General features: G+C 45.8%; 4 protein-coding genes and 1 non-coding gene across 15 annotated transcripts; 2 read left to right on the plus strand and 3 right to left on the minus strand.

Annotated features, from left to right (window-relative positions):
* Positions 1–13,558: 13,558 nt before the first annotated feature.
* Atp6v1e2 (ATPase H+ transporting V1 subunit E2) lies at positions 13,559–17,343 on the minus strand. Of its 8 annotated transcripts, none has more exons than XM_076559087.1 (3): positions 17,268–17,336; positions 15,266–15,413; positions 13,559–14,547 (listed from the first exon to the last, which is right to left on the minus strand). In XM_076559087.1, exons 2-3 carry the CDS (start codon positions 15,304–15,306, stop codon positions 13,767–13,769), a joined length of 822 nt encoding a protein of 273 aa, XP_076415202.1. In that variant the 5' UTR covers positions 15,307–15,413; positions 17,268–17,336; the 3' UTR covers positions 13,559–13,766. The 8 variants fall into 8 exon arrangements, with proteins under 8 accessions (XP_076415202.1, XP_042123267.2, XP_076415203.1 ...); XM_042267333.2 differs by having other exon boundaries at positions 15,113–15,413; positions 17,283–17,326; XM_076559088.1 differs by having other exon boundaries at positions 17,283–17,325.
* Positions 17,344–32,427: 15,084 nt separating this feature from the next.
* Positions 32,428–71,258, plus strand: Rhoq (ras homolog family member Q). The gene is made up of 5 exons (XM_006986492.4): positions 32,428–32,569; positions 33,113–33,171; positions 64,912–65,076; positions 65,364–65,459; positions 67,339–71,258. The coding sequence occupies exons 1-5, from the start codon at positions 32,428–32,430 to the stop codon at positions 67,492–67,494; spliced, it is 618 nt and encodes a 205-aa protein (XP_006986554.1). The 3' UTR covers positions 67,495–71,258.
* Pigf (phosphatidylinositol glycan anchor biosynthesis class F) lies at positions 67,690–96,719 on the minus strand. 4 transcript variants are annotated; one of them, XM_006986493.4, is made up of 6 exons: positions 96,569–96,717; positions 94,853–95,101; positions 92,696–92,787; positions 91,228–91,344; positions 80,485–80,593; positions 67,690–68,003 (listed from the first exon to the last, which is right to left on the minus strand). In XM_006986493.4, the coding sequence occupies exons 2-6, from the start codon at positions 95,078–95,080 to the stop codon at positions 67,890–67,892; spliced, it is 660 nt and encodes a 219-aa protein (XP_006986555.1). In that variant the 5' UTR covers positions 95,081–95,101; positions 96,569–96,717; the 3' UTR covers positions 67,690–67,889. The 4 variants fall into 4 exon arrangements, with proteins under 4 accessions (XP_006986555.1, XP_042122824.1, XP_076415205.1 ...); XM_042266890.2 differs by lacking the exon at positions 96,569–96,717 and adding an exon at positions 96,187–96,529; XM_076559090.1 differs by lacking the exon at positions 80,485–80,593 and having other exon boundaries at positions 96,569–96,719.
* Positions 96,720–96,776: 57 nt separating this feature from the next.
* Cript (CXXC repeat containing interactor of PDZ3 domain) lies at positions 96,777–105,081 on the plus strand. Its single transcript, XM_006986491.4, has 5 exons — positions 96,777–96,922; positions 99,397–99,462; positions 100,295–100,349; positions 103,567–103,670; positions 104,194–105,081. Exons 1-5 carry the CDS (start codon positions 96,907–96,909, stop codon positions 104,256–104,258), a joined length of 306 nt encoding a protein of 101 aa, XP_006986553.1. The 5' UTR covers positions 96,777–96,906; the 3' UTR covers positions 104,259–105,081.
* Positions 105,082–128,786: 23,705 nt separating this feature from the next.
* LOC121825246 (small nucleolar RNA SNORA40) lies at positions 128,787–128,918 on the minus strand. Its single transcript, XR_006067372.2, has one exon. It is a non-coding gene; the product is annotated as a small nucleolar RNA SNORA40 (small nucleolar RNA).
* Between the last annotated feature and the right edge of the window lie 9,264 nt (positions 128,919–138,182).

Here is a 138,182-nt window from a genome sequence, read left to right on the forward strand (position 1 = left end):
CTCTCGTGAAGCCATCTGAGCAGTATGCGGGTTCCAAATATAAACTTGACCTTCCAGGTCATTACGAAGTATGATTCACCAGGATAAGAGGCTAGAACACTGGTCTGTGTGTTCGTCCACTTCATGGTTGCAGTTGAACTGTTTTGTGGCACTCCATTCGTCAGCTTCTGCTGTGAGGCTATAAATGTAAGGAGCCAAGATCCTAAAAAGTGCTACATTTGAGAGAGAAATCTATCCCAGCTAGTCTTCCCAGTGAATCGGGGTGTGAGGTTTCCCAGGCTGTGAAACACAGATTTCAAAAACACAGTTCATAGATTCCTTGCTCCGGGCTAAACAGAAAGCTGCCTGCAACCTTGAAGTTTAATGATTTCTCTCAACTGGTCTCAGCTGAGCTGAGAGATTTGGGGATGTGAGATGCCGGCTGATAGGAGGTCTACGAGCTGGACTAAGAAATCCCATGTCTGTCCGGCTTTCTTGACTTTTCCTTTTTAAGATGTAACAATAGAGTCTACCTGACAGCCTAAGATGGCTAGGGACCTCTAAGAACAAGGCTTGGGCAGGCCACAGAGTACCAGCTCGTCACTTTTTCTTAAGTCAATTTCTGTGTCCATAAACCCAGAGGGCTTTAAGGCTGGTGCTACCAGGGATAGAGACGTGGCAGACACATGCTCTGGATGCTAAGTCACCATCTGCTCCAGGACTTCACACTGATATCAAAGTCATAAAATGTGTTTAAAAGCATCAGTCCACGTGCACATGCACACACACATTTGGTGCAGAGTTTCCCACCCATGTATGACAGACATGTGAGGCCGATGACGCTTTGCCAAGCATGTTTGGTGCAGGGGCAGAGGGCCGTCCTGTGCTTTGATTGTCTGTAGGATTGCTGACCCCTTTCTACTACTGGATGCCAGTAGCCAGCTCCTTGGCCTCAGCTGGGACAACTCAACTGTCCCCACACCCTGCCCTAGGCTCGCTTACAGTTTGAGAAGTTCAGTCTGCCCCCTCCAATGTTTTCTTTATAAGAGTTGCCGTGGTCAGGGTGTCTTTTCACAGCAACAGAAACCCTAACTCAGACAGAGACACACCCCACCCTGCCCCAAAGCTGTTTTGCATGGAATGACGAGAAGCAGTACTTCAAGAGCTGTGATAGTCAACCAGAAGTCTGGTGGGTCTGGAGAGGACAGACATGTGGACACCCAAATTACTCAAGGTCAGATTATGTGAGCTTGCTTTACCCAGCAGGGTTTCTTAAGAGGATGATTTGACCAGGGGTGTGGTTACCAGGTGTTTGGAAGGGTCTGCACTTGGCTGTATCTAGCAAGGGGGAGGTCTTTTGCCCTGCCCCTTGGCATTGCTATAAAAAGCCCTTTCGAACAAAGTTCTGGGCCGTTGGGGATTGACCCAGATCCTCCTGAAGGTCTCCTATGTTTCTGTCTTTCTTCTCATTGGCTAGGCCTATTATTCTACCTGATATTTTCTTATCCCTCTTTCCTCAAGAGTACCCAGGGTAAAGTGGGGGCAGGTCCCCCACAGTGACACCAGCAGCCAGGACACCTGGGGCTCAGAATGCTTTTCTACCCCCCAGGAAAAAAAGATCTTACTGTGGTAAGACCACCTTCCCTCCAGAAAGAGGGCACCTCCACTCCCACATACAGACTTTCAGAACCTATAAGAACTCCTCAGCCATCACGTTTCCTTCCTTCGTCTGCCAGCCCAGCTATGGGTCCCTGCAAACTAAGGTACCGAAGTGCTTGGCGATACACAGAGCTTTTCCAAAGGGTACACGTTTGGACCTGCATCATTTAATGAGACTCACATGAAAAGTCCTCAGCCTCCACAAGAGCCTTCTGACCTGTCTGAGACCGTGTGAGTAGAGGAGGACACTGCTCTTCTTCCTGTCTCCCCTTTATGACCCCCTTCCCCTAGCTCCTAAACACACTGCTCATCCTAAATTATAGCCTGATGCATCAACTTAGGGGGAAACAGCTGGACCAACAGAGTGACAATCTCAATCCTGGGGTGTGTGCTGAAAAAAGGAGGAGCAGACAGGACTGGACAACTCCAGTTATCCCCGGTTCACCGTTCTCATAGAAGGCGGGAGAATCTATTCCAATTGGTCAGCTGACAGGTTTTAATCATTTTTGTGAAATAACTCAGTTTAGAAAATTAAGCGAGGAACGTCACAAAAGTCCTTGCATTTCTTTGCAGTTACTTAGAAAACGTTTCTGAGCTCAACTCTTGTTACCAGTTTTTAAAAATCTACAGTAATACAGTTAATGATGACTCAACCTCTTAATAAGGGAAGTCGGGCGGTCGTGGCGCACGCCTTTAATCCCAGCACTCGGGAGGCAGAAGCAGGAGCATCTCTGTGAGTTCGAGGCCAGCCTGGTCTACAGAGTGAGATCCAGGAAAGGCGCAAAGCTACACAGAGAAACCCTGTCTCGCAAAACAAATAAAAATAAAACAAAAATTACCGAGTAGGGGGCCTGGAGATGTGGCTCAGTGGTTAGTGGTTAAGAGTTCAATGGTTAAGAGTTCAATGACTGCTTCCTCCCCGCCTCCGCCGCCAGGGCCGGAGTTCATTTCCCAGCACCTGTGTCAGCACAAGTGATACCAGCTCCAGCAGATGGGGCAACTGGAGTTCCCGGGGTACCCCTCCTCACCTGCATATACACCCCCAACACATGTAAAATTAAAAACAATTAAAAATCTTTTTAAAAGAAAGTAATATCCATGTACGGATACATGAACTAATTGACGTGAAAGAAAGCTCCGTCTACTTACACATGAGTTTCCAATTAGACTCTGTTTTTATTCGCTTACTAGCTATGAGTTTGAAATAGCACTTGCTTTGATTGTGAGCGAGTTATTATGATATGAAATCAGACCAAATGTTAACAAGAGTCTATGGGTAGGAGACGGAATCATTTTCATCAGTAATGTAGCCACTGATTAGCTTGCTGTCTGTGCTCATCCAAGCAACCCGAGACACACACACACACACACACACACACACACACACACACACACACACACGGAAATAGGAGGGAACTTGTGGGGAAAAGGGGTTCATTCAGTGGTTCAATGGGATTAGAGAGGGTGCTGCGGATATACATGATCAAATCTAAAACTGTCAAAAATATATTATAAAAATCATTTTTAAAATGACAAAAAGGAGTGTTTTAAACAAACTCATTTCCTATGAATACATACACAGGTATACAAAAATAGCTTTGCTGGAGAGAGCGAGGCTTTGGTAGGGGATACATGAGACTTCCATTCATAAAAATGTAAGCTAAAAATGAAAAGTAGAATGAAAATGTATGTTGAAGGAGAAAAAAAAATGAAATGGTTCCAACTTGTTCATGTATTTTTAAAAAGGGATGGTGGTGGGTAGCCAACCACTGTGGCATTGCATTTAGAAACATCTTTCAGAGTACTGTAACCATTTTATTTTAAAATGTCAATATTTGCAATATACCAGAAAGTGTATTCCATGTAACTATTTAAACTTGGGAAAAATATTTGAATGTGTGAACCTAAAAATGTACCAGAAGCTACATGAGTTTATTTTTTACAAAGTCTTAAGAAAAATGTTAGTGCTCACTCTCTCTCTGTCTCTTTCTCTCTCTGTCTCTGTCTCTCTCTGTCTCTCTGTCTCTCTCTCTCTCTCTCTCTGTCTCTCTCTCTCTCTGTCTCTCTCTCATTCTGTGTGTGTGGGGGGGGGTGGAAGGGTAGAGGGGCTTTGGAAGGCACATTTGCCTGCAATGGGATTGGCATTTGCATGCAACAGGAAGGTGTCTAGGATGCATGCAAATCTAGGGCTGTAAATGTTCCCTGGGTCTTTGCCAAACTGTCACAGGCACTGTAGAGGGAAGTGGAACTGTCATGGGCTCTGGGTAGGTGGCCAGGGAGGCTCTTTCACTTTAGGAATATTGTCCTTTGGTCTTTTGAGTCTGTTTATGTTGGTGTTTCTCTGAGAAATGCCCTTTCTGCCTGGCATATCCGGGTAATTCTGCTCTGCTGTTCTGCATTGTCCCATCCTAAATCTGCCCTTTCTTTCTCTCAGGAAGCTCCCGCACCCCAGGGGGGCCAGGCCTCAAAGGTCGAGGTGCGGGTGGGGGTCTCTAAAGCTGCCTGTCCTGTCCTCACTTCTTGGCTAGAACCTGAAGTTTTCTCCTTCTGTTTCCAAGCCTATTTCCTGGGCAATAAGATGCGGATAATCAGAGTGCAGGGAGAGGAAATGGGCAGATCTCCTGGCACAGAGGTTGGCCTGCAGTCGGAGCTGGGCATCCAGCTGCACGCAGCAAATAGTTGCTAATGAAGCAGAGAATTATCCTTTCCAGTCCATCAGAAAAGTCGGAACAGCTCCACCCTCTGCACTCAGGGGACCAAGAAGAGTTTCCAGGCCCGCAAGTCTCCTTTAAGTAAGTTGCCAACTTGGGGTGATGCAGCCAGCTTCCCGCCCCTCCTCCCACAGCTGCTGGGCCTGGCACAAGCCGGGAGCTATGAGGTCATGCTCACGCCACGTGACCGCTGCTGCATCTGTCAACCGTGATACAATTACTGAGACAGTCAGTCAGGGCGTTTATGACATTCAAACCTGCTCTTGCCTCCTCCTCCTCCCTCACACACGCTGGCCCCTTTCATAACCAAGGGACCGTCTCAAAAGTGCAGGAATCTGAAGTGTATGCCTTCCAGCGGGACAATTTCAAAAGAGGCAAGAGAAGGATGGAAAGAGCCAAGATTGTAGTTCCTGCTGTTGCAGCTTGAAAACCACGCTTGAGCCCTGATCTTAAAATCCATTCTGTTGAAACAATTTAGCATATGCTTTAGCAGTCTCTTAAAAATTATGATTCTCAAGGCCGGAGAGATGGCTCAGCGGTTAAGAGCACTGACTGTTCTTCCAGGGGACCCGAGTTCAGTTCCCTAGCACCTACATGGCAGCTCACAACAATCTGTAACTCCAAGATCTGACACCCCCACACAGACATAGACTCCAAGATCTGACACCCCTACACAGACATTGATACATGCATTTGAAATACCAATGCACATAAAATAAAACAAATAAATTATTTTAAAAAATTATGATACTTTTATCCAGGCAGTGGTACCAGAAGTCTGGAGGCAGAGGTAATCTGATCTCTATGAGTTCAAGGCCAGCCTGGGTTACAAAGCAAGTTCCAGGACAGCCAAGGCTACAGAGAAACCTTGTCTGGAAAAAAAAAAAAATTATGGTATCTTTAACTCACTTAACACAAGTCTAGGGTAGAAATAATTCACACTGGGGCAGAATTTTAGGTACCCCTAAATCACTGCTTTATTATTAAGATAAGCAAAATACAGGATGTCATTGGGTAAATTAAGGTATATAAAACAACACAGTACCAGGAAATCACTGGAAATGATGACCTCAGGACTGGAATAATGGCTTAGCAGTTAACAGCTTTGGGTGCTCTTCCAGTGGACCCTGACTTGATTCTCAGCACCCAGGATAGCTGACCACTGTAATTCCGGTTCCAGAGGATCTGACCCTCTCTTCTGGCATCTGGGAGTACCAGACACCCACGTAGTCCACATACATACATCAGGCAAAACACTCAAACACATAAAAGGTAAAACAAAAAAGTTATCTTCAAGAATGCTTCATGACATGGAACATGCATGAAAAAAATGGCAATGGCTAGTATTTATGGAACATTTATTGTAAGCCAGTTCTGATGAAGGCTTTCCATGGAATGATTCTTAAACCTTGAAGAGGCAAGTACTATAATTATCCCTCTAAAAGTGTGATTGGGAGAAGGAGGTTGCCCAAGGTTAACTAGATTACTAATGTATGAATACAGAGACTTAGAGTTTATCCATATATGGTTTAAAAAAAAAAAAAGCCAGCCAAAGAAACAAGAAACAGATTTTGGCCCTGAAACCTGAGCCAAAGAAACACACCCTGACCCTGAAACCAGAGCCAAGGAAATACACCCTGGCCCTGAAACCAGAGCCAAAGAAATATACCCTGGCCCTGAAACCAGAGCCAAAGAAACACATTCTACTACTAACCATCTCAGCACAAAAACCAACCAATCCCTGAGCACAAAATCTAGCCAATCGAGAAGCTTGTCCAAGCTCAGGGATTGAAATCTGACCAATTCCCACCCTGAAATTCTCCACCCTGGAAAAACTCTGCCCCTAAGAAGTCCTATCTGGGCTGGAGAGATGGCTCAGCAGAGGTCCTGAGTTCAATTCCCAGCACCCACCTGGCAGCTAACAACTGTCTGTAACTCCAAGATCTGACACACTCACACAGACATACATACAGGCAAAACACTAGTGTATATAAAAGAATAGTAAATAAAAATTAAAAAAAAAAGAAGCCCTATCTAAACCCTGCACTTACTTAGTTACGGCTGCCTTTTTCCACCATGGCAGAGGCAGCTGCGTGGCTGGCTTCTTCCTGCCCAATAAATAAATCTCTTGCATAAGGTTTGGGTGATGACTTTCTTTTGCCGGAGCAGAGAAGGAGGCTGGGCAGAGAAGAGCAGAGCAGGACTGGAACACCTTCCCTGGGGAATCTTTCCGCTGGTGGAGTGGTTACTCTCTGAGGACCTGAGCAGAACTGTAACAACTTCGCTGGGGAAACCCTCCCCTTCCGGGGCAGAGTTGTTACATTGGGGAAACCTGCTACATTTAGGAGGGCTTTGTATTAGTCCTTGGCTCCTGCCTGCCAGGATCTTTCCTATCTGAGCTGCAATGCTTACAATCCAAAGGATAAAGTGTCCAAGGCTGGATTTGAATCAAGTTCATATTAGTCTAGACTCCAACCTTCTAACCCTCATGCTCTTAACTGTTTACCACAATAGTAGTGAGTAAAATAGAGAAAACAATTTTAAATCTCATTATACCTTGCATATGCACCATCAGGCCAATGATGTGTGTGTATGCCCAAACACAGGAGCCCCTATACACATAGAGAAAGCGAATGGGGCTGGGTGTGGTCGCCCGTGCCTGTATTCCCAGCACGCTGGAAGCAGAGGCAGGAGCAGCAGGAGTTCCTCGATACACAGAGAGTTTGAGACCAACCTAAACTGCAAGAGACTCACTCTCTCTGTCTCGCTCTCAAAAAGCAGATCTCCATATTTTTAGTATGGCGTCTCTCAGTAGCACAATTAGACAAAACACTATACACAGGTCAATTTTACAACAACAAAAAAAAGTGTTAATCACACCAGTACTTACTGTAATGAAAGCTTAAATGTAGCTCAGCTGTCAATTACTCCTGGTTTCATTCAATTATGAAATGTTATTTTCAATAGTTTATGGACATTGAAAAGAAAATTACAATCCCATTATGTGAAATACCAGGGTGTGAAAAACCTGGATATAAAATAAGTAATTGTGCATAATATTTTAAAGATATTATTTTATTTTAATTCAGCAGGAAAGTGAGCACATTGTAACTTTAGAAGGATGGTCAAATTTTAAACTTCAAATACTAAACTTTCAAAGTTTCAAAACTTTTTAAATGTTCTGGACTTCCATCAGGTTTCTTTATTTCTTGTATAATGCAGTAATAAAAATAATTCCACAGAGTTAAGGTTCAGTATCAAAATTAGCATGGAACACATGGAGCTCTCTCCGGCTTTTTTTAGAGTGCTTTCTATTTTGTCTCATTTCACTGTCAAAACTCCCCAATGAAAGTAAGCTCCTCTTCCTCTCCCGCTTCATCAAAAGGAAAGTTAGGGCAGACAGAGTGAGTTACTGTGTCACACCAGCCAATGGCCTGCAAGTCTGCAACAGAACCTATGCCAGCTACCTCCCAGCCCAGTGCCCTGGCCTCTAATATCCGGATATCCTTTTGTAGAGGGATGCTGGAGAATACAAGCTGCTATTATGGAGACCCCCAAGATCCAAGATTCCAGTATGGGTTCTTTCCAGTGGGCGAGCCTGTGGGCAGGAAACATGCTCTATTCATACTCTCCTGGGACACCTAAGACCTGAAGCATCCTCCTGCTTCTCTCCTAACCCCTTAGATACATTGCAACCCTTGTCTCCCAAAGCAGACCTTCTGGGAACATGCCCTGCCCTTGGATGGAGGGAGAAGCCTGGGTCCCATCCTCAGCACAAAACAAAACACAATGACAACAAAGTACAACTTTATTTGGCGGGAGTGGAGGTTAAATCCTAATTAGGAGCACATCTTCATGAATGGGATAAGTGCTCTCCTAAAAGAGAGCCCGAGGGAGCTTGCTGATGCCTCTACCATGTGGAATCCCCATAAGAGTCCAGCTCTGACCTGTCAAAGGGTTCCTGGGGGGAGGAGTGAGGGATGAGGAAGTATTAGATAGAAATATTGACGGGGAGTTGATAAGAAAGAGACACAGGATAGCTTCGAAAGGGCCCTGGGTCAATACCCACTCACCTGGAGTTTAATCATGATGGGCTTTTTATACATCAGCAAGAGGAGAGGCAAAAGATTTCCCTCTCTCAAGGTCGAGGTATAAAGTACCAACAAGTGTAGACCCTTCAAAACACCTGTAACCACACCTTTGCCCAAATCATCCTAGTATGCAGCCCTGCTGGGTAAAGCAAGCTCAGACTTTCTGACCTTGAGTAAGGCCTTGCTGGGGAGCCTCTGTGGGCCCCCACAAGTCCTATAGAAGACAGCATCTTTGATGAGCAGCCACCCCGTACCAACTCTCTGGGACCTTGACCTCAACTTTCCAGCTTCCAGACTGTGAGAAACAGGTTTCTGATGCTCAGAAATGATCCTATGTAAGGTGTTCTGGGACAGACCGAGACAGGAGTGACACCTCACAGCCCCCTGGGCTGAGAGCACCTGCTCAGCCCCACCCCCACCCTCCACTAACCTGCTAAGGTGGCTGCTTCCTTTTTCTCCTGGGATTCCAAGGGACAGTGAGGAGTCATCCCCTCCCCCCGCCACACCCCGACTTGAGCAGGAGTTAGGGAAGATTTCTTGAGCTATAACTCTCTGACTTCTCCTGTCTGTGCCCTGACCATCTGTAATGGAAGGTTCTTTAAAGGCTCAGGGCCTTAATTGTCCTGTTCAGTGCAAAGGCCACTTAGTAACGACGCAATATGACACAATGTTTTCAGAACGCATGAATAAGAAGTCGGTTTGGTGTGAAATTTCACTAAGTAAAAAGCTGGGACTTGGAATCCAAAGAACCGAAGACAAAAATCTTCAAATACCTCCCACTGTTCTCCTCTTGCCAATTAAGGCCCACAGCATCTTCTGTCCCCTCTTTTCCTCCTCTCCCACCCTCCTATCTTCTTCTGTTTCTCCCCTCCCTCTCTTCCTTTCTTTTTCCCTTCTTTCCACAGAATTATCAGGACCCACTAGGAGACAGCCCTGAGCCAGGCGCTGTGGGCTGGGCCCACCTTTCTACCCTCTCTGTCCCGTAGGGTGCTGTCAGAACTCTGACATTGTACAGGGGTGACATTGTACGCCTTCTGGGCCCCTCCAGTTACTGTTCCTGTACAGACTGTTCCCTTGGGTCCTCGTGTGACTAAGCCCTGAGCTCAGCACACCCTGAGAGTGAAGAATGAAGGCTTTCCCAGGAACCCAGCTACCGCCAGGCACTTACCGCCGTAGCTGGCCTGCTGGCCGCCAAGGCTCTCATTCCCACACAGTGTGTTTTATAAAAATGAGGTGACAACTTCAGGCTTTTCCGGCTTGTTTTCAATCCCAGGAGTCGTAGCAGGTCAGGCCCTGGCTGGACTGCTTTCTTGCTCCTCAGGACTTCAGATTCAAGCAGACATGTGGCTCTTTGGGTGTCCTGGATTTCTGAGCCTCCTGTACACTTCAGGACAGGAGTCTGCGAGCATCCAGGATGAATCTAACGTCACCCTGCACAGGTTCATTGCCCGGTGATGAAAGAGTTCACATTCATCACTCTCAGGAGATGGCTGAGGATGTGAGCCAAGAGTCTTAAGGCCCGAATATTACTGCCTGGGGCCCCATTTCACTGTGTCTTCAGACAGAAGTACTCCACCTCCTTGTGAAAGAGGACCACCCTGTAGGACAAGCCCCGCGAGCTGTGAGCTTGCTCAGGAAAGCAAGGGTTTCTTTTACTGTACAACAGAGGCTAGGGGCGGTGATGGGAGGGAAACTGAGCTTCCTTTCCATCTGTCATTAGTGAGGGAGACTTCGGGGGTGGGATCTGAGTTGGAAGGAGTAAAGTGTAACTGGAGAAAGCATGGAAAAGGGGTAAAGAACGTGTCCCCAGGCAGTCGGGCAAGGGACCACAGTTGTTCTCCAGACGTGTGAGTAGGGCTACAATCTGGTGGCCCACTTCTAAGACCCCCCCTAAGACCTCAGGGTCAGCACCAGAGCCCCACGGTATTTTCATTGTTGCAGGTTTGGTCTCGCAGCTGTCTCTGGGACTGGCCGCCACATGACCAGAGCGTCCATGCCGTCTCTGTCTGCTGCTCTCCGGGAAGCTCGGAGTCAGAGCGATGTCGTCTACTTTCTTCCTCTGCCTGCTGACAGATCTAACCCTTGATGACGCACTCACGGGTACAACGAGGGGGAGGGGAGACAGGTGGTGAGGGTTCCTGTACCCCAGCTCCCCTCAGTGTGGGGAGTCTCCCCAGCATCCACGCCACTTTAAGCACAGCCGCTCTGCCTTGCCGCCAACAGCTTGCCTCACACCTCAGAAGGAAGTGCTAATGAGAAGAGCCTGGGGAAGGGCTGTGCCCGCTTGTGGGTTCTGGGGGGGGGGGTTGTTCCAAGAACACACCTTCTTCTGGGTAGAATGTGAGCACCTGCTAACCGCACGCCTAGGCAAGCATTTCTATAGCAAAGACCCTGGGGTAGGGCACACACCGCTGTCGACTCCACGGCAGGATGAGGCAGTCTGCCACCCACGCTGAGTTAGTCCTAGGGCCAAGCAGCAGATTCGAAAGCTGGAATATGCATTTCTCATGGCACCTGTGGAGGACACTGGTCAGGCACTCACCCCCCAGAGCACCCCAGTTTGTGCACACAAGCGCAAAGCAAGGCCCTGCTCATGGAAGGAAGAGGTGCAGAAGGCCCCAGATGCGTTCGGGTGAGAAGCAAGGCAGGAGTCTCCCTCAAGCTCAGCAGCTCTGTTACAGTCCTTTCTCCCAAGCGCAGCAGAGACAGACTTTCTTGTCAGGCTCTGATTCTGAAATACTGTGGAGATACCTCTTCCCAGACGCTTATGCCACATCCCTTTTTCTTTTTACAAACCAGAACAGGAGAGACCCAGGAGTTCTCTGCTGTGGGATGTCTTTCTGAATGCTGTGAATATGTGTTGCTCTGATTGGTTGATAAATAAAGCTATATTGGCCTATGCCAAGGCAGCTCAGAGGCAGGTGGGAAATCTAGGGGAGAGACAGGAAGAAGAAAGGCAGAGGTGGAGGAGATGCCATCCCACCATCCAGGGAGCAGCATGTAATGACACACACATAAAGCCATGGAACACGTGGAGACGTGTAGATTAATAGAAATGGGCTGAGTTTAGTTATAAGACCTAGCTAGCAAAATAATTGAGTCATAGGCCATGGCCATGCAATTTGTAATAATATGAGCCTCTCCATGTTTACTTGGGTCTGAGCTGCTGCAGGACCAGGCGGGACACAGGAAAACTTCTGACTACAGTCCCCTCTCCAGAATGTCCATTAATACTCACCCAGAGTCTCTGTGTCACCCAGCACCACATGCAAAAGTCACAGGCAGCAGGACTATGAAGAGATGACCCCTGTCTGGAAGGCAGTGTGTGGGAGACGAGGCAGGAGGGAACGTGGTACCAGGAAATAAAAGCCTCTCGTGTTGAGCCCTCGAGGGACATGGGGAGATGCCGGTGCTTGGTTGAACACCCCTTTTGGTTTGGCTGAAGGGACATGGTAACGGGGTATACGGGAACCATAGGGAGAGGGGGTGGGGATAAGGACAAGTCATGTGTGGCCTGGCAACTCTGTGAGGAGAATTTGGCAAATCATGGAGATGGGACTTAGGAGAAAGGAGATTCCAAGTGGCTTTTCTGAGTCTCAGTTCCAGCCCTCTCCCGAGGCCCTGTGAGATTTCTGCTCCTGGGTTCTGTGAATCACCCCAACTTACTAATAACCTGACCCCAGGCCTGTGTTTGAGTCCCATGAGGCTCCTGTTCAGTACACGGTCCTAACCAGACAGGGCATAGCATTGGCTCTGGAAAGTTGTTCCGAGTTTCTTCTGTCCCAAACCTTTTAACCAACGGCACGTACTCACAGATTAAACGAGAAAGCATACACACCCACACAGACCTAAATATGGAAATCGTGGGGTCCAGTGCAAAATACAAAGGCAGGACCCTTTATTTAAAGAGCAGCGGAAGTGTGATGGCATGGGAAGTGCTTTCTTTTTGCAATCTCTCCACTTTTCCTGTGTGTTTACTATTTAATGTCTTCCTAAACAAAGCAAAATCAGCACAGATTTTACTACTCACTTACAAGCATTTGCCTCATGTAGGTGGGTACGTGTACCATATATGTGCCTGGTGCCTGCCAAGGTCATAATGAATTGGATCCCCTGGAACCAGATTTAGAGGTGGATGGCTATGAGCCACCATGTGGGTGCTGGAAATGGACTGGGGTCCTCTGAAAGAGCAGCAAGTGCTCTTCACTAGTGAGCTGTATCTCCAGCCCCACTATTCATTTTACAGTATGTAATGATGCCCACGTGTAAACAAAAGGGACCACACTCCGCTTTTCTGTGCTTCTCCCAGAGTGTACCCCAAGCTCTCTGGGAGAGAGAGCCCAAATTCCCACAGGCATTCAGCTATCTGAGCGAGGACTCAGGCAGCTGTGGGGATTTTTTTGCAGATCACAGACGTGCCCTCAGAAGCTGCTGAGGAGCCTGCCTCAATCGATCCTTGGGCCCGGGAAGTTGGACAGCTGGTCTTCTTTCCCATCACCTCAAGAACGACACACTGCGCCTGAGCTGAGAGCAGAGATGTTCATTATCATTATGCTTGGCCCTGAACTCCATAGAGCGTGTCCACCCCACTCAGACACAGCATACGTACAAGGACAGAGAGGTGGCGGCGATGTTAGCTGGAAATGGAGAAGGCTGGGCCTTGGAGGCAGGCCAAGAATGAACTTCAGGAATACAGGTGAGCTTCTGAAATCAGTAGCATGCATAAGCCAAGGGTCCAAACCCATGGTACATGCCCCAGTCTCCCAATGCAGCTTCCTACACATCTCCAAAGATATCAAGAATTTCAAGGCATTGGCTACAGGGAGGTGAGATCATAGGTTCAGTTTCTGGTTGCCTGGGGCTTTTCTGAGCATGAGCCCACGGGAAGCTGTACCAGACACATCTATGATGTTGACCCTCATTCAATGCCATTATCACAAGTTACTAAAGCTGAAAGGAAGGAGAAAAAACACGCTTCATATTTGAATAAGCTTAGAGCCCGGGACTCATAGGTCAAAGGTGCAATTCATATCTCACCTAAGGCGAAGACATCTTCACTTCCTTCATCCCAGACTTCACAGTGCCACAGAAACTGTCATAAACACGGATGAATTAGAATTTGATTTCTGAGCATCATTTGGGCTTTATTCCAAAGTTAACGGTGTGCGATTCTTTTAGCCATTCAAAGCTAGGAATCAACACCCGAGCTTCCAAAGAGGAAGAAGCACAACACCTTCCCCCCCCCTGCCCCCCCCATTCTCGTTGTCCAAACAACTTAAGACTTTTCTGACTTTGCACTTCAACCCAAGCTTCTGTATCCAGAGCCTTATATAAAGAACTTTCTATTGACATTAACTCCAAACAAAGTCTTTCGTATCTCTGGCATCATTTCCAGGGCCGCGAGATTCAGTCGACTCTCCAGGGTATTGGAAACCTTTATTCTGTGATCGCCGCTGTAGACCTCCACCCCTCCAGCGGTATTCGATGGCAAATATATCTCTTGATCCACATAGACTTCTGAATGCTTTTGGCAGAGCATCACGTACTGAGGGATGGCTCTTTGCACTGCAGCCTCCACCAGGTGGAGGTCCTGCGGCCTGCAGCGGACGAGCATCACAGGCTCCAGAAGCCGGAGCAAGGACTGGAGCACAAGTTTATCCAGCAGCTCCTGATAGACACCTAGATCCGACACGGTTTTACCGAGTCTCTCCTTCGCCTCCCTAAGCAGCTCCAAGATGAGATCGTCTCGGGCTCTCAGGACTGTGAGCCGTGCCTGGTTCCTCATGGTGGAGAGCTGGATTTTTTTCTGCTGCTCTATCTGCTTCTCCTTCTTCTCATAATAATCCATGATCTTTAGTCTCTGGGTCTGCACGAGGCGGCCTTTCTCGATGTTGAACTCCTCCTCTGTCTTGGTATCTATCTCCTCTGCCTTTTCATTGGCTTCTTGCTCGATGAATGCCATCATGTGCTTGATCTGCTTCTGCACGTCGACGTCAGTCAGGGCCATGGCTGCTCTCAGAAAGTGGGGTGGAGCGAGAACCCGTGGGCCCTTTGGTGTCTTAGATTTAGGGCAGTTTCCAGGGTTTTGCTGGAGTTCCGCTTCCTCCCTGCAGAGTACGCAAAGGAGGAAAGGGGAAATCAGATGCTAAAGGGAAGGATCCTGGGGACCATCTCTATAGCCCTCAGTGTATAGGTAAGCAAACGCAAGTCCAGGGGTGGAAAGTGATATGTAAGAAGCCATTCACTCCCTAGTGACAGAGGCTTCACCCTCTTTCCATTCCTCTTCCATTCCATTGTCACACGAGAGCCGGAAGTTGGGGGCCATTCTAGTCCTGAATTCTCTGGGCAGTGATGGCTTAAGGCTCAGATGGAAAGTCCATGGAGTGGAAATACCAAATCAATACATAAAGAATGTCTCCACATGGGGCTGGAAAGATGGCTCAGCCATTAAGATCTGCGTTCAATTCCCAGCATTCACACGGTGGCTCACAAGGACCTGAAACTCTAGTCCTGGGGGATCTGATACCTTCTTATGGCTTCCTCAGGCACTGCACATATGTGGTACACAGACATATATGCAAGCAAAACACCCCCCACACACAAATTTTTTTAAGGTTACAAAAACCAAATCTACATTGAGGGATGGGAAAGACTGAAGAGAATCATGAGAACCTGGTAATTGTAGGATTCAATCCAGGAAGACTGTGCAGAGGCAGAAGGCCTCACAAAATCTCTAATGATATGAAGATTTAGAGTATGGCTAAGTGGATAAAGGCACTCCGGGGAGAGGCGTGGGGCTGAAGAGGCCGAAGGCTGTCTTTTCACCGGGAATGGCTTCCAAGCTTGTGCATACAGTTGAATCGCATCGAGGACCTATAAGAAATCCATTGTTGACAGTCTCGTTCCACCCCTACTGCTCATCCTACGCCTGTGGTCATCAAAACCTCTGCCAGTATCGTCCGGGGTCCGGGATCTGAAAAAGAGTGTTGGGCTAGATAGAGTGCTTGCCAAACAGTCCCAGTAAGCTGTGTTTGGTCCCCGGGCCCCACGTAAAGGCGGGAGCACAGACTGGACTCCACTCCTCTGACCCTGGGACCCACAGGTAGAAGGAAAAAAACAATTCTAGTAAGTCGTCCTTTGAACTCTACACCCATGCCCTGATATTCACATCATTTTAATGCACCACGGTGTGGGTACCACTACACTCACACTCATACACACATCCTCCTCCAATAATAACTGTAACAAAGAAGAGGAGGAGAAGGAGGAGGAGGAGAAAATCCTCAGACTGGGATATGCTTCCATGGTAAAGTTTTTGCCTGATGTGCACATGGCCCTGGGTCTTATCTAGCGCCACAGAAACAATGACAAAATAAAAATTAAAAATGCAAGAAAAAACAAAGTCCTACTAGGGCCATAAAATGCTATCCTCTGGGCATGATATGGCCGTGACATTCACGAGCTTACAACAGCTGTGGGTTGTTTGCATAGGACCCACAAAAGACTGAACCCATAAACATTCAATCATAGATGGATGAGGGGTTAGCGGGGTTCCCACCCAACCCAGGAAAGCTAATGGCAGTCTTGAGCTGCTGGAGGAGAGAAAGTCATGTTCTTCAGTAACATAGCCAGCCATGAGTGACTAAGGCTCCACGGCTCCCTGTCCATGTCCCCAGGACCCGGTTAAACCCAGTAGGTCACAAAACAAAACAAAACAAAAACCAAAAACCAAAACAAAACAAAACAAAAAAACCCCAAAAGACAAAGTATGGTGGAGATTTTGTAGGAGGAAAGGAAGCGTGGGAGAGGGGGAGGTGTGGGAGGAGAGTAAGGGATGGTGGGGGGGGGGTATGTGACCAGAATAGACTATATACACATGTGAACTTGTCTAAGAATAAATTAATTAAAAATAATAAAACTCTCAAAAAAAATCTCATCAAGCTCAGAAAAAAAGTCTGAAAAAAAAAATGAGAACATTTAAAAGAGACCACACAAAGAACTAAATAAACTTTAGAGCTAAAGAATAATTGAAGTAAGCCGGGTGGTGGTGGTGCACGCCTTTAATCCCAGCACTCGGGAGGCAGAGGCAGGTGGATCTCTGTGAGTTCGAGGCCAGCCTGGACTACCAAGTGAGTTCCAGGAAAGGCACAAAGCTACACAGAGAAACCCTGTCTCAAAAAAACAAAAACAAAAACAAAACAAAACAAAAAAAGAGAATAATTGAAGTAAAAAGATATGGAAGGCATAATCAGGACTGGTGAGATGCTCCGTGGGTAACGGTACCTGCCTCCAAGCCTGAACCCCGAGTGTGATCCCTGGGACCCACAGGTAGAAGGAAAAAAAAAAAAACAATCTAGTAAGTTGTCCTTTGAACTCTACACCCATGCCCTGATATTCACGTCATTTTAAATTTTTCAAAAAGGCTGGCTGTGGTGGCGCATGCCTCTAATCCCAGCACTTAGGAGGCAGAAGCAGACAGAGCTCTGTGACTCTGAGGCTAGCTTGGTCTAACAGCAAGTTCCAGGTCAGCCAGAGCTACATAGCAAGTTCCCATCTAAAATAACTTTTATCCAAAAAGAACATTATTGAACTTATCTCATGTTCTTTTGAAGTATGCTTTTGAAAACTAAGGCTTCTTTCGTCAATAGAGAAAAAAAAAAAAAAAACATTCCCTGCTCCTACATAAGACATGCTGATTCAATCAGTTGTAAAAGGGCTCCCCAAGTGACGCTGCTGGTCACCAGCTTTTGGAGCCACTATGGATGAAAGGCTAGGGAGTTTGAGATGTAGGACACCCCCGGGCATGTGTGTAGAGGTACAAACACACCAGGCGAGCCTTTACCAGTTCCCCGCCAGGAGCTGCCTTTGGTCTGGCGCCGTGAGTCTGACACAGAATGTGGAACTTGGAACACACACTGGAACCTGGCACTGTCATATCCTTCTGTACAGATGACCCTGGCCACCTGACCAAGCAGCTCCAATTTACAGCCACCACCACCCACCCCCCGCCCCGCCCCCCCTCCCTTAGGAAGGCTGGCCAGTTCTGCCAAGAAGAGTCTAAGAGAGGTTTCCTTGGCACTGAGGCTGAGACCGGGGCTCAAACTTGCACACTCAGAATCTCAATTAAGTGAGTACAGAGAGGGCCCCACTCTGGGGTGACATCTGTATAGACCCAAGCAGCGAGCTTATTAATTTACTAATGAAAACTAACGGCTGCCATGCTGGTGGGTGACAGCCTCTTTTCTTGAAGGCAAGTTGCCTGTGGAGCCAACTCTGAAGGCTGTTTAATGAGAAAGCAGACCCATCCAACGTCACCAGACCGTCTGGTGACAGCCACCCCTGTCACGGGGCTGCTGGGCTCCTTTTCACGATGGAGGTGCCTCTCTGTGCCCAGACAGTGCCAGTTTCCACCGTGCAGGCTCCCGGGTCGGGTGCCCAGCTCTGCACTGACCATGCATCTAATTTGCGGAAGCAGCTCAGGTCCCACACACACACACACCCCAGTTTCCTCATGGATATAATGGGAATATAACAGCATCCACATTGTGGGGCCATTCCTTAAATGAAAGAAGTGAAGACTGATCCCAGGCGTGGGCAGAGTCAGTCTTCCTGGATGGTAATTGTCATCAACACACGGCTGCTATGACCTCTTCTTCGATTTGGGTGTCACACTCCTCATCCCAGTCCCTTGTTGGGCGCGAAGGAGCTAAACCTGATTTGACTTTAATCGCTAGCCTTGCCTCTTTTTTTAAACTTAGTAGCCCCAGCTGGAGTTCAGAGATTCCTCTACCATTTCACAGTGCCCTCCCTCATCTGTAGTCCAGACACAGACACACCCTCGGGGGTGGTGGGCGACGTTCTGAATTCCAAGGTCCCAGGCTGGGGGTGGGAGTGGATCCTCTCCTGGCTCATTATCACCCGCCTCCAGCGGCTGCAGTCGGCCATTCTTGCGGCCCTCCCTGGGCACCAACTTCTACTGTGTTCATTAATGCTGGCCTTGGAAGCAGCTGCAGGGTGGGGCGGGCTGAAATTCGGGGCTGGAGCAAATGTGTCTGCAGGAACTCCGGTGTCCATGCCATGCGTCTGGCAGATGTAACTTCCCGCCTGCCTGGGATAGAGTTTGTCAGCTCACATGGGCCTGTGGTTTAAGCAAAACAACAAACCAAACTGAGAAAAATCTCATGTCTGCTCTTGCATAAAGGCCCAGAGTCCTTTATTTCTACTTCCCTGAAAGTAGCATTTGCCCTGCTGACATCTGGGGCTGGGGCAGCAGGCTGGGCCTCTAAGCCAGACGTACCTCCCGGCATCTACACCGTACTTAGCAACAGGGCATCTTTGCTGCTTCAAACCCCAAGCACACGAGCCCAGTTCCACTCAGCAACGCTTGTTCACGCTGTTCCCTCAAGTAAAATGTCCAGCTCGACAAAGTCCCACCCTTACCGTCAGACCCATTGGAGTCACACTCCTTCTTGGGCCTCGGGGCTCGTCACCCAGAGGACAACAATTCAGAGCTGGGCCCAGGGCCCTTGGCACTCCAGCAGAGGTAGGTACAGGTGGACACTCCTTCAGTGTGGGTGACTGGACTAAGGGCTTGGAGTCAGGAAAGAATGTTCCTTCTCTTTTTCTTCTGTCCTTCCTTCCTTCCTTCCTTCCTTCCTTCCTTCCTTCCTTCCTTCCTTCCTCCCTCCCTTCCTTCCTTTCTTTCTTTCCTTTTGTCTTCTTAGATTGTAAAATACAACATACATTCAGAAAAGTACACAGAACACAAAAGTACACAGAACACAATTAATGAATTGTAACTTGGGAGCCCTGGCCGCCAAGCAAACATTTGGTAACTACCTACCACCCAGGTCAAGAAAGGAAATGTCAAGGGCCAGTGAGATATCTCAGTGGGTAAAGGTGTGCCTGCCACCAAAGTCTGCTGATCTAAGTTCGGTCACGTGATTCACATGATAAAGAGAGAACAGATTCCCATAGGGTGTCCTCTGACCTCCAAACATGCGTCATGGCACACTCACACTAATACCCAACACCTCCACACAAAGTATAAGTTAGTTACTTTTTCAAAAAGGAGTGTTGCTCAGACCTCAGATGCCCCTCCTGTGACTGTGGATGGGATATTTTAGAGCTGGTGGTTTTGAATCTGTGGGTGTGGGAAAGGTCCTAGGAGGATGCATGAGCTTGAGAGTCTCTATTTCTTCAAGCTCTCACTTACATGGAAGCTGTGTGCATCCTAGAAAAGTGAGGAGTCCTGTCCCCAAGAGGAAGCCAAGCGTTGTCAGCCAGGACCCTTGCCCAGACCCTGAAGTAACCACCCTTCATTCAAGCTATGTCTGTAAGCATGCCTGAGGTCAGATGTGTGTGGTATGGTCTCGCTATCCCGTCAAAAGGGAAGTGACATCAGATTCGGGCCTCTAGACACTTAGGGATTGCCAAGCAACAAGAGGAAGGGGTTTTCCAGGGCTCGAAGCATGGGGCAACGTGGAGGGCCCAGGAAGTAGGTGGAGAGACTTAGGAAATCCTATGGGGGAGTTCAGAATTAATGTGTGAGAGGGCATCCCCTCTTCTGTCTCTCGGCAAATATTGGCTGAGCAGTGTATGAGGCACTGTGCAGGTACCACCAACAGAGAGAATAAGGCCGATGCCAGTCCTGGCTCCCAAGCCCTTGGTGTGATGGGAGACATGGTTTGGAAGCAGGAACTCACAAACCAGAGGGCTGGGCATCAGCAGTGTCAACACAGCTCCATGACTGGAGGGATCTAGCCCAAGCTCATGACAGGCTGTTATAGTGTACCGCCCTGCAGACAGTTCAGTCTTACAAGAGGGTGGTTTCAAATATCTGGGTGTTGACAATAAAGCACAGATAGGGAACCAAGGGGATGACGATAAATGGAAGGATGTGCAGACATTTAGGGACACTCGGACAAAACGCACTCTCAGGGAGATCCAGTACGGCGCCTTAACTTGGAGCAAGTCCTCTGGAAAAGAGGACGTCGGTAGAATTCACAATTGGGGAGGTATCCAAATTGATAGGAACGAGTCAAGACTTCACGGAGATCCAATTCTTAGCAGGGCCTTGAGCTGCCCGGAAAGGCCTCTGGCTCAGATGTAGGGAAAGGTACCTGCCACTCAAGGTGGAAGGGGGCAAAGCGGGGGGGGGGGGGGGGGGGGGAGGCAGAGATAAAGCGGCGGCAGGTTTCGGTTGAGCGACAGATCCTATGGCTTCCGAACAGGGTTGCAGCCTAACCTAACACTGGTCCAGAGAGATTCACCCAGTGGTGGGAGAGGCCGAAGAGACGAACTGACAATAAAGAAGGTGAGGCCTGGGATGAGAGACAGGGTGTCAGTAATGAAAGGGGAGGAGGGCCAGGAAGGCTATCAGGGTGTGACGCTTGGGTGCCACCCTCACAGGGCAGAGCAGCTGGGCCGGGGGTAAGGCTGTGAGATGACGGGGACGCTGCGCCGCGCTCTCAGGAGCCAGCTGGGGGAGGGCAAGGAAGAACAAAACACTCATTTGATCCAGAAGTAAAAGCCCACTCCTAGACAGAAAACCCAGGGCCAGAAAAGCATAGACTACTTCAGTGAGGACAATGAGGACCAGAGACTCCATCTCAGCAGCTAAGCAATTTCTGCTCCTGACTGCAGAATGGGAAACGCCTGTAGGGGTCTGGCAGAAAGGGGAAGAGAGCCGGACAAGGCGAGGGAACCTTTCTTCCAAAATCATTTACATTAAGGAGCCACAAGCTAGCCTCTTCTAGAACATCTGCAGGTCAGGCTTTTCAAAGCAGTACTTCAGAGAGGCTGGGTTCTCCCCGAGAGCAGCTTGCTTCAAATTAGCATAGCTTGGTTTCCAGGGACGTGTCCTCCACAAGAGAAGCCTTCCAGTTCTGTCCTTGCACCTCCCAGTGACACAACCCAATCAGCTTGAAAAAGTAAGGCATCTCCAGTATGCTGGGCTCTCCACTACACCCGAGGCTGCACCTTCACCAATGGCCGGCCTCTCCTGGCTTCTTCAGGGACTCCAACCCTGCCACATGGTGCCAAGCCTCAGTTTCCGCTGCAGCCGAGAGACTGCCCCTTCACCAGCCACCTCTCCTGGCACCTCAAGGACCGTGCCTCAACTTCCCCTCATGACCCCTTGAGTCATGAAACTTCCATGCCAACAATGCTGTCCTGCATGGGATATGTTTACACATCACCAACTTCATTTGCCAGCTTGAAATGTGGCCTTAGCCTGTCTGGACCATGGATTCTATGTCCTGACCCTGAGGAAACACTTCCCAAGTTTCACCTCAATGATGCTGGTCTCTTAACTCATAGCTGTTTTTTTCAGCCCTAGCTAACCAGCATTGATTGTCCCAGTAAAGCAAAGATTTCACTTTGGGGGTGCTGGTCTGTTGTTAACCAAGAGCCACAGATTCCCAATGCAAAATATCAACAGCCCTGAGAGTTGTTGCTTCCTTCTGAAATTTCACAAGCCAGGCATCCACCACCTGCATCGCCCTCAGCACTGTCTCCCATGTTCCCACAGAACAGCTCATTCAGCTCCAAGAGCTTGATGGCATTTCCAGGCCAAACTTACAGATACTTCCAGAATCCTCCCCTCAGCAACATGGCCAGGTGTATCATTGTAATAACCCACTCTCTGATGCCAACTTCTGTCCTAACTCACTTCCTATTGCTGCTATAAAACACCGACCAAAACCAACTCAGGGAGGAGAGGGTTTTTTTCCTCTTACAGCTTACAGTCTATCAGGAAGGGAAGTCAAAGCAGGACCCTGGACGCAGGGACTGAAGCGGAAGCCATGGAGGAGAGCTGCTCCATGGCTTGCCCAGCCTGCTTTCTCATACAGCCCAGGAGATGGGTTGTATACAATTCCACCTGTCCAGGGGATGGCGCCACCCACAGTGGGCTGAGCCATCCTACATTAACCATTAATCAAGAAAATGCTTAACAGATGTGACCATAGGCCAGGCTGATAGTGACATTTCTCAACTGAGATTGCCTCTTCTTGGATGACACTAGTTTGTGTCAAATTGACTAAAATTAACCAACATAGGGTCAGATGACCTGACTTTGACACAAAGAAGTCACATCTGTGAAAGAGGGATGCTGTTTACCCTCACGATGGAACTGAAAAGGCTAAAGCTGAGAAGGCTGAACAAGCTTTGGAAGTTTCTAGGTGAGTTTGTTATTACAAAGCGTAACTTCCCTGGCCTCACTTCCAAGGTCCTTCACCTCTGACCTTACATAGAACTGGACTCCACTAACCAGTGGAAGTGGACCTAGGTCTGAGATCCCAGGAAGCCTCCAGAGGACCAGACCTAAGGGTGAGGTGAGTGAGTAGCTCTGTGATATAGCTCCTCAGAGAGCGCTGTCTGTCTGTCCAGGATTCCAGCTGCAAGCTGAGAAGGAATACAAATGTTCAACCTCGGAGGCACACAACAGCCATGTTTGCTATTAGTCCTCAGCCTTAAGTGACATGTTCAGAGCATGCGCTGATAACCAAATTCACTCTCATCATGATAGTCCTGGTGTCCCCTCTTCAGAGGGACACAGCTCAAGCTCTGGCACAGGGCAAGTTCTGGTTTGCAAGGAAGAGAATGTAAATGTCTATCCGACCTTGTCCCTCACCATGTCCAGGGTCTCTTCAGGGACTCCTTCCTTTACCTTACTCATCCCAGTGCTTCCTATGGGAGCAGCAGGATGCAGCAATGTCATCATGGCGACTCGCTCCATACACTGCCAACACCCTTGGGTGTTCTCAACCCTTTGTCGGAATGAGAGATGGCCGACTGTGACGACAGAGGGGACACAATGGCCTGCTCTTGCTGGGCTCCCATGCAGCCTACGTTGCTGGGACACAGAGCTCCACAGGAAGTTAGAAAGTATGAGGTAGTTACATGGACTTGTCTGGAGGCCTCTGAGACTAGTCTACTCAAAGAGGTGACTGACTATAAGGCTGTTGTGATTCTAACTTATGCCCAAGTGAAAGATGAGACCAACCAGAGTGGTCCTGCCTTCTGGAACTGCGTCCCAACGCCCTCTGCTTAGCCAGGCATTAACCCTCCAGATACTGAAAAAGGAGGTCAGAGGGAGCCAGAGGAAGGCTTGGGATAGCTTTCCTGGGGGAACTCAAGGCAGAGAGTGTTTACCCAGCGAGACAAAACTATTTCAGTACCTTTAAACCTGTTTAGCCATAGAACATGGGATGTTAAAAGCTGTAAGTTAGCTCTGGAGCTATGGAAACTCCCGAAAGTCCCCATGCTTAGTTGAAATGTCTACAGAACAAGTGGTGTAGGACAAAAGTGTTTTTCTTCCCATACCTGGTACCACCTCTGCCCAGTGCTCTCTGCCCCATGGGACCAAGATACCTGGATGTGGCAGGAAAGTAGACAGGACCAAACAGAAGCTGGCACGCTCAGGGTTCTCTGCCGGGATGGTGGTGGGGCTGGTCATGGTCCTCGTTAGGCCTTTACTTATGTCTTAGGAAGCCAGAATCTCCTCTTTCCCCCATTCAAAGAACAAATAGTTTGCCTTTTAAAGTCCTGAAACACAAAGGTTCTCATGTCTACATCCCCATTTCCATGGACAGTTAGGCCTGGTTGCCATGGTATTCTTAGACATGATGTACTATTATTCCTAATATGATTTTGAAGGGCAAAGAACTTGTGGATGCAGCGGGTACTCTTATAAAAAGGTCTTGTGGGTTCATACACACCTCATCTTTTTCATTCTCTCTTTGCCCTCCTGTTCCCCCAGAGTATGCCATAATGAAGTGCCATCTTGGTAGCAGAGAGTGGGCCCTTTCCAGACATAGTGAAGTCTGCCAGTGTTTGGATCCTGAATTTCCCAAGCTAACTATATGAGCAGCGTGCTTCTGTTATTTATAAATTAGTCAATCTAACACATTTTAAAAATAAGAACAGGAATAGACTGATGGAGACAACCCTCAATAATACTATACCCATCTCGTGACCTTTTTATTGATGTGATAAAACACCATGACCAAGGCAGCTTGTGGAGGAGTTGACTTGGGGCTTATGGTTCCAAGGGTTAGAATTCACGATGGTGAGTGAAGGAGCAGAAGCTGAGAGCTGAGCTAAGTAGAGCACAGGGCATGAAGTGGAAGTATTTGAAGCCTCAGAGCCCACCCAGGTGATACACTATGGCCAACAAGGCCACGCCTCCTAATCCTTCTCAAACAACTCCATCAACTGGGGACCAAGTATCCAAACATATGAGCCTATGGGGCCATTCCCATTCAGACTGCCATAACACTAGTTAAGGCACAATGTAGGACATTTTACCACAATACACTGCTGCTTTTCTATTGGTGTGTTGTTATTCTTACTATTATTCTATTTCTACAGATGCTATGAACCATGCAAAAGCCTGTATTTTTGCTTTATATAGTCAATTATCTTCTAATTTTTTTAAGTGGCAAAGTGTCCTTTATTTGTCTACATATTGTTATCATTTCTGAACTCTTAATTTCATTGTATAGATCTGACGTTTCATCTGTTGTCAATACCTGAGGAACTTTCTTAAAATTTTTAGAGTGAGGATCTTATGGTTGAAAAAAATTCTTTAAGAGCCTAGAGAGACAGCTCAGGAGTGTAGGCATTGGCTGCTCTTCCAGAGGACCCATGTTCAATTCCCAGCACTCACAATTGTTTGTAACTCCAGTCCCAGGGAATCTGATGCCTGTTTCTGTCCCCCTTGGGCACCAGACATGCAAGTGGTGGTGCATGTAGGCAAAACACCCACATACATAGAAGAAATAAAGTAATTTTAATTATAAATATTTTTGATATCTGGAAAAAAACAAATTTCTTTTGTCTTCCATTTTGGAGGATAGTTTTGGCTGGATCTGGAATCTGAATTATGATGCTTTCTTTTCTTTCTTTTCAATACTATAAAGATTCCTGAAAAGACACTAAACTCTGGTTTGCATTATTTCAGACGGGAAGCCAGTTATTTCTACCACTTATTCCTATGTTTTCTGTTTTTTGTTCTCATTTTTTTTTCTTCTTTTTATTACTGATTTTCAGTAATTCCATTATGAAGTGGGGTTTTTAAAAACTTTTTTTCATAAAGGAAAACTTAATTGTGATGGCAGCTTACAGTTCAGAGGTTCAGTCCATTATCGTCATGACAGGGAGTGTGGATGTGGTGCTGGAGGAGTAGCTGAGAGTCCTACATCTTGCAGGCAACAGGAAGTTGACTGAGACACTGGGTGGAATCCTGAGCATAGGAATCCTCAAAGCCCACCCCATAGTGACACACTTCCTCCAACAAGGTCACACCCACTTCAACAAAGCCACACCTCCTAATAGGGTCAATCCCTATGAGATGATGGGGGTCAGTTACACTTAAACTACCACACAGTGGCTTTTTGCATTTGGTGCCAATTTCAAGTTCTTTGCACCAGGAAGATTGGTCTAGTACTGTTGCTCGCTATGGCAGAAGTGAGCACAGCTACGCTGCTTACACAAATGCAGCTGATGTAGTCTTCCACTCCTTTCTCAGGAGGTTGGGTTGCAAGCAACAGAAACGATGTCTGACCAAACAGAAAAGGCTTGGAGAATCTTAGGAGAATCATAAACCGCGTGCAGGGCTATGGAAGGGCTGGAGAAACTGGAAGATGGGAACGATGTCCGGCACACACCTGCCACTTCCGGCACCATTCCCGCCACCTCGCTTTCGACAACCCCTGTGCCACCTGCCACTTCTGAACCAGGAACTCACATCTACTCACATCATACCACATCTACAACCACTGCCTGCCCCGAGGTGCCGCTTCCCCGGTCAGAAACTGACTTACGTGCCCACCGTGAAGTTGAACTTCCAGAGAGCACGTGGCTCACATTTAACCCAAGTGTCACTAACTCGTAAATTTGGCAAGGACTGGATGGACATCTGCAATGCCTATCTTTAGGGTAAGCTCTTCTCTTCCCACTGAGACTCACACATTAGACCAGTGGTTCTCAACTTTCCTAATGCTGCAATCCTTTAATACAGTTCTTCATGTTGTGGTGACCCCCTCCCCCAGCCATAAAATGATTTCATTACTACTTCGTAACTGTCATTTTGCTACTGTGATGAATTGTAATAAAACTGTCTGATATGCAGCCCCACAGAGGTCACGACCCTCAGGTTGAGAACCAACAAGCCAGAAGATGCTCTACATTCAAAATGTGGTCCTGATGTTCACTGACCAAAGCATCTACCATGAAAGAACAGCCACAGATGAGTTTGGCTGGTAGGTATCATCGCTGCCACCTATACCTAAACAATCCATGTATCTGTCACTTCTGAACCAGGAACTCAATTACACCACTCAGTACTGACGCATGGGATAAAATACTGACTTCATTTCTCAGAGAAATCTGTAAGCCCACCCTTCTTTGAAGCTATGGAAGGGGGCAATTCCCAAATTATGTGAGTATTTCATTCCAGCAACCTCTGAGGACGTGTCCTCTCCTCCAGTCTAGCAAGGGGGTGGTGATACTGCCCGTCCCAATGGCTGCTCTCCTAAGGCCAGGGTATAGCGGAAGGCGGAATGTCGCAGAACATTACGGGTGGTAGGTACTTCAGCCTGAATCCTCAGTGTCTGGGGTATAATCCTGAATTTCTGGGAGGTACTGAACTGGAAAGGGGAATCTAGTTACATTCACTTGGAAATGAAAACCAAACGAGGCAATTTTATTAGATTTGGTTTTTATTATTCTAATCATTAAGGTCCAATGACTTTTAAGAACTCACTATAGTGTTTAAGCCATTAGTACCCCAGCTCAAAAATACCATGCAATGTCTGTTACCAAAGAAAGCCATGCAGACGGGAGGTGTAGCTAGGAAGGAGAAGCATAGGCATGGCATATGGCCGGATGGCATGAAGTCAGTAAGATCTGAGCGGCAGGCGAGTCCTCGGCAGTTACGTGGCTCAACGTGAACACAGGGATGTGTAAGAGAAAGCAGTGCCCTGAAGGACGATGATCATTTCACTTCCTTATTGATAACTTCTCAGAAGGAATTTCAGAGAGGGAGGAGAAACACACCAAGACTTGGAGACAACCCAATAGACTGGAATTGGCAACAGATCATGGATCGGAGATGGATTCATTTCATCGTCTTCCTCTGCACCTGACCCGACACAAACTTCAATTCTCCCTTTAAAACGATCATTTCCACTGTAGTGTTGGGAGACCTAGGAACTCCGGTGAGCAATAGCCCAGATGGAAGGGATGCCGCTGGCTGCCTCTCCAGCAGAGTCTCCCCAAAACTGCTGCCCATCACATAGGAAGCCCAGAATCTAGTCCAAACGAAGCTCATGCCTCAGTAGCAAGGGCTGATAGAGCCGATCAAAATGGTCCCAACCCCTTCTCACAACGATGGTTTTATGGATGAAGCCCAGGGGGTAGGCAAAAGCTACCCAACGTTTCACTACCAGGACTGGCTTAAGGATGAACTGAATTTATCCGATCAGGATAGTCCAAGGCTTTTAATTAGTGAGTCAAGGAAAATCTGCTGGCCAGAGCAGTAAATGGAAGACACAATCCCTCCCCATACTGTTACAAACCCCATGGATTTCTGTCATATGAACATTCTGGCACCTCCCTCTCTTCTTCATGTTCACGGCAATGCTTCATTCAATCTTTTTTAAAAATATTTATTTATTTATTATGTATACAATGTTCTGCCTGTATGCCAGAAGAAGGCACCATATCTCATAGACAGTTGTGAGCCACCATGTGGGTGCTGGAAATTGAACTCAGGACCTCTGGAAGAGCAGCAGCTAGTGCTCTTAACCTCTGAGCCATCTCTCCAGCCCACTTCATTCAGCCTTACATGATTTCTCCCCTCCTCCGTCTGTCTTGGTCTCCGATTCGCCAAACCCATGCTCTAGTCCCAGGGTGGTCTCAGATGACAGACCTGAATTGGTCGTTTTTCTTTGTCTACAGTCTGGGATGCATTGCCATGGAACGTACACCCAGTGGCAGGAGAGTGGAAGACATGTCCAACCTCAGCCCTGCCGCTTGGCTGTGTCACTGAGCAAGTGTCTAAATGTCTTTGCATATTCATACCTGAGCTTATAATGGGAACACTGGAAGAGTCGGAATTCCTTTGGTTACCAGTGGCTGAAAAGTAACTTCAGTTCATTAGGCACAAAGGAGGGCTGAATTAGCTCCGTTTGTCCATCTGAGGAGCCAGTAAGGCCTCGGGAACAATAGAATCCCGAACTTAAATGATCTACACGGGCTTTGCCTATGTGCACATTTGTGTGAATATGTGTGTGTGTGTGTGTGTGTGTGTGTGTGTGTGCATACTTGAGGGGCTTTGCCTGCATGCACATTTGTGCGAATGCATGTGTGCATACTTGAGGGCGGCACCTGCCCATCGTTGCTTCTCTCAGCTTTCTGGCTTTTATTTTCTTGCACTGACTAGTTCCTGAGTAGCCAACCGTGTTCAGATCCCCACAGGCCAGCTCTGCCGTGAAAGAGGAGAAAGTCCTGCTGTGAGCCCCAGACTCAAAAACTTCAGGAAATTTGTGTCTTGTCTTGCCTTGGCTTCGGTACCCATGTAGGGCTGGTCCTCGGGGGTCCGGGCAGGCTGTGTAAGAAGAGAGCGCTTCCTGTCAAGCCACACGATGACAGAAGATGAAATTACAAAGAATATTTGTCAGAAGCAAGCGGTGCTGTCCTAGGCAGGCCAACTAATAGCTGCTGTCTACAAGTCTTATCCTGCACAGTCATTTTAGAGATAAAATGAGATTATCTACATCACTGACCTCCAAGTACGCAGCACAACGCAGGTACCACACACAGCAGTGCTCAGCCAATCTCCTCCTCGTTCACTTTTAGGACTAGTGCTTTTAGGACCACCGTTCCCTAGACGGTGCCTTCATCTCTTGCTCTGTAGACAGAGATGAACCTCTCTGATGGTATGCGTCCCTGTGGGAATAAGGTTTGACAAACAAGAAGTATCATCAGCTCCTACACGCCACTAAGCCTGCCCTCTGTCCACCGCAGATGGCCGCCATCCCCAAGAAAATGTGGGCTGCTCTGCCTTGGCCAGGGCATGCCGTCTGCTTTTCCCAGGCCTTCCCCTATTAGCCTCAGGAGCCCCAGGCCAATGATACCACTTCCGCAAATCCCTCCTCGGTACACCCACAACCATGCGCTACCGCCTCCTCGCCCCTCCTAGAAGACTGTTCTTTCTCCTCTACCACAGTACTGATTACATTATATAGCAATTATCTGTTTGCACATCAGCTCCTTTCCGCCCCCCCCCCACCCCTAGTGAGGGTGGCTTGCCAGCTCCAAGTCCCCTGGCCAGGAAGAAAGCCTGGCTTCTAGGCAACCTCAATTCATGCTTGTTAAATGAAGTACTGATGAATCAATGAGGAGGAGGAAGGAAGGAGTAGAGGAAAAAGAGAAGGCCGCCTAGACAAGTTCACTGTTCCCACACAGACCTGTGTCTGTTTCAATGTTCACAATTCAAACAAAAGGGGGGGGGGGGAAGCGGAGGCCTATGGGATGCTTAGGAACAAAGTCTCTTCCTGTCCCCGAGTCCTTGACATTTGAGAACTGTTTTTGGTTTTGTTCACTTGGGCATTCTCTCTCTCTCTCTTTTTTTTTTTTTTTTTTTTTTTTTTTTGCCCATGGGAAATCGAGGGTCTTGCAGAGGTCTAATGATTCCAGTCTGAAGGGAGCAGGGTCTGACTAGCAGCATTCCCGATGACTCCCCCACCCCCTTTCCAATCCATATCCATACCAGGTGTGACCGTCCCGAGAGCTCTCATATTCTTGGCAGTCTGTTTGGCATTACTGTAGGCCAAGGGAATGAGGTCACTGTCGCCAATGAAATCACCACTGCATGATTCATCACACATCAGTTCCCAACTTTTGGAGTGTGCTCTGAGATTCCCAGAGCTTCCCACAGCCATCCAGAACCTGGGGTCCCTGGGTGATGAGCTCACGTTTTTTTTAGAGCAGAAAACTGAGGCCCAGAGAAGGGCAGGCACGCTGCTAACTTGTGGTGTTTGGACCAAATTCAGCTTTCCGGCAGAGCTGGCTCCCACAGATCCTCCTTTCAGAATACTAGCCTCTGCAAATGTGGCCTGAGCTAATGGTCTTTCAAGCTGCAAACCTTCCTCTCCTCCCCACCACCGGAAAGTGGCAAGATCTGACTTCAAGGCAATTGGTTGCCTTTCTTAGCCTTTGAGAATTTATGAAGTAATTTTGGATTTATCAATGCGGCAAATGCATGAAACTCCACTCAAATGCAATATATGTTCACAAGGAACTTTAAATTATACTCGAAATCTTCCCGGTTGAATTGAAATCGGTTGTAGATTTGAGTATTGGTCCCTGGGGATTGTGAAAATGAAATGGGGACATTATAGTAAACGTTTCCCCCAAATGCTCCTGAAGTCCTTCACCACCAGGAGTAACAAGGAAGCTTTTTTTGTAACCACTTCTCAGGTACCAGTTTCCTCACTCAAAACCCTAGGGCAGGGGTCCAAATGACCCCACGTACCTCTCAACACAGCAATTTCTACCACTGTGAATCAGTGTGTGGAAGTGATTTCCCTGTCAGCAAGCCGAGGATGGGGTGCAGTGCGGGGTCAGCGCACAAGGCGCCTTCGCCCCAGTGCCATAAGTTTGAAGCAGCCCTGGGCCACAGAATGGCCCTGGCCAGACAAGTGTTTCCGGACTTGCCAGACAGAGGCGCAGAGTTGGCCCTGGATCTCTGGCCAAATCTCAGAGAGCATGAGGACACATCCTATCTCAAGGATCACAACCGAATACTTTTGGAGAGACCTTTGGGAAAGCTTGCAAGCCTCGGACAATGTCGCCTCCAGGGGGAGCACAAATAACATTTGCGGTCTCCCGACGAGGGCTCGCCCCTTTGTGGCTGGTTGGGGGTGCAATATGCTGCATCTCTCTTAGTCACCAATTTCATAGAAAATGACTCAAGCTCGTGCTGCGAAAGGCGTGGGGTGTTGATGCTGAAGAACAAGCAATACGCCAGGAGTCCCAGTTTTCCAGCCCAGAGACCCACCATCCTTTCAGCCTCCGCGCGCCTTTCTAATTATTGTTATTAATTATTTTTATAACCCTCTTGGCCGCTGTTCCCGATTCCTAGTTGCGTGGAGCACTTGCAGGCCCATAGGATGGCTCCTGCCTTCCAGGCAGAATTTAAATAGATACATCTGTATCATTTTGCACAATTGCGTCACCGTTGAAGTCGTCGTGGTTCCCCCAAAGGCCTCCACGTCTCCTCCCGGCACTGGGGCCTGCAGACGCTTCCGGGCTCTGGCCGCACTTTCGCGAGGAGCCCTGGGCTCCTCCCGAGCGGCTGCCCGAGAGCCCCTCCCCCAGCCCCCCCCCCCCTCCGTCCTCCCGGCTCCCCGGCGCCTCCTCCACTGCCTCCGCGCCCGCCTCGCGGGGAGTCAGGCTAGGGTGAGCGGCAGGGCCCCCACGGCGGGCGCGGGTGCGAGCGCCGGGGCGCGGGACGCGCAGCACTCGGGAGCAGCCGGGACCGCCTTCCTCCCGGCCCAGGCGGGCGGGGGCCGGGGCGGTGCGGGGCGGGCAGAGCCGCCTGGCCCCTCCCCTCCGCCGCCCTCCCCAAAGTTGCCGACTCCCCTGGGGCCGGACAGTCTTATGATCCGGCGGATCCTCCTGGGGAGGCCGGGCCGGGGAGCGGGTTCGGGCGCCGAGCGGCGGGGCCAGCGGGCGAGCGCGGCGAGCCGGGCCAGGGCGGGGAGCCGGGCAGCGATCGAAGCGGCGGCGGCGGCGGCAGCGCCCCGGGCCCGCCGCACCTTCCCCTCCGGTGAGGGGAACCGCTGCATGGGGCCGGGGGGGCGGCCCTGCTGCGCCGAGCGGCGGCGACGGCGGACCCCCCAGGCGGGCTGGGGCTGAGCCCGGGGCCGGGGCGGGGGCTCCGGGGGGACCATGCCCCGAGGCCGGCCGACCGCAGCATGGCTCACGGGCCCGGCGCGCTGATGCTCAAGTGCGTGGTGGTCGGCGACGGGGCGGTGGGCAAGACGTGCCTGCTCATGAGCTATGCCAACGACGCCTTCCCCGAGGAGTACGTGCCCACTGTCTTCGACCACTACGCAGGTAAGCCTCTGTCCTGCTGACTAAGGGGCTGATCCCCGGCCGGGAACTTTGGAGCAACTTTGGCTGAGCCCCCCTGGCTGCCTCCCCTGAGCGTGCTCCCCTCCCCCGCCGCGCCCTCTGCCTGGCGGCCCCACCTCCCGAGACCGTGCCTCTGGTCACCCCTCGAAGCAACTTCCACCCCTTCCCTGTCTTCCCCTCGCCCCTTCTCCCACACTTCTCAGTCCCCTGAGCGCCCTCCTTGACCTTCCCACGGTCGCTTCCCTTTACTGCCCCAAGCCCCTGTGTGGAAGACGTTTAGGGACACTAGGGTAGACGTGGCTATGGGTCTTGGGAGAAGAGGGGTGGATAGCAGGGGTCCAAGATTCCACCTAGCTCTCACGCCGCTTGGCAGTGAGCTGGACACACAAAAAAGGGGGTGTTCTCTCCCAGGGGGCACCCACACGCCTGCCAGTGATTTGGGAAAGGAGGGTCCCGTGGGAAACGAAATTGCTCGACCTCAGGTCATTGTGAGTCTCTCCCCACCCCCCACTTCTGTCCTTGCAGTCAGCGTCACCGTGGGGGGCAAGCAGTACCTCCTGGGACTCTATGACACAGCTGGACAGGTGAGTGTCTTGGCCTCTGGCCGGTTCCTTTAACCCCCAACCTTTCGCCCATTCTGTGTGACCGTGAGGGGCCTTTAGACACTGAGGTGTCTAGGTGGGAGGGTGTGTCTTCCAGCGGCTCCTTCAGGATCAGGTTTTTTCTTAAGTCAGCAAATTAAGGAAACAAACCAAAAAGAAAACGCAGACCAGCGTGAGCCCCCGGGATGTGAAAGTTTTTGGACTGTTTGCGTTACGTGTGTTGCCTGGTGTGTGGGTCCCAACTCCTGTTGCAAAGTGGCGGCGGCCAATGGTGAAGCGCTCTTATTTTTAGTTGCTGATGACCAGGTCTCCCCCTCACAGCCTCTGTCTGGTCCCTCATTGGTGAGTGGTCTGCCTGCCCGAGGAGCCTGATTGGTGGGAAATGGCATCATCTAACATGATGGGAAGGCATTTGGTTCTGGTTATGTTTATTACAACATCATTGCACTCTGGGACTCCAGTCCCTGAAAACGTAATTTGTGGTGTTAGCAGAGGACCACAGGGAAAAAGGAAAGAAACGGCAACCATCAGCCACTCCCTGGGGTGCGGGGTGGCTAGGGTTAAGAGTTCAGCGTGAGTCTTGGAGGAAGAGCTTTCTTCCCCCTGGAGGGCCAGGTGACTGTTTTCTTTGGAGAGGTTATTGTGCAGAAAGGAACACTTCTCCCTTCGGCCTCTGGCGAGGGTTTGCAGACGAGCCAGGCTGTTCTCCTTGAAGGATTAAGGCGTTCTCTCTCTCTCCCTGACCCAGCTCTCCCGCCTGGCCAGACCCACTTTCTTTCCGCTGGGGCTAAGGCGATGAAGTTTTGCAGAATTCAGCTCTGCTGGTTGGCCTGAAGTCTCAGGGAGAAGTTTCTGTGTAGTGTGCAGACTTGAGGACCCTGAGGACATGTGAGCCAGTGAAGGACTAAGAGAAGCTCTGGGGCAGTCCTGCCATTGGGCTTCTTTATTTGTGAACAGGAGCTTTAAAAAAAAAGAAAGAAAGAGGGAAGGAAGGAAGGAAGGAAGGAAGGAAGGAAGGAAGGAAGGAAGGAAGGAAGGAAGGGAAAGAAAGACCATTGCAGATATTAATTATAAGCCAAATATGTGTTGTTTGTTTAGATTTGCCTTTCAGAATTGTATGTTCTCAAATTCTGTTGAAGTCTAGAAATATGGTTTTTTTTTTTGGGGGGGGGGGAATGGGGAGGGACTTGATGTGGCCCTGATTTCTAAACCGTTGTTGGAACATCTGAGGATGAGGAACTGCTGGCGGTTCAAAGGTCCAGAGGACACTCTCTGTCATCGAAGGTGCCCAGGCCAGTAGAGCCAGGTCTGATTCACAGATTTGGGGGCCTGGTTTGGTTCTTCCTTCAATGGCCCCCACCTTCACCAGTTATGAAAGGCAAAGAGTGGAACCCAGCCAGATACCACCAACTTGTTTGTTTGTTTTCCGAGACAGGGTTTCTCTGTGTAGTTTTGGAGCCTGTCCTGGAACTCACTCTGTAGACCAGGCTGGCCTCGAACTCACAGAGATCTGCCTGCCTCTGCTTCCCGAGTGCTGGAATTTAAGGCGTGTGCCACCACGGCCCGGCCCCACCAACTTTTAAGTTGTGCTCTTGAGAGATAAGAAGTTGACATTGGTTGAAAAGAGAGGTTTTTTTTGGGGGGGGGGTTCTAATTCAACTTTTCATGCTACCTCATTTCATTATTGCAATGATGGTGTGTTTTTAATCATGCACCTTGTTAAGCAGGATGTGTGAATGTCTGAAGTCTGTTAAGACAGAGGTCCAGTTACGATTTAACCATATGCCCATGTGTGTGCATCTCAGATCTTGCAGCTCACAAGAGCTTGCCGCTGAGATGAAGACCAATGCATCACTTCAATTTGAGGTCCTGGGACGTGTTGAGATGCCCCCGGGTCGGCCAGGTTGTTTGTGTGCATAGAGTATTACAGTCATTCTCTTGGTGGTAGTAGACAGGGTGGGGGTGGGGAGGATCTGTGCCACCTGATGGTAGGCAATGGTGGTTTTTCACCCACTGACTAATACTTTTGAATTGGGGTTAAAGTTATCGATAATTCACTCCATTGATAACAAGCTAATTTAGCCATTATCAGACAATGTAGTAGGGCCGTTGTATCATGCTAAGCATGGAGGGTGTATGTACAAAAGAAAACATTTAAGTTAGAGACCCGCCACTGCTGGTGTGAGTGTATGTAAGAGTCAGATCAAGTGATTGTTCATGCATCTTAGGTAGATTTCTGTATTGATTGTTAAGACTTTATATCTCCATGAATAGCTATCAGATTCCTTTTATGATACTAATAGTGGTAAAATAAATACATACACATACATGCATATACTTAACCTGTTGAGATTTTTTCAGCCAGATAGACAATCGAGGAGAGCCTGTGGGCTTCGGGACCAAAAAAAGGTCTTAGGTTCAGATTTCTACCTTGTGTGTAACTCCAGCTGAGTGATTTGCTTTCTCTGTAATAGTAAAATGTAGATAATTAGCATCTACAGTGCAGAGCTGTAGGCTGCCTTAAATTCATTAACCTTTGCAAAAACAGTTGGCATCCACAGTTCTTTGTATATAGTAGGCGTGCAAATGGTATTACAAGAAATCACTGTGCTCTGCTGTGGGCAGGGTAATGGGGGGGGGGGGTGGTCACAAGTAGAAGAGGACACATGTGTCATGCCTAAAGTCAATAGATTCTAGTAGAGGGCCGGATCTTAGCAGCCTTAGCCGATGTGTGGAGCCGGAGAAATCATTTCGGGTTCTGTGCAGCAGGTGAGAAGCAAGGGGCGTAGGTAGGTTTCTGTTGGATCTTTTTTTCCAGAGACAGAGGATGAGGAGGGAGATCATAGCCCTGGAAAGCACTTGCCTTCTCTCCAAACTGTTTGCTCATGTGTGGGGGTGCTTGGCATGCCTACCTAAAGAAATGCAGCAATGTCTCCCGCAGGTTGGCGCCTCTAGTCCACTTTTTACTCATGGCCTCCTTGAGACCCCAGTCAAGTCCAAAGCCATAAACATCATTTGCCCAGTTGACATATTAGGAGTCTACCAGTCAGGGGAGGGTGGTTAGGTGGTGACGTCACTTTGGCCTTCTTGAGCAGGCCGCTGTCTGCTTGACCTTTGCTGGGACTAGCAGAGAAGAAGGAGAGCACAAGAGTGTGCTGGACATCAGTCCCCACCACGTGCTTCGTCTAGGGACATCTCTCAGTGCTCCGCTCGCTCACAAGTATTGCCGCCAAAGGGAAATCCCCTGCCCTGCTTGGCTGCGCCCCAGGGTGGTCCTAGGACAGCTTGCCATTTTGACTGCCGAGGCACCTTCCTCTACCCTGGGGGCCTGAATTTCAGGGAGGTCTGGCTTTCTGCCTGTCTGTCCCTGTGGAACTTCTCCTTTTGTGCCTGGCTTTGGGCTGTCGGTGTAGACTCTGCATTAGCCCTCTGCCTGCCCTGGGAAGGGATTAGAAAGGTGAGGTTGTCCCCACTGCCTCTACTCTTGGGAATGGAAGGAAGCAGCGGGGAGCTTTCCCTCTGCCCAAATGAGCCAGTGGGGATCTGCTTGGCAGGGCTGCGCTCTAGCTCCGGGCTCCGGGCCTGATCTCTTAATCCTTGGCAGGAAGGCAGAACTTGGTGCTCTGAAGAGGGAAACACTGAAATCCAGTTTATCCCAGGTCACAGAGTGCCGACTCTCGGGAGGGTGTGTGGTGGGGTGAGTTTGGGATCCCTGAAGTTGTGGAGTCCGCCACTGTCCCTGTGTCCAAGTTCATATGTATGCTTTAGGTACATCGTTGCTATATCTGGCAACTTAGGCGTCCGAGTTCAGGGTTGCATACATGAGAGCTATAAATAACCTTACTCCAGTGCCCCCCCCCGCCTGGGGGGGGCAGCTTTTCAATGACAAATGAGATTTGCTTCACACTTGTCATAACCCAGCAGCTGTAGCTGGTCCCCCCCTCCCCCACTACCACCCGGGAGCTCTCTGGGTACCCAGGGAGGCACTTCCTCCAACAAAGGGAACATCGCTGAAGGCAGCAGACGCGAGGTCCCTCCTCTCTTCTGCATTTCATGGGGCAGCACCCAAGAACTAGCAATGATGGGAAGGGAAGGGCAAGGGTACTGCCAGCCAACATGTCTCGTGCCTCCCATCTTCAGGCAGGGCTTGTTCGCCGCACCTTCCCAGGTAGACTTTTCCCAGAGAGGAAACAGCAAGCGAGTGAGTGGATGGGAAGAGATACGTGAGTCAGGAAAAAAAGAAAAACCCAAAAAGCAACAAAGCACATTTTCTTCAGTGCAAGTGTGCATTGCCCAGAAGTAGGTAGGAAATGGTCACTCACCGCCCCCAGGCTTCAGGTTCCCTTAGCCCCACCCCACGTTCCATCCTTGAGGGAGTGGGGTGCGAGAGGAGCCTTGAGGAGGCTCTTTCTAGATAGGAGCTGCAACAGGTGAGATGTGGCACTGAGCATCTGGTTTCCCTTGGTAACCCACTGTAGATTTCTTGTCTGCATTTTGCTAACCTTTGTAGAAGCTATTTATATCCCAGGCTGCAGCTGTATTCACACAGGCATGGTGGTTTCCTCCTCCGTGTTGAGAAGGTAGGTGGCCTCTGTCCATTCATAAGTTGTTGCAGTTTAAAAGACAGTGTGCTGTCCTGTGGCGGACTGGTGGTCTGTTTCGGCTCCAGCTTGGGTTGGCAGGCAAGAACTTGGGGTGGGGGCAGTGCCTGATTGTGCCACAGATGTCCTTCAACCTTTCTGGGCCCTTTGATGGACTTCCAACATGGTTCTCCTGAGGTCTGGTGACATTTCCAGTCTTAACTAATGTTTCCTGACTGGTATGCTAAGCCTGAGTGCTATAGACACACCAAGATGCTGCCTTGTCAGCCTTGGGGAGCTGGGGGGAAGGGGGAGGGTCTCGGGGGGCTGAGCATGTATTGTTGTGTGTGCCGTGATAGGACCACAGAACTGTGTTTGGGGCGGGGGTTGCAGTCCTGGGGTTTGAACTTGTAGCCTCATGCCAAGGTCAGGGGCCTTTTGGAGAATTGGACTTTTGTGGTTTCATTGTGGAATTTGGGGTTTCGGGAAAGGAGAGCAAATGGCGAATCCTGGGGGCTCGCCGCGGGAGTGTCAGTTTCTGGCAAGGACACCCCTGTTGGCAGCAGCAGGTGCCCCCCAGGCCTCAGACACGGTAGTGATGCTGCAAAGCGGAGAAAGGCAGAGAAACCAGGCCAACAAACAAACAAACAAACAAACAAAACTACAAATGCAGCTTTAAAAAAAATCAACAATTTGTAACTGTGATAGGCTCGATTTCCTCTTACACCCTAGGGGGGTTGATTTTGCCCTAATTTGGCCTCCTTAGGTTGGGGAGTGGCTGTCTTCACCCTCAGCACTTTCCTGTTCCTCTTTCGGTGCCTGTTAGAGCTGCTCTACTCAGGAAAGCCTGCAGGTGGTAGGTGGCCAGCTGTCCCAGCCCTTCCCGGGCCGGCCCCAGGGAGTGGTCCGGGACCACCGCCTGTCATTGCCTCTGTGAATGCTTTGTACCCTCGCGAGCCCCAGGCTGGCAGGGTACTGTGTGTCCTCCTCCTCTACACCCCGGAGCCCAGCCCAGTGCCTCATGATGCTAGACATGTAGCAGGAATCTTAAAAGTTCTTATTAATAAAATCAAACTTGCGCCAGGTATTGGGGTGAACTGGAAGATCAGAGAACCAGAACAAGCCACAGCTACCTCACCTTGCCGGATCCTCAGCTGGTCTTGTTTCCTCAGACTGGAGGCCTCCGAGTCCTCATCCAGAATGGGTCTCAGCTGAACTGCTGCTCAAAAGCCTGAAGCTTAACCAGGCCAAATGCTTAACCAGGCCAAATGCATCTAGTTTCTGGTCCTCACGCCTTATATACCTTTCTGCTTTCTACCACCACTCCCTGGGATTAAAGGCTCGCCTTCTGGGATTAAAGGCGTGAGTCACCATGCTTGGCTGTATCCTTGAACAGATGGATCTCTGCCTCTGGAATGCTAGGATTAAAAGTGTGTGCTACCACTGCCTATCCTTTATGTTTAATATTGTGGCTGTCTGTCTCTGACCCCAGATAAGTTTTTTAGGGTGCACAATATTTTGGGGAACACAATACCACCACATAGCCACATAAATCTTTTGTTTTTGGTTTTTCGAGACAGGGATTCTCCGTGTAGTTTTGGTGGCTGTCCAAGATCTCGCTCTGTAAACCAGGCTGGCCTCGAACTCATAGAGATCTGCCTGGCTCTGCCTCCCGAGTGCTGGGATTAAAGGCGTGCGCTGCTGCTGCTGCTGCCACCGCCACCACCACCACCACCACCACCACCTGGCAGCACATAAATGTTAAAATGAGTTCGTTTTCATTTGGCTCTTCACTTGCTCAGCTAAAAGCTAACCTGTGGCTAAGAGCACCACGTCCAGCTCCTTCCCTGCCGATTCAGCTGTCACCTCTAAGAGGAGTGAAGCAGGCATATGGATGGGGCTTCAAGGCCTTTTGTTGTCGTGTGTGTCCCACCGTCCCGCCCCCCCCCCCCCCCCCCCCCCGTCTCCTTAATGGAAGGTAGTTTGGCGGTGGGAAAATGTGTTTTGGATTCTGCAGATGAACACCAAATGCTGTCTGTACTTTCGTGTGGCTGAGATCGGTCCACCAGCCAGCTCCTTTCCTTCTATATGGGTTGGGGAGATAGTTTTCACCTTGCAGGGTGGCCGTAAGGATTAGGGATTTCATATGTAGTTGCCCAACTCCAAGGAGTGCCACACCACCTTGGTGCTGGAGAAATCCATTTGGTGCCTGCTCTGTTCCAGCCTTCTGTGGGAGAAAAAGGAAGGTGGTGAGTGAGACCCTGGGACGTGCATTGTACAACGGGGAGATGTTGCAGGATCCTCTGTACAGTGAGGATGGCTGCTTTGGGATAGAGGGAGATGTAGGAGGCAGGAGAGTGCCACCATCCAGGGTGGACCCGTCTCATTGGGCTGTAGAGTCCTGGCCAGGCTCCGCCACTTCCCGCCAAGAAGCTTCACCTCTCCCAAGCTGATGTCCTCATCCGTACCATGGGGTTACCGGAGTACTGTCTGGTGGGGTTTGGGAGCCAAGTCAGATCTTCCTGGCTCCCAAAGGGATTTCCTCTCCTCTTGGGGTGGCCAGGTGGGGCTTGGGGCAAGCTTCGTGTTCAGCTTTCTTTTCCGGTGGTCACTCACCCATGCTCCTTGTCCCCCGCCCAGCCCGTGTGAGCACAGCAGCTCCGGTCTCTGTATCACTCAGTGCAAGCTGAGAAGCATGGCACTAAACGAGGCCGTGCAGTGGGGTGTGTGAGCGAAAGCTCGCGTCTTGGCAGGGGTGTGGGAAGCAGGAGAGGGAGGGCAGGTCTGGGAGGTGGTCCTACTTGTGTCTTTATGGGCCTGGGATCCCTGCTGTCGCTGTCGGCTTGGGGTGTAGGCTTGATAACTAAATTATGGACTCTCTCCCTCTTGATTGACAGCTTAGTAATTAGAGAGATATTAATCGGCTGCTTCGTCGCTTGTTGATTTCAGTAGAAAAGTTAGCGAGGAGGAGGCCTTTATTGTTGCTGTTTCTTTTGTGGTGACTGGCCAGGGAAGTGAGCCAGCTCTTCTCCAGATGCCCAGATATATGGAGTCAGGGTAGACTTGGGGGCTCAGCCTTGAGTGGTGTCTTCTTCCCACAGTGCAAGCTTGTGGCCTGCCTGTTTGCTTTCTCACCTCTGTGAGTCATGGAGGCGAGTGGTGTTTGCCTTGTTTTGCAGGGTCAAGAAGGTTACGTGGCTTGCTCTAGGCCATGTGGTTGTTAAAAATGAAAAGGCAAGTTTCCAGGGCAGGACTTGGGACTGCAAATCCTGGCATCTTTGTATTCGTTGACACTCATCAGCTTGCCCCTGAGCACGTGCCTTGTTCCAGGACCCCTGCTCCGTTGTGGACCACGCCATGCAAAGACTACGATCGCTTTTCTCGACAGAAGAGCTGGTAGGTCGGTTTCTGTAGGTGGGATGTCAGGCAGGTGCTGGAATGGCTCCAGCAGATGTTGTTCCTATGAACTTGAGATGGTTTTGTCTATTTGCCCACAAACCACGCTACTTCCTTAAAAGGGGCATGTCTGGGGTGGTGCTCATGAGTGGACGGAGCTTGGGGCCATTTTCCGTGTGTCCTGTGTTGAGTTGTTAGTGGACTTCCCTCAAGCCTGAGAGATAACATCCCTCTTGCCCCTTTCTGCTTCCTGTGCCCTGTTCTGCCCACTTGACTTGACCTGCGTTGGGGGAACTGCCCCACACTGGCCACTCAGGTCTCTCTTTTATCGTTTCGGAGTTTTCTTGCTTAGGGGAAGTTGCCTCTTCACAGATGTGCGTCTGGGCCTTGGGGTGTACCACGGTGGTAAAGAACTTGCCTATTGTGTGCACTGAAAAGAAATTGTCTCTTTCATCTAAACGTCCCCTAAATGCATCCCATGTCTTCATCTGCCACTCGCTGCCTCTCTCTATATAGTTTGCCTGCTTGGGCCATCCTCATTGCCCATGGGCTCCCAGATCCTCTAGCTCCTAGCTTTCCATGGTAGCTGGCTAGATGAGAGCATCCCTCTATAGCCAGCCAGTCCCTGAGCATCAAATCCGGGCTGGGGCCCATAATGGAAGTACAATGGGGTCTGTTTCTGGGGTTTCCGAGGAGGCCAGTGTCTGTTCTTCTAGTCAGAGCTTCCCAGGTGGACAAAACACCAGACTGGATTCCTCCATGTACTGGCTTCTCCAAGTGTGGTCCTTACATGGCCCGGGAACTTGGTAGGCATCTATCTCAAATCTTAGAATCTACCCCGGATCTCCTAAATCACAAGCTTGGGGAAATCACTGTCAGTCCAGGCTGGACAGGTGATTTCTGATGTCGGCCAACAAGTCAGAGCTGCAAGGATACCGTGAGTCCTGGCATCTCCTCTCAGCACGCTGCTTACCATCCCCCACCTTCCACCCTCTCCCAGTGTCCGGGGAGCATGACTGAACTGGGTGTTTAATTTGCTTCCCTCTCAAACGTTCCCCTGGCCTCCTTCCTCATTTTGAACATGTGTTGGGACTGTCCGCATTTGCTTAAGGAACGGAGCCCTCCCAGCCCGCCTCTGGACGCCAGAGAAAAAACGGAGGCAGGATATCACGGGGCAAACCTTGGCTCTGTGAGTATGCTGTCTGCCTTAGGGGTGTGCAAATAGTAGACTCCACCCGTGCTCCTTGATGAGGTCTATGTGCCAAGCCATGTTCGCCCCTGAACACTGAGTGGCTTGATAGGCCTGGTTTCTTTAGGTGGGGTTTGTTCGTGGTACCAGACCCTGTGTCCCATCAGGATGGTGGCTTGGATTTGTGCTGTCTTAGCTCCAGAGTAGTGGATGGGCTGTGGCGCCTTCTGGTCTTAAATCCCAGGCAGGTCGCCGGCTGGAGGCTGAGGAAGCGCTGTATTGCTCAGCCCCCACCTTGGCAATAGTGACTCTTTCCTTGGCTCACCTCAGTGTTCTATGAAGTGACCTCTCTCTCTATTCCTCTCTACCCCCTTCCTTTCAAATGCTATCTTTTTGTGTCCCTTAAAAAGGGACAAGAACAAAAACAAAAACAAAACCAACCACCTTGTTCCAGTGAAGAAGCACTGTCCTTCGAATAGCATCACGGTTAGGACTAGGAGTGAGCTGGCTCGGAGGAAACCCCTTGTAAGAGCTGCCACTGAGAGCATTTAATTCTGACTCTCCAGGTCAATTAAAGCGCCATTTGCTCCAGCTTAATTGCAAAAGGCTGTCCTCCCCAGCCAGCTGGGTCAGGGCTCGGCCACTCTTATTACCTGAAGGTGTTTCTGGACGCTTCCCTGGCCCTGAAAACCTGGGGATGGTGCTAGATGTAGGGAGAGGACAAAGGAGAGGCGGAGGAGGGAAGGAGATTTTTGTGTCCCCCCCCCCCCAGCACTGGGGACTCTGTCCAACAGGTGGAGTCAGTCAGGCCTCATCTAGAAATCTAAAGTCTGAGGGGGCTTGCTCGGCAGTCCCCTCCCATTTGAGGTCGACTTCTACCCCACTTTTGATTTTAACCTAGTAACTGACTGAGCTACAACCCGACCCTTGGCTTCCATCCTGGGTAGATCTTTCTTACTCATGAAGATGGTTGAAGTTCCTAAGTGGGGAAATATGCGTGACACAGCACTTTATACATGCTTTGGAAATCCCCGTGGGAACTAGGTGAGCGTTGGATCTCAGAGAATCTGTTAGTCAAGTTATTATGGAAAAAAACTGACTTTCATAAATAGCGCTGCCATTTGGAAGAGGATTCTGACCTGTCTAGACATTATCGAAGGCTTTAAAATCAGCTTGTAGGTGGTGGTTTTAATGCATTGCCCATGTAAGCACAATGGCAGTCATCACAGGGCTCAGGAGGAGACAGACTGCCGGGTCCGTTTGGAGACAATCCTGGCTGTGGGTTTGAACTGTTCTCCAGCGAGTCTAGACCCACAGAACTATGCCTTCTGTCAGGTGCCCCTCCGGAGTGACTGTGGAGATGAGGGGGACGTAGCAGAAATGCTGTATTGGTCAGGTGGGCCCAGACAATACAGCCTTCCCGCTACCACTTGGGTGACAGAGGAATCAGTAACCCGGCACGTGGGCAAGGCCATTCATGGGTGGATCAAGCTGGCGATGTGTATAGTTACTCTTGCTTTAATATTTAAGGCTGAGATGCTGTAAATCACAGAATGTTTTTATCACCTCCCCCGAGAAACTTCACCCCCATTTTTAGTCACTCCCATACTCCCTCCCCGCCAGGCTCTTTTCATTTGATGTCATGTTTTCCAAGGTTCATCTGCATTGCAGAAAGTGTTAATATTTCATTCCTTTATAGCTGGAATTTCTCTCTTTTAGTCTTTTTTTCCATGGCCATTCTCTAGGTTCTGGGGACCATATTTGGGGTGGGAAACAGAATGCAAAGTTCTGATGTCCTTTGACTCCTAAAAGAATGTGGCCCCAGGCCGGGCGGTGGTGGCGCACGCCTTTAATCCCAGCACTTGGGAGGCAGAGCCAGGCGGATCTCTGTGAGTTCGAGGCCAGCCTGGACTACCAAGTGAGTCCCAGGAGAGGCGCAAAGCTACACAGAGAAACCCTGTCTCGAAAAATCCAAAAAAAAAAAAAAAAAAAAAAAAAAAGAATGTGGCCCCTCTCCCGCTTCCTGTCCAGTATTCTTGTTCCTTCATGCTTAGTTCCTGGCCTCTCTCACCTCCATCCCTGCCCTAATTCCTTTATTCATCAAATGTATGACCAAATGAACCACAGATTAGGTAAGGAACAAAAACACCTATCCATTGGGTTTTCCCCTTTGTAGGAATGGTTTCTAGAACTGGGAAGAAATGTACACAGCTGACCAAAACACAAATAGAAAATGAAGATTCTGTAAAAATGGTGAAAGCATTATAAAGGTGTCCACCCAGAGTCTCTGCAGAGTCACCTCAACTCAGTCAGAAGTGGCTTTATTGGGAACAGTCATGGATGGTCAGGTCCGTGGGTCTGTATTGTCTGGTAAGAAACAAGAGTCTAAGTGAGATCACCAACAGGCATATGGTAGGAAACAGACAAAGATATAAACCAATAGGCCAGAGAAGGAGAGCAAGCAGCCAACCGAAACTCACTGTGCAAAGATATGCAAATAAAAAGATTAATCTATTGGATGGGATAAGATAGGAAAAATTGATACCCAAGAGACAGGAAAGTTAATATTCTATCAGGCATGGCCAACCTGGCCTGTGGGCTACATGTGCCCCAAGATCACTATGAATGTGGTCCAGAAAAAAATTATAAACTTATTTAAAACATTCTGAGATCTTTGTATGTGTGAGAGATTTTTGTTGAACTCAATCACAGGGTTCTGGAGTGTGAACTTTGTAGATGACAGTGTTGTGTTGGTACATCAAAAGGTTGGACACACCATGTATTTGGGAGTAAAAACTGCCCCAGCTAAGTCTGAGGATATTTGACAAAGCCTCTTGAATTTGCAGCGACCCATTTCTCTGAGTTTATAGTAAGAAAATGCCCAGAGTACATATAGACTTACATAAAATGGCATTCTTCACAGCATTACTTACGGCAGTGGCCAATTATAAACACATTGAAGAACAGTGAGAAGGCAGTTACAGTGTATATTAGGATAATAGCAGCCATTCAGAACTGCTTTCACAAAAATGTGAAGAAACGTAGAAAGCTAATGATGCATGCAGTGTGAAAAAGCATGAATTAAAACTATAAACAGCAATGAATACAGCTTCAAAAATATACACATGTATAATAAACAAGGGGAGGTTGTAACAAAACAGTCAAAGTGATTGGCTCTCAGTAGTGATACCGAATACTTTTAGAAATTTACCTCTTTATTCTGTCCCCCCCCCCTCAGTTTTTTTTGAAAGCCATTTTATTTATTTATTTATTTATTTATTTATTTATTTATTTATTTATTTATTTTTTGGTTTTTTTTCGAGACAGGGTTTCTCTGTGTAGCTTTGCGCCTTTCCTGGGACTCACTTGGTAGCCCAGGCTGGCCTCGAACTCACAGAGATCCGCCTAAAAGCCATTTTATTTTTATCAAAGTTTTAATGTAGATGGTTTAAGAGTCAGCAGTCCTGAGAGGGCCCGTTACGGAGAAACAAAAGCTCCCCCAATGCATCTCCTATAGCAAGGACATGTCCCCTCCCTTGGGATGTCCACTGTCTACTCCCAGCTGCTTAGGTCTTCCCTTCACACTACGATGCTCCAGCTCTCTGATGATGCCGTGATTCCCGGGGACCCTTTCCAGTGGCTGGTTCAGAGTTTGAGTCTCACCGGTGATGAGCGTTTGTTTGTGACTAGGTGGCCACAGCTGAGCCCTCTATGAAGGGTGCCACGCTCACTACCCCTCCTCTGTCCTGTGTTCCTGTAGAGTTGGGGATTGTTATTGGTGAAATTATTAAGGCCACGCCACGTAGTTAAAGGGGAGGTTTATTTAGTGGCGTAACTTACAAATGAAGGGATAGGTAGGTTGCAGGGTCTGGGAAAGACTCAGCGCAGTCCGGCGGTGTTCTCTGGAGAACTCTGCTCGGTCTACCTCTATCGTCCAGGGTCCAAAAAACAAGAGAGGGTGTCGCATCTGGATCTCAGGTCTTCACGGTCCTCTCTTAGCCCTGCCTTGTGGGCGTCATAGTTACTGAAGCCTCAATGGGGGTTGGAACTTCCAGACCAAAGCTGGAATGGCTACCCACTGCAGATTGCCTTCTTCCCTTGATTAGTTTTCACTGCATGCCTCCTGTTTCACCCTCAGCCTGCCCTCCCGTACAATCCCCGGCATTCTGTCAGCCTCTCCTTGGAAGCATCCCTGCTGAGCCTTCCAGTCACGCCTGGGTTCTCCCGTGCCTCTCACATGCTGCACACTTGGGATTTTTCTCCCTTAGTAAAATCCCCATCCGTGTTTAGGATTTCCTGGCTTCTCCTTTAGTTCCACGCTCTGATGGAGGGCGTAATCAGTTTCTCATGTGAAGCTTCCTGGCGGCACGTTTTTGGACACTGTGTAGCCCTGGCTGCCCTGGGACTCGCTTTGTAGACCAGGCTGGCCTTAAGGTTGGAGATCCGCCTGCCTCTGCCTCCCGAGTGCTGCAATTAAAGCCGTGTGCTGCCATCACCAGGCTTAATAGGTTGTTTTGTTTGTTTGTTTCTTTTAGACTTGATTGACGGCTTGAAAAATGATACACTTTTTTTTTCCTTCTTCCGAATTTCAAAGGCGTTGCTCTGCTCTCTTCTAGCTTCTGTTTTGCTTTATGAGTCTCATGCCAACTGGGTTCTTGATCTGTCTTCAGGAACCTGGCTCAGGAAACTTTCAGGACCTTCGATTTCACCCTCCTGAAATGCGTCCGCTGTCGGGTGGGCTCCAGCTGGCAACTGTACGCCTGCCGTCTAGAAATTTGTGGTTTGCTTCTGGGAAACTTTCTGGTTCATTTCTTTGATTTCTTCACTTCCTGTGATGCCGTGGCTGTTACCTAGATTTGATGGCCAGAGTTCCTGGAATGTCTTCTTCATTTTCTTACGTTCTATGCTCTGTACCATGCTGCCCTATTTTAGGGTTATTTCCTCAATTTTATTATTTACCACTATATCCCTATCTTGTTTTTTAAAATGTGATTCTATTTTTAATGTTCAGGGGCCTTTCTTGTTTTCTGGATATTACCACCCCACCCCCCAACCCACCCCAAATTGCTCTTCTAAGATTTTTTTTGTTCTTTGAGATAGGGTCTCATTATGTAGCCTGGCTGGCCTGAGCTCACCTAAGTGCTGGGGCTAAAGGTGTACGCCACCTCACCCAGCATTTGGTTGGTTTTTTTTTTTTTTTTTTTTTTTTTGATGAAATATCTTCTGTAATTTCTCTAAGGATGTTAATGATAATTTCTTTGAGGTTTTACTAACTGCAGTATATTGGTCTAGTTTATTATGTTTTTGATTTTTTATTATGCCTAATTTATCAATTAAACTTTATCATAGGTATGTGCGTATAGGAAGAATACAATATTTGTGAGGTTCGGTGGTGTCCACAGTTCCCGATGTCTGAGTCTTAGCCTGTGTGTCCTGCAGATACGGGAGGACTGTACTATATATAATGTAGTCTAAACACTGATGATGTACATCAGGGAGTGGCTCATTCTGGGGACTGTGGTATATGTACATCAGGCAGTGGCTGAGTCCTAGTGAAGGAAAGGTTTCTTCCATGGAGTCCCATGCCTGTGTTTCTACAGGGTGGTCGCTGTAGATATATCCTGGTCCTTTGGATGCATCCTGATTTCTTTTCTTTCTTTTTTAAAAAGATTTATTTATATATTATGTATACAATGTTTGGCCTGCAGGCCAGAAGAGGGCACCAGATCTCATTACAGATGGTTGTGAGCCACCATGTGGTTTCTGGGAATTGATCTCAAGACCTCTGGAAGAGCAGCCAGTGCTCTTAACCCCTGAGCCATCTTTCCAGGCTCGTGGACCTTGATTTCTTGTGTCTTTGTTCTTTAGAAGTTTTTGTCTCCGTATCTATCTGCTCACATCTCAACCCCTGCCACAAAGGAAGGTTAACTTGGCATCTCCACAGCTGCTTACTCATACTTAGTATGTGGGATCCATGAGGGGGCTGTTGAATTCAGCTCTCCCTGTAGGTCAGGGTTTCTCAACAAATACCATTGGTATGGGTTGGACTATTGTTCTTCATTGAGGAAGAGGCCATTTCATGGACCATAGGATGTGTCGAGCCACCCCGATATCTTCTCCATAGAGCTGGCAGTACATTCCTCTGCTTGTGTCAATCAAAACGCCACCAGACTTTGACACATGTTCCCTTGGGACCATGCCACCCATACTTCCCCCACTTCCAGTTGAAAACCATGATTTCACTGTCTAAACCTTTTCTTTGGGGAATTCTATAAAAATCAATAGTCTTTTTTATCTTCCCTCGTGGGCTAGGGTCATATTCCCCAGGAAAGAGAATTATCCGTTCTCCAGCCCAAGGGCTCATACAGGGTTGCTAATGTCCTGGGAAGCAGTTGGAAAAGGCACCTCGAGGGCCTCAATTTTAAACACATCCCCTCTGCCTCTTGCAAGGTTAAAGAGTTTGTCGTGGCAGAGAAGGGGTGCAGAAATTAAAGCATGCCTTCACCTTTGTCCTATATCTAGAAGAACACGCTGCTCCCGTCCTCACACCTTCAGCCCCCCCTCCCCCTGGGGCATGTCGCTATTACAGACAGCTGCTCCTGAGCCCCACTCTGTTGGCCCAGGAGCTACAGCCCTGGGCCTGCTAAGTTGGTTCGCTTTGTTCTTTTTGCCCCTAGACTCTAAAATTTTTGTGGCTGTTGTCTCCTTTCCTATTGGCTTTTTTTTTCCATGTGGCTGTATGCCTTAAAAAAAAAGAAAGAAAGAAAAGAAAAGAAAAAAATCACATTACATCTTCGAGGACTGGAGAGATACAAGATAAATGTATGTTCAGTCAGCTGGGCGCTAGCTGAAGCTGCCCCCCCCTTTATAATTAGAAACATAAATATGTTCCAGTATCGGCTCCTCAGTGCCTGCCTCAAGACACTGGGAGATGATTTTGTAAGACGCTTGCTCGGCGTTCAGGCTTTGGAGCAAAAGTTATTGAGTGTCTCAGAGGTTGTGTCCCTTAGGCCCTGAAACCACATCATGGCTTTTTCTTTCCACATGAGAACCCAGCTTTCTAGTGACCAGAATCTGTGTCCATCAAGGCCCAGCATCCCCCTCTCAGCAACTGGAATGTTGATGTCTTCCAGCTAAGACTTGAGCTCTGTACAGACCGTGACTTTCCAGTGAACACATTGTCGTGCAACCCCCAAATACTGCCTTTTCGGTCGCAGCTGAGTCACCCCAATTAGATTTGGGTACTTTCATGTTCCCCAGTCACCTTAGTCACTGGTACGACTGATGACTAATAAACCCAGATTTCCATTCATTCAGATCTCAGAATGTAGCCTTATCGCCAGTGGTTAGATGGCCTCCTGTAACCCCCTACATGAACTGTCTACAGTGTTGCTGGTATCGGAAGGCAGGGAAGAACACTTCTTGCCTTGGGTCAAGGGCAGACTGTTCTAGTTATAGAGTGACTATGGCCATGACCAAAATCAAGCTGGGGAGGAAAGGGTTTCTTTGGCTTACACTTCCACATCACTGTCCATCATTGAAGGAAGTCAGGCCAGGAACTCACACAAGGCAGGATCCTGGAGGCAGGAACGGATGCAGAAGCCATGGAGGGGTGCTGCTCACTGGCCGGCTCAACCTGCCTTCTTATAGAACTCAAGACCACCATCTCGGGGGCAGCCCCATCCACAATGCACTGGGCTCTCACACATCAATCACTAATTAAGAAAATGCCAGCCGGGCGGTGGTGGCGCACGCCTTTAATCCCAGCACTCGGGAGGCTGAGCCAGGAGGATCTCTGTGAGTTCGAGGCCAGCCTGGGCTACCAAGTGAGTTCCAGGAAAGGCGCAAAGCTACACAGAGAAACCCTGTCTCGAAAAACCAAAAAAAAAAAAAAAGAAAATGCCCTACAGGCTGTCCTGCACCCCGCGTTATGGAGGCATTTTTCTCAACTGAGGTGCCCTCCTCATAGATGGCTCTAGCTTGTGTCAGGCTGACGTAAAACTAGCCCACCCACAGACCTGAACTCCTCCTAGGTGGGGAGATGGCATGAGCCATGTGGGTTGGGGCGGAGAGGAGACACCCTTGGTGGAGGAAGTGTTCCAGGCTAAGAGAAAAGCACAGGAGGTGTGCAGAAGCGGCCGGGGTGGGTGGAAGGCCTGTGGAGCATCCTGTGTCCACTTTGGTCAGAATGAGCTCTTGAAACTTAGGTGGCCAGAGGAGCTTGAGGTCAGCTGTGGCAGGCCTGGAACATTCTGCTGAAGAGCCTGGTCTTTGTAAAGGGCCCCGTAAGGAGCTGGTGCTGCCTGGGTATCAGTGCCGTTAGAGGGGGCAACAGGACACATCCGGAGCTTTTCCCACATCGCCTCTTCTAAGGCCTCAGGAGGGGACAGATGTTTCTGTCTTCTGCTCTCTCGTGGCACAGAGCATCTTGTCATCCACCTACACCCGCATTCAAGGGTTCGAGGTCTTCTTTGGACCTGTGTCCTATTGCATCCCCACAGTGAACTGAAGTCTAACAAGTCCTTCCCTTTGCTCTTGTTTTCTCAGTGGATGAGAAGGTCTGCCACAGTGCTCAGTCAGTCAGATGCGTGCTGTACCAGCACGAGATCCCGAGTTTGGATCCCTGCACAGTCCATGAAATACTGAGTGGGACAGGGCATATCCGCAGTGCTGGTGCTGGAGAGGCAGAGTCCAGAGGCTTGCTGGGGCTTGCTGACGAACCAGCTTAGCCACATTGGTGAGCTCCAGGTTCAGAGACCCCTGTCTCAAAAAACAAGATGGAGAGCAACAGGAAGCTGCCTGACGTTGACCTCCGGCCTCTACACACATGTGCACCAGCACATACATGTATACTGCACACATCCATGCACTCTCACACAGGTGATGAGGACACGGAATAAACAAGGTGACACGTGTGGCTTCAGGTAGCCATGTCCTCAGCCCAGACCCTGCACTGTGGATCTGCTGTCCACTGTGTGGTGACTTCCTCTTGCTGCCACAGTTAAGCTTTCTTAAATAATCCAGTGGCTTGTTAACCGGGAGACTTCTACATTTCCATTTTCCTGGTAGCACACTGTACCGCCTTCATGATGGACTATGAGCTCTCAAGGGACTCGCTGGATGGGTATCCTGAGCCAGAACCTAAAGGCTCCTGTATAATTTGGCCAGGTCACACGATGTGGTCTTGAACTTGGATCCACCCCTGGGAACCCTTTGCTTCTGGGACAGTGTCACCACTGAGTCAGCCAGAGTTGGCCTGCTGTCTTCAGTGCCCTGGAGGTGGGGAGGAGGGATGACCTACGCAGATTGACACTGCCTCTGAGGTTGTATAACGATTGGCAGAATACCTGCCTGGCATGCATGAAGGCCTGGATTGTTGCAAACCTGTTCTCCCAACAATGGGGGAGGTGGAGGAGAGAAGGTCAGAAGTTCGGGGTCATCCGTAGCCACGCAGCACGTTTGAAGAGTTTGAGGACAGTCTGGCTACGTGAGACCATCTCCAAGAACAATACGCAGAGCACAGACGGTGTGTAAGCCACTTTACACGCCGAAGCTGTTTATCTGCTGCGTCTCTAATGGCTGCTGTAGGGCTGCGTCACCTTCGCCTCCGTCACGTCGGCGGCTCTCCGCCTGTGTTCACTCAGTGTCTCCCTGACTAGGTTCTTTCCAGTGGGAAATCCGGTCTGGACTGGCTGTGTGGGCGAGCATTCACACTGGTGCACATGTATGTGACAGAACCCCGAGGTCAGCCTCGGGTGGCATTCCTGAGCTAACACTGCCTTACTTCTGGGGATGGCCTCTCACTGACCTGGAGCTTATCAAGTCAGGCTAGTTTGGCTGACCGGGGAGAGATCTGCCCGCCTCTGCCTCTCCAGTGCTGAGATTACAAGCAGCACTACCCCCCCCCCCCTCGGCTTTTTAAAGTGGATTTTGGGGGTAGAGTCAGATTCCCATACCTGTACACAGAAGGACTTCACTGACTGACCTGGCTCCCTCGCCCCCAGGGCACATTTTTTGAGGTATATTGGTTTAGCCAATCATCTCCATGTGTTTTTCTCAAAGTTAGTTTTGCCCACAGTTCGTTCTCACACACACACACACACACACACACACACACACACACACACACACACTGAATGGAGACGCTGCCGGCGGGATGGCTATAGACTAGCGGCAGCCCCATGTGACAAGTGCCTCTCACACTTGAGCCTTTTAATCTCCCCCCCCCCCCCCCCCCCCCCCCCCCCCCCCCCCCGGCTTGCTGTGAGGATCTGTAGTAGTGTAGAGAAGGAAACAGGAAAGGTGACCTGCCAGAGACTGCGCAGCCCGGGAGCCCAGCTCAGGTTCAGAAGGTCAGTGACTCCACCCATGATGCATTGCAGGCAAACGCTCGCTGTTTAGAGGACTTCGTTTGGGCTCGAGCTCTGCCCGGCTGTTCAGGTATCACTGGACAAGCCGTGGGCTTCCTTGAGGCAGCAGCCCTTTGAATGGGGCTAATGGTGAAGCCCAGTGGGATGGCTGGGAGTTCTGTGGAAGCAAGAACCAGGTAGCCTTTCCACAGCCAGGACTGCAGGACTCCATGGGAATCCTCACAGGACATGGGCAGAGGCGAAGGAAAGTGAATCAGGATGGCAACGGGGCATATCACACCTGTGCCAGGAGGGTAAAGCCGTGCTCGAGAGTGTGGACATGCACATGGCAATCCTGGTCTCCCTGCCTCTGTCTCTTGAGGGCTGGGATCACAGGCATGGACACCTCGAATGCCTTTTGTGGCATTGGGGATCGAACCCAGGGCCTCTCCAATGCTAAGCAAGCACTGTGCCAACTGAGCTGTGGCCCCAGCACCTCCTGCATGCTTTAGGTGATCTCTAGGCCCCTTACAATGCCTAACACGACAGATGGTTACGTTCCTGTGTTATTAGGAGATAATGACGAGAAAAAGTCCTGGAGGTAGACACGGGTTCTGTGACTGAGTATTCACATACATAGAACCCGGCTTCCCCAAAAGACTCCCCAGCCTCCTTTAGAACTGAAGGGAAAGAGGGACATAGACAGGCTCTGACCCTTGCTGAGGACACCCTGGCCTAACTCCGTGAACTGCAGAGATTGGGCCCGCGGGTGGTAAATCCTTACATCTTGGGGAGAGTTATGGAAGGGGAGGTCGAGGGAACAGCAGGAGAGGCCAAGTGTACCTTGTGCTGTTTGGGTATTGCTTCATTCTGATTGGACAGCTTAGGTCATGTACCCAGGTAAGAACTGGGGACAGAGAGAACTTGCCACTTAGTTTAAATGGCCCTTCTCTAGCCAAGGGTAGGATCAGGTTCCCCGGGCCCATGTGTCTAAGTGGAAGAGGGTGGCCCTTGAACTGTATCAGGGCTCTGGAAAGAAGGAAAAGTACAAGGATGCTGGATCGGCAGCGTTCTCTGTATCTCCGCACCATAAATGTCAAGACGATGATAAAAGGTTGTGGCGGGAGCCGCAGCATGAACTTAAAATTCGGGGCGGGCGTATCTCAGTGTGAGGCTCCTGGGCACTCAGCAAGGTCACTGCTGAGTGAGTTGGAGCGAGCATCATTCAGCAGAGAAGTAGCCCTGGTCTCGGGCCAATCTGATTCCTCCTTAAAAGTGACAATAGCAAGGTAACAAATTAGCATCACTGGAGAGTTCAGACAGTTAATACCCGTTCTCCAGCTCCAGCTAGCACAGGGCAAAGCTACCTATGTATGACCTAGCTTCAGGCAACTTCCTGGTTTCCGCCTCCCACTAGCAGATACCTGATACCAGGCCTTGCAGACAGACCTGCCCTGAGGGAGTCCCGAGGGGGTCCAGAGAAGAGAAGAGGCACTACTGTGAGCTGTGCCAGAAACAGGAGTGAGCGGTGATGGGTCTGAATCCGGCATCCAGCTGAGATCTGTCAGATGAAATGATTTATAGACCAAAGCTTAGAAAGTGAGTAGGTGCTGCCCGGGTACAGGATTGTGGAGAGTGAAGGGAGGTGAACCTCCCGAGCAGTCGGTCGGTTGGAGATGTGTGCTTGGATCCCTGTGTGCCTTGGAGTAGCTGCTGAGGATTTCTGGGTTTCTAGCAGCTTGAGTGGGTAGCAGCTTCTTTTATTGAGGGGCCAAACTCCCAAGCTGCAGGCTTGAGAAGTGAATTTAGTTCAGGTTGTCAACTTGGTTCTGATTCAAGCCGAAGGGGCTGTGGGGTCCGGAAGTCTGTCTGGAGGAAGTCTGTCTGGAGGTACCTGTAAGAGGTCTTGAGTTCAGCACGGTCTACGCGAGCCTCCAGTTTCTTCCCTGATGTGTTGGCCCACCTCGGTTTCCTCTGCTCTCTAAAATCTTCCAGCCATCCTTCTAGAAGCACTGGTGAGAACCTGATGTCCAACCTGTCACCTAGCTCCAGTCTGCCTCCTGACTGGCTGAGGACTCCACCAGTGCTCGGGGGGCCAGCTTCTTCCCCTGGGTTCAGGCCACTGTCTTCATCCAGCCTGTCCTGTGTTCCTGTTCACTTGTGGAAAAGCCCGATTCTGTGATCCCCTGCCTCCAGGTTTAATGGCAGTCCATGGCTTCGATGGTTCAGGATGACACCCTGTCCAGCCCTCTGGCCCCCTGGCCTTTCCCAGGGCGTCAGCATCCCATCGTGCCTTGGGGCTGGCCCCTAAACCTGCTCCCAGACTGAGAGGTCTTTCCTTCTCTCCCTGTCAGAATCCATCTTCCTAGTTAAACCTTTCCTGGTTCCCAGGCCTTTCCCTTCCCAGCACCTCCCCTGTGGTTATTACCATTCTTGGGACAGTTTTTCCTGACTCAGTAAGTACCTCAACTTCATCAGACTCAGTCCCCTCCCCCCATGTACAACAAACGTTTCGTTTCTGCTTATGCTAAATGAAATCTATGGGTAATGTATCCTCCCTAGGCTCATAATTTTAAGTCAACCTTTAACAGTCCATGTATGTGGAGGCAGGATATGGGGAAAGTAATCCATCTTGAAATTATTTATTTCCACACTAAGTTCCTAGATTCCAAGGGTGGAATATTCCTGAATATAATAATTCCATAATGATGTACCTATAAAATTCCCATAAATGCAATAGTCACCAGAGTGACTGACATAATCATGTTTTTAATTGGCCATTTGGATGCTAAGAGCAGTATTGCCAGCAGCCTGTGACCTTCGGCAATGGTGTCACCTTGTGATGTTTCAATGCTTGGAACAATTGTCTCTCTCCCTCAGTGTGCCCTGAGATCACTTTTCTAGAAAATGTATTTAAACCACGCTAAAACAGAAGACAAAAGTAGATCATTTATGCTTATATATCCAACCATGCCAGGCCCTCGAGTCAGGTAGTTACAAAGCTGTTGCCATGTTTCTGAACGTCTATGCTCAGCAGTGTGGGGATAGCAATCTCGGAATGCCTGTAGAGGCCCCTTTCACTTGGACGATCCAAAGCAACTCCCAGTTTCCAGGGTGTCCTGCAGACAGATTTGTGCCGCCTAAGTGAAAGCCCCTTGTTAACCCCTCATTTTCTGCCTGAAGTGCAGGAGGGCAAGATTTTCACCTGCTTTTCACTAGTGTGTACACCACAGTCAGCACCTTGTTGCCAGACATACGCTGCAGTGAGCGAGCAAGCGAGCGTGTGCATGATCCCAACAACATGAAATTCCAGCCACAGACTCAGGCAAGACATGCTACACCCACGAGAGTGAGCTGGCATTTAACTCCTTTCCTGGTGCTCGAGGCCCGCTGACCTCTGTTTTAGTAAAAGCAACTTGTAATTATAGCTCCCGACAGTGTAGAATTTCAGCTCCCAAACCTCTCCAACCAGGGGAGTCACCTCACCCTGTACCAGAGACAGCGCTGGCCGAGAGGCCGTGGCTTGTCTTTTTTTGGAAAGTCGGGCTGGTCTGCTAGGAGAGCTCAAGCACTAATCCGGGCTCCCTCCTCTCAACATGTGTAGTGCTATATTTACTGTCTCTGCACGATGGGGAAATGAAGCGTGCTGGATGGAGGGCCATATTTAGCTGAGTCTCGATCCTCTGCCTTGTGGGGCCAGCTTAGATAAAACAGAACCCTGAGACTTGAGCCTTCTCCAGGAGAAGTCTTTTTCTAGGGCTACTCATGAGGTGGCGTGCTGGTTCAGTCCCCTCCTTTTAGAGAGAGGAGGTACTGGTCCATGAAGGCCCTCTCATTGCCCCAGCTCATCATGTACATTTCCTGTCCTGTTAGGCCAACGAAAACTGGTGTTATGATCAGCCAAGTGGCCACAAAGAATGTATCAGTGGAAAAGCCCACAATTTGGGTCTATAGCTCCAAAATAATTGATACATTAATAGAGGGACTGACTTGTTAAAACACACACACACACACACACACACACACACACACACACACACACACCCCAAAGAAGAGACACTGTCAAGTTGGAAAGCGAGCCTTCAAGTCCAATACTCCTTTGAGTAGAGCTAATCAGGCCTGTGACTTACAAATAGAATTTTACAACTAAAATGAAGACTGGAAAAAAAAATAGGAAGAGAAAAGGCCAAATATGCAAAAAGGTTCTGAAAAACAATCCCTTCTTAGGAATTTACAGTTCTCTAAAAGTGATTTCTCCTCCCCAGATTTCCTTTAGTTTAGCAGTAGTGAGAGGTAGTAGAAAGTAAGGAGTCAAACTCAGAAAACTCAACGGTGATGAGCTGTGAACCATATTTATCAATACAGTCTCCACCCACCGGGCAAGGGGACTCATCCCAGTTTCTTTGAAACTGGGGATCACAGCTGAGGTTATACATACCCCCAGCCAGCACTCCACCACTGAGCCATAACCCAGCCCTATTTTGTGTTTTGAATTATGCATATGCAGTAGAGAGTGGGATAGTATGTGCACATGAGGACAGGTGTCCACGGAGGACAGAGGCATCGTAGCCCCCTGGAGCCATTGTAAGCGGCCTGACATGGATCCTGGGAACTGAATGCAGGTCCTCTGAAAGAGTCGTGTGTGTTTTTAAGTACTGAGTCCTTTGGTGTATGGTGCTGGAGAATCTAACCTGGTACCTGTCCATGTTAGGCAGGTGCTTCCCCACTGATTAAGGTAAAAAAGAAAAAAATGCTATTTTCATTTGACAAAGTTAAATAAGAAACAAACTGGAAAGAGACAAGTTGGCTACACAGAGGAAATAAAGTTTTAGGAGCTATCGTTACCACAAAGGACTCTGGGATGTCTGTAAGATCGTGCTGGACTTAGGACGGCCCCTTTTCCTCCTCTTGAGTTACTCCGTCTGTGAGCCCCAGCCTGCTTGGCCTGGGTGTGTGCCCTTTTTGAGGGCTCGGGTGTCTCCAGAGGGCAGGGTGCCTATTTGGGGCTTCTCCTTGGAAACAGATGTTTCAGATAAAGAAGGCGACCGTGCGCGCGCGCGTTGGAAGCGACAGTTGCCGCTCCATGTGGAGCAGGGTCACAGTTGGCAGGGCATTCATGGGTGTCACACAGCTCGTCTCTCTCTGAGAATAATCAGCAGCTGTTCTGGACTTAGGAGACTGGGCTTGCCTGAAAGAATTAGTCCTCTGTGGCCCACTTCCCCTCATCCCAGACTGTCACAGAGGGGAGCTTGCAGACGCTGATAAGGGACTGTATCCTGGATGACTGGGGAGGGTGGTTTATCCCTACAGCATTTTTCTGGCCTTCTGAGCATTTGTCACTGACAACCTCCCATTTTACAGGGAAACTAAGTGTCCCAGAAATAAGAGGCTTGACCCGAGGCCACACCCCCTGGACCTGTTCAGACCTCTCCAGCTGTAAGGCCTGACTCCACTGCATTTCTGATATCTTCTCTTCTTGGTATCTCCTAATCACCACGTTGATACATACAACACTCTGACTTGTAATGGTGTGTCCATACACTTCTTTGTCTGCCTGGTCATGCACTTTCCAGAGCTAAGGATGTTTCACATCGAGTGGCACTCCCTGCCCATGCAGTCCTCCTTGGGGCTAATGTCGTGTGTTTCCGAAACAGCCTGTAGTTTATCCCGTCTCTATGGTGTATGGTGTTCAAAGCCCTAATGTCTTAGAAGGCACATTGTGGATTGCTCATTCATTTAACTTCATTGCCTGTTTTTTTTTTGTTTGTTTTTTAAGATTTATTTATTTGCTCTGCATCAGTGTTTTGCCTATATTTATGTCTGTATGAGGGTCGAACTGGAGTTACAGACAGGTGTGAGCTGCCATGTGGGTTCTGGGAATTGAACCCAGGTCCTTTGGAAGAGCAGCCAGGGCTCTTAACTGCTAAGCCATCTCTTCGGCCACCTCACTGCCTGATTTTTTTAACTTACATCTTTAATGAGAGAACTTTGTAAATGTTTCTAATACGTTTTATAAATTGGATTTTGAGCCTTACCCTTTCTTCAGGCCCTGGTTGATGACAGCACCATTCTGAGCACTTTGGGGGCTGTTTAATGGTGTTTCTTAGATCAAGTCTCTACCGCGATCTGTCCTATTGTTGTATATGATCATCTTTTTCTGTTTATGTCTTGAATATCCAGCTAACTTGTAAGCTCCAGGAGACAGTGAAGTCCTTTATTTGTGCATGTATCCTGAGGACATCCCCATGCAGTGTAACCTCAACAAATCTTTGCTAATGGCTTTGGAGTGGCCAGGGTGATGGAATATTCACTGGCAATACACAGCAGAGGCAGGTTGTCCCGTGTTGGTGGGTGATGAGAAATTTCCTATGGATATGTATTTTAAACAGACATCCAGAGACAAGCCAGATGGGAGGGAATGCCCAGGTCTGCAGGGAGGAAGCGAGGATTGTGCTGAAGAGGAAAGGCTGGTGTCTCTGCTGCTTGGGCCCTGTGTGGAGAGGCTCTGATAGGACCCGGACTTCAGTTCTCTCTGCTGCTCCTGAAGAGCCGATGTTTCCTCTGAGAACACATTTCTTCTCTTGTCTGGGATTCTTGTCGTGTGCTGAGTGTATGATCATTTCGACCAGTTCTGGTTTTCAATATCGTGAAACCTACTCCATAAGCTACATGGAGTTTTAAAAACTGGAGCCTCTGTAAGACAGCCAGTTGGTAGGAAGCTGAAGAATTAATTCCCTTAGCAGTCCCAAAGTCCTGTTGACAGAATTCAGTATTTTTATGTTGGCTAATTGTCCTTTAATACATGGAGCTGTGCGCCCAAGAATGTTCCAGTTAAATGTCTAAATGCCTATTTTAAAAATTAGAACTAAAATATATAATTGGTCTACTAATTAGGAGGACACAGGATTCTTGGTTGAGAAAGTCCTGACTTGGATAAATGGTCGTTTAAAAGTAAGGGCGCTTGTTCTGTACGTAACTCTCAAGGTGTTTGTGTTTACAGTATTTAGGGTGAGATGAAAGACTCTGCCAGCCCCCCCCCCCCGTGCCCTCCCTCTCAGACCCACCATTTCACGCTAAGTCTGTGTAAGCAGTGCAATGGGTAGAAGCCGCTTTGTGTGAGGCTGGGTACTGTGTGCACAAGGGATAACTTATTTTTCAATTTGCTCTCTATTATTAGCCTTCCAATTACTCAGACTGGATGAAAGCAAGAGAGATCTCTTTCTTAAAATAACTGCCAATTATTTAGCCCAAGATGGTAGGCAAGAGCAGTTCGTTTTAGGTAGTTTAGCATCATTTACTTCCAAGAAGGTCTGTACATGCTTTTTTTTTCCATTCTTTTTTTATAGATATAGCTCCCCGCATGTAATTATTCTAACAAAAACAAATTGCAGTTTAATAGATACCTAGAAAGGATCGATCTAATTTTCCTCCCGTATGTCCAGGTCTGTCACTAGGGAAAGTCAGACCTCTTTCATAAAAGCAGTCAGTGTTTGGATTAATGTGACTAAGCATTTCTAGAGAACTTCGAATCCAGCTACTTTAATTTTCTTTGCACAGCCCCCTAAAGAAAGAGTACAGAGTTCTGTTTCCATGATGAAGTAAACTTGGTTGAAAAAAACTTGGCAGTCTTTAAAAAAAAAATACAGATATTTGTTTGATGTTTCCAATAGTCTTAAGCTGGTTGCATTCCAAAGTGCCCAATTAGTACAGCGTTAACAAATCATTTTCCTTCTATTAATCAGAAAAGCATGTTGCCCTTGAGACCTTGGTTTGGGTTTTGATGAAAGCGTAGAAAATTTTATTTCTCGGGAAAGAAACTTCTCTGTAGCTGCCAGGCGATAAAGCCAGGAGCACAGGGCCCTGGGGACCTTGCAGGGATTGCTGAGGAACTGGAGAGTTGGCTTCCCCTGAGATACACCGAGTCCTTTCATGCACTAGGTGCGGGCGCCGAGCACTTCCGCCGCTTGGTCTTATTTATTCCGCCTCATCCTGGGGGATAATACCCATATTTTTTGCGTCTGTGAGAATTGGAAATCCAAGTGTGGGAGAAGAATGATTTTTAATGAGAACACCCCACCCTCCAGAGAAAGCTAAGCACAGGTTTGCCCAGCAGTTTCGAGTTGCTGGGTGGGATGCTCAAAGTGTGGGCTTCCTGTTCGATCGAGGCTGCAGTGTGAAAGACACTCAGGGCAACTGTTTAGACGACCTAACACTCAAGCGGACTTTCTAAAACAGGGTTTTGGAATTGGTTTTTTATTTATTTTATGTATATGAATTTTTGTCTCGTGTATGTTTGTGTACCCACATCTGTGTCTGGTACCCCCAGAGGTCTGTCAGAAGAGGGTGTCCAGTCCCCTGGAACTGGACAGATAGCTATGAGCTTCCATGTGGGTGTTGGGCATTGAACCTGGGGCCTCTGCAAGAGCAACAAGTGTTTTTAGCCCCAAGCCAGCTCTCCAGCACCCCCACATGTTGTATTATAAAATCAGAATTATTAATGCATACTAATTACCAATATCATGTTTTTCTGTGATGTATCCATACATTCATATTTATATTTTGGTTGTATCCACCCTCCCAACCACACGTTTTTACTCTCCTCTCTCCCCGGGCCCCTTACCCTTCCCTAGCAGTCCCTCCCTACCTTCCACAAATGAGAGAAAACATGTTGTCTTTCTCTGTCTGGCTGATTTTGCTTAACATAACAAACTTCCAGCTCTGTCCGTTTTCCTGCAAATGACATGATTTTGTTGAATGAAAGTCTGTCTCATATATATGCATGTTGCATTTTCCTCATCCATGTACCTTTTGATGGACAGCTAGCCTGATTCTGTAACTTGGCTGTCATGGGTAGTGCCACGGGGAACATGGGTAGACGTCTCCCCATTGCATGCTGACTCTGATTCTTTTGAGTGTATACTCTGGGGTTAGTGTACATGGCTCATGTGGTAGTTCAATTTGTGAGGCTCTGTGTGTGTGATTTAGGACTTCCTTGCCCTTTTTCTTAGTGGCTGTCCTAATTGACGTTCCCATCAACAGAGTGTAAGGTTCCTCCTCCCCAGTATGCTTAGCAGCATGGTTCTGTCCTTGCTGATAGCCATTTTCAGTGGGGTGGGGTGGGGTCTTAGTGTCGTTTTGTCTTCCTTTTCCTTGACTGCAGATGCTCGGCATTTTTTCTGGTGTTTCCTGGCCACCTGTTTGGCTTCTTTTTAGATAAGTGTATGATTGTATTATTGCTCACGTTACAGTTCTGGATTTTCTTTTTTTAGTCTCCAGGCTATAGCATGCTTCAGACCCACTCTGCTCACTGCCCCACGACTGATACCCCCCTTCCTCACCCTTTTAGGCCAGAATAGGAAAAGTAGTTCATGGAGTACACTGCACCAAGTTGTGTAGGAACCTGGCCTGATTGCTAAACACGGGGCACAGGTTTAGTGAAAAGCAAGGAGAAACCCCCTCCCCCATTGAAAAGTAAACATGAGGGGCAGGAGAGACGGCTGCCCAGTGAGGAGCGCTGGATGCTCTTGTAGAGCATCTCCATGGTGGCTCACAACCAGCTGTGACTCCAGCCCCGGGCACCGGAAGCTTCTTCTGACCTTGTGGGCACAGGTGTGTATGTGGTGCACACACACACACACACACACACACACACACACACACATACACACACACACATACATACACACATACACACACACATACACACATATATATATACACACATATGTATATATACATATATAGGCAAAATACCTGTACACATTAGATAGATAGATAGATAGATAGATAGATAGATAGATAGATAGATAGATAGATAAGTAAATAAATAAATAAAATAAAGAAGCATAAAGATTGTAGCAGTGTGGGGATGGCATTTCCCCATTGTCCTGGTCTGTCAACTCAGAAAGCTCCACTGCCTGTGGCTACAGAGTATATGCCCTTGGATGAGCCAGCGAGATGAAGAAAGCTGCCTGTAGAGTATATGTATATTGCCATTTGAAAGACTCACAGAAAAATAGAAGAGTTAACTTCCACAGACAAGGATTTAGATGTTACACATCAGCCCTTCGTGTCTGCAGGTTTCAGATCTAACTATAAGATTTTTAACCAGTGACGGATTGAAAACATTTGGGAGAAATAGATACATAATGTGCAGATCTTTATTCCTGCCATCATTCCCTGAGTGTCTAGGTTGGGGTTTCTATTGCTGCGATGAAACACCATGACCAAAAGCATCTTGAGGAGGAAAGGGCTTATTTCACCTTATGGTTCCACATCATAGTTCATCACTGAAGGAAGTCAGGACAGGAACTCAAGCAGGGCAGGAACCTGGAGGCAGGAGCTGGTGCAGAGGCCATGGAGGGGTGCTGCTTACTGGTTTACTTGTCATGGCTTGCTCAGTCTGCTTTCTTATAGAACCCAGGACCACCAGCCCAGGGATGGCACCATGGGCTGGGCCCTCCTCCATCCATCACTAATTAAGAAAATTCTTTACAGGCCTGCCTACAGCCCCATCTTCTGGAGGCATTTTCTTAACTGAGGCTTCCTCCTCTCCGGTGACCCCAGCTTGTGTCAGGTTGACATAAAACTAGCCAGGGCACTAAGAAATATAGTAAGGTGACTTTTATGATGCATTAGGCACTATAAGCAATGTGTCAGTGATTTAAAATGTACACGAAGGTGTATAGTGGTTACATATAAGTAACGGCACCATTTTATAGAAGAGACTTGGAGCATCTGCAGATTTGGTACCATGGGGTTTCAAACTAGTCACTCACAATTAGGGGAGAGCTGCTGGAATTGAAAGTTATAATGAGAAAAGTGTCAGATGGCATGAAAGGAAAATTCTTCAGTAGGGAAGTAATACTGCAGGAACTAAATGGACGGTCTTTTAAAATATCCTCTTAGTTCCACATTTATACTGTTCTAGTAGTAAAGTGGGTCCCTTAAGAAAGTAGTCTTCCTTCCAAAACCAGTTTCCATGAAACCAGATGAGTCCAGCCACGGCAGAAACAGAATCCCGATTCTACTCTCTTGTTAGAATGTAAGTAGAATTTAGTGTCACAGAAAATAGTCCATGCAAAATGAGATAGTCACTGCATTGTGTGGCAGAAACTAAAACACCTATGGGGAGGAGAGCCATGAAGTAGCTGTGTATCCCATGTAATAGTCCAGTGTCGTCAGGAAGAGCTGTGAAGTAGCTGTGTATCCCATGTAATAGTCCAGTGTAGTCAGGAAGAGCCATGAAGCAGCGGTGTAGCCCATGTAATATATTGTCCAGTGCATTTTGGTGTGGAGAGATTACCAGGCCGACTGGACAAGGTAGGTGCAGAGCAGAATGCATTGTTTGATCATGTGTGTGGCTTTGTGGATGCGTGCAGTTCCAGGTGTATACATGCAAAGAAAAAAACACTGGCAACTACCCAAGAAAACATCTGGGAGAGGGAAGTGGCAGGGGCTGTGACATAATTTTTGTCTTTAATATCCATGTGCCACATACACAAAGGGAATGGGAGGAGGGGGAGGACAAGAAGAGCAAAACTAAGAGTCTCGCTCGGCGAAGGTTCGTTAAGGCACTAAGAACGCTGCCCCACAGTCGAGCCCCGGTGGGAGGCCCAGCATCTTTACCATGACGATCCACCCTTACAGGTTCTTCGCCTTCTGTGCTTCTGTATGTGAATTGTGGTTTTAAGGATGAAGTCCGTGAAAGACCATGTTGGTCCGTACCTAGACTATTGTAATATTTGCCGTACAGATTCAGTGTGTGTTATTAGGTTAGAATTCTTAGCATTGAGCTCACCTTGGGTCTTTGTACATACTCCGCAGTGACAGCTTTAGGAATCACAATGTATCCTCCTATCTCTTCCCCTCCCACTCTGTGTGTGTGTGCGCGAGTGTGTGTGCGTGAGTATGTGTGTGTGGAGATGGGAATCTCACTCTGTAGCCCTAGAATTCCTCCCCTCCTTTCCTTAGCCTCCCAAATGCTGGAATTACTGGAGTGTGCCACCACACCCCTCTATTTTCTTAGTTTTTATTTGATTTGTTAATTTTTTTAAGAAAAGAAAAACAAAACCAAATGGAATCCTCTTATTTCCTGGAGAGAGACATTCCTGGATGTCCTTTTTGACCATGTGGCCTAATGTATTTATTGCTACTAACCCATAGACATGTAAGTGTAAATAACGACTTTCCTTTTCTTTGTCCACAGGAAGACTATGATCGTCTGAGGCCTTTATCTTACCCCATGACTGACGTCTTCCTCATATGCTTCTCTGTGGTAAATCCAGCCTCATTTCAAAACGTGAAAGAGGAGTGGGTCCCGGAACTGAAGGAATATGCACCAAATGTCCCCTTCTTACTAATAGGAACTCAGGTGGGTCCGCTTTGATTTTATTCATTTAAGAAGAAGCTCTCCAGCTAGTTTTGGGGGGTTGATCTCAGACAAAAGACCCTATGATTTAGCAAATGATTTAGCTTAATAAGTTTCAGGTGATAATTCCTCTCATTTTTACATAAAACTAATTCCCCAAAATTATATTAGTATCTTTAAAAATCTTGTTTCGCTTATTTTTTTAATATGTGGAGATTGAATGGGACTGTATGCACTGGTTTCTTTTAAATACATATTATTATAGGACATTATTGATCTTTCTTAATTAGATTGATCTCCGAGATGACCCCAAAACTCTAGCAAGACTGAATGACATGAAGGAAAAACCTGTCTGTGTGGAACAAGGGCAGAAGCTAGCAAAAGAGGTAATGAGACCCTGCTGGATTTCTCCCTGCCGGATTTCACACGCGTGTGAAGTAACATCGTTGTTTCCCAGGCACTGCCGGGTCCTCTCTCCCACTACCTCCCTTATCTCGGCACTGACACCATGAGGGACGCCTGTTTCCATGACGAGGGGGCATGGGGGGCTCTTAACTGTCAAGGAGACTTGCCTGAGATTTGGCGGTAAAAAAATGGCGGAGCTGGCCTTCCGGGCTACAGGTCTGTTTGCCTCTGCCATGCTTGCAACTGTGGTGCCTTTAAAGCCAGAAGCAGGTGCTGAGGCTTCACACCTTTCTTAATTATTGAAACATTTGTACTGTGCCAAAGTAGGCTCGGCTTTCGGTTACGACGCCTGCAGGTGCATCTGGAGTGACATTAGGTGACAGTTTAAATCTGTGGCTAAAGAGAAAATTATGGCTAGATTTCTAGAATACCTTTTAACTCATATTTTCCCTTATCCCAAAGCTAGATGTTTGTTTGTTTGTTTGTTTGTTTTCAAGTCAGGGTTTCTCTGTGTAGCCATGCCTATCCTGGAACTCGCTCTATAAACCAGGCTGGCCTCAAACCTCAGAGATCTGCCTGCCTCTGCCTCCCAAGTACTAGGATTAAAGGCATGTGCTACCGCTGCCAGGCCCAAAGCCAGGTTCTTTTCCTCTCCATCTGACTGTAAGATCATTGGAGTCTTCTAATTCTTCTTCCTCTTCCTCCCTCCTCTCCTCCACTGGCTTTAATAGTATTTTTTGTGTAAATACTATACCTAATAAGATCTTTTAAAATATACTATTGGGAGATAGAAAGAAGCAAGAGAACTTTCTGGAGGATAGCTTTTCCCAAAGTAAAGAGAAAGGATATCACCAACAAATCACTTCAGAAATTCCTTGCGTTTGATTTTATAATCTTGGGGAAAGAAGGAATTTCTAAATGCATAAAGGCAAAAGTTATAAATGCAGATAAGTTGACTGCATAAATACTGCTACCATATCGGATTCCAGAAATAAAAGCCAGGTTGATTTGTAGGGCATTAACATCTTAGTATGCAGGAACCCCTTGCATAAAATGGGTCCATCAGAAGAGGACATATAACCCAGCAGAAAAGTGGGCCAAGAGCATCCACCTAGTCACCAGGTCTGAAGAAGTGGACATGAGCTTCCACTCCAAGAAGAATGAATAGAAATTGTGCATCCTTACTTTCCAGGTGACAGTACTACAACACATTAAGTTCCTACCCTGCTCTTACGGAGATAACTTTTTTTTTTTTGAGGGAGAGAAACCAACTCTAGTAGCGAGCATAGAGCTAGAGTGCCAGAAGGTAATATGTAGTCTGAAGAGAACAGTAAGGGGCAGAGCAGCCAGGCCATCCTGAGAAACTGACTCGAGCATGATTAACGTCTACACAGGGACTAATCACATCTGTGCTCTTCCCACCTCTGCCTTCTTTACTGTGTCTTGGATATGCCAGCTGCCTCCCACACTGGTCTCTGGGTTTTGGCTCCTCGGGTTCCTCACTGTTCAACCTTCTCAGCTGAGGAGAAGGCTTCCCTGACGACCACCATCCTGGCATTTCCCTCTGCAGCTCTGTCTCGCCACACAGCAGGATCCCTTAGTCACTGACATGTCCTCAGCACCGAAGCACTTGCTTAATGTGTAGCGAGGATCTAACATTTGATGAATGAATTTTTCATAGAGAAATCTGGAAGGCCATACACTAGTATTTCAGCCACTGTCTCTCTCTGGGTATTGTGAATATGGCTAATGAGGTTCTTTTGCATGGCTGTATTTTATAACTTCCTGAATAATGTGTTGTTACTGAGTTGGATAAAACTGTTTTATATAATTGTGGCTTTTTTTTTTTCTCCTTCCCAGATAGGCGCATGCTGCTATGTGGAATGTTCAGCTTTGACCCAGAAGGGTTTGAAGACTGTTTTTGACGAGGCTATCATAGCCATTTTAACTCCAAAGAAACACGCAGTTAAAAAAAGAATAGGATCAAGATGTATAAACTGTTGCTTGATTACGTGAGAAAAGTCTGTAGTGGCCAAGGAAACTGTCCATTTCTCCCAGAAAGCATTGGAAATGCTACAGCAATGTCCTGACCTCTTACAATGAAGCAGTTTAACCTGAGCGGGGAGGGAACCTGTCCTCAGCATCCTCCAGAGTTCACTGAGAATGTTTCTTAAAGGTCTAAGCGGCAGCAAACAGCATCTGAAGCCACAATCTACTCTAAATACTTTATTTCAACTAGAAGGTACAATCTCTCAGGGGTTTCATAGTTAAAAAGCTACAATCACATCATGTTGAAACGACATTGAAAAAACAACAGTGCTGTAAATGGAACTGCTTGGCTTTGACCAGACACATTTCTGCACAGCCCTTATGGAATCTGCACAAAGAAATATCTCCTCCCCTTTCTCCTCTTAATTGTTCTTGTATGTAAGTTGCTTTCTATTCCAGTATATCCAGAGTGGTGAGCTCACGAGGCCAGCCACGTAGCCAAAGGTCGCTCCAAGTGTACAGGAGATGGGCCACACCTGAGGGAAGAATTATGAGATCAAAACCAACCAATGTTTCATTGTTCCTTGAGCACAAATTAAGTGTAACATAAACATTTCTATAGTGAAGCTTAATGTGCTTTCTTAAAGAATGCCAAAAGTTTAGTAGATCATAACTGCATTTACCATGAACACTAAAAATGTACACATTTTAGTTAATGTGCACTAAAAGGTAACAAGGCTTCTGGCAACTGTAGATTTAGTTTGATGTTCCCCAAACTGCATGAAATACATGCTAAAGTACAAATTTAAAAGTTAGGCCATAGTTTGCCATAATCCTGAACTCAGTTTAGCTTTCTGAATGAGTTGGTCATTTTTCTAATTCCCACTTTGGCTGTGTACATCAAATGAAACAAGAAGTGAGTAGACTGACTGAACCTTGGGAACTTTTCAATTGTGTCAGAGGAAAGACACAGAATCTAAGCATGTTACGTGCAATGTGTGGGTACTCTGCTTCCATGAGCTGCAGGTACTGCAGCCGCAGAGGGTGCAGCCCACGGCTTATGCACACACCTAGAGTGTAGGGCAAGCAGAACACTACAGGCTTCCCGAGATGGTTTCCCCAGTCATGCTTCACTTCATTAAACCAGAACTAAATAATGGTGATTTAGTTTATGCCACAGACAGGGTATGTGGGTCCCAAAGTAAAAAGCCCTGTATAAAAAAAATCTCGGAAGCAAACTTTGTTTCTTTTGTAAAGCTTATTTGGTGTACTAGAGCCATCTCTAACCCTTCTCTGAGGACTAGGCCACCAGAGTGTACTGGAGGCAAACCACCTTGATAACCGGCCGGTACCATGTGGCTCTCTTCCTCAGTCTGCTGTGGATCTGCCTTATTCTAAACGCCATGCAACCGACAGTCGTGGTAGGCAAAGCTTCCATGCGAACCACTCACGCAGTTGGGAAGCATAATTAACCCATAGAGCGTTGCTGGCCTTTCTTAGGTTTCAATTTGCTGTTGCTTCAACTACGACTTCCTTGTCTTGAGCGAGCTTCTGTTATCTTCCAGGATTTGTGCTTACAGCTTCGTCTATTGCACAGATTGGGTAATGGAACACTAAACATTGATACTTGAAAATGACAGCCTTAAATGTTCACACCAGTCACAAATCTCAATGTACTGTCTTGCATGTGAGCTTCGTAGGAGTTTTTGAAGTATAAGCACCACACTCCCCACTTGGTAGTGGACAGTCTACTGGACAAGAGCTTTCTCTTGGAAGTGGATGTTGGATGTCTTTTTCTCCAAGCTGTGGTGGTTCACATTAAGCATTATGGCCTTATGTATGCTCAAATGGGATTTCTGTAACTTCCCCATTCAGTTTTGGTCTGTTTTTAGAGAGAATTGGAAGAACCTGTATAATGAGTTACCATGCTAGCTAAGCTGTTACTCCAATATGAAGGAATCCTGATAGTAAAGTATTCTTCATTTCCAAGTCGCCTTTGGAGATTTGATGGGTTTGGGTTTTGGCTTTTCTCTTTTTCCTTAAAATCTACGCTTGTGAAACCTTGGACACTTGGTGTATTAGGCAGTGGAGTTAAAGTCAAGAACGTTCCTGCTCCAAGAGAAGTGGATCAAGAATCTGGAAAATGCACTGGTGTCGCCTTGGTTTCCTCATGTTCTGACCATGGAACCATCTCCAGTGTCCTCCCATTCATGAGCTCTTTCCACTCTCCTGACTCACAGCAGGCATGTTGGCCATCTCCCTCATCACTCTCCTGACTCACAGCAAGCATGTTGGCCATCTCCCTCATCACTCTCCTGACTCACAGCAGACATGATGGCCATCTCACTCTTCACTCTCCTGACTCACAGCAGACATGTTGGCCATCTCCCTCATCACTCTCCTGACTCACAGCAGGCATGTTGGCCATCTCACTCTCCTGACTCACAGCAGACATGTTGGCCATCTCCCTCATCACTCTCCTGACTCACAGCAGACATGTTGGCCATCTCCCTCATCACTCTCCTGACTCACAGCAGACATGCTGGCCATCTCACTCTTCACTCTCCTGACTCACAGCAGGCATGTTGGCCATCTCACTCTCCTGACTCACAGCAGGCATGTTGGCCATCTCACTCTTCACTCTCCTGACTCACAGCAGGCATGTTGGCCATCTCACTCTTCACTCTCCTGACTCACAGCAGGCATGTTGGCCATCTCACTCTCCTGACTCACAGCAGACATGTTGGCCATCTCCCTCTTCACTCTCCTGACTCACAGCAGACATGTTGGCCATCTCACTCTTCACTCTCCTGACTCACAGCAGGCATGTTGGCCATCTCACTCTCCCGACTCACAGCAGGCATGATGGCTATCTCACTCTTCACTCTCCTGACTCACAGCAGACATGTTGGCCATCTCACTCTTCACTCTCCTGACTCACAGCAGGCATGTTGGCCATTACATTTGCAGCTTTACCCTCTCCAGATGGTAAGAATCATGTATATAGAATTCTCGAATTCTAAGCCGACGATTGTATCATCTGAACCTGAGGTGCCTTAGGTACTCTATTTACCTTGATGGGGTTTGGAGTTTCCCATTGCTTGTTAAGAGCTCTTTGTGTTGATTAGTTAGTATTTCTTTTTGCAAAATCTTCTCTGCCACTTTAACCAAAAAACCAAAGATTTGTTTTCTATTCATGAGCAGATTATAGAGAAACTGCCTTATTTTCAGAAGCGTATCTTCATTAAAGGCTTAGGTTGCAACAGAAATTCAGACTAATCTCTGGAAAAACTCTTTCAAACTAGTGAAATACCGGGGAAAGAAAATACTTTTCAAAACTATTTTATTAACATGAATTGTGCTAGTGAATGCACTGCTTCAAATAAGGTCATGTACGAAAGACTGAGAAGAAATTAGAACTGATCGGTGTTTGCACAGAAAATGTGTTCTAAAGTCCTTGAACGTTTTTAGGGGAATCTGGAAATCTAGTAGAACTTCGCTAATGTGTGCCCTTACTCTATCCTCACAGGTACATTGTAGCTTACTTGTGATGAATTATCATATTTCCAATAAGTACAGCTTGAGTTTGTGCTATTTGTTATGAATTATCTTAGTTACTTTAGACACTGCTTCCATTTGAGTTTTAATTATTGGTTTTAAATACCAAATTAAATACTGGTTTGTTGGTTGTTGCTTTTTCAATGATTGTTACTTCAACAGCGTCCCTTTCCTAACGTATGGGGTCATAAATAAAATAAAATGCACAGTTACTATTTATGGAAAGCACTCAACTTCTTCCCTTAGTAGTTTTTATTTAGTCCCCTTCCCTCTGCTTTGAGACTGCTCACCTCTGTCAATGCGTGAGCACCTGCACCCCCCAAAAAGCTCTGTCAGTCAGAGTGAGGAAAGAGTAGCAATCCCTGGGGCTCCCAGCCAAATTCTGATTTCGGGTACCAAAATCTGTTTTAATCACTCTGTGACTTCAGTGTGGTTCATTGTTCTCAAACACACACACACACACACACACACACACACACACACACACACACACACACTTGCACACATCCTTTAGACGGTTGCCATATTTCACTTCTGAAGAGTATGAAAAATGAAATAAATGTGGGTTTAAAACTTTTTCTCCTATAAGGGGTTAAGGCTTGGAACACTCAGCAATTCACTGTTATGTAAAAACTCAACTCAAGACATCCATGCTATCAGCAAAATAAAATGTCCCAACTTTTCACATGGTTCCCTAGTGACGGTCAAGGTTTTGTGCCTACAAGAGGGCTGGTGTGACTCTCCTGCGACACACGAGTCCTTAACTGCTAATATTTTCCCCTCAGTGGCTTCTTGTGGCTTTCTTACAATTGCTTCAAAATATATAAAACCACAGCACAGCACAGAATTCATCCAACTTGTCCAATCAGCCTGGTTTGATTATATTTTAATAATGAGATCTTAAGTTTTCCATTTAAAACTATTTCCATTTCACAGAGACATTTAACATTCTTTATGATACAATAATATTTTGTCACTGTATATCTGTAGTACCTATGACCTGTTTCAGCTGCAGAGATATAAATATTTCTCCAAATTATGATCATCTGAGGTTGCTATATATAATTACTTGGTTTTATGTAAGGAAAATAGGAAATTGAGAATACAGACATTCATATTAAGGAAGTCATTCATAGGGTTTGCCACCAAAGTGACAATCATTTTATGGAGTTTCTTTTATTTTCAAATGTTTCTTAACACTCACTAAATGGAAGAAACATCTCACGTTACATAACAACACAATGCAATGCCAGTAGATAAAATCAGTACGGTTCTCTCTCAAAGGGAAAACCGATTTGAGAGATGAGCGGCCCTGCGGGCGGACCGCCAACATCCTAGTTATGCACAGGGCACCTGCCTCGCTCCAGCACTCGGGAGGCCGAGGAAGAGGATGGTTAATTTGAAGACACCTAGGATGCTGTTAGGGTGACCATGCTGTAATCAGTCACCATATCCAGAAGCAACTTGGGGAAGAAAGAAAGGGGTTATTTGGCTTACACTTCCACATCTCTATTCATCATCTAAAAAAGTCAGGACAGGAACTCAAACAGGGCAGGAGCTGATCTAGAGACCGTGGAGGCACACTGCTTACTGGCTTGCTCAGCCTGCTTTCTTAGAGAACCCAGGACCACCAGCCCAGGAATAGCACCACCCAGCATGGGCTGGACCATCACTAATTAAGAAAATGCCCTACAGGCTTGCCCCATCTAATGGAAGTGTTTTCTCCACTGAGGTTCCCTCCTCACAGATGACTCTAACTTGTGTCAAGCTGACGTAAAACCAGCTAGCACAGTTGCAAAGCAAGACTGTATTTCCCAAATCCACCCTGGGCTGGTGGTGCCTGCCTGTGACCTTGTATTTCAGAGGCTGGCACGATGGCTAACAAAGGAGGGTCACCATGAGTTTGAGGCCAGCCTGGGCTACAAGGCAAGATACTGTCTCAACAAGAGAGGCCCCCCAAAAAACAAACAAAACCCTCAAACAATCCCCCCCCCCAAAAAAAATAAAAATGCCTTGCTTTTAGGGAACCGTTATGTTCCTTCCTATAAATCAAGTGATTGTGGGTTTTTTCTCTTTATCACTTAAACCCCCCGCAAAACGTGTTTCCTTAAAGTAATAAGAAAAAAAAAAAAGATTTTTATATTATCTTGCGTAGAATTTAGGCAAATGAAATCGTAATAAGGTTTTCTTTTTCAGAAATAATTTCATCTTCATAAGCAAAAAAGCTCTATCAAAATATATAACTAAACTGTGTGTGTGTGTGTGTGTGTGTGTGTGTGTGTGTGTGTGTGTGTGTGACGTCAAATAAAAACTGTTTGAAAGACCGCTGTGGGCTGGGCAGAAGGCTCGGCAGGGAAGAGAAGCGGCTGCTCTTGCAGAGGACCTGAGTATGGGTCCCAGCACCACATGGAGACTCACAACCATTCTAACTTCAGTCCTGGGCTCCAACACCCACTTCTGTCCTCTGTGGACACACAGCACATCCATGCAGACCAAACACGTAAAATAAGTAATCGAACAAAATACAACAATATAAAAAATGCGATAATTAGAAAGAACTATTTATGTCTTAGGAAAGGAAATGGTCCAACACATCTCTACAGTGTTAAGTATTTCTCGACAGTGATTAAGAACACTGATTTTGGTATTAGACAGACAGGATTTGAATCTTGGCTTTAGATTTACTAAACGTGGCCTTGGCAAGTCATCGAGCCGCTGTGTGCTTAGTCTCTGTGTTTGGTATACACCCTGGTACCTGCAGGTGCTCACACATACAGCAATAATAAATATCAATGTAAAAAACTGGACGATTCTTTTTCACCAGGATAGAAGATACTTATGAAACATTCATTTTCTAAAAATCACAAATATCACAAATTCTTGCATAATTTGAAACTAGAAATCATAGGATTATAACTAAATTGGTTATTGCAAAATGCTAGAGTAGAGATAAACAAAGATCGCTGATTTGAATGAGTGAGGACTTAAGTGATTTTAGGTTAATTGGTATCTCCCTTACTGAAGGAGTATACTGTATTAAAGTAAGCTGTTAATGGATAGTTTAACATTTACACATTTCAAGACTGGGAAAGTAAGACTTACAGAAGATGGTTCAGGGTTAAAGATGTGCTCTTTGCTCACTGTAAGCTGTGCTGACAGGACTGAAGCAGGGTTTTCATGAGAGACGGGACTGGCCAGGATAACTTAGGTGCATGCGTGCATGTGTTCAGGAGTGTTGACTGTCCCTTTTGACAGAGCCCTGGCCAGGATTTAGCACTCCACAAGTAACTTCCTGACTATGTGTCTTTGTAGGAGGGAGGTCAGAGGAAATGCAGGTCCGTCTCCATTTACATTAGCAAACTAGAGCCGTGAGCTGGATTCATTTGTGTTCCTACACCAGACTGTAGCATTTGCGTTAGGAGTAGCCAGCACAACACACTCAAGACCAGATTCAAAGGAAATGTAACTCATCATTGGAAGGCAGTAGGTTAGCAGGCCCCATCAGATGAATTCTAAAAGTGATTCAAATGAAAATTTGTTCAGGACAATAAACCCACGAAAAAGTAGCTTGTGAGAGATGCAGACCTGGCTTGCCCGGGTTTTACGAACTTCCTTTATGTCTGAAGAGAGAGGTAGTAACCCTTCCTCTGCAGATTCATCAGTTTCTCCCTATTTACTCTGATGGCACCCACATCTGGAGGCTCATACACATCTGTACCTCCAGCTGAGGGAACCAGTGTCCCTTCTGGACTCCATGGGCACACACGTGCACAGATACACACAAACGCATAAATAAGTCTTCAGAACAAGTAAGTGGAACGAGACAGAGAATGATAGGACATGACACCTGTCACCTTCCTATAATCACATGCTACACATGTGCACGCACTCAAGAAAAAGCATGAGATCTTCAGACACAAAGGCATTGTAAATTAGCTTTAAATATGCTCCTATGAATGTATTAAATTTTGGTCTAAAAATACAGACATCACCAGAGTGATACCGACATTTAGAAGAAACAATGTGGGAAAGGAAAGCAATTTAATACTTCAGCTATTCTAAAGAGAACACAGCTACGGTTTTAGAGAAAGAAAGAAACAAACACTGTGTTTCAGTCTCCAGCAGTGAAGAGGATCATGGTGTAGGTGGAGCTTTTGTTTGTATCCTAAATCTTCCTTTTGCCAGTCAAAGACAGTGAACACAGTGTGTACTCTTCCCTCCCACATTTTGCCTTTGTGGTGGTTAAGAACAGAAATGATATTTACCTTGCATTACAGTTGCCATGATTACATTATCTTTGGCACAGCACCAAGACCCATGCCTGGTACATAGAGACCTACAAGTGACGCATGTTCTATTCATGTCTGAAATGTCACACCGAATTGAACATGATATGACATTCAAGTAAATGAATAAACTGGTTTAACAACTACCAAAGGATCAAAAGGAAATCAACTCACTTAAGGACTACTAGCAGAAAGAACAAGACAGAAAAGAGACGATGAGAACTCAGTATAAATAACGAAGCTTGCATCTGTGTGTGCTCAAAGCACTGTCAGCAAAGCACGTTTCACAGGTCACAGCAGCATGGCAGGCAGCCTCCTAACCTGCTTTCTGTAACCAACCTTCTTTTGCTGGCTTCTACGCAGTGGGGTCTTTCTTCAACTACACTTTCCCTACCTATCGCTACTAAAATCATTGAAGGCTCACTCACATTAAGTTGAAAATAAATTTTCAATGGCATTCATTTTCAATGGGCCTTCCCTATCACTTACTAAAGAATCCATTTGAAAACTACAAGTATGCTTGAGATTTCTCATTATAGAACGCAATCAATGCCTGGCCACAGAAACATTCTACAAAATCAAATTTGAATTCAAAGTAGAGAAAATGGCATTAAAACACGACAGGTTTTGTTGGCTCTGTGTGTTCGTACATGTGTGTTTTTAAAGAAACCAAACGTTCCTGTTTCTCCAAAATATGAACAAAACATAACCCAGAGATGCTTGCTTTGAACATAATTTAAACGTATCAAGTGTGTGTTGGGCTACAAGGAACAAAGAACTAAACTCTCTTTTTAATATCATGCTGTGTTTTAGACAGTAGTTTATACAGTAGCATCATCTCATGAAGTTTTGCTGTAGCAAAATCTCCACATTTAGGAAATGCCGTTATCCCCTGTCTGCTTTACTGCTGCTCTGGCAGATTCTGTCAACATCATGAGCCAGTGAGGTCTTGTCTGTACAGTCTGACTTACTGGAAAACAACAAGAGCACCACAAAAACTTTGTTTGCTGAAAAGGAAAGTGGAGAGGCAAAACAAAACCTCACCGCTTCTCTAGTTTATTAGAAAACAACTAAAAAGAGGCAAGTGGGAAACTGACTAAAAGCTTCTGAGACATGTCAGTTTTGTTCTTCCGCCATTAGAACGCATCACACTTTAAAAGGATTACAGCGAATAAGCCAGCCATTGACTTGCAATACTCTAAAAACCAACAATGAAATTCAACAGCCAGTGTATTCCAGCTGAATGAAATGTTTTCAATAATGAAGACTAATGACTTGGAACATATTCAAATTAGCTAACTAGAAAGTGTGTTTTAAAAGTCCCTAATTCAGAAGCTGGCTCAGTGGGTAAAACGCTAGTCACAGAAGAACAGGAAATCTGATCCCCAGAACTCACATCAAGCTGGATATGGCAGCCCACGCAGCTGTAACTCCAGGAGATGGAGATCTCTGGGAGCCAGCCAGCCAGCTAGCCTGGGGTATGCCATGACAATGAGGCCTCATCACCGGACTTCTATATGTACAGTAGTACATGTGTGATTACGAACACGCACAAAGATTAAAAAGTCAATTCTGTCAGTACATGGGATGTGGTGAAAGGAGGATCAGGTGTTCGAGGCCAGCCTTGGCAAGTCTGGGCTACAGAGTGAAAGCCTGTCTCAAAGCCACACCTCCCAGTGTCATAGGTTAAGGGAAAACTACAATAATTTAAAAAAAAATTTGATGTTAATTTGAATCTAGCTCATTCTTTATTGTAAGTAAGTGCAGAGGGGGAAAATTAGTAGCAAAAACCCTGACTAATCTAAAAATGGACAACTGAACGGTGAATAATGTCTTCTAAGCAAACCCAAACACATGCTTTAATCAGCACATCTACTTTCCACAATTTGGCTTCTATTTCTGTAATCTTGCAGGGAAGTTCTAAACGTGTAAGATCAAACTTTTATACACTAAAGTAGGTAATGTACATACAAACTGACATTTTGCCACCTCGTTCAAGTTGATGTCCCACTGTGCTTTAGTTTTATTAATATTCTATTTTTGGATTTAATTATATTAACTGAAAGTCATGAATCTAGTAGTCTGAAACAATTCATGTGCCTTCTTCAATAAGTTTGTCCTCCAAACTTTAAGTCACTACCACTCTTCAGTTGAAGAAGCGAAGTATGGATGATTGACGAGATGCCAGGCGATCACCAACATGGGGAGAAGCAGGCTTCGCTTCATGAGCACTAAAATCTCCACAAGGACATCAGTACTACCATATTCTCCAGCCTTCTCGAGACTTCTACAGTATACAATCCATCAGCATAGCAAGAAGCAGGCTTTGCTTCATGAGCACTAAAACCTCTACAAGGACATCAGTACTACCATATTCTCCAACCTTCTCGAGACTTCTACCGTATAACAATCAATCAACATGGGGAGGGCAGCTCACCAGAATTATTGAATGTGAAAGAAAAACTCAACTGTCCAAGAGAGAGAACATCTAAGTGAAGGCACAAAAATGGACCTAAAAATAGGCAGTTATGACCAACAGAAAATTCAGGTCCTATAAGTGAGGCATGTATGAAAAATATAACTCCAACCATTTGTTACCTAGGAATTTACCCTACAAATTAGGCAAATGCAGACATTTGCTTAAGTATGACAATAATAAAATTAATTAATTAATTAAAATTAATTTCCATTAACCAGTTAATGGAAAACAATCTAAATGCCCATTCATTAAAAACTAATATATTGCAAAGTGGTGGTGGTACATACCTTTAATCCCAGAACTCAGGAGGCAGAGGCAGACGGATCTCTATGAGTTTGAGGCCAGCCTGGTCTACAGAGTAAGTTCAAGGACAGTCAGGGCTACAAAGAACAACCCTGTTTTGAAAAAAAAAAAAAAAAAAAGAAAAAAGAAAAAAAAAAAAACCTGATATGTTATTTTAAGAAAATAAAAATCCAGTTATATAATTCTTCACTAACATGTGGTAACACCATAATATAAAGTTTAGAGGGGAAGCAGATTAAAAAGAACATGTACATTAATGAGCAGTATGCATGGAGAGAGCTTCAAGTTACCATCAGAATACAAATGGCTGTTTTCCCTCAGTGGATAGGGAGAAAAAGCTAATTTTAATTTTAACTTTCTATAAAAATTATTAATACAGCTTAAATTTAAAAGGCAAATATATTTTCTCTTGGGACCAGAAAATACTCTCTTCATGTTGGAAAAAATGTACATTTACTTTTAATACCATTGTTCTTTTTAGGAGAAATTATCTTAGGAAAAATTCTTGATGCTATAGATTCAAAAGTGTCTATCAAAGCAGTGTTTATTATAATTTATAACACCGACAATAAGCTAAATGATCAACAGTAAGTTTATTGTTTTATAAAATAACTATATAATAAAGTAGCATAGTATAAAACAATGAAAAATTAGTGAAACAAGATCTTGGGGACAAAAAAAGGAAAGGTTTGATGTCATAGTGATGTGTTTGTGTGTCAAGTTGACAAAGTATGTCATGTCCTGGTTAATCTTAATTCTCAACGTGACGAAGCCTAGAGTCATCTGAGAAGAAAAGCCTCAGCTTGTACTGGGACTTCTCAGCTTGTACTGGCCTATGGGCATGTCTTTGGGGCTCTCTTGACTATTAACTGATGCAGGAGGGCCTATCCACTGTGGGTGGCACCATCCCATAAGCTGACTAAGCATGAACCTGGGAACAAGCAAGCCAGCAAGCAGTGTTCCTCATGGTTTTTGTTTCAAGTTCTTGCCATGAGCTCCTCTCCTGGCCTCCCTCAATGACGGACTGTAACCGGAAGTGTGAGCCAAATAAATATTTCCCTCCCCTAAGTTGCTTTCCGTCAGTGTTTTATCACAGCAACAGAAAATACTAGAACATGGTGACATACCTGTAATTCTGATACTAGGGAAGGAAAGGTATGAGGATCAGGAATTCAAGGCCAGCATGGACTACATAAGATCCTGTCTCAAAACAACTATATTTTAAAATTAAGATAATGGTGCTTGGTGTGGTGACTCATATCTGTAATCCTACTAATCATGAAGCAGGAACAAAAGGATCATAAGTTTCAGGCCAGCCTGGATAACAGAACAAGTTCAAAGTCAACCTAAGCTATACAATGAGACCTTGTCTCAAAGCACCAAGAGGTGGAGATATGGCTCAGTAGTATCCCATGTACTAACAAGCTTCCTCTCAGATCACTTGCCTTTATTTTTAAAACTACTTGGGAGCTTGCAGGACATCTCGGTGTGTAGACCCAACAAGCTGTTTGATTCCTAGACTCACCTGGTGGAAGGTGAGACCCTCTCCTGAGTCCTACTCATGCACTCCAGCACGCATGCACCCACAGACATATGTGCACGTGAGATAAAGAAAAATGTAACAAAGCTTGCTTTAGAAATGACTTTGCTATATGCTTTGTGATATAGTTCAAAGTAAGTATTCAATGTAGCAATCAGTGTAGTTAAGAAAATATAATCTAAGATCAGAAGTGTAATAATTAAAAAAGAAAGAGGAAAAAAATAAAAGCCTCCTGTATGTATTGGCAAAATAAGCTTTTAAAAGTTTCAGAGCAGAGACTGGGGAGGGGCTGCTCTGCAAGATGAGGTCCTGAGTTTGGATCACCAGCACCCATGTGAAAAGCCAGGCAAGGTGGCATACATCTGTAATCTCAGTACAGGAAGCAGAAGACAGGAGGATCCCAGGGTCTCGATGGCTAGCCAGCCTAGCCAATCAGTAATCTCCAGGCTCTGTGAGAGACCCTGTCTCAAAAACTGAGGTGAGGAGGAACAGAAGATGGCACTGGATGCCAACCTCTGGCCTCCACACATGATAAATGCATAAGCACATGCATCTGTATACATATAAGCACATACATGTATGCAACACATATACACAGTTTAAAAAGAAACATTCTCCTGTGCATATAGAAAAAACAGAGCTGTACATGTAGAATGTAGAATGGTAGGTCCAGGCCAACATGAATGCCTATGGCACTGGATCAGCTCCCAGTGAGCAGCCACCTAGATTGCGCTGCGTTCCCTATTTTACTGAACAACCAAATACCTTGCGTCAGGTACCAGCTCTTCCCATCAGCTTTTCTACCGCTGTGCCAGCATGCATTTTGCTAGTTTCAAGTCTTTAAAACCAACCTGCCATGGTCTTTCCCAATCCAGTGGAATAGGAAATGCTCCAAGCCATGCTCCTATAAAGCTAGAAATTGTAGTGATCTGAAGACTATTCTCCCAAATGGATGTAACTCTGCAAGACACAATACACAAGTTGTTGGCAATTTATATTATAATAGCTAGAAAATCACACAAGCACTAGCACAAATCGATGCTACACATGTTTTTCATTCACTTAACGTTATCAACTACAGTTGACCTAGGATGTCATGTATGTGCACTTGAGAGACAAACAATACAGAAGATCACTGGAGTAACAACTAAGTCCTCTTATCACACCTCCTGAGTCCTTTCCCCACAGACGACTGCCATTTTCAAATTATGATATACCTCTCCAGAAAGACTCTGCAGGTCCAGATATGACACAATTTTATCTTAAAGTATATACACATATCTACATAAACGAAATGTGTGTAAGTATGTATATTCCCAAATAAGATTTAACTACATCATGCTATAAGCCCAGTTTAGCTTTGTTTTCTGCAGGAACAGCTATAATAGTAATTCATTATACAGATGTAGAATGGTTTTCTCGACTCATCTTCTTCATGCCATATTTCAATCAATATGACTTCATCTATCTGACAAGGAACAGAGAAGAAGAACTTCAAAGGATCCCATGATAGTGGACATGGTGGCACACACCTATAAACCTAGTGCTCAGGGCAAGACGGTGCTCAAGAAGTGACTTCAAAGCCAGAATGGACTATGTAGTGGGATCCTGTCTTAAAACAAACAAATAATAATAATAAAAAAACCCACAGTGCTTTTTGCCTACTATTCCTATATTAGGGTAAAGGGAAGGACAGAACTCTTGCTCCTCTCATAGTTCAGGTCTTGATTTCAGCCTTATAATGTGACTACTTAAGTCATTCTTATGCATGACTATATGGCTATATAACTAGGACATGTAAGAGCATGTGTCTAGTTACAGTAAAGGCCTCAGCAATGCAGTAAGTGGGGTCGAAGATTTGATTGTTTTCAATGCATGGTGGAGTTAATTGAAGTTAATAAAAAGTAACAGCAGCATTTTCATAGAAGCCCTCCAATTATTGCACACAAAATGTACAATAGTGAATTACAGACAGTCAAATGTCTGCCATAAACTAACTCTGTCCACCTGACAGTCCCACACCCAGAAGAGTCTTGTTTCTGTTAAAACTTGGGGTTGAGAGGAAGTGGTAGACAATCACCATGTATTCAAATTTGTATTATTGCTGGGCCTTACTGCTCTGGATTTGAAGCAATACTTGTAAATGCTAGCCAGTTTCAACTAGCACCCAGGAGAAGGGAAAACTTCCTATTTTGAAGAGGAAATAAACTGGCTGAGTTAAATATAAAAAGAGACTTGCACTGTCCAGGTAACTTCTCAAAGGTAAGTTTTGACTGGGTTTGTGGCTGACAAGTGTTGACATTAACACACAGCTCATCTACACCACAACACAGAGTGCAATGTGCTGGAGACGGGAAGTGAGTGTGGGAGAGACTCGGAGCAGACTTTACTGTGCTGGAGATAAACTTACTCTTCTGCTTTCCCAGAAGAGGAAGCAGGTCATCAAGGCTTGAAGGAATAAGCAGTGAGACCTTAAGCTAGGAAAATGCACTGGGTAAGCGGACACATGTGATGCTGGATGAGGCCAAGAGCAAGGCGGGAAACAGGCTGGAGAGGTGGGTTAGAGGGTTTGGGTTTTTTGTTTGTTTGTTTGTTTGTTTGTTTGTTTGTTTTAAGATTTATTTATTGCGTATACAGTGTTCTGTCTGCATGTATGTCTTCAAACCAGTAGAGGGCACCAGATCTCATTACAGATGGTTGTGAGCCACCATGTGCTGGGGTTTGAACTCAGGACCTCTAGTACCCAGTGCTCTTTACCTCTGAGCCATCTCTCCAGCCCGTGGGTTAGAGTTTTATACAACATCAAACCAGGTGTGGCAGCTCACACCTCTAGCTCCAGCACTAAGGAGGCTGAGACAGAAGGGATAGTTCAATGTTAGCTTGGACTACAGAGCAAGCTCTAGTCCGACCTGGGATATCCTAAAACAACAACTTCATTGAGTATAGCAAAAACAAACCAAACAAACAGAAAACCCCAGGAAATCCCTTTCCAGCCACATAACTTACTTATCGAGTTTATAATGCAATAGTTTTTAGGATAGTCGGTGTTACATAATCACCACCAGCCATACTTAGAATATTTTAATCACTATAAAAAGAAATTCTCCACCCATCAGCAACCACTCTCCATTTTGCCTTCCACATAGCCCTAAGCAACCGAGCTACTTTATGTCTATGGATTTGCCTATTCTAAGTATTTCACGTAAGTGAGCTCAAATGGCATGAATTCTTTTACTGATTTCTTTCACTTAGAATACTCTTTTCAAGGTTCATCTACAGTGTAGCATGTATCAATACTTCATTCAGGTCAGTGGATCATACTCCCTTGTATGATAACTGCAGATTTTATTTCTCCATCCAATAGTTCATGAGCATCTGGGTTGTTTCTGCCTTTTGGCTATTAAAAATAATGCTGTTAGGAACATTTGTGTGCAAATCTCTGTGTGGATACATGTTCTCATCTCTCTTGGGAATATACCTAGAAGGAAACAGCTGGGTCACCTGCTATTTGAGGAACTGACAGTTTCCCAAAGCAGCTAAAACATCTGATTTTTCCACAAGTCGTATGTGAAGGTTCCAATTTTTGTACACCTTCCTAATGATCTGTGGACTGCAATCATTCTGGGCAGCAGACCTATGGTTAAGATGACATTAAAGTCACGCCACAGACACCACTGAAGGATGTCAACCACAGGAACAAGGTGACCAGAGCCACTGGGGGAAAGACACAGACGCTCCACATTGTTTCATTATTCCAGCAATTTGTAACCAACTTCTGTTTATTAAAATAAAAAGTGCAAACATCTAAAAGGTTGTTTGGTGTAGCCATGAATGTTTGTGATCCTACATACAATAAACATAAAAAAATGGAGCCAAGACCTATAAAACTATAAAAATTCTGTAGTCTGAATTTGAAGAAAATGTATTTATCAAAAATATGTGATGTCTTTAAAGTCAAAGACTACAATTAGAATAAATCTCTTCCCCTATCTGATTTCTACACCCTATAGTGATGTTTCCAATTATACACACACACACACACACACACACACACACACACACACACACACACACATATTCATGTCTCGTATTTCAAGATTTCATTACTTTCTGCATTTTATTGTAGAAGACATAGCTCCTTTTATCCACAGCTCTCTGTATGAACACAGGCATGTCTCCCTCTGTCATCTCTTCAATACTAAACTCGCCTCCTTCAGTTGAATGGACAAGTGTTTTTATCATAACTCTGAAACACCAACCACAGAGCAAACCACAATCGCGTCTTTTCTCTTAGTAAATACACTTTTCAGTTTCCCTGGGCTGCTAAGAGAACTGTCTCTTCCCCTCCTTCCACCTGTTTATCTGCCTGTCACTAACTCTCCTTTAAATATTTAAAAAGGACACTCCCTCAACAGCTCTAAACACGTGCTTCCTCTTTCTCCTCCCCCCTCTTTGTGAGGTGCCTGGCTCACTCCAACCTGGCTGCTCTCGGCCTGCTGACAGCTGCTGTCCTCTGAGGATCCTGCACTGTCATCTTTGAAGTTCTTTGTCTCTGTTCTGCTGCTACGGGAATCTACTGCCTGGGTTCGGAGTCACATCTTGACCCATTCTCTCTCTCCTCCATCCCCCATCACTTTCCCTTCCCCTCTCAAAAATAGCTTTGAGGACATGCTTTAAATCTGAAAATTACTTTATTATGATTGCGACAAATACTTTTCCTCAGATTTTTGGAAGGCATCGTTCCCTTGGGTCCTGCTTCCCACCCAGAGGTTCAGTACCATTCTAGCCCTCCATTTCTACAAGTAATATGCTTTTCCCACTCTCTGGAAGAATTTCCAATCATCTCTTTATCCCTGGTTATCTTACATTTCACATACAAAAAAATCTTTGTCTTTTTGTTTGAATAAGAGTTGTTTTTTTCCCAACTTCATCTCGACTTCTGTTTTGTTTTTCTACAGTATTTCATTTTCCCAGAGCTTTACTGCTGAGTATTATTCCCTTTGCCTGTCCGTGTTTTACAGATATATTTAAAAAAAGAGAAAGTGGTTGTCTTCTGTTTGCTGTTGTCTTTGTTTTGACTGAGTCCCTTTGGTTTTTAGATTTCATTTGCATTGGATGGTGTAGGTCTAGCTTCCTGAAGGAGGGGAGAGCTGTAGGTGAGAGCAGACTCACTGGTGTGTAGAGGTTCTTTTAAGCTTTATCTCATGAAGATGCTGAACAAATCTCAACATTGGGGTTAGCTGAAAGGGTTGAGGCTTTGAGGGGTCCAATTCCATTTCTCCATTTCTCTTCTCCCATTGTTCCGCTTGTTTGTGTTACTTTCACAGTATCTTCTGCTCTGCACCCTAATTCATTCAATTTTTTTTTTTTTTTGGTTTAACGAGCCTCTTTCATGCAAAAACTGAACAATTCTTTCAATCAGGAGAACTACCATCTTTCAAGTCTCTTTGGTGCTACAGAAGCACACATTAGTCTTATGCTTGTTTCTCCCTTGTCTCTGTATCTATCATATGTTCTCCAATTGCTTCATGCTTCCCAACTCCTTCCTTATTCTCATTTCTTTTCATCAGCTCAAACCTTTCCTTCATGCTAAAACTTGATCTTCTAACTTGCCTTATGCTTCTTGATATTTCTTTCATTTTGTTTTGTTTTGTTTTGTTGAGACAGGGTCTTCCTACATAGCCCTGGATGTCCTGGAACTCCCTCTGTAGACCAGGCTGGCCTCGAACTCAAGAGATCTGCATCTGCCTCTGCCTCCCGAGTGCTGGGATTAAAGATGTGCACCACCTAGCCACTTCTTGCTATTTCTGAAATATGTATTGTACAGGTGGTTTAGGTTCTGAGTTTAGGGCACTGAGTCTGCAATCTGGTCTACAGATTATTAAGTGTAATGAATACACTTAATAACATCTTTCTGTGGTAGACTGTGTGAAATTTGCTTGGTTCGGGGTCCAGAGGTCTTTTCTCCGATCACATTATTCATCTGCCTGTGCATGGCTCTCCCTCCCCCATGCCCCACCACCCTCACTGCTGTGTGCCACTTCTACTGCCCCTGCTCACACGTGCCATGGGCAAGCTGGCCAGGCTACCCCTCTGCTCAGATACAGAACAAATGAATTCTCTCCGGTGCTGTCTTCTCAGCTCAACTGGCTCCAATTGTTCCTGTCGTCAATCTGCATTTTGAACGCTGGATGTTATTCTCTACCTGTGTTTAGTTGTTGTTGTTTCTTTTTTCTTTCTTTCTTTCTTTTAATCTTAAGGCAGAGGGAAAGAATGGCAAAGTACAAGGTAGATGCTATCTCTGTGATTCAATAGTAATACTCTGCTGAAAATATAGTAAATGGTGGCTCCATGATTCAAACTTTAAAAAATCCTGGCCAGGGTTTATACCCCCTTCAGAAACCAGATGAAGCTATTATGGTACCGTCTGTGTCCTTGGCAGTCTCAGGAGAAAGCAGTTCGGAGATTCATAAAAAGCAAGGAGCTCTGACAATGAGACAGGGAACAGCTGTTGTGTTGGTGAGAAACTCTATGTAGCTGTACACAAATTCTTCACATTAGGACCCTAGTTTGACAGTGTCAATCAGCTGCCATTGATCCCCAAGTTCTACTCCAGCATCTAGTTCACAGAAACCCTTGCCTAAGTTTTGTTGAAACAAATATGTACATCACATTTTTACAACTGTTCAAAGAAACACTTTCTCAAGTTTGATGAAACAAAGATATATATCATCTTATCATCTTACTTACAACTGTGAAAATGTGATAACTTTCAATAGTAAATTAATCACAGAACAATTTTAATGATATGATGCTCAGACTAATTCAGTCACAGTGACCTATTCTCCTTCTCAGTACTTAGGCTAGGAAGGCACAGGAAAAGGAAGCTACTGTCTTTTCCATCCTAGAACAAGAACAAAGACTGCAGAATCCCTCAGAATCACAGCCATGTCCTATCTGCATCCAGAAGCACCAACATCTATATTACACCATCACTATATTCCTCCATGGTCAAAACAATATAGGCTGAGGTTTCATTTCACTTAAAGATATGATAACTGAGGGTACTATGCAAAAAGTGGTATACTTTACATATACACACAGACAAAAATGTTCATGATATCAATGGAATAAAGTAAATTATAAGGCAATGACTTGAGTTAACTGCTTTTGTATCAAAATTGCACATTACATGAAGAAACAAAGTTAGAGGACATAAAATATGTACTTATTGTAATAAAGACATGTATTTATTATGTAATATGTAATTATTGCCCCTTTAGTAGTGTTATTAGTTCCCTAACTTTCTGTTTCATATTTGAATTTTTAACTTGACCTTTATTTAAAATTTAATATGCTTTTACAAAATCTATATATTTTACTACTTAGACTAAAAAACATACACACATGCATTCTTCTGAAACAAAGAAATGAGAAAAAAATTGAAACCAGCAAATCTACTAACTTCATGCAGGATCAATATTGGCTTATTTTCATTTCATAGGTTTCCATAATAAACTTGTCTAAAGTGTATTATTACCGCTAGTACTGTCATAATTATATAATATTTGCATATAGCCAATACGGCCAAGAACAGACTAAATGGTCTATTATCATACTATGAATAAAATTTTAAGGTAATTAAAGAAATGTTACAGATCACTCTTTGTGACAATAAGGCCCATGTACCTGCCCATATTACTTGACTTCACTGAACTTCATTATGTTAAAATCTACTGAAATCTGCCACTCTGAGTGGCTCCTGTATGCCAATGTACCAGTCACTGAATGCAATGAACAGTAAGCATGCAGGCTTAGACAGGGTCTCATCAGAACAGGTTTAAGGATTTGATCTAAGGAAGGGGCGGGGGTACAACTCCTCCTGGTGGCTAAAAATATTTTACATAGTTTTCAGTATAAACTTTCCCCACTGAATGGATATTAAAACCTTTGCTAAGTTTGTGTGACTACATTCAGACTAAGTTACCTACTTTTATATGAGTATATCTTACACTCTTAATGTCCATGGTAGTTTTCTCAAGATAAAATTTGTATCAATATAAAGATAACATATGAGAATTCATGGAGCTAAGCAGCTTGCCTGAGATGACCACCATGTAGGGAAGGGCATAAATCCGCCCTCTGACCTTGAACTACGAGCATCTTCTTATTTCTGGACTCAAGTTCCAGCTCCATTGTTTACTGACTATGGAACTTGAGCAAGGCACTCATCCTGCCAGACTTCCGGGACTTCATAAAGAACATGGTAAACTGTCTCGGAGGACTAACACAAAGTTTATGAACATGCTTTAAAGTTATTAAAATCTGTTTTCTGGTTGATTTTATTATTATTTCATGCCATATCCCATATAACAGTAGATAGAATGGTTTGTATTACAAACTGATTCTTTTTAGTCACAGTCCTCTAGCAGCTTACCAATGACCTATTCATCAACTAATTGAATGTTGGAAATCTTGGAAAGGTAGCTTTTATACTCTAGTGATATTTAGGTGGCATCTGAGAAACCTAGTAGCTTCCTATTACAGACCCAACTTTCAATAACCAAGAAATCAACTCAATATCTAACTCACTGTTCTCATTCTGAATAGGGCTCAAATTTCACAAGCTAGCTAAAAAGTTTCAATGAAAAGTCTCTCTAGCTCATCTACTAGCTTCTCAGATGCTTTCTCAGAGATAACACTCCTTCATCAATTCTGCATTCTTCAGAGATCCACAGGTCTACCTCTACTACCATTCCAGCTTCGGACATAACTGCTGTATCCCGTACACAAGCTCTAACCTTGCTGGATTTTCTGCTTGACCTAAGTAGTGCTGGGGATATGGTTCAGTTGACAGACTGCCTACCTCCCACACACGAGCCCAGGGTTTAATCCTAATACCACGATAGAAAGAAATCAAGTATCAGTGCATGTTACAACATGAATGAACCTTGAAAACAATAATGCTAAGGAAGAGAAATAGTTACAAAAGATTAGAAATTGAACTCCTTTTATATGAAATGCCCAGTACAGGCAGCCCTACTGAGACAGTAACCAAACTCATGGCTGCTTAGAGACATCAACAGGGTAGCAATAAGGACGAGAAATATACTTATTTTTGAAGTGATGAAAATACCCTAAAATTGAGTCTGGTAATGGGTATGTATATCTGTGACTGTACTGAAGGCCATATCATACATTTTCAGCAGGTGACATTTATGGTATGTGAATCATATTTTGATATTGTTTCAAAAGTTTTTCTCCCATGAGCTGGCACGATGGCTCAGCAGGTGTGTGGGCTAGTTTTTTGTCAACTTGACACAAGTTTACGTCATATCAAGAGAGAACGTCTCCATCAGAGTGGCCTGTAAGCAAGCATCTAGGGCCTTTTCTTGATTGATAATTGATTAGCGAGGCCTAGCCACTGTGGGTGGTGCCATCCTGGGCAAGAAGGTGTACAAGAGAGCCAAGGGAGCAAGCCAGGAAGAGAAAGCCAGTAAGCAGCATTCTTCTGTGGCTCTGCTTTAGTTCCGACCTTGAGTTCTTGCTCTGACTTCCCTCAACGATAAACTATGATTGGAACATGGAAGCTAAATCAACCCTCTCCTCCCCAAGCTGCTTTTGGTCACGGGGTTTTCTTGCAGCCAAAGAAACCTAACTAACACAGCAGGTAAAGACAGTTGCTGCCAAGCCTGTCAACCAGAATTCAATCTCTGGGGCCCATGTAGTGAAGGAAAGAGTCAACCTCCAAAAGCTGTTCTCTGACCTCCACACATGCCTGATGGCACAACAGCACCCACACATATATGCACACACGTGCATACACACACAAATAAATAAATTCATAAAATACATGTAACTATACCTCCCAACTATATCAGTTTACTTAATGTATCATGAGCCATATTCATCCACATTTGGACTTAATTCTTAGCCAGATTTCCAATAACCATCTTTCACTATTTCACAGTAACTGACAAGAAACAAATTGCAAGTCTTTTCCTGGGAAAAGAGTATTATTTGATGTAATATTTATGTGGTTTTGAACCATTTCAGTGTGAAACTGTGCTACCATTTTTAATAAGTTCCTAGCTTCTTTTTGTTGTTGTTATTAATGAAGTCTCCAAGCATTATGTCTCTAACGCCAGCCTTTCCCACACTGCTTATTTTGCAAAGTACAGTGAGTTTTAGAACACACAGGGCAAGTGACAGAAGAACTATCTATAAAACCAGATGACAATGTGTCCTCTCAATATACAACCAGACACAAAATTTAAAGCTGGCTAAATCATTAATCTAAATAAACCATTAAAGTTTCAGCCAGTTTCCATATTTAAAATTTTCAAACTAAAATAAGCTAATTCCATTGGAGGTACTATGGTAACAATGTGTGTGTGTGTGGGGGGAGATATTCAGTTGTTATGCTTTTGTTCCTAGAAACTTTATGAGTAGACTGTTGGGGGCGGGGGTGGGGGTGTGTGTGAAATAAAACACAGCATGACAAAATATAAAATAACCAATATTCATTCCCAAAGAAAAATGTAACTTACGGGGACAGGGCACCCAGAGCCCGTCCTCCGCTCTCCTTGAGCCGTGGCTTTCCAAAGTACACAGACGACCCAAGCTCACTTGAGTCTCTACGCCCTCTCCAGCCCCTGCAGGAGTCTTTCCGGCTGTTGGTTTTATCAAATGCTCTATTTCTGATCCAATCACCACAGAGCGGTCTCCTTATCGGCCAGGCTTGCCACGCCCCACTCCTACAGCACTGACTGTGGGATTTGTACACTTCAGTCACAGGTCTGCTCGTCTCATTCTTAGCCCTTGAACACACGGCTCCTCCCTCCGTGTGATCTGAACATTCTGGAATCCCCAAAGAGCTAGTACAATGTGGAACACAGAGTCAATGCTCAAGAAGTTTGGCTGCCGGGTTATAAATCGGTCCGAACCGTGAGAACGAACTCACCGATTTTCTTAGTTAAAAATTAACAATTTTCAGTATGTATTATCTCAATGGCTTTAAGGAAGCTAAAACTTTAACTTAGCTATGCTGGAAATATATGAATGGTAGCTACAGAAAGGAAATCCGGCAAAGCCTGCATATAAAAAGACTAAACAAAGCCGGGCGTTGGTGGCGCACGCCTTTAATCCCAGCACTCGGGAGGCAGAGTCAGGCGGATCTCTGTGAGTTCGAGGCCAGCCTGGACTACCAAGTGAGTCCCAGGAAAGGCGCAAAGCTACACAGAGAAACCCTGTCTCGAAAAACCAAAAAAAAAAAAAAAGACTAAACAAGAGATAGCTAGACAAAGTATTGCTAGATTATGAACGTCATTTCTACACTATGAAATGCACAGAAGCAATTATACCTGTGGTACTGTCTCTCGCTAATGGGAAGGCAGGGGCTGTAGCTCTGTCTGGAATCCTCTCAAACCGTCTACCTCCAGCCTCTAATCTCCAAGAGCACTGGCCCCTTTTGATATCCGGGAGAGCTAGACAATGCCTCAAAACACTCACAGGATGAGTACATCAACATGAATAGAAAATACTTTAGTTCTTTAAAATTACTAATGCCACTAAAATACAAATTTTAAACTTACCCATTTCTACTGAAAACTCTTAGCCATGCTTTGAGGTTTGGTCCTAACAAACATAAGCAAGGTACTGTAGTAAAAGTAGACAAAATAACTGCAAATAAAAATGTTTCCAACACCAACCTGGGATAAAAAAGAAAAAGAAAAACTGTTAGCTTTTCAGAAGTATTCATAAGCATATATCATCTTTGTGAGTGCATTCACTATTCAATTATCTTCTTATACTTTACTCTGAAAAACTCCCGAGACCCACTAAATAAGACTAAATTATTCTACTAGCTTTAAAAACATCCTAGAAAATTACATGGTTTTAATCATAAATTTTAAAAATGTTAAAAATCTGAAGATCCATACTGAGGCCTTCTTGCAAAACAAAACAAACAAAAAGTTCAGTTTTAGATAATTAGCTTTCTTCCTCAACCATCTTCAAAACTCTTAAAGTTGAACTGCTTTTTTTTTAACCACATGAAGAGACTAAGCTAAAGATCATCAAGTTTCACCTCAAGAGTTTATGACTGAGGTCTAACAAATTTCATTCTGATAAAACCTTGAGCTATGGAACACATGGTCTATTCACTGATTCTCTTGAGATGGATTAGACAAAAACATTTTCCATGACTTTTCTGCCCTGCCTAAAATAGAACAATCTGTTAGTTTATTGCACGTATACAACTGTGTGTGTATGTATCTGCAACTGCAGTTTTATGTGTGCATGTGTATGTATAATCACTCATTTAACTAAGATCATTTAATCATTGCTAAAATAAAATGTCTCATTTAACAAATATTTGTGACTTTAGTTTCCACTAATTTGAAATTCATCCAGTTTTAAAGGTTGTTAAATTTTAATATAAACATTGATATTTGATAAAGGAATCTATGCCCCTTAAGAAAATAAATCCAGCTACTCTAGAATCATATTTGAGTCACTGAAATAGTATATATAACCAACTTACACATATCACAATAGTAAGTTGCCTGCATATATCAAGGCATGTCCAGCTTGTGGCCCTCATCCAAGGACAGCTATGAATGCATCCCAAATGATAAACTTACTTACAACATTGTCATATTTTGGCAATGTGATCAAAAGGTTCTTAAACACAACTTTGTAGATGACCACATCGTGTTGTACTGTCAAAAGGTTAGACACCTAGAGGTTTTCCACAGCCATACATTTATTACTATTATATTTATATATATAATATATTAACAGTGTTTATGATGTATAGTTGGGTATCAGAAAGCTAAATAACAGAAATATGTGAAGAATTAAGTTGTCTCAATGGGTTTTTTTTGGGGGGTCCTCAATATTTTTAACATAACAGTACTAAAAACAGGACAATAATAGTGTTTTCTACCTTGATCATTAATCAAACCCACTGTGGTTCCACTATAGTTGATAAGAGCTAGCCTATCATTTAGTAAGTTAATATATGGAAGCATAAAGTTAAAGTAAAGATTCAGAACTCACTCTATTAGTGGTGCTCCATACAGAACAAAAATGATATGAAGGAACACACAAGACATAAGAAAGTACATGCAGCATTTCAAAACTCTGGTCACCTAAAAGAGAAACAAATAAACTGAAGACTCAAGAAGATACTGAAGAAGGCATAAATTCTGCCATTTTACACCTAAATAGAACTTGTTCCCAATATGTCTGGGACAGCTGAACCTTCTTTGTTGGGTAACTTCAAATCAGATCACATGTCTTATCACACACACAACCCTCAAAACAGACTGCAAAAAACTTACAAGTCAGGGCCAACAAGATGGTTCAGCAGGTGAAGACACTTGCCTCCACACCTGACGACCCGAGTTCAATCACTGGAACCCACACAATGAAAGCAGAGAACTACTCTCTGACCTCACTATGAAAGCTGTGCTGCATGCACACATGCACACACACACTAAATAAATACATTTGTAATTTAAAAGACAAATATCACACAAATATACTCTACCATATACCAGCATACGAGCCAAAATGGATTTCTGTTTATGTGGTATGATTACAATATTACTAATACTTAAGAAATACTGACAATAGAGTGTTGGGATACAAAAACCACAGTGACCTTATTATATATAGACACATGAATTATGTACAGAAAATAATGACCACTATACTTTTCTTTCATTTTTAAACAAAACTGGGGAAATTACATCAAAAAAGCAAAATACTAAATAATTTCCAAAATCATATTCATATTGCTGTATAAACAATATTAAAAGAAAAAAAAAAAAAAGACCTGAACATCTACAAACAGGTCCATGCCTGGAAGACACTTGATCTGGCAGTCAAAAAGATATAATAGTAAAACACATATTAATGTTTTAAACTTTAAATCAGTTAAGGTGTTTAAAACAGTTTAATAGGGTATTATATATAATACTGAATGTTCAGTGAAGATTTTAATTTAACATAATTGTCAAGTGCCATAAACAGTGACTATTCCTGAAAAACTTTTGATTCCAATATCTGAAATCTTAACTGTTTAGTCAAGGAAGGTCACATGTGAAATAACAGTTCCAGAGACTTAATTTGCAATTTCTGGACAACTCACTCATTCAAGGAGTGAAAATATATAGGTTGGGCTTCGACCCCTAGCTGAGGGAGCTACTGACAGTTGATGGCTGCTAAGGCAAAGAAAGTCAGTTTTCTTCAGGAGTGTGGTCCCTGGTAGGTTGAGCACGCTCCAGTGGATGGCCCACATCCATGCAGATATGGGACTCTAGAGGTTATAACAATAACAACAACAAAAGGGATATGAAGTTGGACAGGGATTAGGAATAGAGTAGGGGATGAACATGATCAAAACACATTGTATGCATGTATGAAGTTATCAAAGAATAAAAATATATATTTTTAAAATATACATGGGTGAGGGATTAACTCGATCAACAAGCAACAAGAAACTGAGTTGATTCCTAAAACTCACAGTAAAATGCTAAGTAGGGGGCATGCTTGTCATCCCAGCACTGGGGAGAGATGGACGTCTGGGGCTCATTGGCCAGCCAGTCTAGCCTAATTGGTGAGCTCCAGGACAATGAATGACCCTGTCCACGGCAGGTGGACAGTGTTTCTGAAGATGAGACTTTAAGTCGGCCTCCAGCATTTGCACAGTGTAACCACCCACCCCTGCCCACATAAAACAGTACAAAAATAAACGAAAACAAACTGCAGTGTCTTATAAGTTATCTTCAGTGATGAATAAAACAATGATTTAAGGGCTCATAATATTTATACTGTGATGCACTGAAGAAGCCATAATTCCACAGTTAATGAACAACAAAGATCTATCAAACATTGTAGGTGACAGGCTACTGCTTTTGGGGGGTGAAGGAGGGGCTTGGTTACCTTTATGTGCTGTAAATAACTCAATAAGGATTTAACAATACTTCATTCTTTGTTTTGTTCTTTCGGGACAAGGTTTCTCTATGTAGCCTTTGGCTATCCTGGAACTAGCTCTGTAGATCAGGATGGCCTCGAACTCATAGAGATCCGTTTGCCTTTGCTTCCTGAGTGCTGGGATTAAAAGCATGAGCCAACCACCACCCGTCACAATGCTTCATTCTTACACTATTACTTCCATCTAAAAACTGATTATTAATGAGTCAACCTTACCTTATGTGATAATGAACTTCTTCTAGAAGGTACATTTGGTTTCACTACTAAATATAACAGGAGATTGACACCAGTCACAAGAGCAGAGCAAGTGCACAACCAAGTCAAGTGAGTTTCCAGTATTGAGAAGTTATCCAGGAAAAAGGATGGAATAAAAAAGCTCAGGAAAATTGAAAATACGCACAAAAGATTGGTATACAGAAGTCTCTTGATGTCAGTATCTTTCATGGTGTTTTCTTGGGTAGCTCTCTAGTAGAAAACAAATTAAGAAAAACATGTAATAATGATTTTTCCCATGTCCCAAACACTTCAATACTCTATGAGTAAACCGTGTACTAATAATTTTCTATGGGCAATATATTTGTCTCAAAGTGCAGAAGATGTGTAGATAGATTCGATATCTTGTTACTTTAGATTTTTCTAATATGATACAAACATCTTTTAGAGCCTTAAAAATTTCAGTAGAATTTTAAATATTCAGGACTGATCTCTGCAAAGGGGGCATGTATTAGAGACAATTAAGCAATTTATTTTACTTTTTTTGGGGGGGCCAAAATCAGGAAGATGAAATCACTCTAGTTTCCAAATGCCAACCAAGTATACACTTGGATATGCAATATAATTAGATGGTCATTATGTTACCCTAAGGACTCCCAAATCTCTTGGAAAAACACAATAACAGTCACAGACTCTAAATTCTAGTCTAAAGCAGAGTGGGGGGAGAAACAAACGTTTACGGTCTCTAAAGGCGTATATTTGACCTAACTAGCAGTTTATCTGTTGTTATATTGGCTAAAATTACGAAAGAACTTAAAGTAATACGTGTTATATTGTGGTTTAAAAAAAAAAAAAAAAAGTCTAGCCCAAACAGAAACATCCATACAGCAGGGAAGAGGAACTGGCCTGAAGGTGAAAGTGCAAGTTTGGGCATTGTTCTATCAGCCCTCATCAAATTCACACATTCGTTTTCAAAGGCAAATATGGTACTGATTAAGCAAACTGGATGAACAAGTTAGCAGACACGGCCAAGGTTACACACACTAAAGCCATTGCCAGCATAGCCTCTTCAACATGAAGATACCCTTCAGGGGTCCGGAGAAGAGCGAACAGTAAGGAAAGACTTGGGGAAAGTTTCTCAGATTCTTCCCTCCAGGGCCGGGGTCAGGCGGGTAGGGGGTGGGGAATCAGGAATCCATCCTCTTAGTAGAGAGCGTTTCTGGGCCACCTGCAAATCCTGGATCTAACCTAGCGAGCGGTACCCAAACGCCAAGGCTCGTTGGATGGAGCCCTTCCTCAGACACTGGCGGGCCCTGAGGTCCCCCAGCACTCCAGACCTGTGAAGCCACCAACCCGAGTCGCGATCCGACGTGAGCCGGGTCCGAAAGGCGCGGATGCTTCCGAGCCCTCCTAAGCAGCCTCTGCCCAGGTGCAGCTCAGCCCCACCCAGGGTGGCTCGAGATTCTGCCCGAACCTCGGGCGGCGGGAGTGTGGGCAACGGAGGGGCGTCATCAGAGAGCGAGGTGGAGCTGCCCCCCGTCCCCCTCCCCGGGTGACAGAGGGTCGGTCCCGCGGACGGATGCCGGGATCTCCGAGGGTCCATGCTGCGGGACATCCTCTGGTCCGCAGGAAGCGTGGCGCTCTGCAGGCCACCGCGGCAGCCGGCAGAGGAGCCTGCGCCCGCCCCGGGCCAGCGTGAGGGGCATGCCGCCGGCTTACCTAACTCTCCCGCCCGCCGACGGGAAGGGGACACCGCCGCCTCCCACCCTCCTCAGGTGCGGCCGGCTGCCATGGCCCTGGCGCAGGCGCAGACCCAGGAGGTGGGGACTCCCACGCCCCCAGCCAATCGTTGAGGAGGAGGGGCGGGCCCATGAGAGAAGCCCCGCCTATCGGCGCTCGCTCGTCCCTCCCGCGGCTTTCCAGGTGCGGGATAGGCCGAGAGAGCGGAAGCGAGCAGACGTAACCGGAAGGGGCGGCCTCCTCCTCCGGCTGGGTTGTTGATGTTGTCTGGCGGCCGCTCCTCGTTTGGAGGTTGAGGGGGGACAGTCGGTGGGAGGATGGTGTGCGAGAAGTGTAAGTTAAGGGGCTGCGTCTGTGGGAGGAGGAGGCGGGAGGAGCCTGGCGGGATTCTGGTGGGATCGCGGCTTTTTCTCCTCCGGGTCTGTGGGTGTCAGCTTTGCCTTCCTGCTGTGCCCCGCCGTCATCCTTGCCCGTCCCAGGGACTCCTGGGCTTTGGGTTCAGAACGGTCTCAGTTCTGCACCTCTGTGTGCTTGTTTCTCCTGCCCTTCTTCCTGGATCGCTTCAGTTACAACTTTTTTTTTTTTCTTCTTTTGGTTTTCCGAGACAGGGTTTCTCTGTGTAGCTTTGCGCCTTTCCTGGAACTCGCTCTGTAGCCCAGGCTGGCCTCGAACTCACAGAGATCCGCCTGCCTCTGCCTCCTGAGTGCTGGGATTAAAGGCGAGCGCCACCACCGCCCGGCTCAGTTACAACTTCTTGACTGGCTCCCAGAGTCATTTAAAATGGATCTTCAAAATCTTCCCGGTAACATCGAGAGTTGCTACCCGTGTAGCAAGTATAAATTCCAGGCTCTCGGTTCGTTTCTAAGATTACAAACAACGAATCCTTTCTAGTACTGTTCATATATGTTCCGTGTAGTATTTGAATCTTGACTTTTTGGCCGTTCCTTACAAACCACATGCAACATTTAATACAGGTTAAGTTTGACTGGATGTTTTGTCCCGTCCCGTCCATTCTTTTCATTGATACCCACAGCATTGGGTAAGGGGAAGGAGAAAGTCTCATCATCGCCAAAGATATCTGTGTAGTCACCCCTGGCTTTTAGCAAGCTCTTTTCAACCCTTTTAGTTACTATTCAATAATTCTAATGAAACCCTTGAGATTTCTTTTGAAAATATTTTATTTTTTACTGCAAAAACTGTTGCTTTGTTTAAAAACAACTTTCCTATCTCGACATCTTTTCCTCGGGCCAGACACAAGATTTCAACTCTTTGTGTCCCAATTATTATCTACTATACACGATCCATTTTGTTTATATCCCCTCAGTACATAAAACTCTAGACACAGACACCACTACAGTTCTGTCTTTCCCTGTGTCCTAAATCGTTTCAAAAAGTTGTCTGTCTCCAGATTTTTAGAGTTACTTCTTATAACTGTAGACATACAAACTGACTTTCCATACTACTAAAGAACTTTGAAACTTTCACCAGTAGGTCTTCCATTTACTCAGTTCCAAGGAGGTTTCTTTGGTATTGTTTTGTTTTATTTTATTGTTCTTGGTTTTTGTTTGTTTGTTTGTTTCTCTGGCTCCATTAAATCTTTGGAAAATGTTTGGCCTCAGCCAGCACGTCCATGCCATTGAGTATCAAATTCACTTCTCCAGCCTGACTTTTTCCCTACTTAAACAGTAAGGTAACTGTGGCTATTTTGGATGTCTGAGACCCTCTACAGATAAGGCCCTGGCTTATCCTTCCAACTTCGTTTTCACCAGCATTTACCCTTTTCATACTTGAGTTAGCCAGAGTATGTATAGCCTGAATTTCCCATGCCTTTCCTCAGGATGCGCCCTTTATCTATGTAGTTTGACTTTATTTTCTTCATATTTGCGTTGCCAGATTTTTTGTTTGTTTGTTTGGTTTTTTTTTTGTTTTGTTTTTGTTTTTTTTTTTCCGAGACAGGGTTTCTCTGTGTAGCTTTGCGCCTTTCCTGGGACTCACTTGGTAGCCCAGGCTGGCCTTGAACTCACAGAGATCCGCCTGGCTCTGCCTCACAGTGCTGGGATTAAAGGCATGTGCCACCACCACAGCCCGGCTCATTGCCAGATGTTTAAACTGTCTCAATTAGCTCATATATATATATATATATATATATATATATATATATATATATATTATGAAAAAATTATTATATTTTATTTTCCAGCTTATATTTTTACTGAAGGGCTCTTCACTTTTTTTTAAAGTCTCTGATCACTTTGAAAATCTGATGAACCCTATAGACTCTTAACAAGGAAAAAAATAGAATACACATATTTGGTTTGTGTACCGTTCTGTCCAGTTCATTTATTTCCTATGATCTACCTACAAGCTCTTAAGAAACTAATGAACTTGGGTATAAGCCCTCTGAAATCTAGATTCATGGTTTTATTTCCATCGGTACCTTGCACAGGGTTTTGTACGTACTAGGTGATTATGAAATGTTGAAGGATGAGTAAGTTTGTCAAATTGTTTAAATTATAAATTTTTTTTAATTGTTTAAAGTATAAACAGTGAAAGCATCTTATTATCGGATAAATCTTCAGACTCAGTTATCCATTGTCCACAGTTACTATCTTAAGTCTTCATTCACTGGTCCCACCCCAGCATTAGTAGGTTCCTACTGTAATCTGACTTGATAACATTGTCAACCTCAGGCATGATAGAGTATATTTATTATTTTAAAGTTAGAAAAGAAATGGGCTCATTATTTTATTTCCACATAGTATGTTTATTAGACGATAATTCTTCCTTTTGCTGTCTTGCTTTAACAGGTGAAAAGAAACTCGGCAGAGTTATCACTCCAGATACATGGAAGGATGGCGCACGGAATACCACAGGTATTGTTTCTTACTAGGAAACAGGAGCTGGATCGGATACTTGTAGGCCTTGCTTTAGTGTTTCACTGTTAGCAAAATGAAATAGGAAGTAAGTGCTCATTTATTTTCTCATCTGTTTAACACTAGAGTTCTGGATTCTCCTACAATTGATTTTCTATCTCCTTTTTCATCATCTGAGTTACGTGTACGGGCTCCTGATATAGTTAAGAAGTAGTAAAATTATGAAATCATTTCAGTGTGTGTCTGTTTGATCCACCCTACTAAGGGCTGTGTTTAAATTCCCTTCCCACATCTGAGTTTTATGTTCTTGAACTATTTTCACCTACATATGGCAGGCCAGGCATGGTGATACACACCTTTAATGCCAGCACTTGGGAGACAGCAGCAGGCAGATATCTCAGTGAGTTTGAGGCCAGCCTGGTCTACAATTTGAGTTCCAAGACAGCCAGGACTACACAGAGAAACCCTGTCTCTGAAAAACAAACAAACAAAAAACATATACAGCAAAGAATATCTTCAAGGGTCGGGGGAACCTAGTGTTTTTCTGTATTCAGTCTATGCTATCAAAGTAGAAAGATGTTACATAGACAAAGAAAATGTAGGTCATTGCCAAAGCACTACTTTGAGACTTAGTAATAAATCAATTGTATTTTATACAAGTGTTTTTTAAGAACTGGGCTATTATATGAGGATTTTAAAAAATCACATAAAGGGTAATTTATTGGTCGAAGGTCAGAGAGTGAACTTTTGAATTACTTCATGAGCATTAAGCACATTGTATGTTACATGCACAGAAGTAAATTTTTATGTATGCACTTTTTTCAATATACAGAAAGTGGTGGGAGGAAGCTGAATGAAAACAAAGCTTTGACTTCAAAGAAAGCAAGGTAGGTGAGAACATCTTTAGAGTTCGTGAAGTTCACTTTTTAAATAGCAAGCCTGCTGGAGTGAACGTGCCTGATCCCGTGGTGGTCGAGTTAGGCAGGGGTGGTGTGCAAAGACAGCCTGTTTGCTATAAGCTGTTCCTCCACCCTGTGCCAGTGTAGGAAGAGAACAGTGCCACTTTCTAGTATTTTCAAGAAAACATGATTTCTGTTTTATTTCCTTGTTAGTCTGCCTACAGATCAAAGGTTCCAAGGAAATATAGGAAAGTCATGAACTTTGGAGTTGAACCTGAATTTGAATGGGACTGTCTCTCTCTGTAGTCACGTGACCTGAAACATATTACTGTGGTTTCTTACCCTTTCTGAACTGTACCTTTTCATTTGAGAATTAGGACAAAATGCCTCCCATCTTAAAAACCAGATTTTGATAGCATACTTCATTACATTCAGTTTCAGTTTTTACAGGGACCTTTCCTACGGCTATCCCATTTCCTAGCTTCCTTTTCCCACACTGAAGAGTTGTTAGCCAGAGTGATCATCTAGAAAGTCCTGAAATTCCTTTGCTTAAAGCCTTCCATTGGTTCCCTTTCCCTGTAGAATAGAATCTAAGTTCTCTTCCATGTTCTTACAAGGTCCTCCATGATAGGACATCTTTCTCTTCCGGCTTCCAGTATACCACACTCCTCCTCATCTGCCATGGAACATCCTCATTAGATTTGCCAATCCCACCGTCACCTAAAGCAGTTCCTCCTGACCCCTTGTACTTGATACTTGGCTGAGATGGGAGCTCCTCAGTGAGGAGTCCTTAGCCAGTAGTTATCTCCTCTCCCTACAGCTTTCAGCTGGGATTCTCTTTGTAATGCTCAATACTTATCTGAAAATCTTGTTTTATTGGATTGTCTTTGTTTTTTCTCTCTCTCCACTCTTATTTGAGTTTGACAAGGGCAGGGAATTTGTAATGTTTATCTTTGGTATTTAGAACAGTACTTGGATACAGTAAGTACTCAAGATGTTTGCTAAATGAATAAGTAGCCATTGTGTGACATCATCTCAGTGATTAAAAGAAATAATAATGTTTATCAAATGGCTGCTACATAGTAGGAGCTTATTTAAAAAAATTGATAAAAACAGCGTAATGGACTTAATGTTCAGCATAGCATCGTGTTGTTGATTGACTTGGTGTTTTCTAAGACCTTGATTTTTACAAGTTAGTTATATATACCTTCAATTCCTTTAGACTCATAAGTTATTCTTATTTCTGAAGTATAGCTATGACTGTTGAGAGCATTGCATTGGCGAGCTTATTTTAGAAAGTGTACTACTGCGTTACATTGAACTTCCAATGCCATTATTTATAAGAAGCAGGAACTCTGGGAGGCTGGAGAAATGGCTCAGTGCTCAAAAGCACTGCTCTCCAGAGGACCTGAGTTCAGTTTGGACATCAGAAGACCCACAGCCACCTGTAACTCCAATTCCAGGGGCTCAACGCCATCTCCTGCCTCAGCAGCACATTCACCAGCCACACACAAACATAATTTAAAAAAAAATAATAGAATCTTTAGAAAGAAAGAAAAGAAAAAGTCTACCAATTAATCATAAGAGTTCAGAGATTAAATTGTCACCTTAGAACAATGAAAGTATGGTTTGAGAAAAGGACCCCAAACATCCTTATTCTTGTGGGAGTAAAGTGATTGTCTGGGTTTAAGAAGGTCAACCTTTAAAAGTAGTCTGTTGCCTGGCTGTGATGGTAATCCCAGCATGTGGGAAGCTGAGCAGGAAGATAGTAAATTCCATGACAGCCTGGGTTATGTAACCAGATTCTATCTTAAAAGAATAAAGACAAGCAAAGGGTGTCTGTTGGTTTACTTGTCTGTTTAATATAGAAAATAATGGAGCTGGAGAGATGGCTCACTGCTTAAGAGCACTGACTGCTCTTCCAGAGGACCTAGGTTAATTCCTAGTACCTATATGGTGGCTCACCTTGGTCTGTAACTCCAGTAGGAGATCTGGTGTTCTTCTGGCTCCCACAGGCACAGCACACATGGTACACAGACATATATGCAGGCAAGATATCCATACACATAAAATAAATAAATCAAGGCAAAAAATGTCAAACAGGAAAGAAGCTCCTATGCTGTGCCCCAGACAGGATACCAGAACTATGATGCTACCTGGAGAAAGTGTAAATAGTTACTTTGGGGCTAGGCAACCAGTTTTAAATTAGAGCACTATTGCCACTTTTGGGAGAACTATTCTATAGTTATTTGTCCTATGGTTCCCATAGGATACCATGTTTATATAGTATAAACCCCTTTATACAAAGGGATTAGGCCAGTCAATTAAAAATGCTTGTTATGTAGTCATTAGGAGATGTACATAACATATTTTATCTTAAAACATAAACTGTGAATGTATTCATCTATCGCTGCGTATTGAAGTACAGCTTAATGAAAGTTCTCTATATTTTTCCTCTCATAAACCATCCACCAGCATATAGATTCTATACCTTAGTGGAACAAAAGCTAAGCCAGGTATGATGGTACACGCCTATGATCCCAGTGCTCAGGTGCTGGGGACAAAAGAATAGGAGTTCAGCGTCATCCAGCCTGGCTTTACCAAAAAAACAAAACAAGGGAAGGGACTGGAACTGGGAGACGACCTGAGTTCTCAGCATCTATTAATATGGCAGCTCAAAACCATCTGTGACCCAGTCTCTGAAGGACTGAAACCCTTCTGGCCTCCATAGCTACTGCACACATAGACAGGCATACACACACACACACACACACACACACACACACACACACACACCACACAAAATTTTTAATATTTTTGGTAAGTTGACTTACCCATAACCCAATTCAATAGTAGTTATAACAGTTTATATTTAGTCATCCTAAAGCAGTTACTTGCATTCTTTTGTAGAATCAGTCATTCCTTATACTCACATTTCATTAATTTTCATATTTATCACAAATAGAATGACACATAACAAGTGATATTAATGGGTCTGATATCTATGGCTCTTCATAAATTACAGCTTACATGAAGGGCAGAGTAATGCAGGCATATTACCCAGTAGTGAGCCGGCAGAGGGCTCTGTCAGTGGTGGAATTTGATGGGAGAATGACGATGCACACATTAATCAGGAGTGTAGCTTACAAGGGGTTAACAGTTTCTCTTGTAGTATGAATATTTTTTTCTTTTTTCAACTTTCTAGGTTTGATCCATATGGAAAGAATAAGTTCTCCACTTGCAGAATTTGTAAAAGTTCTGTACACCAGCCAGGTTCTCATTACTGTCAAGGCTGTGCCTACAAAAAAGGTACGTTTCTTTAACTTATTTTTTCTAGTCTCATCAGATCTACTTCATTTGCTGTTGCCTTGGATAACTCCATAAACTGTTAGTCAAATACTCTTTTTTCTAAGACAAAATAGAGTTTAAAATATATTTATAGTCAAAGGATGTTTTTTGTTTTCTTTATAATGAGTTGAAGTTCTTAAAGATTCTTAAAGCCAAAAGAGGGCATCATGTGCCTTCTTCCTCTGCACTCTCTACCTACTCCTTTTTGAGGTGGGGTCCCTCTCTGAACCTGGGGCTCCTGTTTTCTCAGTTGGTCTGGAGGGCAGCAAACCTCAGGGATTCTCTGTCTCCCTCAACTTGGATCTGGAGTTATGGGCATTTGTGAGGATATGTGAATATTGAACTCCAAACCTAGTTGACATGACTGCAGAGGAAGTGCCCTAACCATTGAGCCTCTCTCCACACCCGCTGAGTGCTTCTCAGCTTTAGATTGACATAAAGAAACCAAAAGTTGGTGGTACTCACATGTTTTCTTTCGTTTCAGGCATCTGTGCAATGTGTGGCAAAAAGGTCTTGGATACCAAAAACTACAAACAGACTTCTGTCTAGATGTTCTAGTGAACTCTGGCTTTCTATGGTTGTACTCTCTACTTTGACTTTTCAAGGTATAATGTGGATGGTCCGTCTTACGAAATAACCTGTTTCAAGATAAATGATTCCGTCTAAAGCAGGGATGTTGATCAATATCCCTTCATTTGCTCTCATGAAGCTCTGAACAGCAATGGTATAACCAGTTGTCTGCGTTAAGTGGTTATTTTCCTTGTGAGCATTTTACTGAATGAACTAGAATAAGTCACAGAATTAATGAAAAGGGTTTTCCTGAGTTCTGTATGCACTTTCTATTTAACATCTAATTCTTTTCTGATCCATGTATTTTATTTATAGATACTGCAAATGTGAAATTACTGATTCATTTCTCTGAATTTGACGTCCAGACTTAGAATTGCTCCCTTACTCACAAATGTCACAGTTCTTAGAATCAGCAGCCCCTTGGTTAAATGCATTTTCATTAGCTATAAATATTCAAGACCATTACCGCTGAATGGTTCCTTAGTAACCAGTGCTGCCACAAGTCCAACAAGCTGCGTTTCTTAGATTTCTGTTTGATGTTGAAGTGCCACTTCCTTCCCCTGTGAACAAGAGCCAGTGGAGTGCCCACTGGTCCAGATGAGTGCACTGTGTTTCAGAGATGCATTCTGTCAACATCATCTTAAACTCACATTGTCACGAATGCAGGGAGAACAGTGTTGTCCCTGTCATGAGAATGAATGTCTTCGGCTTGGGAATGTTCTTTGAAGCAGGAAACAAACATTTTCTTAACCTCTCTACCACCACCCCCCACCCAAGAAATCAATAAAACAAACATCTTGGCTCTTGTGTGTATCTTAATGATGTTACTGTAGACTTCTAGGAGACTGTTTTGAGGTTCCAGATGAAGGTTTTCTTCTATTGTTTCTTAGATTTGGGCCTTCTACCTTTAAAACCCTCAGCCTACCAGGAAACCAAAAGGACATTGTGTTTATATTGCTGTAATGTGGGAACCACTATAAATAATGAAAAAGTAGACATTGCTTATTGCTTTAAAAATACTGTGAAGAAAAAGTCGTCATTTAATCTACAAGATTTTTCAGTGTTTTTCTAGGATGCTTTGTTAGTTATGTTTATCAGGAAGATTACAGAATATTACAAATTTCAAATAATATGTATCAGGACAAAAAAAAAATCCTCTTGTATTGTAATGAATGTAGGAGTTTTAGGGTTCGGGATTCGTTTTTTGAGACAGGGTCACTCTGTGTAACCTTCCTTGACTGTCCTGTAGACCAAGCTGGCCTCTCTGAGCACTGGGATTTTCAACCTAAACCTTCACACAGAGAAGTCATATATGAGCAGGACCCAGCCAGGCACGTCTGTTGGCATGCTGTACCGTTAGAGCAATTACTTACTCTCCAGCATGGGATGATCTGTTTGATCTCGGTTTGTTTACTTTTGTCCTCCCACCCTGGCCCTGTGGTTATTCTTCCAAATGTCATTGGTTTAAGTTTCACACTTTCTGGGCAAGCCCACAAGACATTGTGTGTGAGTATCATTTATCAGTCTGTTCATACAGGGAAAAGCGTGGCAATTTGTACACTTTTGCATCTTCCTAGGTAACTTTAGGGAATGGAGTGCTTTTAAAATTCAACCAGTATTTGTTGGACTTCTGCTTTATTCTTAGCTCTAGCCAGACTGCTGCTCATTCTAAAATGTTTGCATATAAAGTAGAATCTGGGCCTGTATCAGGGCAATGATTTTAGCCGAATACTAAAGTTAGACGCTGAACTCAGGTAGTGGTGAGCAAATGGAAATGAGGTACAAGATTGAGAGTCCCAGTGAGAAGTTGGCAGGACTGATTGCCTGAGTAGAAAGGCAGCGTCACACAGGACCTTTTTCAATGTGGTAATGGTAGGCATTTCCACCAGATGGCAACAATGCTCTGCTTGGTTTTAATTTGCCACCATGCTAAAATGTTTGTAGTTAAAGCAACCTAAAGACCAGGTATGTGATCTTAAGTTCCCAATAATATTGTGAATAAGCCAGAGAAATTGATGATAAAACATTTAAAGTCTGGAAAATAAGAACAGTTGATACGGCACTTGCCTGGGTGCAGGAAGCCCTGGGTTTGATTACTAGTGCTATATACACTAGGTGTACTGATCCAGTACTTGCAAGGTAGAGACAGAAGAATTAGAGGCTAAAAGGTCACCCTTGACTGTATAATGTTCAAGGCCATCCTAAGCTACATGAGACTTACCTTTTTAAGAACGGGAGGGGCTGGTCAAGAGTGCATACTGCTCTTACCCAGGACCTGGTTTCGCTTCTCAGCATGTACATGGTGGCTCACAACCTCACCTCTGGCCTTCACAGCCTTCTTCACACACATGCAGAGTAACACACAAATAAATCTTTAATTCTGAAAAATATATTTAAACTGTTATCAAAGGCAATCTTCAGACCAAAGATGGAAAACGTTAGAAAACTAATCCTGCAACACAAGACAGTAGTGTGTTTTGACCGGTATCGGCTTATCCTAGAAATTCAAGGTTGGCTGACATTTTTAAAAACCTACTAAAGGTTTAGAAAACTAAAGCTACATGATGATCTCAAAGTGTAGAAAAACGTTTGATAAAGCTCAGTGGTTGGGGGTTGGAGAGATGACCCAGCGGTTAGTAACAGTTGCTCCACAACTGTAAGGACCAGAGTTCAGATTCCAGTACCCACAAAACAAACAAAGTGTTCCCCTGCGGACGCCCATAATCCCAGGACCAAGAAGGGCAAAAATGGGAGGGTAGGGTTCAAGAGGAGACCCTGCCTTCGAGGAACAGGAAAAATGACGGTGGGTACCAGTGCCCTCTTCTGACCTCTGCTTGTACACACAGGTAAGCGTACCCCCATGCACATACACACAGATGTATAAATAATGAAATATTTTAAAAATTCACTCGTAATGAAAATGACTATACCATTAGAAAGAAATTCCTTAGTATACTAAGATAACAAAAGACCCATAACACATCTCACAAATGTTAAATGCTTTTCTTGAAAGGGATGTGCTAGACTTGTTCTTGTGAGGAACTGTTTGGTTAAGCTTGCTCTCTGACATACTTTTCTTAGCTCTTTATTAAACCAGTCAGAAGGTGCCTTAGGCAGAGACACATCTTTACAGTGTAAACAGATATTCCACAACAGGGTCTACGTTGCCTGGCTGTCCCCAAGCCTACTATCATCCTGTTTCAGCCTCCAGAGTGCTGGGGTTATAGGCATAAATCACCACATCCAGTTCTCTGAATGCTGGAATTTGGGAGTTACATGCCCTGTGTGGAATCTAGGAAGCCTTCAGTTCCCTACCCATTCTTGTTTTTCCCTGTCCTCATGGGCTTGCACACTACACATGTGCACCTTACTATTTGACAAAGACACAGAAGGATGCCTGTGAAGGATTTCTGGAACGTTTTCTGTATAGTTGCATCCTTTCTAGAACTGCCCCATACTGCCCAAACTCCAGTCTCTTTGCTCACTCAATCGGGTGACTAGGATCCACCTTGGTATGAATGGGGTGCCCTCTCAGGAGTCACGGTCTTGTGCTGCCTGTTCTCCAAGATCCAAAAGTAGTTTTCTCAGTTTTGCCCAGTTTTTTAAATTATTAGAGCAGAAAGGTAGACGGGACCCTTGGTAGTTTGTCACTACCACAAGTGGAAGGCCATTACAGATGGACTAAGATGTTCGGTAAGGTTCCCATCCCAATAAACCCATTATACTACTGCAAATGTTATAAATACACTTCATACACCCAGCGATTGGACATCACAGCTTACAGAATAGAGTGTCAGTTGTTGTCCCCCCGCCCCCCACACACACACCCAATGATGGTGGCGCTGGCTGAGCCCTGCAGCTCCAAACTGCTCAGGGTCTTGAAAAAGCATGCACTCTCATTAGCCTGGGAAAGCTCAACATTCCAAATCGGAATACAGTTTCTTCGGAGTGCAAAATGCTTCCTGGCCACTCTAAGTTCAGAAGCTACAAAGTCAAGCTGTCATAAGTAGAGGACTATTGGGGTTTATTTAGGGGCAGGGGGGTTAGCATCACTGTGTATCCCAGACTGGCCTAGAATTCTTGATTCTGCCTCAGTCTCCCACATGCTAGAATGAACAAGGGGTGCAGCTCCGTGTCTTGTACAGTTCCATAAAGGTTTTTCTCTTATAGACAGCCCTTTGAGGTTGCTTTTCTCATTTCTACCTCCCTATTTCTGATTAGAGGTTTCCCTCGCCTTTCTGGTCATTTGTGTCCATGCGGACTCAACAGTGGAGAGACTGGTTGGTTGGTCAGCAACTGCTTCTCTTGGTAGGCCAGCTGACCACAAGTTTAAGGTGAGTCTGGCTTTCCCGACAGTGTTACTGAAGGATGTTTTTGACTGGGAAGAGAGCGACTAGTACTCTTAATTTCCCTCATCCGGATGTTAAAGTGGAGAGAAAGAGCCTAAGTAGTCACCGTTCAGTCACTGGCTTTTCCTGTTTTTAAGGTTCTGTGCCCACCATCAACTGTGTACGGTGAAAATCTGTTTCCCCATCTCTGGAGCCTGCGCCTCTAGATTCTGGACGTAGTGTGAGAGGGACAATACTCCTCTACCAGTAGTATGCGTAGGGGGTTACGTGGCGTGGTCAGGAATTCGCCTGACCCTCATCTGTCCTTCATTCAGCCAGTGTTCTCAAGTCAGTTTTCCAGCCCGCCTCCAGAGGTGTCCTAAATTCTCAGCCTGTTAGCACTCAAGTGTGTGCTGAACTTGTTCCTGTATTGACTTAATGCCGTTTGCAGCTTGGCTTTTCAAGTGTGTCAGGTCTAGTACCACTTGTTTCTCCGCCCACTCAGAGTTGGGTCTTTGACACCTTCTTTCACTATCTTTGAGGTTCATGCCATTCTCCCTCAAAATATTAGTAGTTTTAGAGGGGAAAGTTGAGGATCAAAATTAGATATGGTTTGTTAACTTTCCCCAGAAATTTTAGTTTCATATATTTTTATAGTTTTATCATCATCTTAATGTTCACCAGACATTATACACTCATGTCTGTCTGTCTGTCTTGCTATCTATCTATCAGTCTATCAAGTTTGTGGTACTGGAGATTGCCCTCACAAATGTTAGGTAACCAACCAACCTAATAATTAGATTTTGACCCAAAACATTAATCCTCCAAAGGGAGAAACGGTGGAGACAAAAACCAAGGCCTATGGCAGGGAATGAGGAGAGAGATGTTAGTGGGGACAGGAGAGATTAACCTGGTTGAAGTTGAATCTATAAAGGGAATATATATATATATATATATATATATATATATATATAAAGAGAAGGTACTGTGTGTAAGAGAATATGCTTAGTGTAATAATTCCTTCCCTCTAGCTGTTTTACACCTCAAGTTAGAAGTTCTCCGTGATCCCAGCCCCAAGCCTGCTTTCTGATGAGGTGTCTGGCCTCTGACAAAAGCAGGTAGCCCTCACCCAGGCTTCTTCATGCAATATTTATAAATATTAAAGGACACCGTCTATTGGCCACTGACTAACATGCCCTCAAACTACAGTTTCAGAAAAGTCTGCTGTGGACCTCCAAAGAGCTCCTAATTTTTCTCCAAGAATTTCAAATCTTCCTTCATTGATACACTCATTCAGGGCCAGGCATGAAATAACAGCCCAGGGGCAAGTTAACTATTTTGACAGATAAAGTTGTACTGGAGCATAGTCAAAGACATTCACTAGCATGGACGTAGTCATCATGACAGTCATTGGCTGCTTTCTTCCAAGAGGACAGAATTGCAACGCCTCAAATATTTGCTGCTTGGTCCTTAAAATAAGTTGGCTGCCCTGACTCCTGTCCTCGTTAGAAATGATCAGTATATTTGGGAAACTGGGCTGATATGAAAGGTTAATGGCTGCCCGAGAGTGATTCAACATTTTCCCAGACTAGTCATATTGTTTTTTAATTCCCTAATGACTTTATGGATTAATGTTGGGACCAGAAGTCACTCAGACATCTCTGAAGATTATCTACTGGCATGAGTTGAAGCACATATTATTGTACATTCATGAACTAGACTATTAGTAATTTGATCCACATGACCGTTTGCAGCTTAGACAAATGCACTTAGACTTTTCTGGTTGTTTACTCAAGGATCATAATTTCTTACTATATTCACTCAATAATAATAGTGTGGAATTATTTCCTGTGTGATCTAGAATTTATGGACTTTCTCCAAATTCAGCCCTTTTTCACAGCTGCAGAAAGATAATTCTTTCTCATGATTCGGTGGGCCAGAAAGCCTCCTACAACTCGGGCAGTCCTTATTTTATAAAATGAATTCTAACTCAGTTTCTCTGTGGATTATTTACAACCAACCTGTATTTTAAGGCATTTACCCCACACTCAGATGAACACACTCAGCTAAAGCAGCCCATTTGGAACAAATAAGCTTTACCCAAAGGTTTAATCATAAAAATGCATTGCTCACAAAAGGTCTGATCCCGAATCTAATGCCTCACACATGTTTACAGACTCCTTTGCTTGGAACATGGACCCTGTAAGACATTGCTCCCTTCTCTCCAAGGGGCAAAGAAGAAGAGAACCTGTGGCTTTTGCCTTTGGAAGGACCCTCCATAGGCTCTTGATTCCCTCAGCACATGTGGATGAACAGGGGAGTGGAATCTTCTTGCCTAGGCATACAGCAGCTCACTCACGCTTTTGAGTGGAAGAAACTGTGTTCATGACCACCAACTTTAAAACATATAGCCATCACTGCTCCTAGAAACTTGGGGCCGAGTCAGAGCCAGGCCAGCGGTTCTCTGTTCCCTCCTTACCGGGCAGTCTACCTACAGCTGGCCCATCAAAGCTTGACCTGCACCCAGGGCCTTGGTCCTTCTAAGCCTACCCAGAAAGCCGCCTCTGTCACCCAAAGGCCTTGCTAGGTATCCTGTTGCTCTGTGCCCTACAGCCTGCATTTCCCCATCATAATATTGAGGTCACTCCACTCGAATTTACATGAGCTCTTCCATCCTCCAAGTAAACTATAAGACTCATACATCCAGATACTATATATTTTTTGTTTACAAAATAAAAGTCACCAAAATGAAGACAGGACTACCTGTTCTCACTTCATAGCTCACAACAGGAATTTGGTGGGTTTTTTTATGATGTTTCTAATAAATTGCAATAACTCATTAAGCTATTAATTTAGTTATATATTGTTTATTAATTTATTAATAAATTACTTTCAGTTCTGATTAAGGTAGAAACTACTAAGTCAGAGGAAGCTGAGTTTCTAAGAGTCTGGGGTTTAGGGACTTCCAGAGAGAGAGCATTTGAATAGAGAAACCATCTCAAGGGGGAAGCCATGGCAGTGAGTAGCTGTTCTTTCTTCCCCCATTTCCTGCCAAGACTTAGGCTGAGGGGCTGCCATAGACAACAGCCTCCATCATTTACCAATCCTGAGGAAGAGACTTGTATTTAATGTTGTGTCCCAAAGTCCAGGGGCTGAGTTCTGGATGCCCACTCCCCTTTTTTAGAAAATGTCAAGAGGGTGAAGACCAGCTGCCTGATGCTGGGGGAGAAGGGTCCTATTTTTTAATTATACCCAGAGATTTTACTTTTTGTTCATTATCTGATTTCATCTGAGGCTGCTTTGGTCTCTTGCAAGCCTCAGCTCCAGGATTCTGCTAAGACATGTATGCAGCAGCACGACAGATGTTCCTTTTACCATGCTCCTCCTTGCCTGTCCTTCTCCAGGTAGCCTAGCTTGTGCTCGGAGCCTGGGCAGACACATAACAGCAAGACACAGAGAAACAACGACAAAGTCTCCCCTGGGATGGGGAGAAACAAACTGGTGGTACAGACACGATATTTGGAAGAAAAGATGAGCACAGAAGCCTGGGAAAGTTCTCTGGGAAAACAGGTTTGTGCTAGGGAGGTGTGCCCTATGACCCAGGCCCACTTAGGAAGATGAGCAGTCTCAGGTGTGTTTGTAGGACTTGGAGGACATGTCCCTTGTGACCTGAGTTGAGCCCCAAGAACGTGGCAGAACCTCAGGAAAGAAATGCGCTCTTCTGTTGCCGTGACTTAACACTGACCAAAACTGACTTGCAGGTTATAGTCTATCCCCGAGAGAAACCACGGAGGGGCACTGCTTACTGGCTTGTCCCATGACTCCCTCAGCTTGCTGTCTTATAAAACCCAGACCCACGTGCCCACAGGTGGCACCACCTGCAGCAGACTGGGCCCTCCCACATCAATCACTAATCCAAAAAAATGCCCACAGACATGCCCACAAGCCAATCTCATTGAGGCAATTCCTGGAGCTCCCCTCTTCCTGGGTGATTCTAGTTTGTGTCAAGTTTACCAAAACTTAACCAGCACAATATCCAACAGAAGTATCTGCAAAAATCTTTTAGTATTTCAATCCATGGACTCCAACAGAAGTACTATCTGCCACCGGGCACACCATCTTTTTGTTGTTGTTTACGCTGTGCAGTTTTTCAGACCCCATTGAAACTTCAGCATGTCTCCTGGGGCCCAAGAGAATCACGGGGAAATGGAGGGCACCCCTAAACCTTAAAGGAGATCACCCAAACAGTGAAGATGCCTCCATAAGTAATGGCATGGAAGGATATACTTGAGGACCAGACCCCTCAAGCCCTCTGCCCCCTCCACCCTCACTCACTGAACTGGCATCTCATAACCCCTCCCTTTCTCTAGACAAGACCCCAGGGAAAAGGAAGGTTGAAAGCCATAAATTCACTGAGGTTCCATTTTTGACAATGCAAAGCTAGGGAGCTCTGAAACGAAATAGTTAAGTTACTGTTGATGAACCAGCCTGCCTCCATCTTGGGCTTGAAAGCCATCTTAAAGGGAAGACAAACTAGGCTCATTCCTGTTTATGATTGGACCTCTGTTTCTCAGGGACTGGGCTGGGCCCCACCTGTAACCTTAACTACAGATGGTTCTGTACTGCCTGCTCCAGGAAATAGCAACCATGCCTTCATTTCAAAAAGTTGTTATGACCATCTTGTTATGACTGCTTGCAACCATGTCTATGTTTCAAAAGGTTATTATAACTGTGGGGTCCCCCTTTCACTTTTTCCCTAGGATACTCTTGAGGAGGGAGAAGTGAGAAATATTCAGGTAGAAAGATAGAGGGGAAAGAAACAGAAACACAGGATAGCCTCGGGATGGCCTGGATCATTATCCACCAGCCCCTTCTGTCTCTTCTGAAGTGTTATTTACAGAAATGCCAAGGGGTGGAGCAAAAGACCTCCCCCTTCCAGTCAACTGGTAACCATGCACATGGTCAAGCAATCCTCTAGTGCAGCCCTGCTGGGTAAAGCAAGCTCAGATCTCACTAGGAAACCTTTGTGGGCCTCCACATATAACCACCTGTTGTCATGACTACCTTGTAATGACCACCTCGTTATGTTCTGCTCCTGTAACCCCACCTATTTGCCCACCACATCCTCCATTTGGAAAACCCCTAACCCTGAGTGATAAAAACCTTGTGTTCCTCATATCCAATGCTGACCTCTTGGAACCCTGCCTTAGGGGAAGGCAGCCCATGTACACAAATAAAAAAGCTTGCTTTAATCAATTCGACCATGGTGATTTGGGTCAGTGGTTTTTCTCCTTGCATCTTTGGGATTAACACTATCTAGAGGTTTTGACTGGGCTCATTTTCTCTGCCAGTTGAAAAGTTAAGAGACAGGAAAACTCTGAAGTATGACAGGTAACAGCAGGGAAATTATTGAACAAGCAAGCTGCAACTGACAGAATCAGTTTTTATTATGGGTAAGAAAACACACATATCCAGTGGGCACATACAGAAAAAAGACCCTCCACAAAGAAGAGGGGGCACTCAGGAAGCCTATGCCAAACTTCTCCTTGAGGGCTTGATGGGTTTTTGTTGTTGTTGTTGTTGTTTGTTTGTTTGTTTGTTTTTGAAGTCTTTGAAGGATCTTCCTCCCCCAGTTAGGGTTGGTCAGTTTGAAGAAAGACAAGATGGCTGTTGTGTGACATGTGCTGATCAGGTCTTGAACTTGTTGAGCAGGGGCCCTGATTTTAAGCAGGGGTGCTCTGCTTTAAGCTGCTAGATTTGTCTCAAGTCATGAGGAAGAAGCCAACCTTCTTGGAAGCTCAGTCTTTGTTACCTAGTCATGGCCCTTCTCGCTATCGGTCTGCCTCCTCCTCAGGGTGTCTGTCTAACCTCTAGTCCTTCAGTTAATGTTTGTCACAAGAATGTGTGGCCTGAGAATTCCATCCACTGTTCACAGCTTATATTCGGATACGACATTTCCCATGGAGAGCAGGTACCCAGTTGGTCAACTAAGGTTCTCCTAAGAGGTGCTAATGTTCTAGAAGACATGGTAAATAAATTCTTCCACTTATGCCACGAAAAAACAAAGCCAGTAACTGAGGCAAGGGTTCCCTCCTAACTGTAAGGTATCTCTTTCCTCTGCCCTCAGAATCAAGACTTCAGCAGCCAACTCCACCCCAAATAACCTCTTTTCCTTAAGTCAAGAATGATTGATGTTGACCCTGCTTTTATGATCAGTTGATTAAAAAAAAATACAGCTAAGACATAAGTCATTAACTTTGCAAATGAATTCGTTTTAATTTATGCATATTGGACATCTTAATACTCATGCAGATTTGAAAACGTATTCATATAAATGGGCACCTTTTTCATTCCTTCTGCAGAGAGAACACACAGAGGGTTTGCAGATTCTTTGAAGTAACTCCAGGGCTCCCAAGGGCCCAGGGTCCATAAGGTGAGACCTACTAAGCCCAATCATCTTAAATAGGATCTGTGTTAAAAAAAAAAAAATCCAGTGTGGACAACAGCAGTGTCTGGCAGAAACAGTTCTTGAAGCATCCTGCTTGGCGGACTCCCAGAAGCAATAGCCTGCCTGGCAGCACATCCCCCCTCGTGTTTGCAGAGTCCCCACGCCAGCCGCATCACAGCTTGCTTTCCACTCCCCGTAACACCTTGCAACATCACAAAATATTTGCGGGAGTTTGCGAAGGGCGGCTGCAGAATTAGTAAGCCAAAAATGGGGCCTCCCTTCCCTCCCACCCCGTCAGCACCTTCTGTTCCAGCAGCCCGAGAGGCAGCTCCTCGGGAACTCTGATTGCTTCTCCAGATTATGAGAATTCTTGGCACCATCGCCCAGGGCAAGAAGGGAAGTAGAGGAAATATGATGGGACTTTGCAGGTGCTGGTACATAATATTGTCACTTTACGGAATCAGATTTCTAAATGACTCCATGAAGGTGAGTTGCTATGGTAACCAGCATTCTCAATTTTTATAGCTGGGAGTGAGGATAGCGTGGGCCACTTCTATTTGGGAATATATATTCTGGGTTTAATGAATAACAACTCATGCTCCTACTCCTAGGTAACCAGGCACATGTAATACTAGACCAGGGAAGGGACCTTAGCAACCATCTAAATCTGCCTATTTAGACATGGCAAACTGAGTCTCAGAGAAGTGTCGCTGCGCAGGGACCTGTTGGCTAAGGGACTGTGTTCCTCTGTTTAGAGTTCTTTAATGCTTTTTAAATTTAGATCACGCTGCCTGTCCAAACCGGCTCACACAACGTTCATGAACAGATAAGGAGAAATGAAACACAGGTAGACAGACATAGGGCCTTGTCTCTTCTCACTGAGACATTCAATCTGCTCCATTGGAAGTGCTTGTCTCTTAAGAGATCTCTCTCCATCACAGTAAACACGGACTCCATGTTTCAACTTCCATGAATTCCAAATGATAAATAAGAGGACAGTGTAGGTAGGGGCTAGGGAGTGACTTGAGGAGTCCTGGTATATGTAACATATATAAATTGTTCATCTCCAAAGAATTACAGCACACTGCAATTAAAATGAACATGGGAAAGTCCCTTTAGTGATTAAAAAGTTAATCCTTTGGATTGTATTCAAGGCCTACCTTCCTGAAATTTTTTTCATATAAAAGCATACAAAAATACTTCAGGATAAGAGCTTTCCTTCTGGTTAATAACTTAGAAAACTTGGCCATTAGAAGTGTCTATGGGGTTCCTTGTGAAGGGCAGCAGCAGCCTGGAGTACACAGTGCAACTCCTTTAAAAGCAAGACAAAATCCAAAAGGAAGATGAGTTTAAAGTGTTGGTATATTTTAAGTAGACTTAGAAATACAGACACTTGGTCCTTGGAAGTCTTTAAACACATGCGGATCTGTTAAAATGCAGATTCCTGTTCAGAAGGTCTGGAATAGCACTCTATCTGGCTTACAAGTCCCAGGCAGGGCCAGGGCCTTTGGTCTGAACCTCGAGTAAAAAGGACACAATTTATTTGCTGTCTCCCTGATGTGTTTTCTGGTCACCTCTGTCTTTCAAATGCTCTTGTGACACGCATACACATGCGCACAAAGCACACGCATGTGCGCAAACAGACACAGACACACATATGCACACACACACACACACACACACACACACACACACACACACACACACACATTACCTGTGTGGCACTGAGCTGCCGCTGTGTGCAGATGTGACTCACCTGCACACATTTAACATCACGGACCAGGTTGTAAACCCACCTGTGTTTGCTCAAGCCGGTATGTGAGCTTGTTATCAGATTTGGGGGTCACCCCTTGTGCCCCAAGTCAGGTCCTCAATGAGCCAATTAAAATAGCCAAATTCTAAGTGGAAAGCAGGAAAAGAAGAAGTCTTCAATGTGGCCACATTGGGAAGAGGGACAGAGAGATCCATCGAGCCCCTCAAGGCAGTCTTTGGGGACCGGAAGTGACAGACCCAAGTTTAAACAGAAGGCCAAGGATGTGCACATTTAAGCAGCCCCAGGCAAGTTGTGGCCCTGCCCACCTCAGATCCATCACCAGTCTCATCCCGGTACTGGGTCTCTTTCAAGGAGACATGTTCCCCCTCAGGCAGGCACCCTCTCCTTCTCCCACCCTGAGATTCCTGAGGAAATTCCCATTTCCTTGGAATCTGTTGTTTCAATAGTCTGATAAATTGAGAAACAAGATAATTGAGAGACTCGGTATCTTTTTAGATTATCTTCATTTCGGCCAGACCAGTTACAAATTTAGTTGCTAGAGCTAGCTCTTCATCATTGGTCGACACGCTGAGGGTTATTTTCTCCAAGCTGAGGGTTATTTTCTCCAAGTAGGATGCTTAGCTCACCCATGAGCTCAAGACCTAAAGATCTGACCTAAGAGATGCTGAGTCCATTCGGACATGATTTCCCTCTTTCATAAGTTGACTTTAGAAACCAATGGCCATGCAGAGACCTCACATTGGGTCTGTGAGAAAACAACAATCACCCGTGAGGATTTTTTTTTTTTTCCAAGACAGTGTTTCTCTGTGCAGCTTTGGCTATCCTGGAATTGTAGACTAGGCTGGCCTCGAACTCATAGAGAATTGCCTACCTCTGCCACCAGAGTGCTAGGATTAAAGGTGTGCTTCACCACTGCCTGGTGGGATTTTTTTTTTTTTTTTTTAATAGAAGGAAGTACATTATTGGCGTTTGAGGCCACCATAATAGAAGCACTACCATACACTGGTTAAGAACTCGGATGTGGAGGAACTCGGATGTGGAGGCCGACAGATTCGGGTTCGGAGTGTTTCTCTCCTGCCCCAGGTTGTGTATCTTAAGAAGAGTTACTTCAAATTGCTGGACATCTGTTTCCTCCCTTGTAAAGTGGGATAACTTCCCCCGTGGCGGCTGTAAGAGCTACAGTAAGCATTGTAAACGGCCTAGTATGGCGCTCAGTAAAGACAGATGTTATGAACACAGCAGAATCCCTTCCAAGCAGATTTGGAAACGGAGCCCAGCCCTGGCCACCCATCCCTCGGGTTTGAGAAAGCCTGCTACATAGTTTGCGTATGGGGCATTCGCGCCATCTAGTGGCTGACCACTGCCCAGGCGCTCTCTGTCTTCTCCATGTACCTGCGAATGGTCATCGGATTGGTTTATTTCATTCAGCAAACATTTGTGAGTTGCCTGCTCCACACCAGACCCCGGTTTGGTCACTGACGCCGCAAGAGTGAACAAGACAGACATGGACCCCGCTTTTAGAAAGTCTGTCATCAGATGAAGAAGACTGAATTTAAATAACCACCAAAATAAATTCATCCGATAAAAGAAAACAGGAAGAGCACAGGATCCCACGGATCTGTAGTAAAGCTCGCCTAGGAGAGAGACACTGAAAGTGTGAAGAGTAGAATGTGGCCACATTAGACATGGAGCACCTGCTCAGCATCTCCCTGGGCGGATATACCAACCCCACTTGGGCTCAGGCCCTTGCCAGTCATGGGGTGCCCCAGTCTTGAGCTGGGCCTCTTGGATCAGTCATTTCATGCTGATCACACCCCTCTCCACGCAAGCTGCTTCACGTGTGTCATTGCTGATCGTTTGGAGGACTATCATCTTGCAGACAAACTTGCACAACGTCGTAAGATGACCTGTCAAAGACAAGACTCCCACCAGATCTCTCTCCCTGTGAAGTCCTTGCTCTGTCCTCTCTACACCCTGTTCCCCCCCCCCTTCACCATCCAGTGCCAAACCCATCCCTCTTTATTCTGTGTGGTGCTGCAGAAAGTAGACCCTTCAAACGTGCTTGGGGACAATGCCTCCAAAATCAAAATGACATGGGGACCATTTGGAAATAATAAGAAGTACTTCTCTGGAAATCTATAGACAAATGCAAAATGTCCTGAGCACCGAGCACCAAAGCATCTCTGTGCAGAATGCAGGATCGGGTAATTTCCTCTTACACAGGACTTTCAAATGATTGGTCCCAAGCAAATTAGACAACTGGTCACCCTAGCAACAAGTCAGACTAGGCATGTTTGATGTGCCTACTGAAGCCAGGCCAAGGCAGATCCTGAGATCTGGGGTCCATCCCAAGATTTAGTCATAGACCACTGCAAAACACGTGGGGCAAGGTTGGTACAGGCCCCTCAGTAAGAATGTGTTTATGTTCAGAGTCTGGGTTTCTTCTTTAAATAGTTTTCTAAAGTAGCATACCAGTTCCCACTCTGGGCCTTGTGGGCAGAACTGGCTGGTCTCAGGCCCTAGAGGGCTCGGATAGAACAGGGTTGGACCACTCTGCACCTGAGCATCCTCCTCCATGTAATAGACAAGGAGCATTCCCCATGCCTAAGACAGTGTAATAGACACGGAACATTCCCCATGCCTAAGACAGTGTAATAGACAAGGAGCATTCCCCATGCCTAAGACAGTGTAATAGACAAGGAGCATTCCCCATGCCTAAGACAGTGTAATAGATAAGGAGCATTCCCCATGCCTAAGATAGTGTAATAGACAAGGAATATTCCCCATGCCTAAGACAGTGTAGTAGACAAGGAGCATTCTCTATGCCTGCCTAAGACAGTATGTTCACTCTATCAGTTAATGCCAGTAGAGTGGCCCATGGAATATAGAAAGTGTTGCTATGGAATTCTCAAGAAGAGAAACGTAACTGTGGCCCTGGCTGGATGATGACTTCTATAGGTCAGTCTCCCCATCTGTAAGAATCCCTGCCAAAGACCTCAGAAGGAAAAGAGCAGAATAGTCGGCAGGAGAGAAGTGGAAAACAGGAGTTTATTCTCAGGAGTCAACGCACCTGGTTCTATCCAGCTTGACCGCGTAGATTTTCATTCATTATTTACTAACGTCATTTCAGTAAGTGCTTGTGTGGGGGCACCATTCTGTGTGTCTTACACACATTAACTCACGTATTCCTTGTGGCACTCTCCTGAAGCAGGTGCAGTTAGCCATCCCATTTTATAGACGAGAAGTTACAACTCTCTCATCTCCAGGAGATCTTAAGAGAGTCTGTTGACGAGTCTCTTCCCCCCACCAAACAGGGACGATGCATTATGACGTCTGCCCCATAGGGCTGCTATGAAGATTAGGTGAGCCAGTCTACACAATGTGCTTAGGAAAGTGTTTGAAACAGTCAACTTCCTATTAAATCCAAAGGAACCTATGCACAATTGGAGTGGCAAGACATGTATTCAAAACGGTCAGAACCACAACCGACAGCAGAGAAGCAGGCAGACCTGTAATCTCAGCATCTGGGAGACCGAAGAAAGAGGACCACAAGTTCAAGGCCGGCCTGGGCTGTGGCAAAACCCTGTCTCTGAATAAAAGGGGTGTGAGTGGGGCAGACTTAGCAAGATGACTGAGTGGGTAAGAGCTCTTGCCGAACACGCAATAAGACCCGAGTTCAGATCCCAGCAGCCGCGTAGAGAGGCAGACACGAGTGTATTACATGTATCACATGGATGTGTTTTCATCCAAGTGTTACAGCTGAGAGCCAAGGCATACCACGAAGTCACACCTCACAACAAACCTCACACGAGAGATTTGTTGAGAGGGAAAAAACCAGGAGGGTGGCTGCCTCTGCTCGGGTGAGAAACAGCAGCAAACTAAACAGAATACAGGCCTTATATAGAGTTTCTTCGGAAAGGGGTGGAACTTTTCAGGGTGGAGCTTTCCAGGGTGGAGGTTGGTGGGATTTCGTGTCCAGAGATTGGGCTTTTTGCTCTACAGGGTGGGGGCAGGGTCCAGCAGTTAGGGAAGTGTTCTGTGGGTGGAACCTGGCAGTTAGAGGTCCTCCAGAGACAAGCCTGGCCACTCCTGTGACTCAAGGGCCTTACAATGGGTGTGTGCATACCTGTAACTCCAGCACGCATGGTAAAGGCAGGAGGTTTCCTGGGGCTTGCTGGCCACCAGCCCAGCTCCAAGTTCGACGAGAGACCCTGTCTCAAAGGTTTTGACCTCTACACAGGTGCATAAGCATGCACACACCCTCATATACATGTTAACAACGCATATGCATGTTGTGGTCTGTATGTGTGCTGTACACATACACATATATGCGGAAGTTTAAGGAAATGACCAAATTAGTGAATGACTTGCTGGGTACGTGAATTAAATACCGTGGGAACTTAGGTACAGGAGGACAGGCCAAGTGGGTGCCACATCTGTAATACCAACACTCAGGAACCGAGACAGGAAGATAGTGAGTTCAAGGCCTGTCAGGGCAAAAAAAAAAAAAAAAAAAAAAAAAAAAAAGGAAGAAAAGAATTGGGGGTGGGGAGACTTTTGGAAAAAAAACAACCAAAGGATCATAAAAACAACAACAACAAAAAAGGTAAGAAAGAATTTTTTCCATTCGTGTAAGTGACCTTGTAGGCCGTTAGGGGGGAAATGTGAAGGAGGTTTTAAGTATTAATTGGTTATCAATGGACAGCACCTGAATGAGGAGAAGAGACATGGCATCTCCATCACCTGGAAGCCCAGAAGGAGAGCGACTGTGCCTGTCCAGGGCTGAGCTGGCTAAGGAAGCTGCAAATGTAACTCCTCAGTCCAGGTTGGAGTGAGAGCCCATGTTTCTACTATGGCACCACCCCACCCCACCCCACCCCACCCCACCCCACCCCACCCCACCCCACCCCACTCCCGCCCTGCTTGCCAGCTGAAACACCATACTCTCCAGGCTTCATCCGTTTAGATGTGCCTTGGCTCACCAACCAAAGCCGTCTCCCTTCATGTGTTCCACGTGTGGTTGTGCCCCCATGATTCAAGACAGCTCATCCAGTCTAAGCTAGGGTACCTCCCCAACAAGGAGGATTGACAGGGATGGAGACTCTGTGAGGCTAGATAGGAGAGGTCGTTAGCTAAGACAGATTTTCCCCATAAGAGACGTGGTTGAGCTATTCTTAAGCTCTGGGGTCCTGGCAAAGTCACCCCACATTCTTCACGGTGGGGGTAGGTGCTGGACTGTGTTTTGGAATGGACAAGTAGGACTTGTAGCTACCAAGAGGAAACAAGAAGTCCCCCCTTTTCAGAACAGGAACAGTTTCTCAGAACAGGAACCCTTCTCTGGGGCCAGTGAGACAAGAGCAGTGACGTCAGTTCGGCCGCGACTGTCCAGCCAACCTACAATCACTTTCCTGTTTGGAGACGGAGCTGTGCTCTCCGATTCAAGGGATTCACCTCAGGGGTGCTGTTGCCTTCAGATGGACTCTCTCTCTCTCCCTCTTTCCCTCTTTCCCTCTCTCCCTGTCTCCCTCTCTCCATCTCTTCCTCTCTCTCTCTCTCTCTCTCTCTCTCTCTCTCTCTCTCTCTCTCTCTCTCTCTCTCTCTCTCTCTCTCTCCCCCCCCCCCCTCAGCCAGTCAGCCAGGCGCTAGCTTGGAGGGTTTAATTTTTATTGCATGTGTATTCCACCCCGGCTGCTCTCTCCCGTAAGTCACTAGCATCCAATATTTGGCAAACGCCATTTCTCCCCATCTGGGTATTACTTCCTGCTTTGGTCTAATCCTGGCGCCCCCTGGTCTGTGTAAGGAACTGCAGGATGCAGCAGCCTGGGTACCTTGCATTTCAGCCTTGGGTTCTTGCGTCTCAGAGTTACAGAGTTACAGCTGCCTGGTAGAGTTAAACAAGCCGGAGGCTCACCGTAGAGAGGAGGGGATGGGTGTGCTGTGTTGTCCTCCAAATGCAAACTGGATTGCCTCTCCAGGCCAGCAGAGTGGCCTCGGGAGAGCCAGGGAATCCTCCCCATGTGACCTCTGGGTTCTGCTAAGGGAGCCTGAAGAGACAGAGGACTGATTACAGCTGAGCCCGAGTGTGCTCCGTAAGCATTGCAGTTGAGGGCTGTGTTTTTACTCCAACTTGCCTCCCAGCCCAACTTCAGGCACATCCCTTTCAACTGCGATTCCATTTTGTTCTGTAGTACCTCTAGGGCAGCCATGGTCATGAGACCTTCCTACTGCCCATCACTGCTACAAAAGCACCAGACTGAATGTCTAGGTTTGTGTTGTATGTGGCTGTGTACACATATGTGGGAATGCACACGCCCATGCTCCCCATGTGGGGACTGGAGGAGGATGGCTGATGTCCTGCCCTCTCATCCTCTGCCCTTATCCTCTCCAGACAGGGTCTGTCACTAAACCCGGAGCTTGCCACTTTGGGGCTAGATTGGACTGCCACCAAGGCCTAGCAAACCTCCTGTTTCTACCCACCAGTAGAAACAGTTCTGAGGCTACAGGTATTCAGGGTCACACCTGGCTTTTATATGGGTGCCAGGGATCCCCGAGCTCAGGTCCCCATACTTACACAACAGGCAGTCCTACCCAATGGGGACATCTCCCCAGTCCCCACACGGAAATGTTTGAAATTGACTCTTTCGATGTGAAAACGCAAGTCAGGAGGCCCTCTTTGCTTTGCAAATGCCTCTGGCACAGGGGCTATAACCAGAAGGGCGGTGAACCCAGAACAGTTTTAAACCACTGCTGAAGTCCCTCTTCCCATGGGGCTTCAGGAAGTCCCGCCTTCCCCCTTCCTTGGTGTGGCTGCAGAGGGTTGAAGGTCTCTTCAGACATGCCGCCCACACAACTTTCTACTATGACACGCTTACCGTGGAGACCTGAGGCTGAATGTCCCGTTTGTCATCCTTGGGGATCTTTGGGCTGCTGGGAAGCCACCAGGGTCCTTGCTCTCTGAGACTCCCGGCTGCATCCTGAGAGCCGCTCTTCACTGCGGCTGCCCTCCACCCATCTCTGCAAGCCTCTCCTTCAGTGCTGTATTTGGTTTGGGGGTTGTTTGTTTGTTGTTTTGTTTTGTGTTTTCGAGACAGGGTTTCTCTGTGTAGTTTTGGTGCCTGTTCTGAATCTCACTCTGTAGACCAGGATGGCCTTGAACTCTCAGAGATCCACCTGCCTCTGCCTCCCGAGTGCTGGGATTAAAGGCGTGCGCTACCACCGCCCGGCTGGTTTTTGTTTTTTTGTTTGTTTTTGTTGTTTAAAGATTGATTGTGTGCTGTCTGCATGTATACTTTCAGGCCAGAAGAGGGCACCAGATCTCATTATATATGATTGTGAGCCACCATGTGGTGTTGGGAATTGAACTGAGGACCTCTGGAAGAGCAGTCAATCAATGCTCTTAACCTCTCCAGCCCCTCAGCACTTTTTTAAGCTGGGAAGAAAATCTTTAATTCTCTTTGGAGACTTTTCAGTCAGTTCACACCCCTTCCCAATCTTGTGCCCATTCCAGGGTCCTGCCCTGCCCACGGCACCTTGGGCAATGCCCTTGGTTTACCTGAACTGCCTAGGACAGATGTAGTTACACTGCTCTGCAATGTGAATCTGCACCCAGCTTGTCAATGGAATGGGAATTTTCTTTGGTTTGTTGTGGTCTTTAAAAGGCAAGAAGGAGTGGGGCACGGGGGCATGATGGCACACGCCTTTAATCTCAGAGCTAGGGAGGCAGAGGCAGGCGGATCTCTGTGAGTTCGAGGCCAGCCTGGTCTACAAAGGACAGCTAGTTACACAGAGAAACCCTGTCTCAAAAAACCATGGGGGAAGGGAACAGGAAGGGGGAAGTAAGGACCAAGTGGGTTTTTTGTTGTTGTTGTTGTTGTTATTGTTGTTGTTGTTTTCTTTTTTGTTTTTAGTGTCACACATTAGCTTACTCACCCTCACAATCACCTTGGAAGGTGTTATTTACCCTCCTTTATGGACTTAAAAACAGAGATTAGCTAACTTGCACAAAATCTCTAGACTACAGAGATGCAAGATGCTAATATTCATTTAGTATAAAAATTAATGAGAAACTTTTAATATTTCAGTTCTTAAAAAGGTGGGGGGATCCACAAGTAGCAGCCCGTGCAATGATCAAAATGACTTGGGGGGAAGTCAGGAGCTTCTCTGGGCTATAATTTGAACATCTCGAAGATCAGGAAAGTATTCTAGGGAGTTCTACCAATTCTGTGCCAGGCTAGAGGAAAAGGCTCCCCATGTGTCCCTGTTCTGTTAAAAAACAAAACAAAAACAATCAAGCAAGCAAACCAACCCCCCCCCCCTTCTGCCCAGTCCCAGTGTCTTCAGAACCCAAGTTACACCATGAGCAATAAATGGTAGGGCACTGGCCAGGAGGCCCGCGAACACGGCATGCTTTTCCTGGTGGTGGTTAGCAGCTCTCCTAATCCAGGCTGTGGGTGGGCAGAGGATGGCATGTCTGCACTCCATGTAGCCAGTATACTCCCCCAGCAGGGCTCCCATGCTTACTATGAGTTGTCCCCAGGCCCTGCCATGACAAGCAGGCTGGACTTGCATGGCCTCCCCTGCATGCTAGGAGATCTGTGTGAGGCAAATGCAATATTTGTGGAAAATAAAACAATCTCAGTGACATGTGAGCGCCTTCAAATTAGAGGGACCATAAGCTGGGGGTACATCGCCTTACATCAATTCCTGTACAATTTGTGCTTGCCTGGCTGGGAAAGTCCAAGATCTCTGAACACATGCAATCGCATGTGCATACTTATTACACACACACACACACACACACACACACACACACACACACACATCTCCTAGGGATCTGAAGAGCTTCCACCAGCCCTAGAAGATCACACTCACAAACTCTAATTCCAAGAGCACCGACCGACCGACCAGCATTTCAGGGGCCAAGTTAAGATTTTTAAATAGCCGTGAACTAGATTCTGACCTCAGAACACAGACCAGGCGAGGGAGAATCCAGGAAGCTGGTTAAAGGGGGGGAGCTAAAAGCCTGCTGTCCTCACCTCCGGAGATCCCCTCCCTTACTGCGGGACCCCCACCCTGCACACCCAAAGAGGACAGGCCCAAAGCCAGGCCTAGAGACACTGTTACAGCGTAGGGTCAAGTTTTCTCTGGTACCCCGCATCTCACCGCTTAGCCTCTCTGGCCCCATCCCAAGCCTCCTCCGGCAGCCGGCCGAGCAGCAGTTCAGCTACATGGACAGAGCACTGTGCAGCCTGGCATCGAGCTCAGAAAGACAAAGTCGGTCTGGGGACATGTCTGTTGCAAACTCTTCGACCTTGGCCTTCTAGAATGACCGTGTTCCTGCTCCATCGCACAGAAACAATGCGAGAAAGACGACGAGGCGCTCACTCAAACGGCTGACAAGGACGTGCGTGTCTGTCTGTCTGTCTCAGGCTATTTATTTATTGAAGTTATTAGTTAAAAACAGGGATGTACTGTGCAGCCTAGGCTGGTCTTAAACTCTTAATGCTCCTGCCTCAACTTTCTGGGATTATGGCATGCATCACCACAACTTACAGTTCTGAAAGCAGGTATGTGCATTTTCATTTTCTATTTTACTTTTTAAGATGGGGGGGTGTCCTTTAGCGGTGATCACTATTCTAAATGACTTTTACAATCACCATAGCTCTCTTATTCTATGGCTCAGCTTCCTTCACTTTAGCTCCCAACCGTCAGCTGTAATCTGAAAATGCTAAAGGACAAATTCCAGAAGCAAATAATTGATAACTTATATTATAATATAATTGTGTTATTTTCATTCTATTCATTGCTATTAATAGCTTATTGTATCTAATTTACAGATTAAGCTTCATCATAGACATTACATATTGGAAAAAGCATTATTTACAGGTCTCAGCACCATCTCTGGTCTTTGGCATCCTCTAGGGATCTTGGACAAAGTGGGACCAGTGAAGTCCCAATTGTATTTGATGAGGGAGCCCACAATAGTAACTTGATTTCTCTTTTTATTAACATCTAGTTTGTAAGGAAGTGTGGGGACACTGTGAGCTGAGCATTCTGGGGGCTCTTGACTTCAGCCAGGCAGGCTGACAAATGAAATAACACAGGCCCAAGTCTTTATGCAGCACCCAGTCAGCTGAGGTAGAAGTCAGGGACATCACAGAGGTCAGAACTTGTAAAGGCATAAACCATAAGGCACAGAATTAAGTGGCAAGATAGAGAAGACAATATTTGCTGGGTGTTGGTTGGTGAAACACGTGACTCTACAGACTATAACTTTATTTAATCAGAACAAGTTTGGGAGCAGGACATTATTTCCTTGGTGTTCAGATGAGGAGCAGATGTGAAAAAACACAGCCAGTGTAGCAAAGCTTAGCCCAAAGTGAGGCAGAGGACATGGCTCCTCAGGCATCCTCCCCAGCTGTTGGTCTCCAGGCCAGTAAGTGCTCTTCATTTTTACCTCACTTTTCTAGTTACTACCTTGCCAAGTTTCAATATATATATATATATATATGAAATGAATTATATCTGCATGAGTAGACATTTACCATACATATTGCTGAAGAAAATAAAAACCTTTGAATCCATCCCACCCAGGTGAAGGGACAGAATGTTTCCAGTGATGCTAACTGAAGCTCCATGGGTATCTCCTTTGTCTCAGCTCTCACCCTTCCTATCCTCTGCGGTAACTACAGTGTTGAAATGTGTGATGTCTCCTTTGCCCTTTATCATGTTTGTGGTGGTCTGAATAACAATGGCCCTCATAGACTCATATATTTGAATGCTTAGTCACCAGGGACTGGACCTGTTGGAAAGGATTAGAAGGGTTAGGAGGTGTGGCCTTGTTGGAGGAAGTGTGTCACTGGGGGTGGGTGCTGAGGTTCCAAGAACCCATGCCAGGCCCAGTCTCTCTGCCTGTGGGTCAGGATGTAGCTCTCAGCTACTGCTCCAGTACCACATGTGCTGCCATGCTGCCTGCCATGATGATGATGGACTGACCTTCTGACACTTAAGCAAGCCCCCAGCTAAATGCGTTCTTCTATAAGAGCGGCCGAGGTCATGGTGTCTCTTCACAGCAATAGATCAGTGACTAAGACACATGGCAAGGAATGGCCTCAAGCATACTACACACTCATTCCCTCCAACCTTCTGAAGTTTTTCAGACTTTTGTTTTCTAATCATTTCACTGACATTTTAATCCTGTGAGTATATGTTTTTGTACCATTCTTACGTGTGTGCTTTATATATGAGAATAATACTATTTTTATCCCTTTCAGACCATTTTTGTTTGTTTGTTTGTTTGTTTTCTGGGGTTTCTTTTGTGGGTGTATGCCTTGTGGATACTACCTCACTCATTAAGAATGGATACTGCAGGTGAATCTCTGTGAGTTCAAGGCCAGCCTGGTCTACAGAGCGAGATCCAGGACAGGCACAAAGCTACACAGGGGAACCCTGTCTCAAAAAACCAAAAAAAAAAAAAAAAAAAGAATGGCTATTGTAACCAAACTTATATTTTATAGGGTATACTTAACAAGTGCTTCTCATGGGCAGTGAGGGGGTTCAACAGGCAAAGGCACCTGTCACCAAGCCTGATGACCTGAGTTCAAGCCCTGGGACCCACTAGCTCCCTCAGGTTGTCTTCTCACTCCACACGCATGCCACACCACATGCCACCTGACAATAAACAAACAAACAAATGTAGTCTTAAAAAACTACATTTTTTACTCATACTCTTTATTCTTTGTATATGGTAGAGCTCCATTTTATTTTTTCCATGTTCAAGGAAACTAACTTTCCAGGACCACTCAAAATAGCCACGGTCCCCTATAACCACCTCTAGCATCTAGTGTACAGGTGTGGTCTGTTCTGCATTCTCTCGTCTGTTCTATTGTGTGCTAGTCTATCCCTGCACTAATAACAAAGCTGTAATTTCTATTGCTTCATGCAGTTCTTTTCATCATCATATTCCTTCTTGTATGTACCCAAACACACACAGAACAATAAATCCTGGGTTACAAAAGAGAGTTTGTTTAGCACTGTCTTTTAAAGTCTTTGTCCACTAGCTGGACAAAAAGAAAAGCCACACAATTGCTACTAATAACGAGTCTTGAAACTTAGGCTGAGCCTCTTTTCCTCTCCAGAAGCATCGTGTCTATCCTTTGCTCTTGGCTCTTCCCTGTTCATTTTTGTCCTGGTTAGTCAGATTCCGAAAAAGAACATCATGTGTCAGCAGCAAGGGCAGGGATGAGCACCTACAGACAAAGCAATGACGGTGAGACCAGGCAGGGGTCGGCGAGGGGCAGGGTGTGTGTCAGAGGCCAGGCATGTCTGAAGTCTGGGGCCCAGGGCCTCTGGCACCAGAATACGGCAGCCCTTTACAGAGACACTCAGCCAGTGTCCATGCGTGTGGCCGTCTCCACTTGTCAGTGATGCTGCATCCATCATCACACAGGCAGCAGGCCTTGCGTGCGAGCCTCCGATGGGGAGATTTGTCAAGGGGCAGAACCACTAGCTCCGAAAGAGAAAAACTCAAATAACTCAATTGTTGGATTCAGCTCAGGGATAAGGAGATCAGTGAAAAGAAAAACCAAAGCCAGAGTTTGAAGTTCAGACTTATAGGGAGCAATTATCCCTGCAAAGGGACAAACCTAGTTGAATCAATAGCCCCAGCACATCACTTCCCAAGAGGTCCCAGGAGCAGTCCATGTCACTGGGGTTTATTCTCTTTAGTTAAGGTAACGATTATTGAGCATTTACTGTGAACTGAGCTCTCTAATCATGTTGCATGTATACCTAATTTAAGGAACCCTCAAAATCCAAAGTAACTCCAAGTATGAGTCCAATCAATAACTGAGCAGTTGGCATTTTCCTTTGAGGAAGAGACAGCTGAGCAAAGTTGGGGGATTCCCTTTGTTTACAGAGCTCTGAGAATCAAATCTCAAACTGGGCTTTGGGACTTTTTCCTAGTGGATCTTACTTATTTAACCCAAATGGAAAAGATGCAAACCAGGAGTTATCAGGTTATGACTGATATGCCCATTGAAAACATGGGCAGACAAGACGCTGACTGCATCCTCCGTGGAGACGGGCAGGAAGAAAGGAGGTGCAGGAAGATGGATATCCTAAAACACAAAGCCTAGGGTACCCATTGTGTGCTCTGTTGAGGCCGAATAAACAAAGACTTGCCCCCCCCCACCCAAGCCAGGAAGTCCTTGGTATCAGATGCCAAGTATTGGCATCAAGGATTTTCCAACAAGGAAGGCAGCCGCCTGAAATCCTTTGTGGAACAAGACAGGTTATAAATAGACCTATAAATTTTTTTTTAAGCAGAAGGCAACAGGCTTAGCTATTCCTCCCCTTTGGTCCCCCTCCCTGCATCGCCTTGCCTATTAAATCCCTGCTACCAGGCAGAGCCATCTGCCTACTAGCCAATCCGCTGCTGCAGCCTCGGGAGAGCCGGGGTGGAAGCTGGCTTCTATGACAACCTCAGGTTGTGACCTTGCTTGTGGAAGAGAGTAAATCTTCCTAAGTTACCCCCGGCTAATTGGGCAGGAGGTAAAGGAGACAAGAACGTTGTATCCTCTCTAACTGGCTGGCTGGAGCATTAATCCATCCCTTGCAGAGGCAGCCTTGGCTTAGCAACAGACTAAAGAGAAAGGCTGTGTACTGAGACCTGTTCCGGGGGTGTCTGCGTGTGCGAGGGCAGGGGTGGGCGCCTTTCAGCTTTTCTGGCAGATGCAGAGGCATCTGGGCATACAGATTTAGAATTATTTAGGCTATGGTGTCCCAGACTTTGCTGGGCTCCGAACCACCTGGAGGCTTGTGAAATCACAGGTTTCTGGGGTTCACTCTCAGTGTTTCTGATCTGTTGGAACTAAGGCAGGGCCTAAGAACTTGCATTTCTCATAAGCCACCGGGTGACATTGATATTGTCCGTTTCAGAAGGACACTTTGAAAACCTTTAGTTTAGCTTAACTTCCTGATTTCTACAAATGAGGAAAATGAACCCCAAAAGTGAATGAAAAGACATGTCTAGGGGTCCCAAACTGGTAACTGGCTTCAGCTAGCCCAGCCCAGAGATACCTGGACTCATGTTGTGGGATCTTTTCTACAACTTCAGGCTGGCACGAGACCAGAATTAAAATAGCAAGGTGCTATTTTAATCATAAATGTTACCCTTTATGACTGAAGATGACCATCTCATATGCTGGCTCCTTTTCCTCTGCCTTCCCAACATAGCCCGCTCTGCTGGCTGAGGACGTAAATAGCCCCATCTGGTCCTCCATCCGCTGGCCAATAGGGCTGAGAGTCCAAGAGCGTTGCCATAGCTGAGTGTCCACTCCTAAGAGCCGAACCTTGCATCTGCTTTGCTGCCCTGCTGTCCTCGTTGGGGAACTGGAGATCTGAGATTTGAGGGCTGAGTTGACTACTGAGTAATACCCACTGGCCCTGCGCTGTAACTCTTTCTACAGCCCCCATGTTTACTGAAAGCTTTGGCCTTGGTGTCTGACATTTCACTTTATTGCCCTACCTTTCTTAAAGCTGGAATTCTACTTTGAATGGTCATCCATGGTGGTGGGGCTGGGGTGGGTGAGGGTGAGGGTTGGCTAGAGGAGGTGGGGTGGGGAGAGTGGCTGGCGATAGTGAACTTTTCTCTTGGTCTCATGCCTGGGTTGGAACATTTACCTACCCTCAAACCTGATGGCTATGTCCTGCATCTGGCAAGCAAACTTCTACATGACATCTGTCTACCTAGTGGATTTCTGAGGCCCTAACTGCCTCTTAATTCCCTTGGGCTGTGCTCTGCCAACCAAACTGGAAAGCTCAGACTCAGCCTGGCATGGAATCCAAGGTGAGCGTGGCCTTAAGCTGCCTGCCTGCCTGTCACTGTCACTTCCAGGACTGGTTTCTACAGTGGAGCAGGTCCCAGCCCCATCACCAACACCACATCCTCTACTTCTTTTTGCCCGGGAGATCCAGCACAGCGGCTTCCTCTGGAGGCCAGTGCTTCAGGTGGTTCTCCTCAGGGGGGAGAAGGAATAAACGAGATCTGTCAACAGCAATGCCTTGCCCGGCTCCCTTGATTTGGAAGACGGTGGTCCAGAACAAGACGGAGTCAGCTAAATCATTCTGTATTAAGAACTGGCTGGGCTGGCAGTATGACTCAGCAGACAAAAGCTCTCGCCACTCAAGCCTGATGATCTGAGTTCAATACTACGGCGGAAGGGGAGAACTAACTCCAGAAAGTTGCACCCACCCCCTGACTTCCACACACACACTCTGACACATGTACACCTGCACTTATTTACACACACACACACACACACACACACACACACACACACACACACACGAATAATGATAAGTAAAACTTTAAAGAAAGAACTGGTTGATGACTGGAGGTGATGGAGAAAATCCAAGCGAGGGTCCTGGGGGAGTTTAGAGTAGCCTGGGGGGCACAGAGGAGGGAAAGTATTGAAGAAGAGATTCCTTCCATAGAGCGGTCAGAGGACTTCCGCTGCCTGTTCAGTTTGTCTGCTGTGAGACAACTTGGCTTCCCCTTGCTCCAAATATTGATATCCCTGTGCAGCTGTTGTGGTGACATGGATGTGGGAGAGGAGGACGATATATACCAGAAGTGTGACCTGCTCCAGCTCACGTCTGCTGAGACCTGTGCACAGCTCACAACATGACGTCTCAGCTCTAGCCGGGCACGTGCTGCCGGGTGCTGGACATCAGAAGAGTCGGCAGTACTCACCGGTGGTGCTGGGAGACACAGGAAGGGAGCACCCAAAGGAGCGTGATGCAGGCCAGGACATGGAACTTATCCCTGCTTGCGAGGCATACCGGAAGCTTCGAAAGCAGCTTTGAGAGGATGCTGAGAAGTCTGAGATTCACCGCCGTGTGGAATGTTCCTTTACACTGTGTGACTGTGTCACTGTGATTGGTTTAATAAAGAGTGAAACAGCCAGTGACGAGGTGGGTTTTTGGGGACAGAGAGAACGCGAGGGAGAAGAAGGGTGGAGTCTCAGGAGTCGCGAGCCAGACCCAAAGAAAGAACACGGGAAGTTCACAGATGAGGTAAATGAGCCCCAGGCAGCACACAGAATAACAGAAATGGGCCAATATAAGTTATAAGAGCTAGCTAGAAACAAGCCTAAGCTACCTGCTGGCCATTTATAATTAACATTAAGTCTCTGTGTGGTTATTTGGGAGTGGATACAAAGAAAGTCTACCTAGACTGTCACTCCGGCTATTTGAGGGAACTGGTCTGATCTGAGACACAGTAGATTCTTTTCAACTTGGGACCAATTACCTTGGAATCTGCTCCCTGATGAGAGATTTAGGGGAAAATAAGCATTTTTCTTAATTTTTTTTTTTTTAATTTTTTTTTTTTTTTTTTTTTTTTGGTTTTTTTTCGAGACAGGGTTTCTCTGTGTAGCTTTGCGCCTTTTCCTGGAACTCGCTTTGGAGACCAGGCTGGCCTCGAACTCACAGAGATCCGCCTGTCTCTGCCTCCCGAGTGCTGGGATTAAAGGCGTGCGCCACCACCGCCCGGCTAAAATAAGCATTTTTCTTATCAACGAAGAAATGAATAAGGAGCAGAATCATGGGGAAAGGGAGAAGGTGGGGGCTTTATAAATGAGCCATTCGATACTGTCCGCACACCAGCAAAGTGTGTACTGTCCTAGAAGAAAAACTGTAATCAGCCTATCGTTTTCAGGGATTTACAATTTTAAAGAAGAAAAAAATAAACCCTTAATCCTTTTTATTTAAGTTGTATTTAAGGACCATTCCAAATGCCTTCCCGACCCCTTCCCCTCCTCCCAGATTTCACCCCATCATTTCTCCCAAGTAGACTTTTCACGGTGTAGAGAGAGTGGGGAAAGACAGGCTGCCACTTCTAAAAGGCTCCCCAAAGTGTCGTGGAATGGGATTATTTTCTTTCTCCTTGCCAAATAAGTGTCAGTTGTCAGGGCTGGATGGATGGCTGGCATATTGCAGTGGGAATGCAAAGGACCCCGAGAGAGGCCTCCTGCCAAGCTGCTCCCTCCCTTCATTTGTTACTAGGCCAAGAGCTGCTGGAAAGTGTCTCTCGGAGCACACCTTGGTCCTTTCCCTGAGAAAGCCAAACTTGGAAGTGACTAGCAGGTCTAATTGTACCTCTGTTGGAATCCAGATTCTGAAAGGAGTCGAAGGGATGTCTGGAAGCCTCTGTCTGGAGAGCACTTGATGGATTAAATCCAAGCCTCACATGGACCCAAGAAGCTGTCAGGGTGCCTGGGCAATGCAGAGCTGATCTGGACAATGCATTCCAGATGGTTTGCCTGCCTTCTTTGGATTTGGGGCCAGTTGGAGCTCCCGGGCGGTCTCCCAAGGTAGCCTCCCAGAGGGCTCAGGGCAGCTGTCCAGATGGGAGGGGCCAGGCTAAGGATCGTTGTGGCCAGCTCAGAACTAGAGGGAAGGGCCTCCTCCTTTGTATTGAGCATCTGGATATCATTTTTCAAGCTATTAAAAACACTAACTCTTCTCTGCTACATGTAGCAAATTCAGGGTTTTTTTTGGGGGGGGGGTTGTTTTTTGTTTGTTTGTTAGTTTGTTTTTGATATTTCGTTGTTGTTGTTGTTGGTGGTGGTGGTGGTGGTGGTGGTGATGGTGTGTGTGTGTGTGTGTGTGTGTGTGTGTGTGTGTGTGTGTGTGTGTGTGTTTAAGCACTTGCGGGACAATTTCAGGCCAAGCAGTTGCACCCAAATAGATTCACCCAAATAATTTGGGACTATATGCTATGGTGAGGCTCAGAGAAGGGGCCCCAAACCTCTCTAGTAGACAGCTAGTCACCATCCCCCAAGCCTCTCTAGTAGACAGCTAGTCAGCATCCCTCAAACCTCTCTAGTAGACAGCTACTCACCATCTCCCAAACCTCCCAGCTCTATCCTCCAGCAATGGTGCTGTCAATTACAGAGACTCCCGGGCAATGGCAGGACTCTGCAATGTATTTTCCTGTTCAGTTTAGCTTTGTTTTGTCTTGTGTAAACACATAAGGCAGATGTGGAAGATCTTCTCCCCTGGTGAAGGCCTGCTGACTAGGTTATAGAAAATAAGCAGGAGACAGAAACAAAGAGAAGGAGCAGATGAACGAGCCACTTGGAAACGCAGTGACTTCTGCACTGTGCATCCCCCAGCTGTGGTGGGATTCTCGATGGTGAAGCTCAGGCCCGTTCTGCCCAAGGTCCTGTCACTACCACTTGGCTGGCTAATACTGAATAATATTTAGTGCATAAATGTGTACTGTACACATATCACGATACAGAATAGCTCATAAACAAACACATTTGAACATGTAGCGACAAACGCCTAGGCAGTATATACCCACATTCCTAACTCCTTAATCTATGTGTGCAGAAGTCACAAGAAAGCATGGGTATTCTTACTACTTAAGAGACCCAGTGATTACCCCAGGCTTCCTGGATGCCTCAACAAGCAAATCTATAACCTTGAGGCTCAGAGCCTCACCTGTTTTGGCAAAGGCTTTCCTAGGCTTCCAAATGGCTCCTTCAATTCTCTGCTGTCATCAACCCTGATCCGTCCAGTGCAGCTGTGATGTGAAATACCAATCAAGTTCAAGTTCAACACTGAACTCTGTTCCTGTCCACTTGCAGTCAGAGATAAGGTCTAACCTCTGTCTTCCTCTACTGTGACAGAGCATTGGCAGACTCTCACAGACCACAAACAGGACTTTTCTGAGACTCATCCACTTGTGGCAGCAGAAACACATCCCCAGCACCCACCAGTCCTTCTGAAATAACGCTGTGGTAAGCACGCCAAGACGTAACAGGTGTTCTTCCCCCTCTAGATTTAAAGGAAGGCATCTTCGTATTGTTGTGCAGAGCAGGAGACTGATATAGAAACTAATTTTCCTGGGCTGATGTCCCTTTTGTCACCTGAGTTTTTTCCAAGGGACTCAGACAAAGGCTCTCTTGCTTTAAATTTTCCTTTCTCTTACTCCCCACCCTCTGTGTCTCCACTGCAACTGGTCAGGGCTGGATGAAGGAGTTCAAGATCCCCAGACCCCTGAGATCATTACCAAACAAACCCCTGAGGTCATCACCAAATCACCTTGCCTAGTGAGCAGAGGCTGTAGGCATCGACAATCTCAAAAATACATCTCTGCCCAGTTCCAAATTCCATACCCGCCATCTACATTTTCCCGAATCTTCCCACAAGCTCTACCTTAGATGGAAAGTCAAGTATTTGCTTAGAAAGAAAATGCCTGAGCCCACACTTAGGACAAAAGGTGGGGGTCCTAAAGTCTCTGTGTCCCAGGGGTTTAGCCCGCCTTTTCCGGGACGACTCACTGTGCTAGAGGTAACAGACTCATTTCGTCACTGAGCTGACAGACATTGTGACTTGGACGAAAAGTGTCAAGGGAAACTCCCCAGAAGGCTGATGCTCATCCCTGTGGTTTGGGGGACAGTGCCATGTTGATGGATCTGCCCACCTGGTAGCCTGATCCTACCCACAGAGCCTAAACACTAAAAGAAGCCACAGCCTCTGGGACCCGAACTTGAGATGTCTCAACAGGCATCTAACTTGACCTGAGTAGGCAAGTTTAGCAGAAATTGCTAAACCAACTCTTGTCTGGGAAACACAGGGCTTGTTCTGGTAGAAGCCTCACTGGAATCCAAGAGCAGAGGAAATGAGTTGAAAAGAGCAAGCTTCATTCATCCAGGAAGCTGTGGTAGAGGCACACCCATCCTGCCTGGAGACTGGATGCCAAAGCAGCTTGGCTCCAGGTAAGTTACTGGCAAGGCAAGAAGTGTTTCTTCCTGTTCTGCACCCTCCCTGGAGCAGAGGGGCCGGCCAGCTGAGGAACTGCAGGCACACCAGAAGGCTTTTGCTCTCTGAGGATGTCCCTGGGGTTCAGATCCCACCCAATCTCCTACTTCCAGGAGGCTTCGAACCTTGGCTTTCCTTAGGATGCCACGATGAGCCTTCTTCCATTTGATATTACATACTTCGCTTGCATGCCTCCATCTCCGAGACCGGCAGATGCACGGTGAACCCAGAGGATCACAATTTGCACTTTCCCCTAGCTTCTCTGCCCCGTTCTGAAGAAGAATACATTACGGAGCAAGAAGCACTAGAGAAAGATGTTCCTGTCTGGGGCTACCAAGTGTACACAGCTTAACTACTCCATAGCTGCTTCAGGCTGGGGAAGAGCACAGACATTTTTCCTTTGCCTTTCCTTTTTGCTGTTCACCGTGTCCTTGTGACTTAGGACCATGTAGGGACAGTCAATTCCCTCCACTAGACAGCTGGGGACAATGTGGCTTCCTAGTGAACGACCAAGAGAGTCCAGGGGAATGAAGACAAAGCGGAGGCCTCGGCTCCTGATTTCCATCCCAGGGTTCCTTTGAGGTATCTTCATTATTCTAGTCCTCCAGTGCCGAAGCTAAAATTTAAAGTCCCCACTCCGTGACATGGATGAAGCAGGCCACTCGCCTTATCTCTCACAGGCCACCCACACAAGCCATCTGTCTAAGCACACCAAAATAGCGCTGTCGTTGTCTCCTGTTCTGCACCTTCTTCGCTCCTGCCCCAGGGCTTGGTTGAAGCGCCCTCCCCCAGTTCTCGGCGGCGGCGTAAGGAAATTTAATCATCCTTTAATCCTGAGCTCAACTGGCTTCGATAGTGCCTTCCTGACTAGTGCAGCAGGAAGTCATTTATCTAGCTCAGGATACGGTTTATATATCTAAAAGAGCAACTGTGACTTCCTCGGGTTCTGCCTTGCAGATCAGTGTTTTGCAGGTGAATTTTATCTTCCCAAGGCAAGTATGAGCCTGAAGAAGACATAAAGAAGTGTTTCGTGCATCTTAAAGTCCCCTATAATCTTGCATCTGATCATAGCTTAACATTTTGAAGCAGTGAGTGAAACACATGGAAGGTAAATGGCCCCTTCAAAAGTCCATGGCGCTGAAACTTGAATTTACAGCTCCAGAACTGATCTCCACATTATTTCTCCCAAGCCACACTGTCAACCCTGCAGTTGCCACTACAGGTAGCCTCCCCCAGGGACCCAGGACAGCTGAACATAGGCTATTCTACAGGGCCTAACTTAATCCATTGTAGACTGTGCCGTTAGAAAGAGTAGTTCAGCCAGGTGGTGGTGGTGGTGGCGGCGGCGGCGGCGGCGGCGGCGGCGGCGGCGGCGGCGGCGCACGCCTTTAATGCCAGCACTCGGGAGGCAGAGCCAGGCGGATCTCTGTGAGTTCGAGGCCAGTCTGGGCTACCAAGTGAGTTCCAGGAAAAGGCGCAAAGCTACACGGAGAAACCCTGTCTCGAAAAACCAAAAAAAA

Source organism: Peromyscus maniculatus, chromosome 22, assembly GCF_049852395.1.
Source record: "Peromyscus maniculatus bairdii isolate BWxNUB_F1_BW_parent chromosome 22, HU_Pman_BW_mat_3.1, whole genome shotgun sequence".
Taxonomy (NCBI): Eukaryota; Metazoa; Chordata; class Mammalia; order Rodentia; family Cricetidae; genus Peromyscus; species Peromyscus maniculatus.

Excerpts from the sequence above, each read along its gene's own strand:
- Atp6v1e2 (XM_076559087.1), bottom strand. The coding sequence starts at position 15,306 with ATGCGATTCAACTGTATGCACAAGCTTGGAAGCCATTCCCG. Across the intron at positions 14,548-15,265 it reads AAGCTTGGAAGCCATTCCCG|GGAGGAAGCGGAACTCCAGC; the intron begins GTGAAAAGACAG and ends CGTACTCTGCAG.
- Cript (XM_006986491.4), top strand. Across the intron at positions 99,463-100,294 it reads TGGCGCACGGAATACCACAG|AAAGTGGTGGGAGGAAGCTG; the intron begins GTATTGTTTCTT and ends TTCAATATACAG. Across the intron at positions 103,671-104,193 it reads AGGCTGTGCCTACAAAAAAG|GCATCTGTGCAATGTGTGGC; the intron begins GTACGTTTCTTT and ends CTTTCGTTTCAG.
- Rhoq (XM_006986492.4), top strand. The coding sequence starts at position 32,428 with ATGGCTCACGGGCCCGGCGCGCTGATGCTCAAGTGCGTGGTGGTCGGC. Across the intron at positions 33,172-64,911 it reads TCTATGACACAGCTGGACAG|GAAGACTATGATCGTCTGAG; the intron begins GTGAGTGTCTTG and ends CTTTGTCCACAG. Across the intron at positions 65,077-65,363 it reads TCTTACTAATAGGAACTCAG|ATTGATCTCCGAGATGACCC; the intron begins GTGGGTCCGCTT and ends TTTCTTAATTAG.
- Pigf (XM_006986493.4), bottom strand. The coding sequence starts at position 95,080 with ATGAAAGATACTGACATCAAGAGACTTCTGTATACCAATCTTTTGTGC. Across the intron at positions 91,345-92,695 it reads TATGGAGCACCACTAATAGA|GTTGGTGTTGGAAACATTTT; the intron begins GTGAGTTCTGAA and ends TTTTTATCCCAG. Across the intron at positions 80,594-91,227 it reads AGAGTTTTCAGTAGAAATGG|AGTTACATCCATTTGGGAGA; the intron begins GTAAGTTTAAAA and ends TGTGTCTTGCAG.